The sequence below is a fragment of the Brachyhypopomus gauderio genome, chromosome 11 (genome assembly GCF_052324685.1).
Source record: "Brachyhypopomus gauderio isolate BG-103 chromosome 11, BGAUD_0.2, whole genome shotgun sequence".
Taxonomy (NCBI): domain Eukaryota; kingdom Metazoa; phylum Chordata; class Actinopteri; order Gymnotiformes; family Hypopomidae; genus Brachyhypopomus; species Brachyhypopomus gauderio.
Genome location: NC_135221.1, coordinates 12,938,014 through 13,070,605, shown reverse-complemented (window position 1 = coordinate 13,070,605; position 132,592 = coordinate 12,938,014). Strand labels below are relative to the sequence as shown.

The 132,592-nt window shown below is 42.5% G+C and overlaps 9 protein-coding genes and 2 non-coding genes across 22 annotated transcripts; 7 read left to right on the top strand and 4 right to left on the bottom strand.

Moving 5' to 3' along the window:
• Positions 1–10,951: 10,951 nt before the first annotated feature.
• Positions 10,952–24,890, bottom strand: vac14 (vac14 homolog (S. cerevisiae)). 2 transcript variants are annotated; one of them, XM_077022087.1, is made up of 19 exons: positions 24,266–24,890; positions 23,292–23,442; positions 22,763–22,930; positions 22,598–22,660; positions 22,377–22,484; positions 21,116–21,225; positions 20,867–20,988; positions 20,377–20,514; positions 20,049–20,189; positions 17,876–17,939; positions 17,427–17,571; positions 17,177–17,242; positions 16,241–16,382; positions 15,087–15,219; positions 14,472–14,646; positions 13,925–14,043; positions 13,639–13,718; positions 13,082–13,232; positions 10,952–12,702 (listed from the first exon to the last, which is right to left on the bottom strand). In XM_077022087.1, the coding sequence occupies exons 1-19, from the start codon at positions 24,367–24,369 to the stop codon at positions 12,543–12,545; spliced, it is 2,340 nt and encodes a 779-aa protein (XP_076878202.1). In that variant the 5' UTR covers positions 24,370–24,890; the 3' UTR covers positions 10,952–12,542. The 2 variants fall into 2 exon arrangements, with proteins under 2 accessions (XP_076878202.1, XP_076878203.1); XM_077022088.1 differs by lacking the exon at positions 24,266–24,890 and adding an exon at positions 23,842–23,977.
• Positions 18,207–18,277, bottom strand: trnag-gcc (transfer RNA glycine (anticodon GCC)). Its single transcript has one exon. It is a non-coding gene; the product is annotated as a tRNA-Gly (tRNA).
• On the top strand, positions 18,658–18,728 carry trnag-gcc (transfer RNA glycine (anticodon GCC)). Its single transcript has one exon. It is a non-coding gene; the product is annotated as a tRNA-Gly (tRNA).
• Positions 24,891–27,927: 3,037 nt separating the features above from the next.
• Positions 27,928–35,185, top strand: mmp15a (matrix metallopeptidase 15a). Of its 2 annotated transcripts, none has more exons than XM_077022084.1 (10): positions 27,928–28,815; positions 29,536–29,684; positions 30,187–30,309; positions 30,861–31,165; positions 31,395–31,559; positions 31,837–32,117; positions 32,452–32,590; positions 33,323–33,470; positions 33,600–33,715; positions 34,179–35,185. In XM_077022084.1, the coding sequence occupies exons 1-10, from the start codon at positions 28,642–28,644 to the stop codon at positions 34,616–34,618; spliced, it is 2,040 nt and encodes a 679-aa protein (XP_076878199.1). In that variant the 5' UTR covers positions 27,928–28,641; the 3' UTR covers positions 34,619–35,185. The 2 variants fall into 2 exon arrangements, with proteins under 2 accessions (XP_076878199.1, XP_076878200.1); XM_077022085.1 differs by having other exon boundaries at positions 27,932–28,815; positions 31,395–31,556; positions 31,840–32,117.
• A 14,254-nt stretch (positions 35,186–49,439) lies between these two features.
• On the top strand, positions 49,440–57,907 carry LOC143527649 (cyclic nucleotide-gated channel beta-1). Its single transcript, XM_077022953.1, has 18 exons — positions 49,440–49,784; positions 50,128–50,293; positions 51,059–51,157; positions 51,425–51,579; positions 52,383–52,598; positions 52,848–53,056; positions 53,145–53,195; positions 53,343–53,429; positions 53,702–53,766; positions 53,840–53,962; positions 54,200–54,341; positions 54,459–54,618; positions 54,840–54,937; positions 55,079–55,162; positions 55,460–55,578; positions 55,788–55,934; positions 56,805–56,991; positions 57,146–57,907. The coding sequence occupies exons 1-18, from the start codon at positions 49,550–49,552 to the stop codon at positions 57,332–57,334; spliced, it is 2,532 nt and encodes an 843-aa protein (XP_076879068.1). The 5' UTR covers positions 49,440–49,549; the 3' UTR covers positions 57,335–57,907.
• Positions 57,908–59,557: 1,650 nt separating this feature from the next.
• On the top strand, positions 59,558–66,023 carry fbxl9 (F-box and leucine rich repeat protein). Of its 3 annotated transcripts, XM_077022058.1 has the most exons (8): positions 59,568–59,958; positions 60,186–60,287; positions 60,385–60,699; positions 61,225–61,893; positions 62,344–62,562; positions 62,723–62,944; positions 63,343–63,560; positions 63,660–66,023. In XM_077022058.1, exons 1-8 carry the CDS (start codon positions 59,932–59,934, stop codon positions 63,841–63,843), a joined length of 1,956 nt encoding a protein of 651 aa, XP_076878173.1. In that variant the 5' UTR covers positions 59,568–59,931; the 3' UTR covers positions 63,844–66,023. The 3 variants fall into 3 exon arrangements, with proteins under 3 accessions (XP_076878174.1, XP_076878172.1, XP_076878173.1); XM_077022057.1 differs by having other exon boundaries at positions 59,566–59,958; positions 60,186–60,699; XM_077022059.1 differs by lacking the exon at positions 63,660–66,023 and having other exon boundaries at positions 59,558–59,958; positions 60,186–60,699; positions 62,659–62,944; positions 63,343–63,481.
• An 854-nt stretch (positions 66,024–66,877) lies between these two features.
• On the bottom strand, positions 66,878–80,836 carry elmo3 (engulfment and cell motility 3). 3 transcript variants are annotated; one of them, XM_077022054.1, is made up of 21 exons: positions 80,572–80,836; positions 78,596–78,721; positions 76,557–76,597; positions 76,308–76,380; positions 75,949–75,999; positions 75,239–75,408; positions 74,676–74,775; positions 74,234–74,385; positions 73,656–73,734; positions 72,428–72,478; positions 72,121–72,243; positions 71,883–72,005; positions 71,632–71,736; positions 71,376–71,484; positions 70,899–71,035; positions 68,264–68,427; positions 68,058–68,170; positions 67,817–67,921; positions 67,616–67,695; positions 67,307–67,387; positions 66,878–67,177 (listed from the first exon to the last, which is right to left on the bottom strand). In XM_077022054.1, the coding sequence occupies exons 2-21, from the start codon at positions 78,671–78,673 to the stop codon at positions 66,965–66,967; spliced, it is 2,148 nt and encodes a 715-aa protein (XP_076878169.1). In that variant the 5' UTR covers positions 78,674–78,721; positions 80,572–80,836; the 3' UTR covers positions 66,878–66,964. The 3 variants fall into 3 exon arrangements, with proteins under 3 accessions (XP_076878169.1, XP_076878170.1, XP_076878171.1); XM_077022055.1 differs by lacking the exon at positions 80,572–80,836 and adding an exon at positions 78,868–79,013; XM_077022056.1 differs by lacking the exons at positions 70,899–71,035; positions 71,376–71,484; positions 71,632–71,736; ... (10 more) ...; positions 78,596–78,721; positions 80,572–80,836 and adding an exon at positions 69,418–70,888.
• A 299-nt stretch (positions 80,837–81,135) lies between these two features.
• On the bottom strand, positions 81,136–90,535 carry e2f4 (E2F transcription factor 4). 2 transcript variants are annotated; one of them, XM_077022082.1, is made up of 10 exons: positions 90,123–90,535; positions 88,922–89,031; positions 88,586–88,746; positions 88,329–88,373; positions 88,158–88,222; positions 84,684–84,969; positions 83,593–83,733; positions 83,327–83,374; positions 83,150–83,194; positions 81,136–82,857 (listed from the first exon to the last, which is right to left on the bottom strand). In XM_077022082.1, the coding sequence occupies exons 1-10, from the start codon at positions 90,276–90,278 to the stop codon at positions 82,742–82,744; spliced, it is 1,173 nt and encodes a 390-aa protein (XP_076878197.1). In that variant the 5' UTR covers positions 90,279–90,535; the 3' UTR covers positions 81,136–82,741. The 2 variants fall into 2 exon arrangements, with proteins under 2 accessions (XP_076878197.1, XP_076878198.1); XM_077022083.1 differs by having other exon boundaries at positions 83,593–83,730.
• Positions 90,536–90,737: 202 nt separating this feature from the next.
• On the top strand, positions 90,738–102,321 carry LOC143527109 (cytochrome P450 2F2-like). 2 transcript variants are annotated; one of them, XM_077022075.1, is made up of 10 exons: positions 90,738–91,259; positions 98,438–98,632; positions 98,995–99,157; positions 99,285–99,437; positions 99,567–99,727; positions 99,812–99,985; positions 100,118–100,256; positions 100,596–100,783; positions 100,867–101,008; positions 101,117–102,321. In XM_077022075.1, the coding sequence occupies exons 2-10, from the start codon at positions 98,474–98,476 to the stop codon at positions 101,320–101,322; spliced, it is 1,485 nt and encodes a 494-aa protein (XP_076878190.1). In that variant the 5' UTR covers positions 90,738–91,259; positions 98,438–98,473; the 3' UTR covers positions 101,323–102,321. The 2 variants fall into 2 exon arrangements, with proteins under 2 accessions (XP_076878190.1, XP_076878191.1); XM_077022076.1 differs by lacking the exons at positions 90,738–91,259; positions 98,438–98,632 and having other exon boundaries at positions 99,017–99,157; positions 99,320–99,437.
• A 121-nt stretch (positions 102,322–102,442) lies between these two features.
• Positions 102,443–123,900, top strand: LOC143527110 (cytochrome P450 2F2-like). Of its 2 annotated transcripts, XM_077022078.1 has the most exons (12): positions 102,443–105,494; positions 107,632–107,887; positions 114,875–115,069; positions 115,382–115,544; positions 115,990–116,142; positions 116,279–116,439; positions 116,529–116,702; positions 116,835–116,973; positions 117,278–117,465; positions 117,553–117,694; positions 117,979–118,188; positions 123,758–123,900. In XM_077022078.1, exons 3-11 carry the CDS (start codon positions 114,911–114,913, stop codon positions 118,182–118,184), a joined length of 1,485 nt encoding a protein of 494 aa, XP_076878193.1. In that variant the 5' UTR covers positions 102,443–105,494; positions 107,632–107,887; positions 114,875–114,910; the 3' UTR covers positions 118,185–118,188; positions 123,758–123,900. The 2 variants fall into 2 exon arrangements, with proteins under 2 accessions (XP_076878193.1, XP_076878192.1); XM_077022077.1 differs by lacking the exons at positions 102,443–105,494; positions 107,632–107,887 and adding an exon at positions 113,102–113,211.
• Positions 123,901–126,258: 2,358 nt separating this feature from the next.
• On the top strand, positions 126,259–131,527 carry LOC143527111 (cytochrome P450 2F2-like). Of its 3 annotated transcripts, XM_077022080.1 has the most exons (11): positions 126,260–126,517; positions 127,114–127,253; positions 128,108–128,302; positions 128,665–128,827; positions 128,952–129,104; positions 129,240–129,400; positions 129,490–129,663; positions 129,812–129,947; positions 130,154–130,341; positions 130,429–130,570; positions 130,953–131,527. In XM_077022080.1, the coding sequence occupies exons 3-11, from the start codon at positions 128,144–128,146 to the stop codon at positions 131,156–131,158; spliced, it is 1,482 nt and encodes a 493-aa protein (XP_076878195.1). In that variant the 5' UTR covers positions 126,260–126,517; positions 127,114–127,253; positions 128,108–128,143; the 3' UTR covers positions 131,159–131,527. The 3 variants fall into 3 exon arrangements, with proteins under 3 accessions (XP_076878196.1, XP_076878195.1, XP_076878194.1); XM_077022081.1 differs by lacking the exon at positions 127,114–127,253 and having other exon boundaries at positions 126,259–126,517; XM_077022079.1 differs by lacking the exon at positions 126,260–126,517 and having other exon boundaries at positions 126,942–127,253.
• The last annotated feature ends 1,065 nt before the right edge of the window (positions 131,528–132,592 follow it).

Sequence of the window (132,592 nt, the reverse complement as noted above, 5' to 3'; positions counted from 1 at the left end):
TACTGCCCCTAGTAAATTAAAGTTTCATATTTATTTATTTAAGTGCAGTTTTTCTTTGTCGCACTCCAGCAAGCAGGTGTTAATTACTGCCATGCTGTTCACTACAGTGGAGCTTACATAACCAGGAAAGCACACTAATTCATTCAGGACCAGGCAGAGAGGGAGAGAGACAGGGAGAGCACTCCTACTGATAATTGTCACTGAGGTGGTGTATTAGGCAGAATATGTGTTTGCTAGAGCAGTTCTCTGTCTGAAACCACTGGGAAAAAGCCTCAGGAAAAAGCCTCAGGAAAACGCCTCAGGAAAAAGCCTCAGCCATAGCCAGCTACTTTTAAAAGTATCCAGTGGAGTAGCATTGACTCCGTTTCCACAGAATAAGTATCCTGTGCAAACACTGAAGCAAATTACATTCTAACTCTGGTTGTACTGGTTAGACTGGTTATTATCAAGGCTATGCAAGGTCACGAAATGCTGAGAGAGAGCCTGTTTCATTGTGTCGTGAGTAGTATTGCAAAGGAAAATAATCATGGAGCAGTAGATCTCTAAGATATCTCACTGTGGTCAGCATCCAAAAATGAGGGACACCTATTCCAGAACAAGGGAAGACATGAATGCTGTGAGTGTGTGAGTGCCTTTCTTTCTCCTGTAGTTACATGTCTCTCGTAATTTTGATGAAATGCACAAGAACGCCAGCCTTTGCCAAGAGCAGAAACTCATCGCTCTGCTGCTTTATTTATGAGTTCAGAGCAGTTAATTTTCCCTGTTCTTAGTATATTCACTGACCCAGACAGAAAATATGAAAACAGGTATTGCTGTTGACACTCTGGAAGACTGGAAGGTGAGTTTATGAGTAACACAGAGAGCTAAGCCGCTGCTTCTGTAATTTGGCTTCATGCAGTTTGCTGTGATTCTCTAGCTCTTTATTAGGAATCAACCTAGAACATGTAATAAAGCATTTTTAATCTACAACACTTCAGTTGACTTTCTAAATACGAAAACCATGTGGTTTACAAACAATTAGTGTGGTCTTTTCATTCATCTGCACAAATTTGGATAACATTTTTTCAGTAATACCAGTAATACTCAAACAATGCTGGGGACATTCAAACCATTATAACTGTTTTGTCTTTTATCAAACAAGTCTGCAAATAAAGCAGTTACAGAATTATTTCTACAAATAATATAATGTGCGAACAATGTCTCATGTCCTTTTTTGAACATTTAACGATGATGAAATCGCTTTTAATACACAGATACAGATTTTCCGTTTTACTGGGCCTGCTATATAGATTTAATCATACAACCATTCGCTAATAAATTATGGATTTTGTGTGGACTTCTCCATTGCCACACACACACACACACATTGTTTGAGTGGCTTCTAGGATGTGCAATTTATTCTGAGAGATCCACACAAAAGCGGAAGATAAGAGTTGGTTGCCCATCACTCTTTTGATGAAATATTCATTTTGAAGTTGTGGCTGCATGATTTCATTGGTGGGTAAAGATAGAATAAACAGAATTTAAATGAACTAGAAAGCCACAGGCTCAAAGAGGAAAAATAAATAACTTTCTCTTTAAATGAACATGCAGTGTTCTGGTAACTCGCATGCTTTAAATGAAGACACTTGCTTGGTACCATGACATACAATGTAAGATAAGACAACCCGTGTTGCTAACATGTTCATAGAATATGAGCTTGCACATGAGTCCCATTTTTACACCTGAGAGGTTAAACAAAATGAATTCAAACATTCCAGATACATGTGTGAAGTGTGAAGAGAGGGGAACTCTATTTCACCGCTTCTGTAAACTTGCAGGAATGCAGTTCTGAATGTTTAGCTGGCAAGTAAATAATCAATAAATATTTTCCATAGAAATTCCATATGGATTCTAAAGGATTTTCCATAGAAATACCAGCCTGCCCCTGAATGATTTTGTCATATAGAAACTAATCCATAAGAAACAAGAAAAGGTGCTGAAAGAATTATGATTAGTTCACGCATACCACTAATGTTGTAGACCTACACTAATGTAGTAGACCTACATTAATATTTTAGATCTACACTAACGTAGTAGAACCACACTAACGTTGTAAACCTACATTAATAGTGTAGACCTACATTAATGTTGTAGACCTAGACTAATGTAGTAGACCTAGACTAATGTAGTGGACCTACACTAATGAGTGGGCATCCTCAGTGAACACCTGAGTATAAGAGTTATCATCTTGAGTAATGTTGTATAGAGTAACACACAATAAAATATTTTTTAAATAAAAATTTTTGAAAGAAGCAGACCGTGGGTCAGTACCTTGACATTCCACTTAATTTTTCCACGTATTTACACATGTATTCGTTATGTTCACAGTATACGCAATGAATGTGTACATGCATGTGTATTTATACATACTAGTATACATTACATGTGTATGTATACAGATAATATCATCTTTAATACTATGACATGTAGAATCTGTATTGTCCTGTTGAGATGGAGTATTTGGGCAAGGGGTGAGAAATATTGATGTTATGGCTGCATTATCAAACATATTAAATGTGAATGGAACATGACAACAAATGTTGAAGCTTGTAAAGTAGAACTATGAACTGTATCTCCAAGAGTCATGGGAGTGACGGATGGTCCTGACAGCAGATGAAGTGATACACTAGTACAATGGCAGATGGTGGAAAGGCAAAGCAGATGGTCCATGGCTGTTTTCCTCATCATTATCAATACTTATAGTAGTTCAATAGTTATTGACTAGCAGGTCATTCAGACTACAGGGGATGAGAAAGGACACTGCACCATTTGCCTGTAGAGGTACAGGAAGCCTTGCACACAATTGTTTCCCAAGAAATAACAGTTCTACAGACTCCTATAAAGCCTTTGAAACTGAAGAAGTATCACACACTCAGTACCAATCGTGTCGGAGGTGCTGGAAGCAGAAAAACAAAGTTACATAAAAAACAATGTGGCAATTTCTGATGCAACTTCATTCATAGGTTTCTACAAAGCACAGTCAGTGTTCAGATTTCCCCTTTTTATGAAAATAAACGTACACACCATTTTCTGAATTAAGGTGGCCAAACGTTGCCTGGTAGTTTGTTACCTGTGCAACATTGCATTCACCTTTTCTTATTTCCCATTTGTTAAGATCATGTTATGCTTGTCTGGTACATGGCTTGCACATCCATGCGTGCATCATGTTGATTTTTAACACACATATTCATTTTCATAGCATTTCTGTCTATCTGAAATGGTTTGAAGTAGTTGCTCTGGTATTATTACTCTGCATTGCCTATCAGCAACACATTTATGTTAGTCTGTATTAGCTCCGGCGTTTGGGGGATGGGGGGGATGGGTCCCATCTCCATCCTACCTTCACACACCCTTCATATGCTGCTACCTGTGTCCTGCACTGACTCCCCCCCCCTTTCCTAAATCAGGTCTGACAAGACAATTCACTGCATCTCTGCAATTCACCTCCTTAACTGAGATGAAACCTTGGCCCTCCGTAAGTCAGATTAGAGGGGTGAGTAATCGCCATTACAACTCCAGCAGCTTCCTGCTTTTCTCTGGTGCTTTAACAAATTTATGATCCAAAGTTGACATTAATGAAAAGGCTCACTTAAACGCAACCATCCCTTTTTCTCATTCTGCTAAATAGCAACATATCACAAGTTTGGTGCCTAATAGATCAGTTAGTACTGAACTTTTGCTTCAGAATACAGATAATAAAATAAATATCGTTAATTGCATCACATAGGAATGGACATCCTATGCATTATCAAGTAAGGCCCAGTGTCATTACTGTGTTATTTATATTTCTCAAAATAGCAGAACGAAACCTCTAAACAGCAATTTGTATTTCAAAACATCACAGTTAACCTCCAAAATTGCCCTAAGGGACCCCAGTGGTCTGTACACAAGTTTCAAAAACAGTCATTTTAATTGGAATTTTGGTGGATGCTCTAGTTTTCACAGTTGCAATAACACTGTTGTGATAACACTATTCAACAGAGAATGCAGATAATCAGATTAAATTACTGTATTCAGTCTTCTGGTGAAAGCACATAATACATAATTACAAGTGAAGTGTTATAGAATGAGCAGGTGCACATCAGACTTTCATAATGTTCTCAGAAAGGGAATACATCTTACTGTAATGCGTTATAGAGAGAGAGGGAGAGACAACAACAGGCCTTTGACTTTAAAACACCTTCCACATTCTAACCTCATTAAATGTTTTACAACAAACAGCCATTTATTTACTTATTTACTTACATATACATTTATTGTGTACTCTGTAGGCATCAGCTGTGGTGATCTCTTGTGAGATTTGTACCAACTGTAGTGATCAATTTTGCATCCTGTGTTGGCATCCTCTATGGTTATCTCTATTGCATTCTGTGTTGGCATGAACTGTGGAGGTCTCCCTCTGAAGGCAGCACCTGTTATGATCTCCCTATCATCAACAATAAAGTACTACCTAATTTTTGTGCTTGTTATAAAGAAAATGACTGCAATAGATTTAAATAATATTAACTATAATAATACAGTATACAGTACAACAATTAAACTACAATAATACAGTGGTTATTGTCATTTGCATCTTTACTGACAAAGCACAGTCATCTTGCCAGTGATTCTCAAGGCATTCTGGAAAATTTCTCCTAACACTCCATTTGGAGAGCCCCTCTGGGCCTCAGAGGGCCATGTGTGGATGAAATGGAATGGGGCTTTAGGATTAAGGTTTCTCTAAGGTCTAGAGTACACAGAAGGCCTTCTTGCCTGGCAGAAATAGTACAGTTTGTGGGTCAGTGATTCATTCCTTTGCATTTTGTTTTTTTTTCCCCTGGGAAAACATACAGATCCTTTCCATCTGAGTAGCTACAATCACCACCACCCCAATGTACAAAAGTCTGATGGCAGAACATTTGATAACCTCAAGTAATTCAGACCAGGCAGAGAGTTGATGATAACACAGATGTCATGTGTGCAAAGGTGTGCAAAGTTGAGGTATTCGAAATCAAGTGAAGAAACTCCTCCTCCCCCGGATAATCCTCCATTACAGTGGTTATGGGTAGAGGAGAGCAGAGTCTCTCTAACACTTCTCTTTCCCAGGCAGTGCTAAAATGGCTTCTTCAAATATTCTCCATAAAGGATACCTGAGCTTCCTCCTCTGCACTCAAATCAGCAACTGACTTCCAGTATTGGTTTTCAGTTTGTGCATGTGTGTGTGTCTCATAGTGTTGTAAAGCCTGGTTCTTCTTCGATAGAGGAGCTTGACGGGTTATAAATTCTGACAGGATTTACCACAGATGGTCAAGCTCTGAAGACTGAAACATGATTGACTGACATCAGTCTTGCTGAGAGAGCTGGAGAGAGAGACAGAGAGACAGAGAGAGCTGGAGAGAGAGAAGCATATGAGGCTTCTTTAATTCTTCCTGTGAAATGGAAAATGAATTAATAGAAGCAAATGAAAAATGCTTTCAAGGTCTAATCATGAATCAAGACTCACCACTTAAGCATCACTCAGCCGGGGGGTGTTTTGTAAATCTAGAACTGAAATCAAAGTCTGGTGTTTTCTGTTGTGCCAGACGTCCTTTGACTGAGTCTACAGGGACATACGAAAAACTTTTCAAATGCAGTTACTGCACGTCAGCTTCTGATTCTGAAAATCCACACTGAATTTGTTCAATTCAACACGGACTTCATTTAAAGCCTGTCAGCAGGCGTCTAGACTCTGAGCTGTCTGCTTCCAATCCTGTTTGGAGTTGGAGTAGAACACTCAAATGGTGCAGGTAAAAAAATCTCTGGAGGCAGGAGCAGTAATAGTACATTATTCATTTTTCATATTTATTATTCACATTTCTTTCTTGCATTGATTGTTAAGTTTAACTAATTCCTCTTCATCCATGCAATGCATTATTCATAAGATTCAGTTTCTGCTGCAGATCAATAAGATGAAAAAAAAAAATATATATATATATATATATATATATATATATATATATATATATATATGTATATTCATTAGAAAGAGAGATCCCTATAAAATTTACTGTATGACTGTACTATGATACAGTGATAAGACATGTAAACCTTCTGGGTATAAACTAAGTGGCATGGTACGGCGGGCCCCCTACTGGTCGCCCCCGTATACAGCGGCAGTTGTCTTGTTGTTGCGTTGTGTTTGTCCCTCAGGTGGGCAGGGCCTATGATCCGCCTCACCTGACGTTCGCTTGTTTATCTATATGTCTTGTCTTTGTACAACCTCCCTTTTCCCTGAGACTTGGTGTGATCGCTTCCATTTTATTTCGCTCTCCCTGCCTGTCACACGGAGCCTCATGAAAGGTACTCCTCCACTATCCAAAAGGACTGTAACAACCCTATTAGATTTGCATATGCTACATCTAAACACACAAATAAAAATTTTAATTAGCATGTCCAATGCATATTTATAATGCTTAATATATTCATGAATATTTAGGTTAACATATTTTTCAAAACAAAGTTGCAAAATTACAGGAGCCAAAATTTAAGAAGTTTTTAACAAAGCCAACATAAAGCCAACCCATTTCATTCACTAGAGACACATTGATTAACTCAATGTGGGCATGGAACTGAGAACCTGCTCTGAATGCTACACCCACAGGTTTGTCCTTGACATCACCATCTTGGAGAAGCAAACTCCTCTTTGTCATTTGTCTTTTTCTCTTGTCAGCAGTTCTTTACCGTGAAATCTTCTCAGCATGAAAGTTCCACAGAAATGTTCTGCCCTCTGAAGCAATCAGGTCCAGGAACTATATGACTCCCTGCACCATCCTCTCCACAAAAGAGAAGCTCTTGAATCTGCTCGAGACAGAAAGTTTGTTTCTTTTAAACTCTAGCTCTATTGTTTAAGCATCCCCATTTACATTTCTGACTCTGTCACAGAGCACACAGCAGCGTGGAGACTGGAAGTGGTTACTGAGAATAAATTGCCTCATTCGGGGAGAGAGAAACCCTTAGCAATACAGTGACTTGCCCAAGTGCAAGATGTGTGGCTTTGTGCTGAAATCGGGCAGCACAGAGGCCAGTCTCACAGCTCGGTCGTTTGACATCACTGGCTCCTACAGACCACAGGGAGGGGGAAGACGCGTATGGCACCGCAGGCCCTGATCTCGAACGAAGCTGGATCAATAGCATGATGTCCACGTGGCTGACAGACTGTCTAAAAACAGCTCTCTAGTGGTTGTGTGCATTAGCTTTCATGTTGCAGCAGTGAGTGGTCCACTATTTATTGCAGAGTTTGTGTCGCAATGTACCAGTATTGGTGATATCCGCAATATTAAAAAACACTGATATGTTAATAAAACATGTACAACAATACAATGATATTATAAATAATCCAGTGCCATTGATTAAGATATATGTTTGCGTGATTAACCTGGATATGTACTATAAGCTCATACAGGTAGTGAACGGAGTGTTGTGGACTGAAATAACAGACAATAAAATATAATTTAGTATCGGTCAGCATTACAGCTTTGAACACGATTAGCTTAGCTTAGCGACCCTTACGTTTCTTCCCCTTCATTCTACATATGTTGTTATTTTTGTGGACTATATATATTATTTGTTTGTGCTCTGTACTTTATGTAATAATATCATCGACATTTACGTTAATGAGCAGTTGGACAGGTATACCTATTGAAGTGGCCCGTGAGTGTATATATATATGTCAGTTCTTTTTTTTCTACTAATTGCTCTACCAACAGGCCCCACTGGCAGAGAAGCATTGTGAGGAGCTCCCACTTGCTGTCACTAATGACTACTCTAGATATAGATGAATAGAATTAGTGCACATTAATAACCAGTAATAGCTGTAAGTAATAAGAGAAAAATAAATATTCAAAACTCAGTGGTCTTTAATATATGCCACGATAACTGCTCTGCAGTATAAAATACAGAGGTGTTAAATTAAGAGCTTTTTTCCAAGCAAAATGTCCTACTGCCTGCTGCTGATGACTAAGTATATGATGCATATGTATATGATGACTATGTATATGATGATTATTTATATGATGAGGAAGTGATGCACTTTGTACCACACCTGTGCAAAGTAACATCAGGTCCAGTTAAAGGGTTTCACCTCATTTTAACATCCTTCCCTCTATAAAATTATTTACCGTTTGTAATGGGAAAGTGTGTGATTTATGAAGCTGTTGACTTGGGCAAAGCACTCTGTCTTTGATTTGTTGATTATTATTTCAAAGCCAAACAAAAATGTCAGGCCCTGCTAGCTGTGTCATTATTTTTGCCATTTTAGCGTGGTGTAACATTTAAAGCTCCACTGGGAGTGTGGGTCCAGAATGCAGGCATCGGATGAGACACTACTGTCAGGAGCTTGAACTTAAAGTAACATTTCATAAAGACGGTACCTCCATTTCTACAGTACCTCTACAATGAATAGCAAGGTAAATGTTTTAAATCTGTGTAGCCTGTTCTGCAAAAATAACAGTTAATTACATAGAACATGGCTTCTGAATTGGACTGTGCTTTGACGCCCACAAAGCAGAGAAATGGCAGGCAGGAATACATTACTGTATTCACTGGCCTTTGGAAATGCCTTTCAAATTGATGCATTACTTCAGTTTGCAAAATAAATGAAAGAAAATAAACATGTATTTGTGTCTTCTCTTTTAAGAGGTCCAAACCCCAATCCGTCTAAACTATTAGACTGTATAGATATTCCAAGAAGCAATAGTGCATGTTTAAAGACTAATAGTCAAAGGTTTACATAAAGCCTTAATTATTCGGGTCAGGATAATAATCAGTACATATTACGTTAATCAGCTCCAATCACTGAATTCAAATTGAGCAGCTATAATCTTAGCATTGCTTTAAATATGAATTACCGATCTTTATAAAAGGTTAAATGCTATGTTGTGGAATCTATGCCAGTTGATATTTAGATGGAACAAATCTCTTTTTCCCCTTTCAGCAGATATTTTCCGCCTCTCCACAGTTAACATAAAGAAGAAAAAGAAGAAACCATTTTGTCATCCACCCAAGAAACTAAACCCAGAAACAGCAGCCCAGAAAACAGCACATCTGCTCCTGAGTCATCACTTCCCCATAAGCATACAGAGAGCCTTGGGTTGGCAGCACTGAGCTAAGGTCCAGCGGACAGCAAGGACTCACCCTTTTCTCCAGATGAGAAAGTCCATCCAGATATATTTTCCCATCAGTATAGTTAGGAAAAAGCAGAAATGTGTTTATTAGCCAGCTAAGTAGTGGACAGTGACACGAATGACTAGACCCTGATAGAAGTACCTACTCCAGGAAAATCTCTCAGCTAACTAAATAATCCAGTAGCAATTGTCCTTATCTCCTCTCTTGGGAGATTTTGATTTTCTAAATTTGCTAGATAACTGAGAAATATAGATCAATGTCTGCTTTGTAAGCCTTGTTGAAACCATTTACCAGCCAAAACAGTCACCTGTGCCGAGTTCTTGTGTCCTTCTCATACACTGTGGTGGCTGAACCTCAGAACATTCGTTTTCAGTGAGCCGGATCGGACTCTAAGCCCAGATGCAGTTTAAAATGTTGCATAAGTGTGCAAAAGTAATGCAGCTTCCTGGGCTGAGCTGGCAGGAGCTTACACGGGCCGCGCTTCAGCCCACGTTCAGCTTCAACAGCACCGCCGCCCCGGCAGAGGTGCGGAATAGATGCAGATTGCACAAACACTGCAGAACATTTCTGAGAACACAGCACCTCCAGTGGTCTGTCTCCCAAAAGAATGCCATTCAGCCCAAGCTCCGGGTACAGCCCAGGCCCATGAGCCCCTGGGTTGACGCTCCACTCGCAGGGAGAAGCGGAGAGCACACCACTTACCCACAATCCATTCGTAACTCAATATTGTTGATACCATTTGAGTGGAAGCCAGCAGTGGTCATACTCAGCCCTCTGTTGTGTATTCAGGCTTTTATCAAAGCACAGCAGAAGCCAAAGTGACCTCTGACCTTTCTCTAACCAGACACATGTACTTCAGATGGACAGTATTTGGATTACTGTTTTGCCATATGAACAAGTTAGTACCAGTACTGATTAAAACATTTATTTGAGGTGGAACATACAGTCCGTTCCAGCGGATCTTCATATTTTAGATCTTCACATCAAGGCTTCCAGCTCTTCTTTCAATCAGGTACATCTGAAGACCTTAAAATGCCTCATACAGACAGACCTGCATAAGCAGAGACTCCTGAACCTGAGAGATATAACTGAGGTTTCTATTCAAAGCACAATCCTTACATGTAGTGACGCAGGCAGAGCCAAATCCTCTTCATCCCCTGGTGAGCCAATTAAGATCAACACGAGGAAATAAAGGAGGGTTGTGTTAGTCTGGATTCCCCCGTCAGTAGGGAGTAAACCCATAATACAAAGTGCAGCACTTGAATCCAAATCACAGCAGTTGGTAAGCCAGTACTTGGTACCTTTACCGAGTTTAAAGAATGCATAGGATTATGATGAAAGGTGTGACAATTAACTGGGTACGTACTAGTAACCGAAACAAAAGACAAAATACCAATGAAACACAATAGCTCTACACGTTTTGGTTCATCTCCACTCCACAGGGACAAGGATACAGGTTATCAACAGCAGCTTTCCTATTGCCTTAATTGTAAAGAATATATTAAGGTGTGGTTTCAGCCAGTTCTCAGCCAAATGACTGTCAGATAATGTGCTGGTCCACAGAAGTCAATATGTGTGACTATTTGATAACAAATTTTAAGTGATATAAATAAAAGTCACATTTTTCAATTCCAGAGGCAAAACTCAATGAGCATGGCCCTCCTGGTCATGTAACCTTGTGGCAAGAATTTAATCAAAACAAACATAACCTGTTGAACCTGTTCTTCAGCAGACAAAGACAGACAAAGCTAGTCATGGTGGAATCATTATTCATCAATGCAAAATTAATTACAGCAACCAAAGAAAAAGTTATTTGTTAAAAAACAAATTTCAAATACAATAAAATCCAAGAAATTTTTCATTTAAATGCAAATCATTAGGCCTCCATATTAATGCACTCAAAGTGATATATATATATATATATATTCTTAGCATGCAGTATAAACATGTTTTAGAAACATTGAACAGTCTGTTTCTCCCATCAGACACTTACATAAATGACTTCTTTAGTACATAAGCTGAACTTTTCTTGCTTGTAGAGCACAAAAAATAATTCACGAATGAAGACTGTGGATATGGGACAGTAAGCCTGGGCATGATTACTGCGGACAGTACTGCGCTATACATTTGGAGGTTTTGGATAAATTGATAAATGTCTAGACACAACTTTTAAAGATAAAATTGGGAAGTACAGGAGGGTCTTTATATGAACTAATTGATTTACATTATCTAAAATATACAATTTATCCCAGAAGGGAAAAGAAAATCACAAAAGCCTTTTGTACAACAATCACACAGATTTAACAAAGGCAAAATGTTCCAGAAAGACAGCTAGTCTTTTTTGATAAGATAAATAATATTTATAATAGTAATAAATAATTGGTAACTATGAAAAATATCAAACATTCTTACCGCCAAGCAGGAACTCCATTTACCTTTCTTTGCAGATTGATCATTCTCGTAATGACACCAGTGCCACCTGCTGGACAAAATCTCAATCACAGCACCTCTTCCAGCCAAGGTAAATGTAGGCCAGTCTAGTGATATACCAAAACCGGAATATACCCTGAAACTGATTAGCCAAGCGAAATCTGTATATGTGGTCCACTTTATTACATTACAAGTCTCTTTAGAACACGACAGATGACAAAATTAAGTAGTTTTACACAAGGCCAAGTTTCATTATTTTGTTCATTTGTTTGTTGTTGACCAGGTGCAACAATAAGACACAACAGTACATGTACAGTGCGGAAAAGAACTGGTATGGCTGATTGTGCTGTTAAAATAAACAGGAGGAACGGGACAGAGAAAAAGGCGACTGAGACGGTGGTAACTCGCACAGCAGCACTAGTGAGATGTTCAGTGGGTATTACATCATTAACAAATTAAGTAATACCCACTGAACAAGACTCACATCTCAGAACACACACAGTCATGTGCACAGAATGTTAGTAACTGATACATACATACACACACAATGTAAAGTCAGCTTAATGTGCTTGGATATCCACTTAAGTTGTGATATAGATTTTCTTTTCGGACAAGATCTGATGGTCAAACATTACAGACGGGAGAGTGCTTGTATTTTCTCTGTACAACATGAATTATGATCTCATCACTGACAGGAAAGCGTATGACTATTGGGCAAAAGTCTTAAAATGGATGTTCCAATTTGCCAATGCCTAAACATAAAGCATTTTTCAAACACTAAAAATTGAGGTCTTCTATAGTAGGATCACTGCTTTAAAAAAGTAAGAACAAAAATTGCAGATGGCTCTAGCAAGGTTCTAGTCTGACTTTTCTTTGTAGCCCACATGCCATACATCCTCCAGACCAGAGAGGGCGCTGGCTGCATTTCTTCAGAGCACCAGCTTTCTGTCCGGGTGCTCGACGTGGCCCGCCCTCTGATGCCGTACCTTCAGATGCTTGCTCTGCACATGCTCAAAGTGCTGCAGGAGATCTTTGTAGTCCACCTGTGGTTGGGTGATGCGCTTGGCACTGGCTGGATTTGACTCTTCCCTGAAACAGTTCAGTGATGGGTAAATTATGCAAATGATCATACAGGAATACAATAAAGGCTTTTATAAACACAACCCAAGGATAGCACTACTGGGCCTTGGTTGGTGTTATAGAACAAAACCCCATTTCCCAAAAGCACCAGGCTAATCTTCTACCAATTAAGAGAGTGCAACTTCAGTGCTCTATCTGTCAATTAAAAATGCTCTCAAGGCCATAGTGCTTTGGGGAAATTTAGCTAAGAACATCCAGGACATTTCAGACAATAAACTGGATCTAAACTTCTGAGTCTGCCTGAACTTGGACCAGACTTTTCAAGAGCTTCAGCAGAGATCAGTTTGGAAGGTGGTGAGAGGTGGGCGGGGCACCACGGGCAACTCACACGGTCCTCATGAGCTCTGGGTTGGGCACGCAGCGAAGCCGGTGGGACAGGAGCTGGAAGGCCTGACTCTGGGGCAGTAACATCAACAGGCCGTACAGAGCCTTGATCAGGTACGGGTTGTTCTCCACGTCCAGGAGCTGCAGGCGCAGGTCTATGAGACCAGAGAGTGCAAAACGGCGTAAAGAATGGGCGGAAAGGAACCTTGTTCTAACAGTGGCCTCCAGGTGAGGTTCTGAATTTAATCTTTAAGACCCCCATAGGCATATCAATAAAAGCAGCACACCACTGTTCACAGTTCACGATCACAGCTCCCCTACAGTCATTTTCCCATATCTGTATTTGCACAGTTTGGGTGCGGTTTGTGCTGCTGAGCTAAAACGGATTACTGCTGCAGCTGAATTATTTCGACACCATTTCAGGTACTGCAGAGAGCCAAGCAACTTCCCAAACATGTCCGCAAGTGAGAAGAACAAATGAACTGAGCATCACAAACGAATCCTACTGCCAGCTACTGTCTGCCGTGCCTGGTGCCGAGAGAGGAATGACAACAAACTCACATGTGAAAATGGGGCTTTCAATTAACTGTACCAGCTTGTCTACTTCTATGAGGAAGTCCACAGTCACTTCCAGGTCACCGCTGTTGAGCTGCAGTCAAGGGTTCATACAAGTTCAACACAACATTTTTATACACAAAAACTAAATTAAGAACTTGTGTGCACGCCCCTGTTGTAAATAATTGACATCAGTTTTGCGAAGGACATTCTTCAAATTACTCCCCTCATTCAGTGTTATTTTAGTTCTTGTGAAGAGAATAGAGAACAAATCCACATTGCTAAAGGATACAACTTCTGGATGAGGTCGTAAGCATGGCGATAGTTCTGGGTGAGGAAGCAGAGGGAGACGGTGGCCACTGGGTTGTGGCACCAGGAGCGGTACAGACAGCAGAACAAAACACAGCTCTCCTGTGCAGCAGAGGAGAGCGTCATTCACCAAATCAGCCTATTACACCTCCGTTATGATTTTTACTCAATACATTAAGATACAAGTTTGTCATTATTATCCACCTACATCTGATATTCCCCTTCCACTTCCCAATGGTTTTAACCACGGTTGAGGTAATGTAGTTCCCTTAATTTTAATGGCTTGGTGGCCCAGTGCTTTTCTAAATTTAAGTCTTTTAAACTTAAAAGTTCCCTGCAAGGTTTAGTGTTGCCCCTGCTTCTTGATCATACCATGAACTCATGAAAGTGGGAATGTCTAACCACGGGAAATTTGCAACACAGCTAATAAAGTAATTAGGGTTAGAAGCAGGGAAAACACTAATATGTAGAGTGCAAGGGGGATTTATCCAGGTGCTCCGTGTCATTTTGTTGCCGTGTCTGATGCTCACAGGAGTGTGCAGGTCTTTCAGCTGGTTGCGGAGTTGGAAGAGCTCGGCCGACGTAAGGAGAATGGTGTTGAGCGTCTGCACCATGGTGGAGGCAAACTTCAGGTCCTCCTCCTTCAGCAAGATGTCAGCCATGGAGTGGAAAATGTTCTCTGCATGCAGGAGAAGACACAGCTGCCTGCAAGGGACAGGAAGAAATATTGAGTAAGCATGGACTCTCACATTTAGACACCTCACGTCTCACGTTTACACACCTCTAGTACGTATGACACAGGCTAATAAGGTTAATGACAAAAAATACCACACCAAAATGAACTCAATCAGTATACCTCAAACAACAGGTATACTGTTATTTATTTTTTATAAATTGTTTTATTTAAATTAATGTTCTTTTAATTGTTTGGGTATTCAGGTAGAATTTGTTCAATATAAATCTGAAATAATGCATTGTTAGCAACTGTTAACGGAGATGGACTGCAGTGTTATCTCAAATTATTCTTTTGTTTCATATCGTGCAGACTCGCCTTTGCTTCCTCCTGCATGTTCTTCGCCCAGAAGGAATATTTTTTTATTTATAGCCATTTAAAAATGTACATTTATACAGCCATCAATTAGTACCTGATGATGAAGGCCCCTCTTGTTTCCAGAAGTTTCCTCTCCTGACTAAAACGCTTGAGAAGGTTGATCATGAACTTGTAGAAGTAGGAGTTCATGCTGGGAGTAGAAGGAGAGGAGTCGACCACTTTGGAACCTGTGTCACCAGGGCAACACACACCAAAGTAAGCATGGAAGTCACATGTCAAATTCTACAGAATTACAGTCTGACCATTCTCATCAGTTAACTAATTTCTATATACCAGAATTTTTTTCCCCTTCCAAAGTAAAATGGTGTGTATTTCCATCAGGTGCCAGTGTGCGGTCAGGTCTACCCAAGCACAAGGGAAATAAGGTGTGTCCCCCAAGGCTCCCAACGTAGTCCACTACTCTTGAATTTGTGACCATGCTCACTCGATCAAATCATCCCCAAACATGGCCAGTACTTTCACTTATCACGTATGTAAAACACACCTTTACCATCATGAAAAAACATCTGATTTCTTCTCACTCAATGTTCTCACATACGACCTCCATGAAATAATGTTATGTCTTTAAAAAAATCACTATCCATACGAGTTTGTATGGCAAAGTTTAATAAGGGGAGGGTGAACTTGATATACTTGTAATTACAGGCTTATGAACTTCAGATATCTGATCATGAACTTGGAAAAAGTAGCGCACACTCTCAAACTCTCACACCCTGACACAATGCTTGTGTGTGTATGCATGTGCAAGAGATATAAGTAAAAGCTGGACATCACAAAGTCAAAACTGGAGGAACCACAGGGTGGTGAAGATCTGTGGGACCTCCAGACTGAGACAGATAAAGAAGCGAACCAACCAGACATCATGACAGTAGACACAATGCTGGTGAATAGCAGCAGTGGTGAGAGATTTACACAAAGGTGGTGCAACCTAAAGCCATTCTGCATCTCCACTGTTGAACACTGATAACAGACCCTAAACACTCATCTATGCATGTGTCATGTCTCTGTGGCAAAATCCTGTTTCACCACTCCAACAAGGTAACAGCCAAAGTGAAATCGAACCTCTCTTGACCCCATCTTCAATCTCACTAAATCTTGGCCTGCACATAATGTCTACAGTTTAAAGGCTTCGCTGACCAGGCTGAGGGTCTTGAAACACTTGCGTCAACAACCGAGCTGGTGACTCACCTAGACCCAAGTGTCCACCTTTGCTTCCATCTGGGACGTGAAGCTCCGTTTTATCCGTGCATTCACGTGACCCAGATGAGTCAGTTTGTCCAGCAGGAGACGATGCAATCTCTGCCAGAACCTCCAAGTCTTTCAGGATGACCTGTAGGGTTGCATGGGGTTACATACTGACATGGCTGCCTGTGCCAGATTTATTCAGTGAGATTGGTCTTTTTGCTCCTTTAGTTTTCAATTGTAGCTATGAGAATAATATTGCTATCAAATAAGGGATGTTTATACTCGCTAGTTGGCATCCTGCAAATCTCATGGTGAAATCATCATGACTCTGCTTCAAACAATGAGTTGTTAAAACCAAAACATGGCCATCAGGTATGTCGATCAACCACAATTAGGGAAGGTGAAATAATTGTAAATGAGATTTCTCACCTACATAATTACTGAAACAAAAACCACACATGAAGGCAGCAACTTGAAATATGTCAAGATTATCTTACAAAGTGCTTCTACATCACTTTAAAAGGTTTCCTGCAGATCAGACAACATTAACTAGACATGCACCAGTACAAAGACCAAAACTTTATAGATTATATCCAACACCACCAGCAACAATATGGTTCTCGTTCAATTCGTTTTGGCCATACTTTTACACTTGTAAATAATTGCATTTATCACTTTTCCTCTTATTTGTCCAGGTTAATACATCATGGGCAGTATCTTTCTCCTTCCTTTATGATTGGCTACAGGCTTGGCCTAAACATCTTAAGGCTGACCCTGTGATTCTTTTGTTTTACTAGCCGTTTCTGGTTGTTGGCCTGAAATATCAGTGCAACCATAATATTCATCCAAAAAGAGCATCTGGGATGCCAGCTATGCAGACTGCACTACTGTGGCGTGCATCTTCACTCAATGTACTAAAAGGTACTAAAAGGTACACACCTCATCTGACTCATCAGAAAGACTCTTCAGTAACATGGGGAACAGACTGTCAGTATGCCGGAACATCTTGAGAAAGAACACAATAGTAATAAATACATAATAAATACAAAATAAAGAGCAATAAATGCATTACAATCAAAGGATATAAACAAGCACTCTCAAGGGGAAATGAATGCTTGAAAAACAAAACCCCATTTCTTAAACAAGTCATAATGTGAAGAGGTTGAGATTGAGCTTGTGGGTAACCTGCCTTGCGGGGAGTTTTGATATAGAGATGGTAGAGCCACTTGAGCACAGCGATACGGGTCATCATTCCAGTGGACGAGTCACGCAAGTGTCTGTCCAGAACCTGCACGATGCCATCCAGGTCCAGTGTCACCTGAGTTCTGTCCGCTCTACAAACACAGGAGAGGACACTCTCTAGGTATGTGGGCACTGAAATGAAAAGGCACTGCAAGAGTGCTAGTTTGCATGCATGATTGATCTCATGCATATTAAATGTTGTTCAGTTTTCACATGTGTGTTCTTTACACCAAGGTGTAGATGTTTAAGATATTAACATATCTGCAAAATTATTTAAGTGAACAAATTTAATTTACTTTAATCAAACATTCATCTCTATCTGTGAGATTCAGTCCAAAATCTCACCAACTACCGAACCCAAACCCCCAGTTAAATCAACTAGCCACTAGGTCATACCCAGTTGGTGTGAAGAAAGAGATGTTGCTTAATCCCACCGACTCCTGAGAGGCATTCAAGGAATCTGAGAGAGAGAGAGAGAGAGAGAGAGAAACTGTAAAAACATTATCAAGGGTTTTAGAGACTCTATAGGGTTGACTATAGTTATAGTACTAAGGCTCTCGACCTCAGTATCATTATCATAGTAATTATAGCAAAAACAAAAAAGTTTAATAAGGAGAGCCTTTGTGCAACCAACAGGAGAAAAAAAAACCAACCATGTTTATAGTGAAAAAAACACTTTAATCGAACAGTTTTTCGTAAAGCTAAAGAATACCGTAAAACATTTGCATGCATTGGCCGGGAATCGAACCCGGGCCTCCCGCGTGGCAGGCGAGAATTCTACCACTGAACCACCAATGCGAAACTGAAGAGATTATTTTGCATATTGGTTAGAATGATCGGTGATCCAGCCAATAAAAAAAGGGGGAAGAGCAGTAAAGAATGAGAAGGAATAACAAAATGCAAATTGTGGGTTATTAGCCAAATACAAATATTTTCCTTTGTGTATTACGCGAATGAAACAGTTAAAGTTATTGCACGCAGACAGCAATCCAGCTGAATTTGCAGTACTGCGCGTTTCCCAGAAAATTTTAAACAACTATGACGAAGACATAGCCAAGACGTCGAATCTTTCACTTTACTAAATCACATCCTTGAGTCATCCCATCGTACTAGTGTAGTAATATAACATGCTAATGCTCCTATTATATGCAAATCTAGGGAAAATACCTTGTAGCTTAGCATTGGTGGTTCAGTGGTAGAATTCTCGCCTGCCACGCGGGAGGCCCGGGTTCGATTCCCGGCCAATGCATGCATACCTTTTTACGGTAGCGCTTTATCAATATGAGAAACAAATTCTCTGCGCAATACAAAAACTGGATAACCTTGACTAAAACTTTCCAACTGTTGTGATCACATTATTGCATGTCTAGATAATTGTCTAAAAACTGCAGTGATTGAGTACACATTGCATACCCTATCATTTGTGTATTTCATTTTTAAAGAATAAAATTGATTCAAATTGTGAGTGAATTTCTATTAAATTGCAACATGCCCTGTAATTCCGGAGGTACACTGCAGGAGGAGGGCGGGGGGGGGACATGAGTTGAGACAAAAGGAGGAGAAGACCGAATAAAAATAAACAAACATTTGAAAAAGGACTCCACCCTGTCTCTTGCGGTGGGACCCCAGAATTTTGCACCATGCCACTGACCACGTGTTCACCCAAAGAGGATGGATTCCCTCATGAGCCCTGATCCTCCTAAAATTTCCAGGGCGTTTTTCTTTGCCCCTGTATCATCTGGCTTGCCCGTTTTAGATCTGGACCCATACATTTCTAACATTGATTTGTGACAATGTGTGCTATAAAATATCAATTTCAAATTCACCAGATTGATAATGGCCATGATAAAAATAAATCCACAAAATGGCATGCATATGATATATTAAACATTAGTAGCTTATATTTATATTAGCTGCTGCATAAAATTAGCAACTAAACTATTTCTCAAACACTAACAAGACTGATATGCATTTGTTTTCAATAAAGTTTCACTGAATTCACTGCATTCGTTTATGATCAAATAAATGAAATACTAATAGTTCTTTAAAGCGGGTTAAGACTTTTGCAGTGCACTTTAACACGTCCTGTTTTATTGTATTCACTGTTGATTTCTTATTAAATCATCGTTATTATATATAATGCTACACAAATAGACATGTCAGAAATTTCACAATTGCACAATTGTATAACAATATTTTTCTTCATACCTAAATGCTGTTGCAGGTTTTTATTAAATGGATCAGAGGTGAGTTTCCTAAAAAACTATCAATCTTGGTGAATAATTTATTTTTTTTGTTGACTCTGCCTTTTGGGGTTCTAAGTAACAGACAGTATTGAGATGAAGTTCAGTAAAACCTTTGAGGAACACTCCAGAGCAGAATTAGAGTAGGGAAATAACTCTGCAGGGCAGCAGCTATGATTAACTAATGTTGTATTCCTTTTTAAGCAGAAATATGGGACCAGCGTCTGCATGTGGAACCATCAGTCGGAAGTAATATTTAAGTCCAATACATATCATTAAAAGATGTATTGGTGACAGACAAGACATATGCATCCAGACAAACTCACCATTAAGGTCTCCTTCATTCTTAGTGGCTGTGTCTTTGTTAGGGAGTGAGATTGTGGACTGTGGCTCTTCGTCTTCGTCATCCTCAGGCGTCACAAGCTTCATGAGACTGTAATTGCAGGCACCGGCTGCCTCTTTGGTGCCTGTGTACTGAGGGTTAAGTCCACTTTAACATTTCATAGACTTCCTCATTGAAATCAAATTGGCTAGTTACAGTCATGCATAAGATCAGTTAGTCCAAACTGTATTGCACTAAGCCCTATGGAAGATACATTTAAACAACTCTGCCAGAAACATACAAAAATAACATAGTGAAGTAATAAAGGATACTCTTCTTGCGGTCATCGTAGGATAGGCAGGGCAGCACAGCTGTCAATATGCCTGAAGAGTAGGGCAGAACAACGCGCCCTGCTAACTGAATGAACTCCCTCATCCACGTCATGGCAGTCAGCTGGATCAGATCATTAGCTGAGGGAAAAGCGAGGGATATGGAGAGTAAGAAAACCATCAAGCTTTTGGTGTTGTTGTTGCTATGCATACAAGTGTACACGTAAACTGAAAGGAAGAGAGGCACCACCTAAATAACAGCCCATAATGGTACCCGTTTCTGGTGGACTTCACAAACAGTGGTGCGGTGGTAAAAAGAGAAGCTTCGGAGGAACATTGTTTACTTTCAGTTTCACCGAGATCAACAAGCAGGTGACAGGATTGCACCTTTTTCCTAACTAAATATGCTGAGCACTGACATGTCCAATTTAATAGTTACTCAATATCTGATTCCCAGATGGTGGGACAACTGTGAGAATAATAACAGACTTACTGAGTTTGGACTCATCTGATACTTGACAGTGGATGACCAGAATATTTGCCATTTCAGCAAACTTCACACTAGAAGGAGTCTTCTTTATTTCTTTGAGGAATTCCCCTAAAACAACTTCACACCTAAACAAAATGACAGGATGCCACCTTCCTGTTTGAATATTTCCCTTGTAAATATGCACAACAAACAAATAAACATTATATATATAATGACAGAAGGGTAGAGGAAAAAAAATAACCCTGTTCCTACATTCGCCTGATCTCCTTGCTATTGTCCCCCAGTATCTGAAAGAGGCCATCCAGAATTTCGGGCAGATAGTCCAGGAGGTTGATGTCTGGAACCGACTCCAGCACCAAGATCTGAAGCAGGTAAAAATAAAGCAGACACATTAAAAATTCTTCTGAACCAACAGCTCCATGAATCCCAACAATAAGGATTACCAAATTTCAAGAACAAAGACCATAGATGATTAGTACCTTTTCACACACATTAGCCTGTTAAAGCAAAACCATTCACCACAATGTCACAAAACCATCCAAGACCTGCAATAGTGTGAATGCACAGTGAGGAGGGTGTGTTCTCAACAGTGAGGTCAGTAACGCGTTACTTAGAAACGCGTTATTCTAATCTTACCACTTTTTTCGGTAACGAGTAATATAACGCGCTACTATTTCCAGTCCAGTAATCAGATTAAAGTTACTTATCCAAATAACTGTGCGTTACTATTTTTGTTTTCCCTAGTAAAAATATATATTTTTGCTTTCTTCTTGGCTCAGTTCTACTTTTGCGTCTGACCGTAGCGCTCGACTCCGCACGCTGCGCGCGACCCTTTTTTTACAAGTCATTTTTTTGCAGTGTCCTCCCGTAACGATATGTGGTAGTATAAAGAAACACCCCTCAAAAACAGGGGAAGGGACATTTACCTGACCAATTTTAATGTTGCTTTGTGTTCCACGTTTGAAAAGTGCTGGAATTTTGACTAACGTCGCCTACTTTAAAATGCTTGAAATTGTAATGGTATTTCGTTTCACAAGCTGTCTGACTGAACAGTTCGCTTGTAATACGTTTACAAATAAATTTACAAATAATACCGCGCAGCTACACAAACGTAATGTCAGGAGATACTGTAGCGACTACTACTCCTCACCGCGAGTCTTAGCCCTTTAAGTGACACTGGAGGTGGGCGGGGCCTGCGCGCGCCAGAGTTGCGTTATCAATAAAGTTTCCCTCGGGATTTTTGGATTAAGCAGTTTCTGCCTCGGTTACCGAACCTGCTTCAATAAATTGTTACTGTTAAAAATGCACTTCCAATAAAGTGAGTATTGGAAAAATTGATTTTGCTACTGAATGTAACTACTAAAGTAACTTGTAATCTAACGTAGTTACTTTTAAAATCAAGTAATCAGTAACGTAACTAAGTTACTTTTAAAAGGAGTAATCAGTAATCGGATTACTTTTTCAAGGTAACTTAGCCATCACTGGTTCTCAACACTGGGTCTGTGTAGCTCACCCAGGAGATGATGAACTGGCGAGCATACTGATTGTTGGAGTAGATCCTCTCACGCAACAGTGGAACGAAAGCCACCAGGTCAAACTTGCTGCTTTCTGTCACAATGTCCTGCAGGGGCATTTAAGAGGAGTTCATTAAAAGGAAGCTGCGAGATTACTAGAAACAACAAGAGGAGAGTCACCAGCACCTAAAGGGAACCATTACTTTACGCTCACACTTGCCTTCAGAAGGCGATCGAGAAGCTCGGAGCCACTCTTCACGTTAGGGTCAGGGTCTGCTGCCAGCTGGAAAACACAAATTATGGGTTTATATACAAAACATCTTGATGATACAAAATGATAATAACTGCAAAATCTCTGGTAGTTTGAAGATAGAGGTGGAGATACCTTGCTAAGGCCATCAAAGAGTACGTTGAAGTGGGGAAGCACGGCTCCTCTAGCTACTTTAACAATGTTGTAGAGAGCCTCGCAAGCATAGTACCGCAGACGACTGTCAGAGTCGTTGAAACACGTGAGCACTGGTTCGATCAGCTCCTTCAGATACAATCCAGAATCCTAAAGGACACACAGGCAGGGCTCAGACGGGAGACGCTCTCACTCCAGTGAATCAACGCACACCACAGTTACAGACAGCTTGAATATTAGATCATTCACTACACAATTCAGTGTTATTTAACAAATGCAATATAACCATGTTTCATGTTCATGAAACCTTAAAGGAAAATATGCAAACATCAAATAATGAAATGCTTGTAATGCAGGTTACATTTTGCAGACAGATGTGACCTAATAAATACATGAGTATTTGAATGTTCGGGTACATGTGATGGATGTTATATCTGAGAGTAAGTCAGAAGTGTGAGGAGTTCCCTGGTTTGAGTAGTACGCTCTGTGCACTGCTGCAGAATTTGCTCACCTTGCCCAGGGCGATGGAGCAGGCAGCCAGGCCAATGAGGCCTCCTTTGCGGCTGTGTGGGTGCTGAGAAAGGGCGAACTCAGACGCCAGGATCTGGATGACATGTCTGATCTGACTTGAGTTGTTCTGAGCGACAAACTCTCTCACAAGTCTACAGAGGAAGGCCAAGGGTCACAAGCAGAACGATCAAGAGCTTTGGCTGTGCCACCAATAAAGAAAGAAAAGCACACATCAAGGTAAAATATGAATACAGTTATGGGGCTACAAAACTATGACAAATTTGCATATAAATTTTGTCTTAAAGATGTCACCGGTTGTTTAGCAAAGCTTTAAATGCATTGTCCTTTTCAATCGTTCTAAAGAGTACGATCTGTATAGTGAGACTAACCGTATAAACAACAGTCCTATAAAAACCGTGTGAAGATGTGGTCTGTCAACGATAAAGCTATCGGCGAGGAGGTGCTATGCGATAGACATTTTGGAAAGTAACGTTTTTATAAAGACTGGGTAGAAAAATACCGTCCAAGGTCCTAAAAGCTTTCATACTTACAACATGGTCTCAGATAGTCAAATTGTGGCATTAATGTTAAGTGGGATTCGTTTTGAAGCAGACTTGTCACACTCCAAAAATACAAGATTGCGACCTGGACCATTACTAAAAAGTACATGGACCTTCGCTAATCTTGTGTAATATTAGGCTAATAATAAAAAAATAGTATAACAGTATAAGAAGGCCGTATTTACAGGGTCGTACATGATGCTATGTCAAAAACAAACACGTTCATTCAGTTGACCTTTGATCACATGACTAGCTAACAGAACCACGGGCCATGTCAAGTGATTCTCTGGTTAATCATACTCGCGGCAGCAAATTATACTACAGAGCTCGGCACACTAACACACATATATAGGGCACAATAGGTTATAATAGGGCAGAGGCTTGTAGGATCGCCGCATGCATGTTTGGGACTCACTTTTCAATCTCTAGAGCTGCGACTTTCCTTTTCTCATACAGCTTGTCGTTGAGCGCTCTCACAATATTTGGGGTCAAAGGAGAAAAATCTTTTTCTGTATTCATTTTTTTTCCTCCAATTGAAACTAAATCAGTAGGATCGAAAATGTAGCTTTAAAATAAATAGCTTAATCTTTCTTCAAGAAGTAATACTTCCAATGTGTCGAGCTGTTACTACAAACGGTTTCGCAGGAAGCCAAGTTCACACGAGTAAAGTGACATCTGCTGTTCAACTGGCAACATGTGTTTCTACTGGAGTGCGACAGACACAGATCGGATCCATAGCCCACACGTTCAGAAACACTGCGGTCCTTTCAACTGCGGGCAACGCCGCTTCTAATCAAGTGAAATGATGAGTACAGCTGATGGAGGTGGCTGGGTCCGTGTCACTTCTTCAGCACCGTTCTACAACTCCACAGCTAAATCAACTCCACACCTGAAACACACAGTTACACAACACGAAGATTTGGGTAAAACTAAGAGGAAAAAATCTGCTGTACGCGATGGAATGGCAATCCAAAGTTCATCTCCGTGCGCTAGTGATAGTTGTCGCCATATCTCCCGGCTCACATGACGTTCAGTAACACCCTCGCAGGCTAGTTTGTCGATCCCCGATCGAATGATTTGTTTTTCCACGCTAAAAACTGTGTGTCACGTGGTAAGTGTTTTGAATTTGCTTCTCTGAATCTGCTACAAGGCCTGGCCAGATTAATATTACTGATTATTCATTTTTTCGTGTTGTACGGATGGGGTAATAGCGTTTGCGATAACAGCTACCCTGTTTCACACTTACACAAATAGTCAATAGGCCTGTCATAATTAAAATGAAATTGATTGCCTATATCTAGGTTTACTGTTGCCACGCGGTCTAGATATTTATTAATACCAAGCTTTATGTGTATTATGGATATATGTACATATTATTTATACTATGGAGAGAGAGAGAGAGAGAGAGAGAGAGAGAGAGAATTGTAGTAAAGTACACAAAGTTTCCAGAGAAATAGGAAACTTCAGTTGTGCAAGCAAAGTGTTTGAGTGTGTGTATATATATATATAAACGTAAATGTTTAAATCAGAACATTCATTCCATGGGGTTCTAAAGTTGCAAGAGTGTATATCAGTGTAGTGTAGAGTGTAGATCTTTAATACAAAAAAATTTAATCTTGAATCCAATTTAAAATTATTTACAAAATCATTTATAAAATCATTTATGCCTCACATGATTTCAAAGGCAAGCTAGCAAAACAAGCTAGCAAAAATCACCCCACCTCTCCCTGACTAATCACTGCTTTTCTGCAGCGGATGTTTGCAAAGGTATTGCAAGCGGATCTGGAGGTGCTGAAGAGCTCTCAGCACAAGAGTTTAGAAATGATCACCATCTTCACCGTCTGTGTCCTGCTTGACTATAAGCTTGTAGTGCACTCACCAATCATCACAAAGTCCACAAAACACATAAAGAGCTACCTCCGCATCTCTCTGGACCCATTTCAGTTCATTGTTCCAGCTGTTATTCAGGGCAAACTGTATCCTCTGCTATTAATCTGTCATTGACTATCATGGATAAAATGCACATGTGAAAACTGTTTAAAAGCATTTAACATAGTCATCCCTCAGCAACTTTAAGAAATGTTCAGTTGGTGGATCCTGGACATCCTGACTGTGAGGCCTCTGTCTGGCAGATTCTGCAGCCACATGTGCACTGAACACAGACGTCCCCCAGGTCTGTGGGCTCAGTCTGTACACAGACCTCCCACAATGTCTATTCCCATTCACACTGCTGACTTATGACTCAACTTCACACGAAGCTTGCTGACGACACTTCAGCAAGTGATGAATCCACAAACATAGAGGAGATGGAACTTACCAGCCTGTGTAGAGACATTGAGTTATATGTATAGCCCAACTTAAAACGTCATGCTTAAAGTCTCATGGAAGACAAACCTCAAGACTATTCTTTGCCCTGGCTCCAAGATGGTGGAACGATCTTCCACTAGCTGATCGGACTTGCCATCTTCAAACGTAGACTGAAGACTCACCTGTTTGTTGAGTACTTAAATGACCACTAACACTGCAAATAACATTTGTTGTCCTTGTTCTTTATATTGTATGTTTATCATTCTATGGTTAATTTGCACATCAATGTATAAGTTTTCATTCCTGTTGGAGCTTAGGTTTATTTGGAATACAAGGTAATGGCATTGATTCCTGTAGTTTAGTAGTAGCTCAAGTGGATCTTGAATCTGACATTCTATGCTACTATCTAGGATGCATTCTGTGAACAGATGCAAAGCACTTTGTAAGTCACTCTTGATAAGAGTGTCTGCTAAATGCCCTAAATGTAAATGTCAATGATTTCGTGAAGATGATAACACTATGGAGAAAATGGCTGACTATAGAAGAACCTGGGTGTGTACTCGCCGTTGCCAGGTCAGTGGCACAACTGTGGAGTCTAAAGCTCCACAGTCTTTGTATTGTGCCCATCTCAGAGACAAATGATCTTGTGTTGTGCCTTGAAAGGCAGTGCTTGGTTTGCTGTTAACGAGACACCCTTCTGTCTGCTACAGCTACTGGGAATGTTCTCCACCCAGACTATTTTGATGAGCAGTGCATAGTTTTCACAATTTACAGCTATCCTCAGATGACACACACCCACCAGTATGATTTCCTCACTTTCCTCTATGCTCAATGTTCAGTGTTTATTAAGTATTTCCTGCTTTTTCTTACTAATGCCTTCATGCAGGCCTGTGTACTGTACTGATGCGCTATTAAATACGGGCCAGAAGAAATTACATTTTGATCCTGTGTGTATAAGCTATATAAATGAATGACAAACACGAATTTTAAATATACCTAAATTTAACAGATGTTTTTTTCCTTTTATGCATCAGTTCTTGTAGCCCCTTCCTCAGCCTCAGGAATTACAGCTGACCCGTTACTCTAGAGCTGAACCTTCTCCTGCACGAGCCAGCTGGCATTTCACAAACGTTATTTCCTCCATGCAAGCAGCAGTTTAGTGCAGAGGAACTTACACGCGGTCATTCGTCTGTAAACCATCATAACAACAAACGTTTCATACGAGGTACTTAGCGCTACGAACGTTTCGGGAAACCCACCCCCCATCAATACACCATTGAATCAGTTTTAGCTTAATCTTATGTTTGGCCTAATCTAAATTTGCTTCTAAATGTTTCCTCTTTGTATTTATTCTTGATTTCTGCATCAGTAATATACAACAGGAGTGAAAATGAAAAGAACGACTTTCATGTTCGTAATTTTCAAAGGCATTCCTAATCCCCAGGTTACGTATTCTAACATGAACAGAATGCATTTAGATTAATCATATTTCATAATTGTAAAATATTCTATATAACAATGCTGTAACTTCACTTGACTGGGATCTATATTCCCGCACTGTTTGACCTCATACAGATGTCCATTGCTACTCTAGCTGGCTGCAATAAAATATATATTTTAATGCATTTAAAAATGCCTTCGCTCTGGCAACCTACTAAAATGAACAATAGATGGCAGTGATGACCAATAACTTGGAAAATTCCCATTCCCGTTCCCATTTTGTACAACAAGGATATGTCTTTTTAAAATTATTATTAATGCGTATTCTGACAAAAATAGTCGAAAATCCTATAGTATTTGTGACTCTCCCCATATCTACAACCAGTACCAAAGTGGGCGGATCTGTTTCCTCTATGGGCTTCAGCAGTGGATTTTTAATGTATACAAATCGGTCATCATTTAGTAATTCGGCAGCTGGTTAAGGAATATGATACTTTCTTCCCGGAAAGTTGCAGCAGTCAGATAGTCTGTGTGCAGATTTGGAGCGCAGGACGTGGAGACAATCAACAAGTAGCCCGTTTCGTCTCGTTTATTGCAAAACATGCATTTTAATAACCTAGCCGCAGTCCATTAACAGTTTTTTTAAACGGAGCAAAGGCCTTTTCTTTTTCCGTTCGTGCATTAGGGCTTCAGACGAGAGGGTGAATTGCAAGAGGAAATTAGCATTTTGTACCAAAATGCAGGAAAATTGGACTTAAATTCTTCTCAATTCGTGCCGATTACATCTACGGACACGCCAAGAAGTTCGAACGGTCCTCTGCGTAACTGAGAGGAATTAACAGCCTATCCATTAAATTAAGTTTTTTTTCTTCTTTTTTTTACCATCGTCGAATTCATAACCAGTTTTAAGGACCCGACCTCAGTGAAGTTACCACACAAGTCTTCACCGAAGAAGAGTCATTGTAAACTGTATCTACCCACATCTCGGACCGGATTTTGGAGCGCTATATCAGATTGTCGGCAACATTACAGTCGGCATCGCTCATGTGTTATGTGCGAGGGGGAAGCGGTGTCCGGCCGTGGCGAGCAAGACGCAGAGAGATGTCACCCCAAGAGAATCATTTAAAACGATTGTTAAAACCTGTTGCCTTATCTTTCGTTGTGGTATTGGCAAACGCTGTAGGAACAGCCGCGCAGGATGACGATTTAAACGGAGAGGTACTTTACACGCTTCCTAATATTTGTAATGCCAGAAACTGAAATTGTACATAGGCCTATATGCACATTTCTAAAGACTGGTGAGGGTTCTCCAGTACCTCTGGGTGCCTAAACGAATCGGACCCCGACCCTCTTCTTTTGTTCATGGAGTCATCTTGGAAAAATAATAAACAGAAGGATAACAGTGTATAATCTTTAAACTAATACGTCGACACATTATCCAGTACTCTGAGTCTATACTGAACCACATGTCCTTATCACCGACCTTTCTTTAACTTTTCTTGAACTTTGGTGGTTTGTGGGTTTCTGGTCTCCTCTTGATTTTTGTACAGGCTACATCTTTTAAAAGTTTCCATCCATCCTAAGTAAGGTCAGGGGTCAGTGTGTGACGCTTTCTTTTGTTTTGGACCACATATGCGCTGTTATGGGTTAACTTGGCCTACAAATGGCGGCTAGGATTTGTTTCCTTTTCTCCACATGTTTAATTTCAGACCAGTAGTGTAGTCGTGGCTGCTGCTTTGTACTGTGTGTTGTTTAAGGTGAGATACTCAAATATCAGCCACATTTTTTGTGAACTCCCCAAGTTTGTTATTGTGTCCCTGTCTACCCATCTGAAGTAACAAAGAACCTTTCCTCTCTCTGTCTGTCTCTCTCGTTGTGTCTCTGCTTTTGTCACCCCTCTCTGTTGTTTTTCCATCATCTCATCGTTCTCCGCCAAAGACGTGGCTCAGGACGTATGGCTACCTCTCCCAGGCCAGCAGGCAGATGTCCACGATGCAGTCAGCCCAGATTCTGTCCAGCGCCATTAAAGATATGCAACGCTTCTATGGTCTGGAGGTCACCGGCCAGCTGGACGCGGCCACTCTGAGGTACGGCATCATTTATAATTGGTCTGGAGTCAGCACTTGGCACTGGGCTCTGGTTAAGTGTGTGGAATGGTGCCTATTTCACTGTTGATTTCAAAAAGGAAGTGAACTTGTATTTCTTTTGTCGATAGTCACGTAAACGGGCTTAGTCCTCATCCCGCTCCATCAACGCCTCCACTGCTTATGAGGCAGGGTTATTAAACAGAGCATAATAAGAATAAATAAAATTGGTGTCATGGTGCTCACATAACATTTTACTTACTGAACTGTTCTGACCAAATATTTGAAGTTTGTTCTGATAAAAATAAGAAAAAGTGATTTCAAACGTGATCTACTTATGGCTTTACTCATTACTTATCTAGTGGCGATACATCCTTTTATTTTGACCAGTTTTAAATGTAGACTGCATTCTGATTTAATATGTAGTTTCCGGAAAGGAGACTCCCGAGAGATTATGCTGTGGTGGCTGTCTGCACTTGCTGAACGGCTGGTCTGGTGTTTTCAGAGCTATGCAGCGTCCACGGTGTGGGGTTCCTGATCGCTTTGAGGACTCAAATGAAGGAAGTGTGAGACGGAAGCGCTTTGCTCTAACAGGCCATAGGTGGGATAAAGACAAACTGACCTTCAGGTGTGTGAGATGGAAAAGTAAAGGCACCTTTAACCTAAGCTTCTAGACCAGGCGTACTCAACTGGCGGACCGCGGTCCGGATCCGGACCCGACCACAGTCCTGTCCGGACCCAATCTCATTCCTGATTAACTGGATACGGACCAAAAAAAAAACCGGAGCATTTATTTCAGGGCTATTGAAAAAACACTCCGTCACGAGTGTTACGTTTGCCACCCCACTCAACAACTTACGTTGCCCCCCCCCTGCTCAACAACTTACGTTCTCCACCCCCGCCGCACCGGACCTCAGGTCACAGGTATCTACCAAAATTGGACCGCGGATAAATTTAGTTGAGTACGCCTGTTCTAGACTAAACAAAACTGTTGGATTTTCAATAAAGTAATACCCCTAAAAATTAGTTGAAGTAGGGGCCCACTAGCACTACAAATTGTGAATATATTCTAGTTTTTATTGTTGGCCAGTCTGTGGTTTTGGGGCGAAGAATGTCTTTAATATGGAGACTAGCTGTATGTTGGGTTTCACGCTGAAATGTCTTTGCCCTGGCTCTCAGTATTCAGAACCATTCCCCCAGCCTGGGCCCGGAGCAGTCTGGTGAAGCCATTCGCAAGGCCTTCCGGGTGTGGCAGAAGGTGACGCCCCTACGTTTTGAGGAGGTCCCTTACCATGACATCAAAAACGGCAGCGAGGGGCCAGATATTATGCTGCTGTTTGCCTCTGGTTACCATGGAGACATGTCTCTCTTTGATGGCGAGGGAGGGTCACTAGCTCATGCATTTTTCCCTGGTCCTGGGATGGGAGGTGACACGCATTTTGATTCGGACGAACCCTGGACACTCAGCCAGCAGGAAGGAACAGGTGTGACCAGATCAGACTCTCCAAACATTATAAACAAACCAGGGGAGCATAAGCCTAATTTTATCCTACAACTAATCTTCCCCTTTGTGTAGTAAAACAAAAAAAACTTATATAATTCTTTCTTTAGGTTTCAATTATATTCAATTTTCTGAATTTGTCTTGCCCTTGTTAATGAGGGTGATTAGAAATTCTCCTGCCGTGTTGTCCTGGTTCTGGGTGTGGTCTGTAGGCATTGACCTGTTCTTGGTGGCGGTCCATGAGTTGGGTCATGCTCTGGGCCTAGAGCACTCCAGCGACCCGTCGGCCACCATGGCTCCTTTCTACCAGTGGATGGACACTGAGAGCTTCTCACTCGCTGAGGACGACATCAGCGGCATCCAGGAGATCTATGGTGAGTGAGCACTCATCGCTGTTGTGTTTGAGGACTCTTTCCTGTGAAACTTCAATGTGCGTTGTTGCTGGGGTGTTGGACTACAGTCCCACAGGGCCTGTGATCGTATGTTTGTACTGTAACACCTTGCTGCTGAATGGAAAAACTGTACTGCCTACGCTAGTTACTGTGTGTATGTGTGTGTATGCACATGCACCCGTGTGTGTACTTGCAGAGGGAGTGGGGTGTCATTGTTTGAGAGAATGTGAGTATTACTGAGGCATGTGCTGCCATGTATGTGCAGGCTCTCCTGAGATAGTGACGACTCCACCACTGCCCAGCCCAACTACCTCATACAGGACCTCCGCCTGGCCAGAGCTCACATCCACTGTGGCCCCAGCAAGGACCACAAGAGCTCCTGTGAGACCCACCCAAACGTGGGTACCCCCGGCCACCCGGCGGCCGCCCAGGCCCAGACCCAAGCCCAAGCCCACGGGCCGCCCAAACCAGGATGCACCAGACATCTGTGAGGGGGACTTTGACACTGTTACTGTGCTGAGGGGGGAGATGTTCATCTTCAAGGTGACTCGTTGGCTCCACAAATCACACATCCTTGATAAACAGGATGAAGCAAAGTCATGTGATGTAGAATCTATGAAGTCGTGTACTATTTATATGTCACTGGTTTTAGTTGTTGCACTATTATTGCACAATGTTTAAAGAGAAAATCTAATTATCTTGGAATAGAGAAACATGTTCTTAGAATATTGTTTTGCATTCCATAAAGAGCTGGAAAAACGTGGTAATCTCCAAGTCATGTGTATGAGAGGGAGAGGGAGAGAGAGAAAGAGACAGAGATGTATATCTGTGGTACAAGTACATGAAGTTTTAATCAATATCGGTGTTTTTCATTCAGGGTCATTGGTTCTGGAGAGTGAGGCGGAACAGAGTTCTAGATAACTACCCGATGCCCATATCCTTCTTCTGGCATGGACTTCCTGAGGACATCGATGCTGCCTATGAACGGCATGATGGGAAATTTGTGTTCTTCAAAGGTCAGCAGTGCAAAACCAAACTGAAAAATAGGCAGTCTATGGTATCTATCATATCCTATTTATCTATCTATAGTGTCATATTAAAGAAATACAGTAGCTTCTATTAGTCTGATAAAAGCCAGCAGTCTGAGGCTCCACTGCTATTGGACCATTGCTCTGCAACATCTTAACTGGAAACATGGCATAAAACCTTAAATATTTCCTCATAATCAAACTTTCTTCGAAACATCTGTTTCTCCTGCTCTGACACAAGCTCTTTAGGCCAGATTGCATCACTGGTAAGGCACTCGGGCCAGGGTGCATGGGGGGAGGTTTGTGTGTGCTGGGCCTAAGCACTGAGTCGGGCCTGCGTTGTGTCAGACTCGCTCTCGCGTGATCTTGCGAGCTCTCGCTCCATGTGCTCTCGCTCCGTGTTCTTTCCCAATCCGTTGAGAGATGAAGAGGAATCCCATTTGTTTGGGGGGGGGGGGGGGGGGGGGGGGGGTGGTGCTTCTGTGGCCCTGGCTGTGTTTGCCAGGGACCTTTTGTGCATGGGTTGGATTTAGAGGAAAATGGGCTTTCACTCTGCGCACACACACAATACAGTCTCTATTCTCCTATAATGGGAGAATAGTAAAGATTGCCATGTTGACTCTCACCCCTCCAACAACCCTCCCCTTGTTTTTGACCCCATTTTTCCTGTCTCCCCTCTAACCCTACGCTGCTCTGCGTGACCATCCTCCTGGCATGCAGGAAGCCAGTACTGGCTGTTCGGGGAAGCAGACGTTCTCCCGGGCTACCCCCAGGACCTGCTGCGCTACGGTCAGGGCATGCCAGACCGCGTGGACGCCGCCGTGTGGTGGGAGCCGAGTGGATATACCTACTTCTTCAGAGGAGACAGGCAAGTGCCCCCGTGGAAGTTTAAAAAAACTGGACTGCATCATTTCAACACCGCGGGGCAGGGGCGGGGCAGGGGTGGGGCTGGGTTTCATGTTGGATGGTGTAAACCCCCATTTGGGGTATCCTGCAGATACTGGCGCTTCAATGAGGAGGACTGGGCTGTGGATAAAGACTACCCCAGACCCATCAGCGTGTGGGGCTCCATCCCTGGCTCTCCGAAGGGGGCCTTCCTCAGCGATGATGGAGGTGAGTCAGTGGCTTGGGCATTGGTGCCTGGGAAAATAATCGTCACTAGCGCTGAGCGTTATGTTAACCCTGAGCGGGGAAGAGGAAAATTTGACTCCACTGCAGAAAGCGTGGGGCTCGTTAGGAGGCGTGTGGGTCCCTAAAGCTTTGGTTTGTGATTCAGTCTTCAGTCTTCGCTTCACACGATTGATCACGATCACTTGTTGGATCCTCTTAATGCGACAGATGTTGTGATGTGAATTTTCAGCAGTATGTTTCTGTTCTGAGGAGAATATTGCAGTGGCCAAAATGTCCTTTTATTTGATTTTTGTTCTCTCATGAAAAAGTAGGAAGAAAGATGTTTTTGATGGATTTAAAATCCCAAAGTCCTGATGATGATGTGTGTTTTGGGTTACTTCTGTAATTTGTTGAACTGTGTTGCTGACTGGTTATATCATTAAAATATGATCTTTCTTCTCCACAGTTCATACTTACTTCTACAAAGGCACAAAGTACTGGCGGTTTGACAACAGGCGGATGAAGATTGACCCGGGATACCCAAGGTCCATCCTGAACGATTTCATGGGCTGTCGGGTTCACTTTGATGCAGATCCAGGCACGGATGAAAAGCCGGAACTTGATGGACCAGAGAGGGAGGGTCGTAACCGAGATGGCGAAGACTACAAAGATGATGAAATCGAGGATGAGTCCATGAGTGACGACGTCGATGATGAGGATGAAGATAAGGAGTTGAGGGAGAAGCACACCGACGACCACGTCATGACCCTCATCCTGGTGACGATTCCGCTGGTTCTGGTGTTGTGCATTCTGGGAGTGATCTACATCATTCTCACCACATTGCAGAAGAAAGAGACTCCCAAAGTGCTGGTTCACTGTAGACGCTCCTTCCAGGAGTGGGTGTGACACATACACACACACACACACACACACACACACACACACACACACACACACACCTGCTCACCCTTCGTTTCTTTTCTGCACACACCTTTTAAAGAGACCCCTCCTGTCCTTTACATGACTGTGGTGCTCTACCCACTCAAGACTGTTCTGAACAGAGAATTTGCACTTTCACGTCTTTTTAATTATTTTATAATTTGATTAGTGGATGCTTTATGATTGTGGTTCTTGTGTGTGTGTGTGTGCGTGTGTGTGTGTGCGTGTGTGTGTGTGTGTGTGTGTGTGTGTTTAATAAGCAGATTTTTTTGTTTCCCTATTGAGCCCAAGCTTTAAAACTGAGAAAGTTGCTCAGAGGTGTACAACTCAGCAAAATTCTCTCCGTTTCTGTAGTTTCTGCCGAATGCAAAAGTCTGTCTGTGTGTAAGAAAATCCGATAAAGGACAAGGTTAAAGTATGGCTTCATAAATTGAATTGCACATACTTAGGAGGTTTACTGTCTATGCCGATGGGTCCAGGCCTGGCTTACATTACAGCGTTGTTGCTGAGTTGGGGTTTTAGACAGGGAGAGGGGAAGAGGGAGGGGAGGGTGGAGGGATATGGGGGGGGGAGGGGCTTCATCAGCCAGCATTTCCTTCGTTTGACTTTGCCAAAATGTTTTGAGTCTTGTGGGGGGTGGTCAGAAGCAGGGGCGGGGCCCTACTGTCACTGTGACCTACATTAAGATGCCCCGCAATGCCCTTTATGTTGATGTCTCCCTCCTGAGGGAGCAACCAAAAACAGAGCGTCTGCCTTCCTGTGGGACTCCGCTGTTTTCTCTGCCATGTTTTAACCGCAGGCTCCCCTACCCCGCGGCCTTTGTTTATGAGAAGCATTCTCGGCCTTGGCTCTCTGGGACTCTAGCGCCTCTAGTGGCAGAGCCGCGGCCCTGTCGTTCCTTCAGAGACACAGAATCTACACTTTCAGAAGACCCCCCTCACCCACCCACCCCCAAAAAAGGCTTTTTCTGCCAGTGCCTTGAAATGCAACCTTAAATATTTCTAACATTTTTTGTATTTTGTGTTTGTGATGTGTTGAATGTGTGAAATTTTTTTTGTTCCCCCCTTTTATCTTCAGTGCCTTTGATTAAGCAAAGGAAAAAGCTCTTTTATGATTTTACATTTGCATTGGTTTGTATTAACAGTTGATTGAATCATGCGGGGCATGTATTGCTTGTTTTAATACAGGTTGCCTATTGTAAGATGACATGTAGCTCGCTTATAATAAAACAGGTTGTGCAAAAGAGAAAAAAAGAACCAACATTTTTTATGCGCAGATCCTCTCCTGTGTTTAGTGCAAGAGGGCGGGTGAGAAGAAGCAGGGAAGTTGAATGGTAAACAGTTTGGTTAAAAGGAGCCTCCTCACTTCAGTGGTGCGTGCCGGAGCTCTTCATGGCTTCTGTCCATACTCCTTTTTCCCTTTGTTATGCAATATCCTACCCCAGAAATCTCTCTGGCTTTTTATAGCTTTCCATAATTTAGAAACAGTTTAATTTTGCGTAAATGACGCCTTTCCTGCTATGATTGAGATGACGGAGGGAGGGAGCTGGCAGGAGGCACGGACCCGTCTGGTTGGAGACACCAAACCTCACCTTCTGTCTGGCGTGATTATGGTTGCTCAGAGGCCTTTGTAGGTTTTGTGTACGTACACTTAAAAGCTTTGCTTGAGAGTACACAACATCCCTACAAAGACTCATGAGGGAACTTTAGATTCACTAAGCAAAATTATCTTTGACCTAAATGTCAGTATGCCAAATATAGGTTATAAATGTGCCATTTAAGAGTTTAGTGACCCTCGACACCCACCTCTGTTCCACTCTACTGGATGAAGTATCTCTTGTCCTATTTCCTGGTCCAATCACAGACAAAGAACCATATTTCTATAGGCCGATTGCCTGATTTGTATACATGGCCCTTGCACACTGACCTAAGATCAGTTTAGCATTTATCCTTGCATATGGATAAAGTTCATATGTGCAAGCAGATGATCTAGGATCAGAATAGAAGAGGACCTTCTGCCTAATCCCTTTATGATCTCATTATGGGATCTCCTGCTTTTTAGCTGCTCAGCTCACACAGTGCAGCCGGAGGGACGTGGTCCCCACAGCCGACACATACACAGGCCAAGTTGCTGATGACAGCAGACCCCCCCAGAGCTGCTGAGTGCCATACAGAACTCAGGTGAAGGCTTTTCCAGACTGGCTTACCTCCACCTTCCTCAGCTGCTATGAATTAGCTTTAATTAGCCATTGGATGTCCATCATCGTGATCCTTAGCCTAAGCCATAACACCATGCCTTCAATGAAAATGACCTGAACCTGTTCACGGGGATATCCAAGCTAATCTCAGTGGGAGGGAGTTGATGATCTAAGTTGTGCTGCTGTGTCTTTGAATTCCTGTTGGCTGTGGTTTATGGACCAAACAGACAGACTAATTACATGCTGGGAGCAGATCCTTTGATTAAAGCTGGGGAAGGACTTTGGACTATGGACTTGGCTGTCATTCTCAGTGCTGCCAGGTTGATTTCATTAGAGCCCAGAACATAAATGAAAATAATATAATTTATTCAGCAGCCCCCCCCCCCCCTTTTTTTCCCCTTAAACATTAAACGGATGAAGCAGATGAAAATCAAATGCACCTGTGCTCTTCCAGAAGACGAAAATGGAGCGCAAGCCACAATAGAATGTAGTCTGTGAATGTACTGTAGTTATATACCATCTGGGGAGATAAAACTACTCACTCCACAGCTCCAAAATTATTTCAATTCTGATTCAAGGTTTTCTTGGAGAACTTAACCTGAATAAGTTCAGATTGTAGGGGTCATTCATGTCTACGTTCACTCTGTGGTGTTCCCTGGCATTTTCATTGCTCAGTCCATGTTGAGTAGAGCAGTAATTCAGGCTATAATCCCATTAGCACAGTCTCCAATCCTAATCCACACACAAATCACTGGAGTGTGCCCCGAGCTTCTCTCTGTCCCCCGGGGATGCACGGTAGCTGCTTAAGGAATAGGTAAGAACAGCCACACTTTTACATATTCATATTCATATCTGCTAACCCCATCTATTTAACCACCCCACCCTTGGGATTCTGATGCTTGTCTATGTGATGGTCTCATGAACCCTGAAATGTGAAGGAACATGTCCAGGAACATGCACAGGAACATGTCTAGGGTGAAGACTTGCTGAGAGCTGCAGTTATAAGATAGCAAATTATGTTATTATCTCAGTAACAAATATATACATTAGGGAAACTGAAACACCTAGAGAACACCTAGAGAAATATGGAGTGTCAGTAATATACAGTAGATTAAATTTCACATTTATCCACTAAGAATGAATCACCACAATAATTTAATTCTGAATAGGACTTTTGGATTCACTGGGACAGTCGTGAGGGCAAAGGACATCTTATGAAAGGGCCTGCAGGTCAAATTGAAGAATGGGACAGTGTTTATTAACATTCTTGAACAATTACCATTGTAAATAGTTGGCCATCAGTTTATGATTAAGGGAAGGTCCATGTGCTTCTCCTCTGGCTTGACTGGTTTCGCTGTTTCATTAGTACATTGTTAGCGTTAGCATCATCATTACTGTCTTAGGAACACTTTTATGTGAAATGTTAAGATACTGACAGTCACAAGTTACACGGTTCCAGGATTATTATTGGACATGTCCATTTATTAGTCTCAGGAGCAGTTCGTTTAAGAATATGCATATAAAGGGAAGTTTACTTTTCTATGCTGCTATTGACCTTCTGCACCAGTAGTTTGTGGTAGCATGTGTAAGAAACTATGCATTACAATGCATTCGAATATTATTGTCAGACTGCATGAGAGATTGAAACACAGAGCTCAGCTGCTGGTCGTGTGAATTTCCTCACTTCCTGTCCATTGTGCTCATTGCTTGAGGGTTATCTGTGCAGTCTTTTTGTCTGGGGGAGGTCATGGAAAGAACCTCAGTTCATTCTATTCTTGCCACTGTTGTGGGGTTTCCCTGGAGACTTGCCACACTTGCCACCAGCTCAGGATATTAAAATGGTTGGGGGCCTCTCAGGGGCTTTCCACCTGGATAAGCACAGTCAGTTAGCTAATTAGTTCTGGGGTGGTGTGTTAAGGGATAATTCTGACAAGGTTCTGACCAATAGAAATAAAATCTAATATGACCAAGGCTGAATTCTTATGAACAGAACTGAGTGTGAAGCCATTGTCCATGCACTGTATACATAGCATGTGCAAGCATGAGTGTTCTTAACCTGGGCAGCTAACTCTAGCACTGTGTATGTAGCAGGATGTTTAACTGGATGGTGAGAGTTGTGCCACAAACCCATGTGGACGGAGAAGGAGGATACACCATCACAGTAAGCACACACACACCCACACACACACACACACACACACACACACACACACAGAACCCTCTCACGTCTATGAACACACCATCTTCACTTTTCTCTTGCTCTGACTATGCAATAAAAGACAATTTAACAACAGCATGATCACAGTGCAGGATGACCACAGCAGGTTCTGCACACATATATATTTCTATGAGAAGCAAGTAGGCAGTGATCACAGTTCAAACTGCATACATCATCTTAAATTGCAACGACTTCTTTCTCATTCTGTCTTGCTCTTGTTAAACAGGATGGGGCAGGACCAGGAAACAGAGGTAAACACCATTCCACTTCCTGTCGGATGTTAAGTGAATATTGTTGTGGTTGAAGGCCTATAGCATTATAATTACCCATTTTTATTTTCTTGACTGCAGGAAAGCTGAAGTCAGCAAGATCAGCCAGAGAAGCTGACCAAGCCTCAGAGATGTCTCGCAGCAGGTGAGAGTTGGGCTCGGGACCCTCACCTTTATTCACGGAATACTGAACCCCAGCACTTTACCAATCCCCCTTTATGCAGTATGCAGAGCAGCGTGTTAAACTGGCTGTCCAGTGGTTTTGCAAGTGTCCTGCCCCAGCCTGCAGGAGGCGCCGTCCTGGTCCCTCAGCCTGAAGGCAAATATGACCAGTGCCTGGACTCAGAGGAAGACACTGAGGTGCTTTAGCACTCGTTTACATTTATATTCCCTTATTCTCAAGTTTTCACTTAATTTATATAATTGACAAAAAAGTAAAACTCCTTCCCAGGATTTTACTCAAGCTTGCTGGATTTTCTAATTAGTGCAAGCGAGGTAAAATTAGTGGAATCAACACAATCCAGGAAACCTGAGCAAAATATTGGTGAGGACTTTTACTTTCTGAACCTGGAATATCCACCTCTGACAAAAACAATGTCTATTTAATAACCATGTTACTAAAGCAGCTTGAGAAACCATAAAATGATATGTAATATTGAAAATAGGTCTGAAATGAGAGTCATCTTTGTAAACCTCAGTTCATGGATGTGGTCTGACCTGCTCTCTGCATCTCTGTAAAACCCATTCATTCAGCCCACTTTCAGATATGTTCCCCCCTGAACACACTTTGCTGAGGTCATTCACACACTGCAGACAGCCAGAAAGGGCTTGCAGTTGACAGCAACACCAGTATAGAGTATTTCAGTTATGGAGATTAAGTTGCTATTGAGGACCCTCAAGACAGACCTCACTGCAATAATTAAGGATAAAGGATACAGAGGATAAAATCAGACCATCTCTCCTAAAGAGAAGCATAATAAGTAATTAAGCAGTACATAATCTTATAATAATACAGATAATTACAATAATTCAGTTCTATTTACTTGTGTTTAATGCTCTTCTGATTACAGGTTTATGGTACTGAAGAGCTTCCAGGTGTGTGTGGCCACAGGCCACCCTTAGACCAGCTAGGGGTTTCATCACTTTCATTACCCCCGTTATTCTTAAAACATATTATTGATTTAGTACTGTGAATAATTCAGTAAGAACATTGAAACATGAAATATGAAATATTCATAAGTCTGGGGACTAGTGGTATTTACAGTAAACAGTTATTGTCTGTTTGTCTCAGATGCAGTGCCAGAACCTCATATTCCAGTGGTGGAGTTAGTGACCAAGGATGAGGTCATCAAACTGGAACCCTCTTCACATCTTCCTCCTCGGTGAGTGATGTGTACACACACACACACACACACATACACATACACAACTTCAACGGTTTATAAGTAATAAGTACAATGCATTGTCAATTACACCTTTCCAACATGTAAGCCTAAATGATACCTTAAATAGAATAATACAATATTTAATGTGTTAGAATGAGTTATTTGTAACATTAGCTCTGTATGCAAGTTGCATGCTCCAAGTTTCAGGGTTACATATTTCTGCAGTATTATCATCTCTCCCTGAGTCTGTAATTAATATGTCAGAGGTCGACACAAAAGTCAAGTCCTGACAGAGTCCACACAGAGTCCTGTCTTGGCTCCCCTGTGATAGATACACTATGCGTGATAACAACTCAACATAGACTTGTACGGCTTGGTCTCTCACAGCATGATGGGAAGGTTTGTCTGTGGTCTGGGACTGGCCATTCCACGGCCTGTCAAAAAACACAAGGAGGATCATGGGGCGTGTGAGGTAATGGCGTTGCTTGGCATCCTTTAAACGTTTCCATCATTGCTCTCTGACTTACTTTACATTTCTGGCTTTTCCCAGGACGTTGTAGAAGATGTGCAGAATGGTGAGTAAAGTCTGACACACAGGCTGTGTCCCCCACCTGTCCTCCTCCCTCCACCTGTCCCCTTTCACCTGTCCCCTTTCCCCTGTCCTGTCTCCACATGTTGCACCTCTAAAGAAATAATTATTTCCCATAAAATGACCTGTTCCTGTTCCACAATTATTGGCACCCCTCATGTTAGTACTTTGTAAAAACTCCTTTTGCCAACAAGACAACACTTAAACTTCTCCGATCTTTGCACAACCTCCTGGGTCTTCTCCTGTGCACTCTCCTCTTCAGATGTGTGTCAACCTTCATAAATCAGGAAATGGCTACAAAAAAATTATTTTGTATAGGGTTGATTTTATGCCTTGCAAACCATTTTTGAGTATATTTGGCCATATGTTTAGGGTCATTATCTTGCTGAAAGACCCAGTGACGACCCATCTTCAGCTTTCAAGCAGAGACCACCAGATTCGGATTCAAAATGTCCTGATATTTCAGCAGTGTTGTATAAAGTATTCGAGACCCATACTTGAGTAAAAGTACAAGTACTCTATCAAAAAATTTACTTGAGTAGAAGTTGAAGTGTTCTTTAAAAAATTTACTTAAGAAGTACAAAAGTATTCAGTATTTTTTGTACTTAAGTATTGCAAGTAGTTTAGTCTAAAATTTATTACTCATGTACTGAAAGTAAAAAGTATTGTGTTTTGAATTAATTACAGAAAGCCATAAGTTTGATTATAAATTGTTTTTATATCACTTACAAATCAAAGATGTCAAAGATCACAAATACAAGTGTTCTGTATGTACTTAAAAAACTGGGGTTAACGCTTCGTACACAAAAAACAGATAACCTATGTCCCGCTACGTCGTAGGTTTGACGCAGTACAAATTCGCCTTCATTTAGCTGAGAAAACGAGGTGTATTTTGCACGTAAAATCCGTCGGATTCTAAGGGTGAGCCTACTGCCCTGCGTTTACCCTCATTAAATGCCCTTACCCTATAAAAACACTACACTATAAAAATGGACACATGATTAGTCAGCACGTCGCCTTTATTGCCAGCTAATATTAAGTGAATTCTGCAGCACGCCATGAACATAATTAGGTTAGTTAGCTAAGATATCTAACCTAAGTCGTGCTTACTGCGCTCTTCTGCTGTTACCAAACACTGTACCATCTCTTTTAATGAGATAGGCTAAAAAGATAATTATTTGGAATAATTTCGAATATATGTGTATTTGTATAAATATGTAAATCAAGCTGAAGGTGCTGGAAAATACTGAAAATGGACCTTCAAAGTGCCGCACAAGTGCATAAATTCCACCTTGTAACTTCGCACGCACAAAAATCGAGAGGTGCACGACCTCGCGACGCGACCGCGCGCGTGGCCAACGCGCATTGGCGGAGCCAGCGCGATTGCATCATTTTTTCCGCGTGGACCCTTGCGGCAGTCACGACGTGTCAAGTGAACCTAGATTACGAAGCTCGTGTGTTCAGCGAAGGCAGCAGCAGAGTAAACGAGACGCGACCGGAGCATGCGCAGTTTTCTCATAAGACAGCCTGCTCGCTTAACCCGGTGACAGCGCCAGTTAACATGTTTATAATTGCAACGAGTAACTATAGGCCTACAGCACGTAAAAATGTATTGGAGTAAAAGTATTAAACTGATGGAAAATATGTAGTGAAGTAAAAGTGGAAGTAGGAGAACAAAATAACACTCCAGTAAAGTACAGATACAGCATTTTAGTACTTAAGTACAGTAGTGAAGTAGTTCTACTTCGTTACTATACAACTCTGTATTTCAGAGTTCATGACCCCATGTATTCTTACAAGGTTCCCAGGTCCTTTGGAAGAGAAACAGGCACACAACATCACCGAACCTCCACCATACTTAACAGTGGGCATGAGGTGTTTTTCTGCGTACTCACCCTTGGTGTCACCCAGACCAACTTAGAGTGTTTGTAGCCAAAATGCTCTATCTTGGTGTCTTTGGACCAAAGCACACGATCCCAGTTAAAATCCCAGTACTGCTTGGCAAATTCAACCTGTTTACGCTTATGAGTATAACTGAGAAAATGCTTTCTCCATGCATGCCTCCCAAACAGCCTGTTGGCATGTAGATAGCGCATGATGGGAGTTTGGAAGACCTCATATCACCAAGATGCTACCATTTGATTCAATTCTCTTACAGTGAGCTTTAGACAGCTTTTTACTTCTCTTACCAGCTCACTGTGCATGGTGGCAAGATACAGTTGCATCTTCTTCCAGGCTTGTTTTACACAGTTCCAGATGTTTCAAACTTTTTGATGATTGCTCTGACTGTAGATAAGGGCATCTGCAAGTGAGTGGATATTTTCTGTGAGTGGCTGTTTTCTTGTAGCCATTTCCTGATTTATGAAGGTTGACACACATCTGCCTTACTTGACTTGTGTGTTCTCTTGTCCTTCCAATGTTTAAAAGTGAGTAAGTGAAATAGGCCTCTGTGTAATGCCATATTTATACCCCAGGGAAACAGGAAGTGATTAATTACTAATTAAAGGTTCCAAGATACTTTGATCCAATATATCAACTACAGTAGAAATTATATAAATGGTCGAAATGCAATTATTTCCAAGAAATTGTTAAGGGTGCCAATAATTGCGGAACATGTAATTTTATAGGAAATAATTATTTCTTTGTCGGAATTTTTTCTTTTTTCCTTTTTTTCACTTGAATTGAAGGTTGCTTATTTTTTCCAGAGTGAGATTATGCCATATATATATATATATATATATATATATATATATATATATATATATATATATATATATATATATATATATATATATATATATATATATATATATATATATATGCCAATAATTATAATTGAGAGAGGGGGGGGGGGCAGATCACATAGACAGACTGTTGATGGTACTGGACTCAGGAAGGAACAGCAAAAGCTGCTTAAAGCCCCTGATGTGCCAGGTGCAGCCCTGTTGGGTCAGCGCCAGGTCAAACTCTGGGTAAAGTATTATCCAGTTCCTCTTCTCCCTCTGGTTCTGGGTGGGAGGCCACTGAAGGCCCCTTAAACAAAAAGAAGAAGAAGGAGAAGAGGAGGAGGAGTCTGGCGCCATCCCACAGCCAGACAGTCAGACAGACACATAGACAGACATACCACAAACACAAAGACTCTAGCTATAGCTGGACTGACAATCAACACTGAGTTGTTGTTTTTACATTATGTATGTCTGATTATTTTTGACATTTATCTGATGTGTCTGATTTACTCCCTGACATATCCAAGCCTTGATCTTGTCTATTCCACCTGAAAGATTTTTATTTTTAGAATTGTATTAAGAATGTAGATGTGTTCTTGAATGCAGAAATATAACACGTGTTTGCATGGCTCAGTTGGGTTGTTCATAATCGGGTGATCACTGTAAGGCCAAACAAAGTTGAACCTTTCTGAACTTGCTTGCTTCAGAAACAACAAGTTAAAGAAGAGAATGAAACATTTGGCTGTGATGCTTCGGTGTGAACACTCCTAGCTGTGGCCTTGAATCTCCCCCCTATAAGCGATCAAGTTTCTAAAGACCCAATGGTAATGATGGAAATGTGGCCCGTGTCCCAGTCTGTTCCCACATTAGCACTGGATGCTTAGCGCTAAGCATGCTGGGATTTTCTTTCAGCACACTCCTTCATAGGGACTCACACTCAGGATAAAGATGGCCACTCCACTCCAACAGACTTCCTTTGTTCTGTGCACTTTTTATTTTTTTAACAAATTCCTTAAATATGAATTCAAGATGAAATGGCCTAATCACTAAATCTATCTATACAGCTAAAGTTTGTTTGTGGGTTGTTATTGTACGATACACTGATGTTGCATGTTCAGTTTGTATACACACATTAAATGTTACCAAATCTCGCTTCCTCTGAGATGCTTACACTACATCTACTCAAGTACCTACATTCAAGTATTTTTTAATGCACAAGGACCACAAGCCTGACTATCTGTTCTTTTGGTCGCTGCTGTCAGATGTTCGTGCTGGGTCTGTTCCCATAGACCCGGTTCTGGAGGGGGCAGACACGGAGCCCCAGGTCGAGGACAGGCGAGCCGAGCCACTCACAAGGTCGGTGAGTCCACACGAGACGCAGCGAGTGGAACCGGACCCTGTGGAACAGGCAGGACTGGTGTACACGCAGCACGAAGACGCCGAAACGCAAACCGGACGATGGACGCCTTTCATCGAGGGCATCAGGAAAGAGGCGGAGGACAGTGCCATAGCGACGATGGAGGAACGGTTAGATATGGATGTGTTGACGTAATATCAGGGGCTACCACTTCTTTCTACAGCTTGTTCTGATATGTTGAGGAAGAACAATACAGAGACACCACATGTCATAGAAAGAGAAGTTGTAGCAGGAAGAGGCTAAAACAGTATAAAAACAATAATACACTTTACTGGAGTAAAGCAGGACGGGTGGAGGTTGTACAGAGCTGCTCCACCTGCTGCTGTGTGTGCATCCCAGGCTGCGACAGGAGCGTTTGGAGATGGTGAGGGTGGCCGAGGAGGTGGCACGGCAGACGGCCGTGTTAGCTGTCAGAGAGCTGGCTGGAGGCAGGATGACCATACACACCACCATCCTGGAGATGGAGAAGGAGGGGGTGGAGGAAGGCGAAGACGAGTAATAACACACACACACTTACAGTCACATTTACTTTTTCATTTTATGGCATATAACTGGCGCTTTTGTCCAAAGTGGCTTGCGTTCATGACTGATGGCAATTTAAGCAATTGAGACTTAAGGGCCCTGCTCAGGGGCTCAGCAGAAGCAGCTTGGCAGTTGTACCACACACACACACACACACACACACACACACACACACACACGCATTTTTGTAAAATTTGAAGTTCAATTTAATGCATTCTATTGGTATGTCAAGCCTTTCATGTGCTTGCACTTACAAGCCTCCATGTGTATGGGTACATTCACACACGTTTCCACACAAACATATTCATTATGTACATGATGCAGTGACATAACTCACTTGTCAGAAACTCATCTTCCTGTGTGTCAGGTTACGTGCTCTGCAGGACGAAGAGAAGGGAGAGGACCCCTTGCTGAATAACAGTCCTGAGGAAGACTCGTCTCACTACAGCAGGTGCAGGAGGGATAGGTGCCTCGTATGGAGATAGTGTAACATTTTGGAAGATGAGACCTTATGCTTTCCTAGATTATAGCGAATACATAGATGAGTTTGCTTTTCAACCATCACTTTAAAAACAGTAGTAGAGGCAACTAGCTTAACTTAAAGACCAGAACTCTTCTGAAGTCAATTAAAGGCAAGCAAAAAATAATTTTAAACGTTCAGCCAGATAAAACAGAATGCCACCTTAGTTATTATAACCATTTCCAAGTTTCTTCATGCTAAACTAGAATTCAATCTGCAGAGTTTCCAAACTCTCATATCTGTAATGAGTGTCAGTAAGTCTGAAGCTACAAAATGTTTAAACATTTATTTTAGTACTAAATTAAACATGACATTTCATATTCTGTAATGAAACATGTCTAAGAAAATGGCCTAAAAAGCCCCCAGTTTGCACCCAGTTATGTCTTTAAAGGTACAGATAATAGATATAGAATTGGCTATAGGTACAGAGAATAGATATATAAAGTAGACTATAGGTACAGATAATAGATATAGAGCTGGCTATAGGTACAGAGAATAGAAATAAAGTAGACTATAAAATAGACTATAGGTACAGATAATAGTTATAGAGTTGGCTATAGGTACAGAGTATAGGTACAGAATATAGGTAGCCTACAGAGTATCAGTACAGATAATAGATATAGAGTTGGCTACATGTAGAGTATAGGTACAGATAATAGATATAGAGTGGGCTACAGGTACAAAGTATAGGTACAGATAATAGTTATAGAGTGGGCTATAGGTATAGGTACGGGGAATATTTACAGAGAATAATAGATATAGAGTAGCGATAACTTAAAAACTGACTCTTTAGTACTATCTGTAATGCACGTCTTCAGCACCCTCTGCTGGCGAAGTCGAGTCCTAGTGTGTTAAGGACTCGTGAGGAGCTCTAACCAATGAACAATGGCCACTTCTTGGCAATTCAATCTTCATGCGTCACTGAATACACGCTAATCTCTTTTTGTAATGAACCAGACTTTAACCTCTATAATGTATACATATTTTTCATTTTATCTGTGCTTGATACAGTGTGTTATCGCGGGTTTTAAGAATCTTCATAGCAAATTATTGATACTGTGTCATCCAGTCCCGGCAACAGAATCGCATCCCTTAGAAACGGCTGCTCCCTTCCTGGTGGTTGCCTAGCTACCAATCGAGCATCTAGTACTTGTTTTTCATCGCAGTAAAGAATGGCGGGGATACATAACCTCCGGCGAACATTCAGACAACAAACTCGAAATTAATATTAGGACATTTAAAGCTTCTATCAATTGGTTTTTAATTCTTCATACCCTAACCTTAGATTATAACTGGAATGATTAATCGTGCTGCTAAATCAGTTGTGAAAAAAATCTATTACTTGAAGCTGACTCCGGATCTCAGAGTAAGTTTGTACTTGACTGATCGCGACAGCTGTATTGCACTCTGTAATGTTTTTGAAATAATATTTTTGTCATATTTTGGGTATGAAAAGAAAATGTTTTTATGGTAAGATGGCATGATACAAAACATGCTGATAAAGAAATATATTTACAGATCCGTCATGTTTGTAACATGGCATGACACGTTTGTTTCATTATTGCAAAATGAGAATGCTTATGAGTGTGTGTGTGTGTGTGTGTGTGTGTGTGTGTGTGTGTGTGTGTGTGTGTGTGTGTGTGTGTGTGTGTGTGTGGGTGTGTGTGTGCGTATGTTCTACAGATGTCAAACACTAGCTGAGAAGTGTGTTGAGGACGTTGAAGAGCTAGAGGAGAGTGTGGAGAATTCAAATGGAACAGTAGGAGATCCAGAGAGAGCAGCAGCTGTATCAGACGAACCAGAACAAGTCGCAAAGGACCCAGACAGGGTAGAGGAGGACCCAGAGGAGGACAAAGATGATCCAGACCGGGCAGTAGAGGGTACAGAGAGGCCTCCAGAGCAAAGCCCAGTACAGGAAGCCCAGCTGTCATTCCCTCCTCCAGAAGTAGAACCTGTACCAAAGACGCCTCTGCCCGAATCCACTTCTCCTGGGACAGCTAAGGTGGAATCCTCTGCGGGTCAGAATACAGAAGACCCGGACTCTGACAACTCTGACGAATCTGATGACTCATCACAGACTGAATCAGAAGCAGCTCCAATTACCCAGAAGCCTCGGGCCACTGATGTTGCTGGAGTGTCAGAGACCAACACTGAGGTGAGTCTGGTCTCTGTGAACCAGCACTTTTAGATCCTTGTCTTCATGTGTTCAGCACTGCTCCTAGTGTCTGTGCTTGGCTGCAGTTACTCGTTACAGATCATGTGCTGTTCGCTTGTATTTCGGTTGTTCTTCACCAACTCCTCCCTCTTCTCTCGTTTGTATTTAGGAGTTAAATGAGGAGGAATCTGGTGGTACGTTTTCACTTTTTTCCACTTACATTTATTACAGTGGAAGGCACTTTCCCCCAACACAACTTACAAAGAAAAAAAAAGATGTAATTCTGTGTTATAATTAAAGATAATTAAAAATGCATTCAGTACCTTCTTTTCATGTTTTTTTTATGAGTTCATGACCTTAGTTTCAGGATTGTGACCTTTTTGACCTTTTTTGGCCTATGTTTGTAGCTGCTGTTTTGCGCTCTGCCAGCAGGTCACTCCAGGTGCGCTGCATTGAGGGCCTGTTTCACGCACATTCCCGGTGTGCCTTTGTGTCTCGACCGCTTTAACCAGCTGCTGAAAGAGAACCACATCACCCTGCCTAGAGCGCCCCCTATGCCTGAACTCCCCCAGTCCCACTTCACCAAGCACCTGCCCTCCTTGCCTGAGCAGCTCGTTCGTATTCCGCAGCAAATTTCCGAACATATTCCCAAACTCCCCAGCTTTCCTTCACAGCTGTCCCGCATTCCGGAAGGCTTGTCCAACATCCCGCAGCGCCTCTCCAGCATTCCGGGACACCTGTCCAGCATTCCGGGACACCTGTCCAACATTCCGGGACACCTGTCCAACATTCCTCAGCACCTGTCTGACGTTCCGCAGCGCCTGTCCAGTGTTCGGCAGCGTGCCCAGCAGTGTTCTGCCGCCGTCCAGAGTCGTCTGAGTGGACTCGGACCTCTGCGGGATGCCTAAGCTCCAGCGGCAGCTCCAGCAGAGGGACCTGGAGCTGGGCCGCTTGGTCCGCCAGTCCCCCATGCACACCCCACATACCCTCACCCCTTCACCCCCTGGCTCCACCCTGGACCTGCCCAACGTGCCTTCATACCCCCGACTGCCCCCCATCAGCCCCACACACCAGTCTGGCCTCTCCAACCCTGCCTTTCACGTCGAGGACGAGTCCGCTTCCGCTAGACTTTCAGGTGATCGACCCGCGTTGAGGTTTTAAACTCTGTACATTTACTAACTAATCTTTAGCTCTCCATGCAGAACCAGTTTGTATTTAGAAGACATGTTGTTGTAAGGCATTTAGCACCAATAATGATGTGTCTTGTATTAAAATGTGATCAAATGCATTTTGTTTAGCTTTTTGAGCAGAATTTACATTTTTATGTTTTTAGACCAAACAGTATCACACAGTATGTTTTTTGAGGACATTGAGAAGTTCTAGTTGAGGACCAGGATGAGGACCAGTTTTGGTTTGTGTTTTGTAGTCATTCCTGTGGGTTGGGTCTTGGTTCCATTCTGCTGTTGTTTCCTATGTAGCTGGCTCCAGGCTCAGCAGTCATCCGGCTGTAAACGTGGAGGACATGGATTCAGACACTGAGCAGCAAGGTGGAACATCTCACCACATGTCCCAGATCATCACCCCGCAGGACCCCAACCTCAAGACACTCACGGTGCCTGGAATCCCAAAAACAAGCAGACCCAGGTTCAACCCCACTATTATGCACCTTCTCACAGCAGTGGCTGCTCCACACTCTTCAGTATGTTACATTTGTTAGCCTGATGTGTCACCTATAATTCAGATGCTGTATTGTTGTCTCTTTCTCTTAAGTAGAACGTAGACTTTGAACACAAGCTTATGCTTATTGTGTCAGTTGTGTTTGCAGACAGTGTTATTCTGATATTATTTTGTTTTTTTTTTTGTTGGATTGTTCTCTTTACATACACACACACACACACACACACACACACACACACACACACACACACACACACACACACACACACACACACACACACACACACACACGCACGTACACACACACACACACACACCATGGTGGATGGAAACTATGCTGGTGTCAGAGACAGAAAACCACAAACTATTTGGACCAAAATGTAAGCTATTTATTATCATCCATGATCTGGCCTCATTACATCATCACAGACTCATGAACTCATTTTTCAAAAACACTCTTGGTGCTTTTCACTCATGACATACATCTTTAGCCACTGTCTTCCTCCACCTACATCCTCCACCTACATCCACTCACTCTTGTGTGTTACGTGTCCTCAGATTTCTGTATCAAATTTGTAACTTTTGCGCTGGATGCATTAAGCATTCATGCTACCATATTGTAACTAATAATAGGAAGCCAGTCTCATAACTTTGCAAGATTAGATTATCAAAAGATTGTGTTGAACCAAGCAGACAGAGGGGAGCTTTAGTGTGTCTCTGGGTCTCTGACAGAAAGAAGCTTTACTCATCTGGCGATGAGGAAGAGGAAGAACTGGAGACCACAGTGCACGCCTGGCCAAGCCAGAGTAGCATCACGAGCGGGGACGAAGGGTAAACCAATCATCCGAGCAGAACACCACCGTCCAACTCTGCCAGAACATAACTCTAATGACATGCATCAATATTAATGTATCTATATATACACATCTGTCTGTAGGTCTGTGCTGTGCCAGACAGACAGACAGACAGACAGACAGACAGCCGGGTGGATGGGTGGATGGGTGGATGGATGGATGGATGGATGGATGGATGGATGGATGGATGGATGGATAGTGTGTGTGAAGTGCTGAGCTGTATCTGGCTGTGTGTATTTGGCAGAGGGAGGGACCGGCCGGCGTCTGTGTCCAGTCAGGCCAGCATGGTGGTCAATGAGCGTCTGCAGGAGCTGGTCAAGCTTTTCAAAGAGAGGACGGAGCGTGTGAAGGAGAAGCTCATCGACCCTGACGACTCGGACGACGACACGCCATCTGACAGTGAGTCAGACCTACTATGATCTTCCGGAGCCCTTATAAGATTACACACCCTCACACACACAGGCGTGTGGAACAGGTCCGGGCGTTACAGACGTCGGTGACGCTTCTCAATATCTGTAGAGTAGACAATGTTAAAAGAAAGAATTGTTTTAATAATTGATAAAGGTCCGTGTGAAGAGCACTGAAAGAGTCATTAGCTTCTGTTTCCAGGCTCACACACTACAAAGAGCTTCACACACTACAGGGAACCAATACTCTCATTAGTTTTAGGGGTAGCCTTCCTCTAAAATGACTAATCCTAAAGCTGTTTCTAACTGTGGCTTTACCCATTATTCTAACTTTACCTGCAGACCGTCTACACCTCCTTTACACCTCCTACACCTCCTACACCTCCTACGCCTCCTTCACCTTCTACACCTCCTACACCTCCTTCACCTCCTACGCCTCCTTCACCTTCTACACCTCCTACACCCCTACACCTCCTACACCTCCTTTACACCTCCTACACCTCCTACACCCCTACACCTCCTACACCTCCTACACCTCCTACGCCTCCTTCACCTTCTACACCTCCTACACCCCTACACCTCCTACACCCCTACACCTCCTTCGCCTGCTACACCTACTACACCTCCTTCACCTCCTACAACTCCTACACCTCCTACACCTCCTTCACCTTCTACACCTCCTACGCCTCCTTCACCTCCTACACCTTCTACACCTCCTCCTTTAATCTGAGTAACAAGACTACCATTGTTTACGAAGCTGAGCTGATGTATTTCTGTATTCTGTTCCCCAAACAGCTTCTGCAAAAGCAGCCCCAGCAGCTCCTCTTCCTCCTCCTCCTCCTCCTGAAGAGGAGCCGCGGGTTGAGGAGGAGGAGACGCAGGCTGGTCCCGCTGAGGAGCAGGTGCCTGAGGAGCAGTATATGAGGGTGCTTTGCTTTAAGGTAAAGCCCCAGTCCAGGATGGGCCATTTTCTTCGGTATCGCTTCCCATCCAGCATCGATCCCTTTACCAGTAAGAGCCTTCTTCACCTGCAGTCTCCCTCTTCTTCCTCATCCTCTTCAACACACACACACACACACACACACACACACACACACACACACACACACACATATACACACATCCAACAGCACTGACCTGTTGCCTTACATTTTTCCTCCTCCAGCACATCTTATCAGCTCATGCGAATTGAATTACAGCAAGTTGACTGACTTTCCCGTTGACGGTGTTGCCATGTTTGTGTCGCGGCCCTGTCCGCAGATCCGGGGTACGTGCTGTGGCTCTTATTCGTCACTGTGGCCTGGAACTGGAACCTGTGGATGATCCCGGCCCGCTGGGCCTTCCCCTTTCAGACCCCGGACAACATCCACCTATGGCTGCTGGCTGACTACCTGTGTGATGCCATCTACATCCTAGACATCATGGTCTTCCAGCCTCGACTGCAGTTCATCCGTGGTGGAGATATCGTGGTGCGTCTAGCTGGAGGTCCACTGAGAATCCACTGATAGTGCTGCTGACTCAGATTTTCTTTTTATTTCTCTCCTTGTGTTTTCCTAGAGTGACAAGAAGGAAATGAGAGAAAATTACATGAAGGCTCTGCGCTTCAAGGTAACGCACAGCTCTGGTACTGAGCAGCACACACACACACACACACACTATACGGGGGTGAGCTTCCCTTTCCCTCCCAAGCTGACATTACTGCTGATGACCAGAGCCTATAAGGTCCATTTATGCTTTTTGTTGGACCACTTACAGCTGGATATTGCCAGTCTCATCCCCTTGGAGTTGTTCTACTTTAAAGTGGGGATCAACCCCCTCCTCCGTTGCCCTCGGTTACTGAAGGTAAACCTTATACACAGCACTTCTTGTTTCACTAAAGGCAAAGCATGGTGGTCAGTATCTACAAGCATGGTGGTCAGTATCTACAAGTCACTGGTGGCCAGTTAAAGCACTGTGATTTAACATGCAATTGCAAACATAATGGAGAGATTTTAGTCATTATAACCAGTTTTTGTAACAAACAATTTTCCCTATATATCAAACAGCTGAAGGTATAAGCTAAGGTATGGCTTATAGAAATAAGTAATTCTGAACCCACTTCTCCTGTCATTTAGCTCTTGTCTTTCTTTGAGTTCAATGTCCGCCTGGAGGCCATTTTGAACAAAGCCTATGTGTACAGGTGAGTGCCAGCATCTGTCTTGCTTTAAATGCTGTTACCATCATCTCCTTCATACGCTGCCTTCTGTTTGCAGAGTCATCCGGACCACCACCTACCTTCTGTACTCCCTGCACTGCAATGCATGTCTCTATTACTGGGTTTCTGCCTACCAGGGTCTCGGCTCCACGCACTGGGTGTACAACGGCGAAGGCCTCGCGTATGTATCCGTTTGGGCACTACAGTGTGTCGTTTTGCCTGATGGGTTTTTTAAGGCTTTTTAAAAGTTGTTTTAAGCCTTTACAGCTGACAGTATTGCACTTATATGCTTTCATTATCCAACCTCGTGCATGTACATTAATATTTGTGTATGTTAAATATTTGTAGGGTAAATTAATATGATGCTGTTGTATATATTTTTAATATGACCCATTGGGTTTTTCTTGTCTTTATTTAGTTATATCCGGTGCTACTACTTCGCTGTGAAGACTCTGATCACAATCGGTGGACTGCCAGACCCGACCAATCTCTCTGAAATAATTTTTCAACTTTTTAACTATTTTATTGGAGTATTTGCATTCTCCATCATGATTGGTCAGGTACAGTGTTTTTCATTTAAATACAAAGCCGGGTATATTGGATTAGTCTAGTTGGATTGGTCATCTGTAGGATGATGTAAAGGGCCGAGTGAACCTGATTGGCTTTGGTTGTATTAGATGAGAGACGTGGTTGGGGCGGCCACGGCAGATCAGACAAACTACCGCTCCTGCATGGACAGCACGGTGAAGTACATGGGCTCCAACCGCATCCCCAGAGACGTGCAGAACCGTGTGAAAACCTGGTACAACTACACGTGGCAGTCTCAGGGCATGCTGGGTAATGGCAAAGCGCCTTTGCTCCTTGTTTTTGTGGCCTGTTTGCCATTTTGGGGGGGATTTGTCATGTTTTTCCCATTTCATTCATAAACTTGACCCAAGTAATAGTTTTCAAGACCAGAAGGAAAGTAAATACCTGACTCAGGTATGACCAGAGCTCAAATGAAATCTCTACTGGTATGCAGAGTCTCGGCTAACTCTTCTTTACCATTACACATGCAGATGAACAGGAGTTGCTTGTACAGTTACCAGACAAGATGAGGATGGACATAGCAGTGGATGTGAACTACTCGATTGTCAGCAAAGTTCCCCTCTTTGAGGTACAAATCATGTGTATCGGGTGGTCTTAACGTGTCCAGGCCTCTATAGTGGACACAGTGTCCATTATTGGTCTCTTCCTCTCCCTATCACTTTGTATCCACCTATCAAGTGTGTGTGTGTGTGTGTGTGTGTCTTCTCAGGGCTGTGACAGACAGATGATCTATGACATGTTGAAAAGGCTCAGGTCAGTCGTATACCTTCCTGGGGACTACGTCTGCAAAAAGGTGCCACCATACTTATTTGCATGTTCATTATGATGTGTGTCACCTCTGAGCAGTTGCAAGGATATTAGGATTTTTTACAGTTCACTGGATGAGTTTCAAACTGTCGGCTGATGGCTGAACCCACAGCTGTCACCGTGACTGAACCAGAGTCTGATCTCTGCCAAAATGGGACATGGCTTCTCTTTTCACTGTTACATTCCATTTTTACAATGTTATTTATTATTCAAGTTGAGTTAGATGGAAAATATTTTTCCTACTGTAGATCATTCTCCTTATCTCTCTGTCTGTCTCTTGCAGGACGAGGTAGGCAGAGAGATGTACATTATCAAGTCCGGAGAGGTTCAGGTGGTGGGTGGTCCCGACGGGAGGACTGTATTTGTGACACTGAAAGCAGGATCTGTGTTTGGCGAAATCAGGTGAACATCTCTTCTCCAGAACTTTGCACATTTTTTTCTTATCATCAAAAGCATTTCAAAGTCCTTCTCATGTGTACACTTAGGTTCTAAGATAAAATATATATAAAGAGACAGGCTTGTATGAATCAGGTCAGAGTTCCTTGGTGGGTGTGCCTGTCCCCCACGTAATCCTTTATCCTTGTGTTTATCTTTGCCTTGCTGGCATGAAGCTTGCTGGCAGTGGGAGGGGGTAACCGGCGGACAGCCAACGTCATAGCGCACGGTTTCACCAACCTCTTCATCCTGGACAAGAAGGACCTCAACGAAATCCTGGTGCACTACCCAGAGTCTCAGAAACTGCTCCGCAAGAAGGCAAAGTGAGAGAACTAACGACACCGCAAAGTGTTACCATGTCCACCACATTCACCTTCTGCTTTTATGTTTTTAGGCATTTGCACTGTAATATTGTTCAGTCTAATATTGCAACTGCCTTCTGTGAAGTTTACGGTCTGGGTGTAGACACTGGTGTAGAGTTTGGTCTGGTTGTAGACGCTGATGTAGAGTTTGGGTCTGGGTGTAGACACCGGTATAGAGTTTGAGTCTGGGTGTAGACACCGGTGTAGAGTTTGAGTCTGGGTGTAGACACTGGTGTAGAGTTTGGGTCTGGGTGTAGACACTGGTGTAGAGTTTGGATTTGGGTATAGACACTGGTGAAAATGTGCCATATTTTTGTCAATTGTCATTCAAAATTTGTCCTCCGCTTTTAACCCATCTGTGCAGTTAGAACACACACACACTAGTGATTACTAGGGCGCTGTGGATAACACGTGCTCAGAGCGGCGGGCAGCCCTAGCCCGGCGGGCAGCCCTAGCCCGGCACCCGGGGAGCAGTTGGGGTTAGGTGCCTTGCTCAAGGGCACCTCAGCCATGGCCTCAGGTCTGGGAATCGAACCCACGACCCTCCGGTCACAAGACCAGTTCCCTACCACCAGGCCATGACTGCCCCTGGTGTAGAGTTTGGGTGTGGGTGTAGACACTGGTGTAGAGTTTGGGTCTGGGTGTAGACACTGGTGTAAAGTTTGGGTCTGGGTGTAGACACTGGTGTAGAGTTTGGGTCTGGGTGTAGACACTGGTGTAAAGTTTGGGTCTGGGTGTAGACACTGGTGTAGAGTTTGGATCTGGGTGTAGACACCGGTGTAGAGTTTGGGTCTGGGTATAGACACCAGTGTGCTGCTCTGTGCTTGGCAGGAAAATGCTGGCAGACAAGAAGCCAGCGAAGCAGAAAGAGGAGGAGAAGCCGGTACATGTGATTCCCCCGCGGCCCGAGACCCCCAAACTCTTCAAAGCGGCGCTAGAGATGACTGAGAAATCAGGCTTCAGAGGTACCCTGGCCAAACTGAAGGAGAAGACCAACAAGTCCAGCATCTCCCTACAGGTTTACACATACACACACACAACATTATTACTGTAGGGTAGTAATAAAGTACTCTATCAAAATGATTTTTTTTTCCTTTACAATCCTGACTCCTGTTCGACGTCTCCTAAACCGAGCCTGACACAGGATCCTTCTGATCTGTTTTCCCGAGCAGCCGTCCAGCTGTTCCTCCGTGCTGCCGTCCTCACCGCTCCACAGGCAGCGCTCAGAGCAAGAAGCTGACACTCTCTCCCAGGTTTCGGATGGCTCTGTGCAGGGAGTGCTCACTAGCCCCTCCCACCAAGACAACAGGCCTCCCCTGGACGAGCGGGAAATCGTGGGAGGGGACAAGATGGAGGACTGACCAAGAAGCACAGCCCATTGTGAATGAGCGCTGAGTTTTGATGTGAATCGGCTGTTCATTGCCGTTCGGTCCAGAAGTGTGTACCGAGAGTACGGGAGAGTCAGCTCAATTGTTCCCACATCTTCACCTTTCCTCATCTCCCTTGTTTGAAGAGAGACAGAACTGAGTCTGGATGTGCTACATAAAACCTACTGTCCACTGTGTGCAGGTTTGCTTTTTTCTATGTTTTTTTGCCTGAGTCAGCTAATGAAGGGCCTGGTAATTATTAACCTATTGAAAATTGTGTTTGATTAGGAAAAAGCACAAATAGGTACAGGACAGCCTAGAAGTAGAAACCACTGCTATTACACAATGACTCAGAGTAATGCTGGTACTGTTGTATGAAAACTCTCCCAGTCATTACAGTGGCTGCTGCAGGGATCCAGTCCACTCTGGGCCAGCCAGGCTCAAGAAACCTCTGCTCCCATTCATCTAATGTTGGAGGTGATACAGTATCACTGCGTATCATCATATCTGGTGACGACACTTCCAGAAACTTCCAAACACTGCAATAAACCTTTATTGTAATTGCAATTTCTCTTTATTTTTACTACTGCTGCTTTTACTTTGCTATATCTCTAACAAGTCGACACCAGAGCATAATGCTATGGTTTCCACACAGTTACAATAGTTTCTTATTTTAATTACCCTAACCCTCACTAGACGTGTGCACTAAGGCCTTTAGGTATACCTCTTTGTATGATCAAAATGCTCCAGCCACAATGCCAAGTGCCTTATATGCCCACATACTCTGCCCTGCACGAGGGGACTCTCGAAGGGAAGAGCTACACCTGTATCTTTCCTATTGGCATTATGCCAATGGCTCTGTATAAGAGGGCATCAGATTCAGTAAGTTCAGTGAGATGCAAGTGAAAAATCAGTCACCTGTTTTTGGTACAATTCTGACAATACAATGTCTGGAATCCCCCATAAATGTATGTCTTGACATATTTTCTGGCAATTTCTACCACTGTAAAGCTCAATGTTTTGTGTTTGAGTCCGAGAGGCTACACTGGAGACAACAGAGCAGATATGTTTTATGCAAAGAATGTCAGACCTAAATTCTTTGGACAGTTAAATAAATTAAGTAAATACATAAAATACATCAAATATGACTTGATATACAAGGAATCCAGTCCATTTTAATCGTTAGTTCAGGGGTATCTTTTGAACATCTCACAGACTAGTACTGTGACTCCAGAAAGCATATTTAAAGCTCAACCCCTTAACCTAATACACTTATGGACTGTCCTAAATAGGCAGATTTAGGGGATGTTGTGGAGACAGGAATGCAGAGACAGATAATACAAGAGACCAAGAGACCATTGCTTCAACTAGTTCACCCCACTGAGGAGAAATTATGAGAAATTACTCTAACATTACTGCTTGGGATCTGTGCGTTCTGTCTAAAGGAATAAGAGGCCAGAGTGAATACACAGAGGATCTTCCTCCCTTTATGACATCCAGACGCATGGAGAGAGAACAGGGTCGGGTGTTCCTGATGTATTAGGTGGAAATACTGTACTGCCATTAATAGGCAGGAAAAATATAGCAGGGTTTTATGACAAGGAACAGATGGTTGATGTGTTTCATGAAATAAGTAGCTCTCCATCAGCTGTCCTGTGTTTTTCCTTGCCGACTTTATGATTGTATCTGAGCTCACAGCATGCAGTAGCGTTGGAGTGAATTTTTACTGGTTGACTCCAGTAAACAACTGGTTACTGGTTGTTTTTTTAAATACATTTTGCAGTGTGTAGTTACGATGGTACAGTGAATACACTTGCAGTGTGTAGTTACGATGGTACAGTGAATACACTTGCAGTGTGTAGTTATGATTGTACAGTGAATACACTTGCAGTGTGTAGTTACATTTGAATGCTACCTAGACTATAATCAGCCAACCAGCTTTTTATTTTGTTTTGCAAATAATTGACTAACATATCCTTAACATACAAATGTTCATTATCTTCTTAAACTGATGTCAGTTTAATAAATAGATGTTATTGTGCACAGTTACCTTTTAGTGTCCTTTGTGTAGTCCTGTAGTTTTGGAGAGTTTTACATAATATTTGATCCTCTATTGTTATTGTCTCTACAAACCTAAATGTCTATATTGGGGTGGGGGACTCGGAACGTACAAATAAAGTCTGAAATACGCCATCTGCTGGAGAGAAGAAACATCGGCGCTCTTAGCCGGACAACTACGTCATCCAGACGCCCTTTCACGTGACATCCTGTCAAGCGGCGCCTCAGAGAGCCGAACGCTCTTACGTTCAGTTCATGCTCATTCACTGCTGACCTTCATAAGCTGCTTCGTGTATTCTCGTGTGAAACACTAGACGAATGGAAAATAAAGAAAAAACGTATCATAGAATTAGGAGTGTGTGGTCGCAAAGTTTTCTAGGTTGATAACATTAACGCTAGCCAGCTAATCTAGCTAGTGGACAAAACTGTGTAGGAGACAGTTTGTGGACATAATTAACAGCGCCGTTTTAGGGGCAGATAACATGAAACTTGCTGGTGTCTGCACGGTCTGCATTTGTTAGGAGTGACGAGCCATGGATACTCCCGAACTGCCAGTGGAGGTGAGTCGACTCAGATAGTTATCAGCTAGTTATACCTTGTACCTGAAGCTAAAACCCTGCTCTACTAAATAAACTTTAATCACAATCGTGCATGTTCTTTTTAGCTCTGTCTCAGAGACTATTGAATTTCTTCTTTCATTCAACCGGTCTGAAACGGAGACAATTACAATATGTTAGTAAAGTTGTGCCGCAGTTGCAAACGCACAGATTTCCTGCCTTGGTCGCAGGTGATTTCCCACATTCTAAGCTTCCTTCATGCCTCAGACCGAAAAGAAGCCTCACAGGTCTGCCGAACCTGGTATGAAGCAAGCCAAGACCACCAGTTCCAGGTTCGTTCTTCTTTATTCTAGCTTCAACCTTCTCTTTTTCTTCTTCTTTTTGTTAAACTGTTGCACTTTTGCCCTCGTCCCCTCTCCATTCTGCCAGAGAAACGTGACCTTCAGGTTCCCTGTGACAGCAGCGTCGCTGAAGTTCGTGCGTGGGCTTGCACGTCGACCTCGCTGCCGCCTCTCCATCAGCCACCTGGACGGCTCGCGCCTGTCCCGGCAGGTGCTGGCGGAGGTGGCCGTCCACCTCGGCCCACGGCTGGAGAGCCTGTCTCTGCCTGGCAGCAGCGTCACCGAGGCGTCCCTCCTGGGCTTGCTGCCTCACCTGACGGGCCTGCGGACGCTGGACCTCAGCGGCCTCGACAGCATCTTCATGTCCGGAACGTTCCTTTGTCACGAGCAGCACCGGCAGCAGGTGACGCCTCCAGGTCTTCATCAGCAGGCACCATGAGCTCTAGCAACATGCACACACACACCACACTAACAGAAACACGTCCCTCTGTCTGAAGACACTGGCCACATGGTAGACAGCTACACCAGTTTCTGACCACATGATCACTGCTGACTGGACAGTAGTAGGAGACTAATGTCAGAACAACATTTACACTGACGTAACAGTGGCCTGCTTGAGAGTGTGGAGTTTGTATAAAACGTTGGTGTTGCTGGTGGGTACAGAGTTCTCTGCTTCACGTGCCTCCAGGCAACAGTGGTCTTGTGGGCTGAAACTCACTGTTGGTTTAGAGCAGCAGGATGGCGAGCGCTTCTTTTGCACTGCAACAGATGGGACATCAGATCTGACTGAATTGCATATACAGTGTACTGCTGTAATGTGCTGTGAGACCAAAGAGCCTCATAAGGAACAGGAACATGTTATCCAAATTTTTATTTATTTATTTTAAATGAATTATTTTCTTAATCTGAACTGTGTTTTCATGCATAGGTACGCACAGCCCTGAACAACCTAGAAGATCTGGACCTGTCCAACCTCCGTTACCTGTCCGACCTCACCTTTAACCGCCTGACGGGCTGCACCCCGAGGCTCCGCCGGCTAGCTCTGTCTGGCTGCCACATCGCCTTCGAGTTCGACCCGTACCGCGGCCGCGCGGTGGGCCAGGGCTCCTCGGCCATGCTGTCCCTGAGGAACCTCCTGCGCCTCCTGCAGGAGCAGGCGCAGACGCTACGCTCCCTGGACCTCAGCTGCACGGGCATCACGCCCTCGTCCCTGCGCTGCATGGTCCGTGTGCCCGGCCTGCTCCTGGAGGAGCTGGGCCTCCGCGGCTGCCGGGAGCTGACGGACCACTCCGTGGAGCTGCTGTGTCGGCACCAGCGGGGGCTTCGCAAGCTGGACCTGAGCGCCTGCACCGAGCTGACCGGCCGCAGCGCGCTGGCCGCCGCCCACCTCCGCGAGCTGGAGGCCCTGTCCCTCTCCCAGGATTGGAGGATGACGGACAAGGGGCTGGCCGAGCTGGCGGCTCTGCCCACTCTGAGGTCTCTGCGGCTGGTGGAGTGTCTCCACGTGAGCGGTGTGGAGCTGGTGAAGGGCCTGTCCTGTCCACGACCTCGCGCGCAGCTCCAGATCCTCAACCTCAGGAGCTGCACCTACCTCAGAGTGAGCAGCGGTCTACAGAGCACAGTTACACTCTACAGCACTGTGCTGTTACGTTATAGAGCAGGTGTTACACTACAGCACTGTGCTGTTACGTTATAGAGCAGGTGTTACACTACAGCACTGTGCTGTTACGTTATAGAACAGGTGTTACACTACAGCACTGTGCTGTTACGTTATAGAACAGGTGTTACACTACAGCACTGCGCTGTGTTGCATTATAGAACAGTACACTTTACAGCAGGGGGCAGTGTTTCATTGTCGAGCAAGGTGGAGGTTTTCCTTTTCTTGACAGTCTGGAGCACCTACTGTAAGTATGTCTGTAGTACCACAGTTTTTCCACAAGGTTTTGCCAATTCAATCTGCATCATAGGAAGCACAAAAATATTTATTTTTATCAATATTATTCTAATTATTACTTTACATATGGAGCCTCTTTGTTCCTGTGTTCAGGATGTCACTGTGTACTCGTTGACCCAGCTGCTGGCTTCCAGCCTGCGAGAGCTAGACCTGACCTCCTGCCTCTGCCTCACTGACCTGAGCGTGCGCGCCATCGCCACCTACCTGCCACGCCTGGAGGTGCTGCGGCTTGCCTGCTGCAAGGAGATCACAGACCGGGGCCTGCTGGGGCTGCAGGAGCCCGCCGCCTCCGAGGGGCCCGTCGGGGACATGGTGAGCTGTGGCCCCGCTTGGCGTGGTAGGGGGTGAAGTGTGGCTCGTTCATGTGAGCCCGTGGATAAGAGCGTCTGCTGAATGCCATATATCTAGTGTTGGTCAACCAGGCGGGCGTTTGATGGAAGAAAACCAGTGACGCCTCCTCTCCACTGCTCAGAGCATGCAGGAGGACAAAGGCCCCAGTTTCACCAGGACCTTCGGGAACATGGGCTTCTTCAAGCCTCCCAGCACGTTGTTGGAGGAGAAGGGTGCGCTGGTGACGGAGGAGGACCTGGGGGCCTTCAGGCAGCAGGAGCAGACATCGTTGCTGGCCCTCCAGGGCTTGAAGGAGCTCGACCTGTCCGCCTGCCTCAAGCTGACCGACGCTAGCATAACCCAGGTGCGTGGGTGGGCCCTTACTGTCCAACACTCGCCGCTGTCAATCAAACGCGGGGCCCACGTGACCATCTGAGAAGCTTTGAAGCTTTACTCTGAAGACCAGGGTGACCTGGTGATGCGTGTGGTACTGAATGATGCGGTTTCATTGGGTGGCTGTTCAATCATTGTTCAAGGCTTGTTTAATCACGTTAGTGTAAGTATACCAGTATTTACATTGTAATTTGCAGCCAGTACTGCTATTCTCTGTTCACTCAGCACACACTCTGTGCATACTGACACCGGCCTCCGTGATGTAAGCCCAGAATATCAGCCTTGTTCCTGCATGCATAATAATAATAATAATAATAAATGTAAAAACCAGCGCCCCCAACAATGTCATCATTCCCCTCCCTGCTGCAGGTGCTGCGCTTCCCCGCGCTGCAGAGACTGTCCCTCTCCATGCTGCCGGAGATGACGGACGACGGCCTGGCCTCGGTGGCTCTGCACTGCCGCTCCCTCACCAGTCTGGGCTTGAGCCGCTGCGGCCGGCTCAGCGACGAGGGTCTGGTCCGCGCCCTGCTCCGCCTCCCACGGCTCCAGCACCTGCAGCTCGCCTGCTGCCATGCCGTCACGGACAGGTGAGCAGAGCACGCCACGCCCCCTCGCCCCGCCCCTCCCCAGGGTATAAGCCATTTGAGTGTGTCGTGCTTTATATGGTGGCTTTTGTGTCCAAACAGGTCCCTGCACGTCATAGCCCTGTACTGTAAGAGACTGAAGACACTGGACATTTCCCTGTGCAAAGACATCACAGCAACAAAAGTGGACTTCCTCCAATCACAGCTTCCTTTTCTTGAAAAGGTCCATTATCGCGAGACGCACGCCACCCCTCTTGATTTGTCAGTCTGCACTATAGAACCATAAGTGATACTGTATGTAGTATTTAACTAGAGCATTGTAATGGACAATAGACTTGCAATTAAAGCGAAGACTATACATGAAATACGTCTGTAAGCACTTTAGAGACGCTGCTGCACCAGGTGGCGGTGGTATGGAAGCAAAATATCCCAACCAGCACAATGTCCCCAAATGGCATAATGTCCCAACTTTCCTGTCCATTCGCTGGAGTGGAACACCAGTCCACCAAGGATCATCTTCAAAGCAGCTTCCTTTGCCCACTACAGTAAAAACTAAGTACTTTGCAAATGTTGTACTTAGAATATAATGAAGGTCCATCAAAAACACTACAACCGAAAGGGTTACATATTTTTTATGTGTTTTAGAAGTTGTACAGGTTTTTTTTTCCTGTAAAATGTGAAATGTTTTGATTGTGACATGTGAGGACCCTACACCTCAGAAGGGTGGTGCTCTCGCGCTGTGCTCCTCCATTATTGCTTCTCTATCCACGGCTTAGCTGGGATTCCTCCGGCAGCCCACAGGATTGCATTATTCATTTGTTTAATGGATTGCCGAAACTACCATGTCTTGCAACACTGATGTAATTTTCAGCGTAGTTCATTGTCCCATCTTCGCAATCACAAGACACATGACATTCCAGATGTTTTGTTTATTGTTTTTGTTTATTATTATTGTTTATTTACAAGTATAAATGAAAAATTATATTCTGTCAAACATTTTATTTGTGCATTTCATTTGCCATGTTTAATTTGAAGGTTTACATCATGGATGAGTTCAGACGGACATGATTTTGCTGTATTTTTTATTCATTGCTGTCAAATATGGTGTTAAAACATGTATGGAGTGACTGACTGACTGACTGACTACACATCCACGCTTGTACAGGCCTTTTATTTGAGTATCAGGGTCAAGGTTTCCATTAAGGAACTGCACACCAATCCTACCACACAACCCATTTATGTAGCAAAGGTGGAGACTGTAGCTGTGTAACATGCTACTGTATCTTGGTTACTCATAGATAATCCAGTAGCAAGTCATATTTGCAGTAGGCCATGAAGTTTCCCCATCATCCCACAGTGCTAGTATGTAAAGGAATACAGACACTGTTAGAAATTATTGGGTTTTTTTAATGATTGACAATTCTGTACCAAAAAATGATCACCATGTCTAGAGTGTTCTGTCTGAATGGTAAAACATCAACACAGCCAAGTTTCCCAGGAAACCAGTCACTCACGACCAACGGCTATTTACAACAAGAACAAAGACTTGCATTCATTGATAATTTGTCAGTGACAGTAGTAGAAAACAGCATTTGCAGTATGATGACTGTGTACCATTTGATAGACTACAACATTTCCCTGCTAGTATTGCATAAGCCCAGTGCAAGACTTCTAAAGTGGTATTAGGTACCTACCCCACAAGCCCCCTGAAGATGGCCGTCATATTTCGTGCCGTGTTTTAGTGAGGGGAATCTTTGAAAACAGTACAGAAATAACTGTATTTGCACAGCTGTTACACTGCTACTTATACATGTACCGATTAGTCCAGTGGGCTATGGTCTGTTCCCAGTTCTAACTGAAAAACTATGTAGCAACATTAGAGCCCTAGTAATCAACATATTGCTTTTAGCACCATGCACATAGAACTCTGATTTATGTCTGCCATTACAATTTAAATTAAATGTTTCCATTATAAGGTATTATGTATACACCAGAGACACCAAGTACCAAATCACTGACTTTAACGATGTAACATGTCAGTATTTAGTGTAACACAAATACAGCACAATTTTATCCCCTCCTTAAATACAGCAGTTAGATTCACGTTCATCTGAGTCTTATTCCTCCCAGGTTTATCAGAATTTCACATGGCTACAGCAGGAAAATTGTCAAATGTTTCTGGTCCCATTTTATTTGTCATCATATTACTGGCTCACTGCTGGTCACATGACTGGATATGGGGTTTGTCAATAGCACTGGTAATCTGCAGTGCTTGTGTGGCACAGAGCAGCCGTACATCACTGTAAAATGCTGCACATTTACACACACCAAGCATCATTATTCTTCATGCACTCAATTCTAAATGTTCCCAATCCGAATGCATTTTAATGAAGACCAGTTTCATTTAAGAGTGAATACAAAAGTGAGACTGAATCCCAGCTGGTGACAGTTAAGTACTTTGAGGAAGGAGTGAATGACAAAAAAAAAGTTTAAACATGCCAGGTCTCAAGTGTAGAAGTAAACTGATGCAAATGTTCAAAAGAAAGACTCGTCATTCAGACTTAGAAGGCAGCCACTTTCACTGCCTCAATCATCGCACTGTGATATTATGAACTAAAGGAAGCCACTTTAACTGCCTCCATTACTGCACTGTGATGTCATTGTACTGTGATGTCATTATGGACTAAAGGAAGCCACCTTAACTGCCTCCATTACTGCACTGTGATGTCATGGACTAAAGGCAGCCACCTTAACTGCCTCCATTACTGCACTGTGATGTCATTATGGACTAAAGGCAGCTACTTTAACTGCCTCCATTAATGCACTGTGATGTCATGGACTAAAAGCAGCGAATTTAACTGCCTCCATTACTGCACTGTGATGTCATTATGGCCTAAAGGCAGCGACTAACTGCCTCCATTACTGCACTGTGATGTCATTATGGACTAAAGGCAGCTACTTTAACTGCCTCCATTAATGCACTGTGATGTCATGGACTAAAAGCAGCGAATTTAACTGCCTCCATTACTGCACTGTGATGTCATTATGGCCTAAAGGCAGCGACTAACTGCCTCCATTACTGCACTGTGATGTCATTATGGACTAAAGGCAGCCACTTTCACTGCCTCCATCAATGTACTGTGATGTCAACACACTGTGGGATCAACAATGCTCATGGGCTAAGTTCATTTAAGGACTTGGTGGCCATGACTTCTTTGAGTGATCTATCTCTAGGACACAATGCTGCAAAATGTCCGCCCTTCTTTCCGCAAATATCCCATCATGGCGGAAATACTTCTCTGCTGTGTATCTGCTACTCCATTTGTGCTAGTAAGATGTTTGCACACTTCAGTGGCATGGGAAGAACAGGGTTGGCCCCAAGACCTTTGTGATACCTCACCCTGGCTTTATTGCTCCACCTGGCTGAAGTCATAGCAGAAGTTGAAGTTGCTGGGAGGTTTGGGGATAGGTGGGGCTATGTCAGGAATGGGGACATTCTCCAAGTCCAGTAGGCGGAGCTTGATCTCCATGGAGAGAAGGATCTCTAACTCACTGCGCATAGAATCACTGCTCATCTCTTTGCCTAGCAAAACATTCAGCCCATCCGTCCACAGGCAGAACTGAGAGAGATAGAGAGGGGCATTTTAAAATACCTAAAACACACTCCAGCATTCTTCAGTCTTTAAACGCAGAATGGTTACAGAAGTTTAGAGTAAGGGCTGAGATTGTGATGACTGAATCTCACTCACATCCGTTCGGGAAGAGGCAATAAAATTTAAGTTGTACTCCTCAACGTCGTACGTGATGCTGAAGGCCAGGTCCAGCATCTCCTACAGGTCAGAAGAATAACAGCAGTATACGTCTGGGGTTCATGAAGGTTTACAAGGTACATGCCACTTTTTGGAGGGGTTGTGACTGCCCCCCAAAATATCCAGATTAAAGCTCTTACTTTTCCCAGGTAGAAGTTTATAAGGCAATGTTTAATTATCCATCCTGGGGGACCTATAATACTGTATTTATGGTAAACATGTACAGCAATAGTTACAGTTATTGGTCACCTTGGTCTGTTTGCCCTTGTTTTCTTTCATGTGGGGGCAGTCCTTCCCCGTCAGCAGGGCCTTGATATCTGCCACAGGGACTAGGAGAAGAGACGAGCAAGCGATGGGCACGTCACCACAGACTCTAAACAGGAGGTGGAGGTGAAAGACGGATTGCGCGGATGTGAACACAGACGGAGGACGTCTGCGCTCTGCACTCACTCTTCTCCTGCAGGCTCTCAATGGAGGGCGCGTCCGTCTCCTCCTCCACATCCCCGTAGTGCAGAACTTTGTGGTTGGGTGAGAGGCGGCAGTACCACAGCTTATCTGGAGGACGGCCCACATATATTCAGTTAAGACTGCATGACTAGTGTTAACTTTCTTCACTGTTGCTAAGCAGATGTTGGGGTGTATCGAGTGGGCGGGGCCTGAATGTGGGCAGGGTGGGGGCGGAGCCTTTCACCTTGTCTCCGGCGTGTGCTGATCTTGCGGAACATGGTCCCGTGACACAGACGGTTCAGTCTCTGCTGCCTGATCAGCTCCAACAACTCGGGTTTCAGTCGCTCCTTCAGCTCGCTAAGCACACACACACACACACACACACACACACCTGTGATTAGTCACAGGTAAAGGGTTCGCAGGACATGCGAGGTGAGGCAGGTGACTCACAGCACGGGCGGGGCGAGCGTCTCCTCCTGGTGCAGTCTCTCCGTCTGGCGAAGTTTGAGGATCTCGCTGTAATTCAATGCATTCACCTTGTTCTTAAAGAGCTCCAGAGAGGTTGGCTTGCTGGATAGAGTTCTAGTGATCTGCTCCCGTACCACCTGCATCACCTGCCCAGAGGAGAAAACACACACATGCACACACACACACACACACACACACAATGGGCTCTTCTGTTTGGCTAAAGTGTACATCTACTGATCTATGTGATGTGATGCCAACGTGTGACCTACAGCAATATCCTCCAGTCAATCTGTATGGCTACTGATGGACAACTACACCCACACACCCACACCCACCTTGACTTCCATCAGCCGTAAACCAGGGTCAGGATGAAGAGGAGAAGAAAGGGCAAGTGGAGAAAAGAGAGAGGACAAACACAATGGAGTCACGGAGTCTCCACCCAGGGAGGGACCCCCAGCTGGGCTAATAACGGCCTCTAAATGACACACACACTCAGCCGTTAGAGAGGACGGACCCCTTCTGAGATCCACACAATAAATCCACGCCACATGCCAGGATAATCTCTCTCGCTCTCTCTCATGAACGTGGGAATACAAAGTCACTCACTGACTTAGTGGTCAGCTTCAACTTTAAAAACCAGAAAACAGTAACAGTTTTCATTTACTTATGAAATTAATGTTTTTAAAGTAATGCAACATTCATGATGCATCACACGAGTACTGTGTTTCCATTAAACAGATTTTCTATTGCAATAAAATCATGACATCTGCTGCCCCCCTCTGGCAAGAGTAGGAACAAGCGCCAGTACCAGAGATGCAGATTTCCAAAAAAAAAAACCAAAATAGAAATATATATATATATATATATATATTTCAAAGACAAATATCCTCTTTAGGTCCCTGCCTTCACAAACCAGTAACACTACTGAATGGACATGGTTACTGACAGTTCCTCCACTTCTCTAAAAGACAATAATAGATTTTTCACAGTACAAAAACACACTCAGTCGTCTAGCCAGCCCCAGCAGACACACACCACCACTCACCTCTCATCTCATCTCTTTACTTCCTTCATTTTCTGCTCAAAACACTTCTCTTTGCCAGTGTACTGATGAAATATTCAGTCTGTATACATACCTCAGCCATGGTTAGGTCTGTTGCTCCAGATCCTCACCTAGCAGTGACAGTCTCTGTGTGTGTGTGTGTGTGTGTGTGTGTGTGTGTGTGTGGATCCTCCCTTGTGCCTCCGACACAATGAGGTACATCCCCACCACTGGATTCTATCGAAAACCCTCCATCAAGAGTCAGCAAAGTCACACACACAGGCACCCATGCGTGTGAGCACCACTCTTACACCCACACACACACCCCCACACCCACACGAATAGTGTATGTGTGTTCATGACCACAAGTATGCACACGTGCACCCTTGCATGCATGGTGCAATAGCCCCCAAAGAATCCAACTGGCAGACGCCTGATGCCAGAAGCCATTAATGAGCCATCTCAGCCAGGGAATTCTGGGAAGACGAGATGAAAGGAGAGGGAAAACAGGAAAACCCGGAGGAGAAAGGGAGGAGTGCGGAGGTGTGTGGACACTTAAAACCCTGCTTAAGCACTGCTTAAAAGCCCTCAGTGACGGTCACACATTTATAGAACGTAAACCAGTCCACAGAGCGTGTGGTCTGTGAGAGGAAGTGCTAGTCTGGCAGTGTGACAACAGTGTATGCATAACAGAACTTCTCTGATCAGCTTCCTCACACACATATAGATCCAGAGGATCCAATTAGACAGAGACACGACTTCGGTACCAATTCCTGTCTTTGAATTTGTCATCTGTGGCCTGAAATTTGTTATTCATGTGTGATTTAGTGGTGATGTAAAAGTGTGTGCTGGCGGACAGATTTCTGTGTGTGTGTGCGCGTGTGTAGTCCTGCTGGGGGGAGGGCTGCTATTGTGACAGTAATGCCCCCATAAAGAGAAGGTGCTCTGTGTGCCTGGCCGTCAGAGCAGTGTGCTGGGGCAAACAGCCGCCATAAACAAAAGACAGGCCTGCGAGGTGGACCCTGCTTCCGCCCCCAAAGGTCATAAGGTCATCTGTTCAATTCCCCAAAAACACTGGGTGAAAAGGAGACATGTTTCGAGACTGCCTTTGTGTAGTGGAAGGCGTTTAGTTATGCATTAAAAGCAAAGAGTTATGAGTGGTTTGGTACTGTTGTTATAAAACACAGGGACCTCAAACAGCCAACCTGGGTGTTTAAAGGATTAGTGAGCTCCAGGTCCCTCAGCTAGCTGAGCTGGTTCCGCCCACTTGAGCCATTCATCCAGATGAGCCAATCAATACGCCACTGTGGTGCTGCTCATGATCCAATACACAAGGCAGCTGGTCATGTCACACGTGTGCCCCACATTGGCATACTGCACAGCTGAGGGTGTCTAGAGTTACTCAGGACAGGTTCAGAGGTCGCCGTTTCAGATTCAGACGTCTCGCTGTTTAACCAAAGTACAGTGTGACAGTGGAGTATGGTGTGGGGTCCCTAGAGGAAGGTGTGCAGAGATGAAATGGAAAAGTGAAAAAGAGTGTGTGGGGGGCGGGGCAGGGGCAGGGGGTGGCCCCACCTTATCGAAGTCCTCCTGCGTGGCACGCATCTCCTTCCACGTCTTGTTGAGCAGCTGGATGCAGATGCAGAAGAGCTCCTCCAGCAGACGGTCCTGGGCAAAGAAGACGGGGTGGTAGCTGGAGCCCGTCTCCGTCGCTACAGAGACAGATGTGGGAGGGGCTTAGTGACAGACAAGGAAACAATTCCCCTCCCCCCAAACCCATTCTTAAAACAATACAGCCTTTCTGAACCTGTTGGCTAATAAAACAAATAATGAATCTAAACACCATCAGAGTTCAACATTTCTGGACCATCTGGATTTATTTATGTTTAATGCTTAGTGTAATGATGGAGTTTCTTAAATATAAAACATTTACGGGTGTAATTTAGTCAACTGGGCTCAAATAAAAAAGCTGGTTAGAGAGAGTTGAGTAAGAGGCAGAGGCACAGCAGCAGGTCTCGTGAGGTCTCGTGAGGTCTCAGCGGCTGGACTCACGTGGCTCTCCGATCCGTAGGATCTCACACAAAATGAGAGTGAGCTGGATGCTGCTGCGTGCAAAGGGACACTCGTGCTTATCCTCACGACTACTGTTCTCCAGAACAAACTGGGAAACAGAGAGAGAGAGAGAGAGAGAGAGAGAGAGAGAGAGAGAGAGAGAGAGAGAGAGAGAGAGAGTGAGTAAGCCTCTGCTACCCGGTGTGGGAGCTTTATAGCCGTATTCAGTGGCGTCTGGCTGCAGCCTCGGTCTCACCCTGCTGTAGGCGTCTGGGTAACGGGAGGCAAAGTAGGTCATGGTGTCCAGAGCCAGCAGCCCAGGAGGAGTTCGGTTGAGGTCCTGTCCTGGGTTACTGTTGTTCTGGGAGAGGGGACAGAACACACACACACACACGCGCACACACACACACACACACACTAAGAAGTGTGGAGTCAAACAGCACTGGTCCAGTCCCGTAGGGATGGTCCCGGTGTAACTCTAGCCCTGCATCACTAGCGTGTGCTCACCGAGAAGCCGAGCTTCTTAAACTCTTTAGCGCAGAGCGAACGCCGGCGCTCGTGACTCATCCCGCCCTCGCCGTCTGTCTCGAACACCGTCTGTCTTAAGCTGTGCAAACCCTCCCTCTGCTCCTGGCAGACAGACACAGGGAGACACAGGGAGTCACACAACAGGACGCAGCCCGGCGTCAGCTTGGGTAGGCTCGTAAAGTCGTGGCTTTGGAACCGAGCTCTGGGCAGGAGTCACCTGACTGAAGGGGTCCAGAGACGTGCGCATGCGGGCCTCCAGGTGATTCAGACGAACCGACTGCAGGACGTACAGGTGGTGGGCCATCTCATCGCCCACCGCACCTGAACTGTGGATAATGTTCTAAAGGACAGAAACACAGGCCATTTTTATGCAGTTATCAGGCCAGAGCGCAGACGTTTACAAGAAGGAGAGAAATGAAGTAAATATGGGTGTAGAAGTAAACTGTGTGGGAGGCCCTTTATACTCTTTAGGCTTTACACTCAAATTAATAATTAATCTGTGGATACATTGTCTGGGAATTCACCTTATAAATATACTGCCGGAGGTTCTTCTTCTCAAGGAAAGCAAACAGATCCTGAAAAACACAAAGAACCATACTGACACATTTGCTGTTAATTTACTTTGAAATTGGTTTTGGTTCTTCTACTGACACAGTGGCTGTGTAGGTAGCAAACCTCAGTTGAAAATATCGATAAAAAAAAAAAAAACTCAATAGTGAGAATTTACTGCTATTTATTGCCATAGTTTTAGTGGGTATGGCAATGTTACTCATAAAACTCATTAAAGACTACAGAGTATTACAGAGTATGCATTACAAATGTGTAATAACATTTTATTGAAAAAAAAAAACGTTTGTAACATAATCCAAGAATAATTAATATAGTAATCCTTTGGATTAACTCATTAACTGCCAAAGACTGTGAGAACAGTGCCCACAGAGGTTGTCCACAGGAACACAACCTCACTCTGCAGTCCTGTGATGCTGAGAAGCTCATATACTGATGAAAAACTCTGACGATAGGCGATCGGGACTCATGTGGACTTAGTACTCTCTTTAGAAATGGCATAGCAATTGTTTGAAGAGGGGGCGCACCTCGCAAAGAAGACTGTATAAATTAATGAATGAAAATTACATTTATATAGCGCCTTTCAAGATACCCAATGTTGCTTTACAATTAACACAGGTGCAGGTACATATAATCCAGGTTAATTCCACCGCATTAGAGCTTAGAGTGTAAACTGGAGTTTATCATCTGATAACAAATGTGTTTCAGAACTTAGGTTCTGGATGGCTGGGGAGATCTGCAGCTTTCTTCGCCACCAGACTGGTCTCTGTGAAATGGACAACGTAACAATACACTGCCTACTGCCCTTCCATCCACAGTCTCATCATCAGAATCTGCGTAAAGCTGTTACATGAACTTTGTTACTACAAGGTGCAGAACTGCTATAAAAACACTGAAGGAAATCCCTCTGATTCCAGTGTTTTGAAGTGCACTGGACACCTGCACCACAAGATAACCATCTGGAATGGAATTCAGGAAGTTGAAGTATCATTTCAATAGTGACAGTCACCAAGTCTTCTATAGGAAGTGATTTGTACACAGTGCAGGTATCGTGATCTCTAAATGCGAGGGCTAAACTCGCATTTACACACACACCATGTAAAGCAGCTCATAAGGGGACAGAAGGAGCATGGGAGCTGAACTCTGGCACAGAGAGCGAGAGAAGGGGGCAGAGGGAACACTCACCTGCCGATCCGCCTCACCAGCCGTCTGCAGGAGGGCCATGAGTAGAGCCATGGCCTTGGTCTGGAGCTGCTGGTTGGACCTGCAGGGGATATGAGAGCCAGAATGTTAGATTATATCTCAGGGAAGAACTTCTGTAGTTTGCAAGTTTCACTTTGCTTGCACAGCTGGTGAAGGATCTGTGTCAAATCATCTGGGTTCTAGTTTTGTGTACTACAAAGAGAGAGAGAGAGAGAGAGAGAGAGAGAGAGAGAGAGAGAGAGAGAGAGAGAGAGAGAGAGGTGTGATCATGAAAGGGAGAGAGAAACACTATAATAAACATGTGTGTCTAGAACAACTTTGAATGGCTCACATTTCTAACAGCTGCACCTTAAATCAATTTCAGTCTGAACAGGATCAGGTGCTGAATAAAATCAATGCCGCCTTCTGCCATAGTCCCAAGTGAAACTACGGCCAAAACCCTCAGAACGTTAACATTATTCAGACCAGCCCAAAAGCCGTAATGGGCAAAGACACTGAACCATACAGCATACGTGTGTGTGTGCATTTGTGTGTGTGTGTGTGTGTGTGTGTGTACGTACACCTGCAGGTGGGAGAGCAGTCTCTCCAGTACGATCTCGTCTCTGATCTGCTGGAACAGGCTCCTGCTGCTCAAGACCATGCTCTCCAGGATGTCCAGGGACACCTGCTGGATGGAGGCGTCTCCTGCCTTCTCATTCACAAAGCTGGCGACCTGTAAAAGGCAGACGCAGGCACATGCGCGCGCGCACACACACACACACACACAGGCACACAGAGACACATTATAACTATTCCACCCATCTCACCTTTTTCTTTAGATATTTACAAAGTAAGAAAGTTTATTTTTAATATATTTGCTCTTTAAACAATATTACAGAATTGCGCTACAGTGAACTGAATTTAATGCAACACTTTTAATGAAAGTGACTGTTTAAGGGGCCTTTGGGTGTGGGGTCAATCCACAAGGACATGGGCGGAGCCAGCGCTGGCCACACCCCTCACCTTCTTGATGAAGACGGTAGATAGGTTCTCCCAGGAGACAATCCCATGGTCCATCAGCTCCATGAAGGCAGTGAGTGCATGTGTCAGGATCAGGTGCGTCCTGCACACAGAGCACAAACCTCATTATTGGTGTGTTGGGATCCCCAACCACTGCAGCTTTTAGCAGGGGGGAAAAAACCCTTGGGTAAGCAGCAGTCCTTTAACACGAGTCTCTGTACCTTCAAGAAGGGAACATGTGGAAAATCTCTGACCTCTTACTCAGTCCTGGTGACTTACAGGTGGAATGTGTGTGTCAAAAGTTTGACAGTGGTGGGATTGAGCAACAGCTCGGAATACTATTGTGTGAGATCTTGCAGGCAATGGCATAGAGCCTGGCAAACAACCATAGCAGCAGCGTGCGTGTTACACCGCAGAACCAACTCGTCCTAAGAGGCGCGTTTTTTTTGCGAGGTGGCCGAGGTGTGGTGTATGGTTTGGTGTTCTGTGTGGTATGACCGGGAGCAGGCCTGAATACTCCCGGGGGTCGGGAGGTTTGAAGGGTGTTTGGGGGAGAGGGTACGCACTCCTGAGCCTCCTCCACGATCTGCACGAGGAGGGAGTGTCCATCACGGCTGATGAACTCCTGAGCGAAGGTGATGTCTGTGGACACGCCCGCCAGCTGCTTCAGAGAGTCACAGCGCACTCCTGGGTCACTGCTCTGGATTCCCTTATACAGATCCTCCGCACAGCGCCCCTACACACACACACACACACACACACATAAATGCTGTACACCAGAGAACAGCAATTACTACAAAAACTACTAAGTTATACGCCTTTCTGAATCTATTGCTATAGCTACACACCTCACAACCTATGCAAATCCACAAATGTGGACATCTCTATCTCTATGTTTACATTTATATTCAGAGCAATTAGCAGACGATCTTATCCAGAGCGACTTACAAAATGCTTTGCATCTGTTCACAGAATGCATCCTAAATAGATAGGTCAGAATTCAAGATACCCTTGAGCCAGACTATTACTAAACTACAGAAATCAATCAATCAATGCCATTACCTTGTATTCCAAATAAACACGGGCTTAAACTTGAACAACAGGAATTAGAAGGACAAATAACCATAGACAGATAAACATACAATATAAAGAACAAGGACAACAAAAGATATTTGCAGTTTTATTGCTCATTTAAGCACTCAACAAACAGGTGATTCTAAGTTTGAATATATAAAGTCTCTATTTAAAGTGAGTGTGAGACAGGGATGTTCCTCACCGGTGCCTTGGTGAGACGAAGAATACTTCCGTTCTTGATGTCCAAGCGATTCTACAACAGAGAGCACAAACCACGCCACTCAGACCACGCCAGCAGACCTCCAGCTAACACACAGGCCGGTTACCGCACCCACGTCTGGCTAGAAACCATCACAGCATCGCCACGCCAGGAGCGGCAAGCGTAGTCATAGACAGACTGGGGCAGGGAGGGGTGGGTGGGGGTGTTTGTTTGTGTAGGGTAACCATGGCATTATTATTGAACCATTGTGCCATTTTTGCTCATCCATACAAACGTGCAAGGACATTGGGACCCTGTGTGATTATTAATATTTAAGGCACACACACATCTCACACACTTACAGACTCTGTGATGTAGGTCTGGACTCCATCTGCATACTGAAGAGCGTAGTTCTCAGGTCCAGGAAGATTCCACCTTAAAGCAGCATACAGTGTTTCATTAAAGTCACTCATGAGCACAAGACACAGCTTAAATATTACTGCAGCTTTAATACTTAAATTAGGAAAGGAATTAAAATACCTTTAATTCTGCTACTTTCTCACACACACACACACACACACACACACACACACACACACACACACACTTACTTGTCACACACTTCTTTTATCACAGCAGTAAGGGGTTTTTTCTGGGGGAGAAACAATAAAGAAGAATGTCACAAAACAGGAAACCAAATGTGTTGTTTTAATGCAATAATCTATTCAAGCCCAGCTGATGTCCTGCAACTGAAGAACTCAAAACAAAAAAGACAAACTTCACTCTGCACTTTTACCCTCTGCCTAAAATTAGACCATCAAAATATATAGAAAATAAGCAGACAAGTTTATCCCATGTCTGCATGTTACCACGCTGGCCACCAGCAATTAGTGGTTGCCAGCGTGGTAAACCAATCAGAGGTTTTGGTGTAGTGTGGTAGACCAATGAGTGGGCTATAATTTGCGGTCTATGGGATGGTCAACCGTCTGGAAGCACTAGGAGTACTTCATTAATGGAGCAGAACAGTCCTTCGGGGAAGGGGTGTATGGGGTTTAACCACGACCACAAACCAAGCCCACTGAAGGCCTGACCTCACTCCCCCCACGGCAAACAGACCCAGAATGAAGTCTCCAACAATGCCAAATTCCCAAGAGAGCAAAAATACTCAAATGCAGCATCCTACACAGTGAGAGAAAACACTCCGGGAGAAAGCGCTTCATCAGATATGAACAACCAGCTACCAGTCAGGAAATCTGACTGTGACAACAGCTTCTCACTTAAAATGACATTTAATCATTCTACAAATTTACAGTCAAGAAAACAAAAGTATACTTAAGTAATGAAGTACATTAAAATGTTTGAACTATTACAGCAGATTTAACCAATAAACCCAGTGCAAACATTAACATCTTACTTGGCAATCAAACTGTTCACACCTCTTTAATCCACCTATTGGAGTTATGCAATTACCTATGATGGAACAGCCTGTCAGAACAGCTATGTGGGCAAGAGTGACTGACCCCATCCATGTACACACTCCAGCACAAGGTCAACAGAGGACTAAATACACATGAATGAATGAAGGGGGTATGATAATGTGAATGATATGCAAGTTCTTAGCATCTTGCATGCAGCTAGTCAGAATGGATGGTGGGGGGAAGATGACCAAATTGACGTGAGAGGACGGAGTTGATGGAGGAACTGGGAAGAGGGGAGGGGAGGAGCAGACTGGGCAAGGCCAGGTGAGGAGGTGGAGGAGGTGGAACTGCTTGTGCTGATGGAGTTTCATATCCTCCATCATGTCACCCGCTCAGGAATCATAAAGGACCTGAATTACATTTTTAATCAGTTGTTAGCAAGTTATTATATATAAATTATCTGTGTATAGAACCATGAACCACACATGTTTCGTTTGTTTTTAGGTGTAGTTCTAGAGTAACTAAAGGTCTCAGCTAATGGTGTAAGGTTATCCCTCTAGATAGCTGCATAATCCATACAGTGTACTTAAACGACCTTAAATCAACAGGCTAACATACAGGTTAGGACCATACATAATGACACAGGTGAATCTCTGGACTGGTCTCTCACACAAGTGGCTCACAGCTCTGCCATCCTCACAGGTCACAGGTCATCTTTTCTCTTACTGTCATCTACCCAGCAGCTTCCTTCCACACCAGCGATAGCTGGCGTACTTTGTTATCTGGGGGCTCAGCCCTCCCATCTTAGCTAATCCACACTAGTGCTCGAGCTCAACCAGGTGTGTCACTCCAATCAACATACAAAGATAATCAAATAGTCCATTATATTCACTGGAACCTTTTTTTGTTGTTATCGGATAAGGTCTTTTGTTGTTATTTTCACTCACATTTTGCATGTCTTTTCAAATCACTAGTGCATTAGCCAAACAGATATTGCTGTGGCTTTATCAAAACAAACACCAGCCAATTGTTACTCAACCTTCTGCATTAGCACAGGTTCCTCATTCCAAACGAATGAGCCCAGATTGGAATCAAATACACATAAAAACTGTGGAAACTCCAGAAGGAAGACAACACCACAGCGTCTTAAGAAATAGAATATTCTTTGAAATAGGCTAGCATCCCCTATCCAGCTGCCTCCGTCAGTGTGTGCAGGGGACGTGGGGGCTCACCTGGTCCAGTTGAATGAGCTGGGGGTACGCCCCCGGCATCTGGATAGCAATTTTCACTATGTCCTTCTGCTGCGGCATTCTGAGATGTAAAAGACGGTCCTCCTAATAGTGTATGTGTGTGAGTGACTGAGTGAGTGAATATGTATATATGTGTGAGAGAGAGAAAGAGACTGTGTTAGTTACTGGCTGACAAGAAAGGAGGAGTTGGGAGCCAAAACACACACACACACACACACACACACACACACACACACACACACACACACACTTACAGAAAATCCAGAGACTGTCCCCAACATATCATCCAACAAAAATAACTGCCACGTAGTGTATACGTAGTTTATACAGTGTACTGCATTTCCTTTAAAACAAACAAAAGATAAAATACAGAGACAGGAGCAGACTGACTGATATGCACAAACACACACACAAGCAGAACAAAGGAGAGGAGGGCATTATGGGTACACGCCTATTTTCACAATGACTTTGCACACTCTCAACCTTCCTCTTTTTAAGCAGAACTTCTGGGCTTGACTCATCTAAAAATTCTACCATGGGAAGGCTATCCAGGATCGCCTGAATAAGGTCTAAGAGCAGTCTTCCACTCTCACACACTCTTATTGCCTCTCTCTCTCTCTCTCTCTCTCTCTCTCACACACACACGTACAAATGGTTTTTTTTTTATTAACAGAAGCATCTGCTGAACTGTTTAACAGACTCGAGTGCTTCCATATGTGCTGGAGTATCACAGCTCATGTCTCCCTGTTGGTGAAGAGGTTCCCATCAGAAAAGGAAATGTGTGTGTGGTAGCACTTGCTTGGATTCAGTTACAGTTCAATCATTAATCATTACCAACAACTGCTGGAGCTGTACAGCTGTAACAAGTCTCATGTATGCTTTAACTCGGACTACCGACTTTGCAGTAGAAAACTTCAGCATGCCGGCTGTGAATATCCTAGTGCCTGGGGTTTCAATACAGAGGCACACAAACTCAGCCAATCACTGAGGAATGAACATGTATTGATCAGTATTCCAGGTATACAAGGTTTAGACATTTTGCCAGGAAGAAGAAATTAGCTGTGAAGGCTTGTGTGGAGGTGCAGAGTCAGCACAGAGACAGAGAGGTTTTCCAGCACAGGGCTGGGTCTGTGGCTCCCAGCATTCATTCCCAGCATGCCCTTGCACGCTCTGAGATCTCCGACATGCTTCAACCCCCCCCCCCCCCTTTCCTTTGTACCAAAAGTGTGCGTGTGTGAGTGAGTGAGGGAGAGAGCGCTGTGTAATCGCGCAAATTAAACAGGTCAGCAATAACTTACTGACAACAGCGTGGTATGTCTGGTTTACATACATATGTACAGCCCACATGTCCAGTGACAGCATTTCCGCCCACCCAAACCTAAATAGCAAACGCTGTTCGAACACTTGCACACAGCCTATGGACCACACACCCACAGACTCTCTCTCTCTCTCTCTCTCAATAAAAAGAGCTGTGCCTCAATTTTTTCGTGCCCTACTTAGAGCTAGTTAAGTTAGTAAGATTTCTATTTTACCGTTTCACATCAGGAATACGACAAACGTCTCATTTGAGATATCGCTACCTCACTATAACACTGCCCTACTGCGCAGCTTGGGGTTAACATGTTAGTAAAGCTGCAGTAAAGGAGACGTTTCTTCACCCGGAACTATAAAGACTTTATATCATACGGTACAATCACAGCCTACAGCTGAAAGGAACCAAGATGAGGGATCAGTTTTTTAGTGTTCAGCGCGCGTCTCTCCAGTCTACGTCTCAACCTACACAGTCCCTCTCCAACACTTCCAAAAGAAACACTTCAAAACAAAGGATTGACCAAAACACACGTCGCAGACTTTTCACTTCAGGTATTTCAGTGTTTCAAAAGTGGCCCGCACAAGCGCACGGCTGAAGCAGTAATCAGAAATGACTGCTGAACTTCCTCCGCTGTTGTGAATCCTACCTGTTGAAATCGACCAGGTTTGCCCCGTGACGGAGACGACGGACATTTGAGCTCCTACTCCCCAAGCGCGTTTTGCTTACAAGAGCTTTCTGTAAACTCTTCGACCGCGTTACAGTTCTTTCGAGGCTGAAAGTAATAATTAATCACATTCACAGTTCCGGGTTGAATGGTGTCCCACCCGGCCCCTGTAGGAAGGAATCAAGACCCAACTCGACTGGGAGGCGAAGCTAAGATTCAACCAGTCTAGACAGCTAGTCTTGGGAAAACAGGAGGGGAACCAGAGCCCCAAGTTTGTCACGTGAAAATACCCAAAATGTAATGTCCGTTGACTACGTTTCGTTACCTTAAATATTTAGATTGATTATATTTAAGTACCTGCTGTTCTAAATCTTTGATTTTGGTGTCTAAATCTTGAGTCCATTTGGCGTGTTTACTGCACTAAGTGAAGTCTGATTTCCAGATAGGTGAATTACATCCACAAAGTAGCTTAGGTGAGGTGAGTCAAGGAAACATTGTTGAAACCATGAAATCCAAACTGACTGCATCGCCATCTTTTTTTTAAAGTGTTATTTATTTCTGCAGATAGTAATTCTGGTAAGTTAATAATAGGCCGTTTACAAGTTACAGAAACCAATGGCAAGTGAGTTTCCCTGGACTGTACTGGGCGCTCCATCCGTCAGTGGGCGCTTCCAAAGTGTTATCTTAAAGTGCGATGCTGAGATGAAAAAAGCACCCTCTGTGTACACTAAGATCAGATGACTACATATCAAATATAAAAATAAATGGTAAAATGCTTAATGTGTACAACCATAAAAATATCATTTACCCTATCCACAAAAAAGCCAATACATTTCACATAAACGTTTCGATTCCTTCCAAGTATCATCTGTGTCTACATAGTCAGCGGCACAGAAGATGCATCATTTTTCAACACGTGGAAATGATACTGGATTTCGCGTCATTAATGTATATTCTTTACACACTCATATACAAACAATACAAAATCGTTTTAGTTACGATTAGCAAAAATACATATACATACAAGTAAAAGCATGATAGATGGAATATGTAACCATGAAAGGAGTTTAGCGCATCTACCAATGAAACAACTTGAAGCTCGTCAGTCAGAATTAATAAATTAAGTTACAACTAATGTATAATTTGATGGGCAAATATAAGCAAAGGGAGCATCAGAAAGTTATTTACGTTCAGCTACACAGTCATGTCGCTAAATTCATGTTAAGCCATTTTAGGTGTATGTGCAGTTATACTGACAAAAAAAGGACAGTGAATAACAAAAGAATGAAGTCATATTGCCCATTACTTAGCATTAGTGAGTAATGAATCCAAACATCTCCAAGTCACTTGTATGGTGTTTTTTTGGCAGGGAAATGATATACCAAAATTGCCCTACATACAGTAGCAGCCCCTCATGCTTCTGAGCTACAAGGACATAATGAGAATGTCCTTGAAAGGGGATGAGTCTAGCGGCTGGGTCTACACAGTGGGATCCTTTCTCTAGAGCTTTTCACTCTCCACCTGCTGGACACCATAGCAATCAACAGACTCTCAGAAAAGCTGGCATATTCTGCATGTAAGCAAAGGTGCTGTATTCACACATCTATGCTCACTTTCATAAATAAAGGCATATGTCCTCTGTTGAAGGATGCCATCACAGCCCAGGAAGGAAACAAAAGAGCTGGTATTTTGTCATAGTTTTCACCATCGCTGGGGTGTGTGTGTTTTTTTCTCAGCACACGTGATTATATAACAGATGCTTAAGCTCATTTCAAATTGTGCCAAGAACTGTCTCATGTACTGCAGGGTTAAAATGCATTTAAAAAGGATGTGCAGCAAAAAGTTAAAATGACAATGGCACAATATTAAGGTGATTTCAGTATAGCTTAAATTGTCAGGTGTGAGCAGAGAACTGTTTAGTTCCACTTTTCAGTAGATCGCTGCTTTGGGTAAGAATATTGGCAAAGAAAAAAAAAGTGAAAACAAGTGAGGTGAAAACAAAACAGAAACCATACATCTCTATATACACAAGTAGATCAGCTTATACACATGGATGTGAAATAGAACCACACCTTTTACTTCTGAAATTGGTATAAAAAAAAGAGATTCTATTTTTTAATACAAGTAGGCTACTCTATCATGCATGTGGAGGTCAAAGGTTGGCAATAGGAACATCAAAAAGGTCACAGAGGCCCTCAGTCTCATCCAGATTATAGATGTAGTCATGGTCGCCCGGAGGAGGGGAGAGGCGGAGGAGTGGAGAGAAAACTATGAAAGAGAAAGAAGGTGGATGAGGAAAGAGAGAAATGTTTGGGCTCCCTTTACTGAAAGACAAACCAACTGAGTTTGTGTTAGGCTCATAATGACACCATGTAATTACAAGAACTTAGTGGCCACTTTTATTGTTTACATAAAAAAATATTACACATATATAGTACATATATCTTCCAGCTTCTTATACAAATGTCTGTACAGTATTCAAGGGTTTGAAATGTATTAATGCGTCTTCATGTCTAGAAGTAAACCATGTATAGATGGCTTGGTTTGCGACCAGCTTTACCTTCAGATGACATGAGCTCTTCCAGTAGATCTGCACTCATGATTTCTGCAAGGATAAAAGACGCAAACAAATACAACACAGAACTCCCCAAGTCACTGAATCAAACATTCTCCACATTACTACCACAAATGAATGAAATACATGTGCAGGAGTTTCCAACATTCACTTCAGTCTTACCTTTAGTAGGGTCAAACATTTCTGAAAGTTCTTTAGGAAAGTCCAATACTAAACAAAAACAGAGACAGTTCTATTAAGAAACAAATCTAATATGTACGATACACAAATCTTAACCACAGGAGCTTCGGCACACATTTCATTTAGCAAAAAAGATGCACACTGAAGCTAGTCTAGCTTTTGTTATGCTGCTCCAGTAAAACGAACATATGGACCAAACAAAAACTCTGGATATATCTTTGTTTAATTTAAACAGTGCATGCACTTACACTCTGAGGGATCTGTTTTGATTGGTTCAAAAAGGGCAGAGGATTCAGGAAGTGAGGAACTGCTGTCCAGTGACGCTGATGACTGAAGTTGCTGACTGTCCTCTGGAGACGTCTGGTTGGCTGGTGTGTTGCTGGAAGCTTCTAGCACAGACAGGCAGAGACGGATATAACATGAAAACCAAAGATATCAAACAGGAATCCTCATCAGGGTATCTGCACATTTTTAAATATCAAATTCAATGAAATTTAAGACATTTTTAATACCTCTCACAAGAGTGATGCAGGTGTGTTCCACATCGTTTGGGGGGGGGGGGGGGGGGGGGGGGGGGGGGGCAACGAAAATTGTTGACATTGTTGAGGCCGTATACTCCAGCACTAGGAATCTAGCACTAGGACCCTGGAGCGGTTATTTCCTGCATGGTCCTAGCGCTAGATTCGGCAAAGTTCACATCGCGCCAGAACAACTGAACAACACACACTTATAATAATTTAATGCCTCCCCTCATAAAATTCCAGACATTTAAAGACATTTTTAGGCCTTGAATATGGAAAACTAAATTTAAGACATTTTAAGACTTTTTAAGGACCCGCGGGTACCCTGCCTCATGGACATGTAAAAGTTACCGATCTGAATTCTTATGGGAACGGGTTAGCAGAACACACAACCTACACATTTATCCAGCCTAATGTAGATGATCAGGTGAAACATGTCTGTATTTTTTAATTTCTTACTGGAGTTTCATGTCTAATGAAGCTAAGCAATAATACACACACAGGCCTCACTAGGCATGTTTCCATCAATACAGACCCGTGTCCTCACACCCTTGCCTCAAACAGTACTTAGTTATTGCCAATAATAAACATAATGCCTTCACACAGCTCTGTTATGTGGATAATACAGTTTCATATTTTTTTAATATATGAAATATGTATGATATATTACACAGTTATTACACATAAGTGAGATTACGTACAGTAACACTGTTTTGGGATAAAGGCAAACTAGTATATAAGGAATATTGAACCATTCCTTAGGTGGTAATCAACAAACTCATACACGTTTTAGAGTGAGTGTGTCGTGTTTGTGAAACCTGTAGCAGGTGCAGCCGTGGCAGTAGTTGTGCTGGCAGGACTCTGGCTGGTGGGGGTTGCGCATGGGATACTGCCCCCTGCTGGTTTGGCGATGGAGACGATGGAGGTGGCAGCAGGGGTGGTGGAGGTGGCAGAGGCGGGTAGGCTCTGGAGCATGTCCTCTGGAGGAGGAACGGGGAGAACAACTGGAGAAGTGCTGGAGGGGTCCTTGTTTACCAGGAGGACCTCAATAGGGCCAGAGGAACTTTTCAGATGAATCTGGTACTTCTTTTGTCCATTTACAACCTAAAAGAAAGTGGGAAATGGAGCCAACAGTAAATTGCAGGTAGTGCTGGGCAGTACACTGGTTCGCACCGAAAACCGGTGTTTATTTTTGTTATCATAAGAATTTTTCAAATACCAGCCACACCGGTTTAAATAGCCTTCACAAGTCCGGAACGCAGCACGGTTGTTAATTGTTTCTCAAGGGACGCTTTTTATTGCTGTGCCGCTAAGCACACATGCAATAGAGCACAAATCTAGCTTGCTGAAGAGGAGGGAAGTTCTGAACTACAAATTCTACCAAACATTGAAGTAAAACATGATGCCCCAAAGGAACTTTTGCCAAAGAAAGGAGCCGTTCTGTTGTCAGGAAGTACACAGGGTTTTAAAGGTCAGACGTGGACAAACAGTCACTTACTGCAAATGCTGTCGAGCAAAAGTTGTTGCGGCTGGTGGTAACAAGAGCAATCTACTGCACCACCCATAAAGCTGCTTATACTTGACGTGTCGCGACTGGCGCGAGGGTCCGTACGGCAAAAATGACACAAACGTGGTGGGTCCGCGTCACGAGGTCGTGTTCCGCACTTTAGCGCTGTGTTTTGCTCCAAGTTATGTTTGCAGGGTTCATACACCTTTACAAGGTGGAATTCAAGCACTTGTACGGCACTTTCAAGGTCCATTTTCAATATTTTTCAGCACCTTCTTAATCAACTTAATCAAATTACATATTTATTTGGGGTGTCACGATTCTCTAAATCCTCAATTCGATTGTATTTCCAATTTTAGGGTCACGATTTGATTCTCGATCTACAGCAGAGAGGCCTATGCCAGTTTTAGATTAGTCTATGGCAGGGGTCGGCAACCTATGGCACGCGTGCCACCATTGACACGCCGATCACTGGCACGCGCCACGCTGGACCAGCATCAGCAAAAAAAATGTAATAATAAAAAAATCAGACAGAGAGCACGATCCTTCAATCGAAATCGTTCCTCAACGCTCTGCACTCAGCTCCCGCCACAGACCCATGTTTAAATTTGTTTAAATAACGGCGCTGCGTGTGACGTAATCCCTGAGCCGCGTCAAGGCTGGATTATTTATTATGGATTATACTTTTGCGAGTGACTGTAATGCGCGACTCCGCACTCCTCGCGCGAACCTGCGCGAATGGCGGAGGCGTTTATATTCTTTGCAGTGTTGTCCGAAACGATATGTGGTAGTATAAAGAAACACCCCTCAAAAACAGGGGAAGGAACATTTACCTGACGAAAATTAATGTTGCATTGTGTTCCAGGTTTGAAAAGTGTTGAGATTTAGGCTAAAGTACTTGAAAATGCTTGAAAGTGTAACTACTTCGTTTCACAACAAATAGCAATCTGACTGAACAGTTCTCTTGTATTATGTTAACAAATACAAGCCTCTTGTAATTCCAGGACGAAACATGAGAGAACGTGAAGACGGTAAGATTGGGCGTTTTGAAAATAAACAACCATTAAATAATATGATGAAAAAGCGAATTATTTCGAATCATTACGAGTATATGTATAAATATTTAACTTAATTAGGTGCTTTAATTCCACCTTCTAAAGGTGTATGAGCCCAGAAAACACGACTTGGTTCATTGCGCTGAAGCATGGGCGCGCACGAAGTTACAAAATTGGAGAGGTGCACGACCTTGCGATTCCCCAGCGCGCACGGGTGGAACCACCGCGATTACGTCATTTTCGGCGCGCGGACCCTTGTGACGTGTCTAGTTTAAACCAGGCTTTACTTTGCGTAGTGTGGGTGCTTGCGTAGCTTAGAGGGAGAGACCGTTGAACCGCTTTTTGACTTCGAGGCTCGAGATCGTGACATAATTTCGATCGATTTCGATTTTATATCAAAATCGTGACACCCCTAATATTTATACAAATATACATATGGTCTAAATCAGTGGTTCTCAAACTGTGGTACGTGTAAAATAAAGCTCGGAAAATAAAAGATGTTTTGAGTTTTTTTTTTTTTTTTACACAAAACATTTTTTTTAAAAAACAGAATTATGACAAGTCCTGAAATTCAGAAACTAAAAGATCTGAAACGGCGCAAATCCACAATAAAGAATACAGCACGTCCAGTCTCCAAGGCACAGGAAGCCTCCTACCATGCTAGTTTGCGGTTTGCCAAGGCGGGTAAGCCCCACACAATTGGTGAGGAACTTTTGTTTACCGTTGGCAAAAGGGATGACTTGTATTATGTGCGGAGAAAATGTCGCTAAACAGCTCGACCTGGTGCCTCTTTCAAACGACACAGTCACTCGCAGAATTGATGAAATGGCGCACAACGTCAGACAAACACTGACCGAGAGAATTAAAATGAGTAAATGCTTCTCACAGCAGTTAGATGAATCCATAGATGTCGCAGATTTAGCAAACTTGCTCGTTTACGTGCGATATGAGGGCATGTCGCGCGAAGACTTTTTGTTCTGTAAACCACTACCAACACGAACTACAGGAGAACTACATTATAACATATGTGTGTAATGAGCAGGGTTGCCAACTCTCACGCATTGAGCGTGAGACAAACGCATTTGACCGTCTTCACACGCTCTCACGCCACACATCCAATATCTCACGCCGAAAAAAAATCTAGTTTATTTACCTCTGATCTACATCTATGATTAAATGAGTTACTAGTTCGCTCTGGCGCCAACCACAGACGATCGATAGATAGCAATATACGTAATTCGTGTCACACTTATAATAATTTAATGCCTCCCCTCATAAAATTCCAGACATTTTTAGACCTTGAATATGGAAAACTAAATTTAAGACATTTTAAGACCTTTTAAGGACCCGCGGGTACCCTGTATAGAATTTTGGTCATACCGCCCAGCACTAATTGCATAAGTTATTATAACTAATTATAACCTACCTCATATTAGCACAGACTTGTGGGAAATAACTATGGCATAACCAATTGGAATAACACACACTCTCGTTAGCACTGACATTTCAGCAGGTTTCGGCCTATCAGGGGAAACTTTCACTGACGTTTTTGTGGAACCATGCCAAAAATATGGCAACAGTAAACCACACACAGGGAGTTGTCCCACCTACCAGTCAACACGTACTGCCAGAGATGCTGGGGGACAGCACCGAGTGGAGTGAGTTATGATGGGGCAAAGCTGATAAACCACAGACTCCCCCGTGAGAGAGAAAAGAGGAAGTGCACTTACTGACTCCGGTATGGGCACTTCCAACTGTGTCCCTGAAGGTGCTCGAATTGCTAGTAGAGTGTCACCTAGTGGTGAAAATGAAGGGGTTTGGGGAGGGGGGCTTTGCTGACAAAAGCTAGCTCTGACAACGGAGAGATGAAACTGTGTGTGAACAACAGTGAGAAAACCCACCTTTAAAGCAGTTGCAGAGGTCTTGATGTGTTACATAAGCCAGAGTATGACATGTTAAGGACAACAACAACAACAAAAAACAAACCCATTCTACAGACAAAACATGTATACATCCAAGTTGCGCATAAACACAAATGATGAAATCTTTTCCATTAGCTCATTGTCAACAATCAACTTGAGGTTTCAGTCCTAATGCAGATGTCACACTAATCTCCATCATGCACATTGACAAACAAGGCAGCAGGCAGGAGGATATGGGCTGTTCTGGGAGTCGTCGGTCACGTTTTTGATGCTCTGCTGAACCCAGACCCGCTGCTGGTCCAGCTCGTGCTCCCTACGGTCCAGATCCTCCAACTCAAGCTTCAGGTCTATCAGCTTATCAGCAATCTCTCGTGTGTTACACCCTGGACCAACACCTCTTTTTAAACACACACACACACACACACAAAATGAAAGCCATCATCATAAAATGCTAAAAGGGTACTGAAATCAGATGATTCAGAGGTCCCAACTTCAAACTTTTGTCACTGAAACGGATTGTGGATATAGTTCAACAAGTGCTCATCTGTTACTAGTGTGCAAACCACACTCACTTCCACTGGATGCTGTTCTTTGATTTCTTCTCTATCAGGCCAATGCCCTCCAGCACATTGGTGATGTCATAGATACGTCGCTTCTGCCGCACGGCCAGCGTGTCAGCAGCCTGTGGATGGCAGAACACAAACAAACACAGACCAGGATCCTATTACAGCTCAGAGGGAAATTAAAACCCTGGTGAAGTGTCTGGAATACACAATATGCAGTTGTATTATTGTTTACTGTCACACTGGTAATTGCTCTTGCCATATTTATGGTGTTTGAAATAAGAGGTAACACAGATAAAGGAACGGAAACATTATTTGGCATATTGTAATGGATCACATAATATAAAGACTGTACTGCTTTCAGTCAACATGCATCTTTCCAAGTGGAAGTGATAAAGACTTCATTTGAAAGACCTGGAAAGGGGCCCGAATGTGCAGATTGCGAATTAAAATGTTGCAATCCAAAATCTCTAGCCGACTAGCCATATTCTTTCCAGTGCATACTGCAGTTCAAGGGAGTTGTAAGAACCACATCCCAAGCGCGGCTGGATGTAACGTACGAAGAGACTAAGCGTTAGAGACCAAGAGACTATGGGTTAGAGACCAAGAGACTATGGGTTAGAGACCAAGAGACTATGGGTTAGAGACCAAGAGACTATGGGTTAGAGACCAAGAGACTGGGTTAAGAGAATAAGCCTAACTTGCAGTCAGCATCGGCCACAAACTTGGAAACACGTGTCTGTTTTTGAACGCTATTGTTTAGTTTTTTCAGTCTCCAAAACCGGGGGCAATAAAAACCAAATACTTTTATTTACTGGCACATTAAAAAAACAACTTGTTTGTTAACGTTAAAGTGAGCGTCCTTCCAGCTTACTTGAGTTCATTTGTTGAGCCGAGAGAGAGAGGTGTGTGTGTGTGTGCCTGTGATTAAGCGCCGTCAAACTTAGGCCGAGCTGGCCGGCCACTTACCTCCCAAGTTCACGGCAACTTTGTGTTGACGTTTCATGTACGATATACCCATGAAGCAAACAAGCACACAAACACATGGAACAAACCGCTGAATTTAACACCGGTAGTGACTTTAGAACAAAAACAAAACCCCCAGGAGCTAACATAACTCGGCTAAGCTAATGCTAAAGCCTACAGTGAACGCAAGCGATGACCAGCAAGACAAGCGAACCAGCGGCGTGCTAGCGTGGGTCGTGCTTACAGCCTTCAGGTCCAGTACTCCGTCCTTCGCCTCTTGCAGTAAAGTGACAAACTTAGTGGTGAGCAAGCCCAGGCTCTTCTCGTGCCGGCTAGGCGTGGCTGGCTGCAGCGACTCCCCCATCGCTCCCAGGTCGCTTCGCGCAGCGTCCAAATCCATCAAGTTGTGCGGCTCGGCTGGATATCCGTATCGCACACTTCTGGCGCCCAAAAATCCTCGTTTCTCTTAACAGGCCGGAAATATCCAACGCATAGGGGTGTGAGGAGGGGAATCGGTGTCGAGTTGGGGTTTTTTTTATGACCAATTCGGCCCGGTCCGGTCCGGTCCAGGACACAGGTTCCTGAACCCAGATGGCCTAACAACAGAAGCACGTTCACACTCGACTGTACTGCTTGAATGACTGAAGCCGTTGATAGTGAAATGCATCATGGGACGACTCTAAAAAAAGGACTCCGTACAAAATGCCACTAGAGGGCGCTATAGGACGCATTTCCAATATATTTGTTTTTATGCGGCGTGTGATGCGATGCGATGTGATGTGAGCGCCGTGTGCAAAAAATGTGACTCACTAACTTAGCTAAACTCATTATGAATCTTTAATTGAGGAGTGTTTGGTGAGTGTTTAGTGGAGGAACAAATTATGCTGGCTTGTTTTAGAAAGCTTGTAAGGTTGCTATAATTGTGAGTAAATTGTATGCCTAAAATTACTCATTCTATTTGTCAAACCATTTTTATCATGCGTTTTTAACCTGAACATGGAATTACAAATTGTGACCAAACTTCAAAAAAATGTTTTTTTCATTCTTATGTTTTCTTCTAATGTCCTTTCTTCTTATACGGTTGACACATACTACATACCCCCTTTATGTCCGATGTGGTCTGAAGTTGTCCCGTGAGGCTTGCTATGAGTACGAGCTGTTCTGATTTTTTGCGGCTTTTTGGTAGATCAGCTGTGTACTCGTATAAGGGAAACTTAGGAAAACTTAGAAACCTGGTAGTGTGTCTCATTTAAAGTCACTTTTCCGGACAAGCCCGGACAAAGGAGGAGGAACGATTACGTAATATATCCATTCTATGGATTTGTCTTACTAAGAAGTTGGCAACTCTGCTTCTGGTGGTGCTTTTTCCTGGGCCAGCCTGGTACGTGCATAACTATATTCACTTTATAGTCACGGGAGATATGCGTTGTCCTCTGTGATGGGACTGTGTATCTGTCCTCACAACGCCTAGTTATTTAATTTCAGATATTTCGTTTTCTTAGCGGATCTTGACCACTTATATAACAATAGATAGCTAGCTCGCTAACGAACTTAATATAGTTTGAAATGAACTTTTAGTAACAAAAATACGTCGTTTTCCTTTGCAGAATTCCTGTTTGGCTCTAATTAATGCGTTTCGTTAATTCGTTAATACGTCGATGTGCCATGACATTAATAGCTACGCCCGATAATGCGAAATAGCATTAATGACGTATAAACAGCGACACATTCCAATGTCTGGGATATAATTTATCATACATTAGTAAGGAGTGGATTTTCTTATTGGATGCTGGAGGAAAATGGGCATACATGCAGACCCGCGAAGCTTTCACAAGGGCCATAACGAGTTTGTAGGGTACAGGGCCGGTGTTACGGTCAATTCAGTTCCCCCTGTTCCCCCCAAACGGCGCATGCGCGAAATCAACGAAATCACGCATTAGTCTGCTGCTGGGTTATCGCCTTTACTCGATGTGTACACGTTATTATCCGGGTTGGTTTTGTTTCTCTAACTAAAGTTAACTTTGTGTGCTTGTGACTAACTGTGCTGTAAAGCTCAGGTGTTTTAGCAGAGGATTAAATGTACAAAAATTACTCCGATGTTTAATTGTTTACGCTACTTTTTCAGCCTTTCATTTTTTAGTTCGCTTGCATGCGAACTAAAAAAATGCGAAGATTTAATGCGTTTTTTAAACTATTTAAATTATTTATTGAAACATAAAGAGACGTGTATTGTTCACACTTTAAAGGTTGTTTTTTAACAGACTTATTTGTTGTTTGCTGTGTCCTGGATGTTCTACAGCCTAAAATGACTTTTGTCTAAATACAAATTTTTTTTCTAAATACAAATAAAAATATATTACACGACAAATGTTATCCCATTTGGCTTCACGCAATATTTAAATCACTTGAGCATGTGATATATTGTTTTTGCTTTACAGTGCAAGTTTTATCCAATGCACAGTGCTTTTACACTAAGAACAGGGGGAACGGATTTAACCGGAGCCCTGTGAAAAATGGTTCCCCCCTCTTAAATGACAGAAAGTGTACATGTAAGGCACAAAAAGTAGAGTGGGTGTGTATTTGACTCTTATCCTTGTAAATAACAAGTTTTATTCACTGCACAGTGCTTTTACACTAAGAACACAGGGGGAACGGATTTAACCGGAGCCCTGTGAAAAATGGTTCCCCCCTTTTAAATGACAGAAAGTGTACATGTAAGGCACAACAATAAAGGTGGGGGTGTATTTGACTCTTATGCTTGTAAATAACAAGTTTTATTCACTGCACAGTGCTTTTACACTAAGAACAAAGGGGGAACGGATTTTACCAGAGCCCTGTGAAAAATGGTTCCCCCCTCTTAAATGACAGAAAGTGTACATGTAAGGCACAACAATAAAGGTGGGGGTGTATTTGACTCTTATTCTTGTAAATAACAAGTTTTATCCACTGCACAGTGCCTTTACACTAAGAACACAGGGGGAACGGATTTAACCGGAGCCCTGTGAAAAATGGTTCCCCCCTCTTAAATGACAGAAAATGTACATGTAAGGCACAAAAAGTAGAGTGGGTGTGTATTTTACTCTTATCCTTGTAAATAACAAGTTTTATTCACTGCACAGTGCTTTTACACTAAGAACACAGGGGGAACGGATTTAACCGGAGCCCTGTGAAAAATGGTTCCCCCCTCTTAAATGACAGAAAGTGTACATGTAAGGCACAACAATAAAGGTGGGGGTGTATTTGACTCTTATTCTTGTAAATAACAAGTTTTATCCACTGCACAGTGCCTTTACACTAAGAACACAGGGGGAACGGATTTAACCGGAGCCCTGTGAAAAATGGTTCCCCCCTCTTAAATGACAGAAAATGTACATGTAAGGCACAAAAAGTAGAGTGGGTGTGTATTTTACTCTTATCCTTGTAAATAACAAGTTTTATTCACTGCACAGTGCTTTTACACTAAGAACACAGGGGGAACGGTTTTTACCAGAGCCCTGTGAAAAATGGTTCCCCCCTCTTAAATGACAGAAAGTGTACATGTAAGGCACAACAATAAAGGTGGGGGTGTATTTGACTCTTATCCTTGTATATAACAAGTTTTATCCACTGCACAGTGCCTTTACACTAAGAACACAGGGGGAACGGATTTAACCGGAGCCCTGTGAAAAATGGTCCCCCCCCCTTAAATGACAGAAAGTGTACATGTAAGGCACAACAATTAAGGTGGGGGTGTATTTGACTCTTATCCTTGTAAATAACAAGTTTTATTCACTGCACAGTGCTTTTACACTAAGAACACAGGGGGAACGGTTTTTACCAGAGCCCTGTGAAAAATGGTTCCCCATGTAGAATAACTGCTGGAGATTATATAAAGTACAATAATAGTGCTGATTATCTGTATCTGTGTATAATCACTTCATTCAGTGACTTTACATCTGTCTGTACCACCTTTACACTGAGAACACATGGGGGAACATATTCAACCAGAGACTGGGAAATTTGGTTCCCCTTGAAGAATAAAGCTGGAGCTGATATAAAATACAGAAATTATGCAGATTATTTATATCTGTCTATAATCAATTCATTCAGTAACATTTATTCATCCTGTACCTCCTTTAACACTGAGAACACATGGGGGAACAGGTTTTACCTGAGACTGGGACATTTGGTTCCCCTTGTAGAATAAAGCCGGAGTGTATTTAAGGTGCATTATTGATGATGATAGGAGGCAGAGCAGGAGGGTGTAGGTTAGAGTTGGGATGTTAAATGTGGGCTCTATGACAGGTAAAGGGAGAGAGCTAGCTGATGCGATGGAGAGGAGGAAGATAGATATACTGTGTGTACAGGAGACCAAGTGGAAAGGGAGCAAGGCCAGGAGCATTGGTGGTGGCTTCAAACTCTTCTATCATGGTGTAGACAGGAAGAGTAATGGAGTAGGAGTAATCCTGAAGGATGAGTTTAGTAAGAGTGTAGTGGAGGTAAAGAGAGTAAGTGTCAGGGTAATCTGTGTAAAGTTAGAGATTGATGGGGTGATGATGAATGTCATCAGTACTTGTGCTCCTCAGGTAGGTTGTGATGGGGAGGAGAAAGAAAAATTCTGCAGAGAGTCAGATGAAGTTGTTTTGCAGGTTCCTAAAGATGAAAGAGTGGTTATTGGAGCAGATTTAAATGGACATGTTGGTGGAGGGAACAGTGGTGATGAGGAGGTGTTGGGTAGATATGGTGTTAATGTAAGGAATATGGAAGGACTTTAGATTTTGCTAAAAGGATAAAGATGGCTGTAGTTAATACTTACTTTAAGAAAAAGGAAGAGCACAGGGTAACGTATAATAGTGGGGGAAGATGCACACAGGTCGACTATATCCTCTGTAGGATACAAAACCTGAAAGAGGTTAGTGATTGCAAGGTGTTACCAGGGGAGAGTGTAGCTAAACAGCATAGGATGGTGATATGTAGGATGAATTTGGAGGTGAAGAAGAGGAAGAGAGTGAGAGCGGAACCTAAGATCATGTGGTGGAAGTTAAAGGATGAGGACTGTGGTGTAAAATTCAGGGATGAGGTGAGGCAGGTACTGGGTAATGGTGGTGGTGTTCTGGATAACTGGGATGAGACTTCAAATGCAGTGAGGGATGTGGCTAGGAAGCTACTTGGTGTGACCTCAGGACAGAGGAAGATAGACATGGAGTCGTGGTGGTGAAATGAGGAAGTTCAGGAAAGTTTGAGAGTTGGCTAAAAAGAATTGGGATTTTCAGCGAGATGAAGAAAGTAGACAGAGGTACAAGGAGATGTGTCGTAAGGCAATGAGAGCAGTGGCAGAAGCTAAAGAGAAGGCATATAGCAAGCTGTAGGAGAAGTTGGACACTAAGGAAGGGGAAAAGGATCTCTACAGATTGGCCAGACAGAGAAACCGTGATGGGCAGGATGTGCAGCAGGTTAGGATGATAAAGGATAAAGATGAAAATGTGTTGTCTGGTGAGGAGAGTGTCTTGGGAAGGTGGAAGGGGTATTTTGAGGAACTGATGAATCAAAAGAATGAAAGGTAAAGAAGGTTAGAAGAGGTAGAGGTTGTGAATCAAGAAGTGCCTCAGGTGAGCAAGGAGGAAGTAAGGGGTGCAATTCGGAGAATGAAGTGTGGTAAGGCAGTTGGACCAGATGTTATTCCAGTGGAGACATGGAAATGTTTGGGAGAGACGGCAGTGGAGTTTTTGACTGAGTTATTTAACATAATCTTGGAAGGTCAGAAGATGCCTGAGGAGTGGAGATGAAGCATAATGGTGCCGATTTTCAAGAATAAGGGTGATGTTCAGAGCTGTAGTAATTACAGGGGAATAAAGTTGATCAGTCTCAGCCTGAAAATCTGGGAAAGAGTAGTGGAAGCTAGGCTTAGAGGAGAGGTAGAGATCTGTGAGCAGCAGTATGGTTTCATGCCAGCTAAGTGCACCACAGATGCTATGTTTGCTTTGAGAGTGTTAATAGAGAAGTAGGAAGGATAGAATGAGTTACATTGTGTGTTTGTTGACTTAGAGAAAGCTTATGATAGAGTACCAAGACAGGAGCTGTGGTATTGTATGAGGAAGTCAGGAGTAGCAGAAAAGTGTGTGAGGGTAGTGCAGGATATGTATGAGAACAGTGTGACAGCAGTGAGATGTGCGGTAGGAATGACAGACGGGTTTAAAGTGGGGGTAGGACTACATCAGGGATCAGCACTGAGTCCCTTTCTGTTCGCAATTGTCATGGACAGACTGACGGACGAGGTTAGGCAGGAGTCCTCTTGGACAATGATGTTTGCTGATCACATTGTGATCTGTAGTGAGAGTAGGGAGCAGGTGGAGGTGAGCTTGGAAAGATGGAGATATGCTTTGGAGAGCAGGGAAATGAAAGTGAGCAGGAGTAAAACAGAGTACATGTGTGTGAATGAGAGGGCAGACGGTGGACAGGTCCAGTTACAAGGAGTTGATTTGGTGAAGGTTGACGAGTTTACCTACTTAGGGTCGAGGGTACAGAGTAATGGAGGAAGTGAAAGAGAGGTAAAGAAGAGAGTGCAGGCAGGGTGGTGTGGATGGCATAAAGTGGACATGTACAGAGGAGGGAGGAGAGGTATATTGGTAGGAGGGTGTTGAGGATGGAACTTCCAGGCAAGAGGAGGAGAGGTAGACCTAAGAGGAGGTTTATGGATGGGTGGTAGAGGATATGAGAGTGGCTGGTGTGTCAGTGGAGGACACTCAAAACAGGGCCAGACGGAGGAGTTTGATCCGCTGTGGTGACCCCTAAATGGGAATTGCGTAAAGAAGAAGATTGATGCTGATAAACTATATATAGATTACCATTTCCCTCAGTAACTTTAATACTATCTGCATCACATTTACATTGAGAATACAAGGGGAACCAAATGTCCCAGTCTCTGGTAAAACCTGTTCCCCCATGTGTTCTCAGTGTTAAAGGAGGTACAGGATGAATAAATGTTACTGAATGAATTGATTATAGACAGATATAAATAATCAGCATAATTTCTGTATTTTATATCAGCTCCAGCTTTATTCTTCAAGGGGAACCAAATTTCCCAGTCTCTGGTTGAATATGTTCCCCCATGTGTTCTCAGTGTAAAGGTGGTACAGACAGATGTAAAGTCACTGAATGAAGTGATTATACACAGATACAGATAATCAGCACTATTATTGTACTCTATATAATCTCCAGCAGTTATTCTACATGGGGAACCATTTTTCACAGGGCTCTGGTAAAAACCGTTCCCCCTGTGTTCTTAGTGTAAAAGCACTGTGCAGTGAATAAAACTTGTTATTTACAAGGATAAGAGTCAAATACACCCCCACCTTAATTGTTGTGCCTTACATGTACACTTTCTGTCATTTAAGGGGGGGGGACCATTTTTCACAGGGCTCCGGTTAAATCCGTTCCCCCTGTGTTCTTAGTGTAAAAGCACTGTGCAGTGAATAAAACTTGTTATTTACAAGGATAAGAGTCAAATACACACCCACTCTACTTTTTGTGCCTTACATGTACACTTTCTGTCATTTAAGAGGGGGGAACCATTTTTCACAGGGCTCCGGTTAAATCCGTTCCCCCTGTTCTTAGTGTAAAAGCACTGTGCATTGGATAAAACTTGCACTGTAAAGCAAAAACAATATATCACATGCTCAAGTGATTTAAATATTGCGTGAAGCCAAATGGGATAACATTTGTCGTGTAATATATTTTTATTTGTATTTAGAAAAAAAATTTGTATTTAGACAAAAGTCATTTTAGGCTGTAGAACATCCAGGACACAGCAAACAACAAATAAGTCTGTTAAAAAACAACCTTTAAAGTGTGAACAATACACGTCTCTTTATGTTTCAATAAATAATTTAAATAGTTTAAAAAACGCATTAAATCTTCGCATTTTTTTAGTTCGCATGCAAGCGAACTAAAAAATGAAAGGCTGAAAAAGTAGCGTAAACAATTAAACATCGGAGTAATTTTTGTACATTTAATCCTCTGCTAAAACACCTGAGCTTTACAGCACAGTTAGTCACAAGCACACAAAGTTAACTTTAGTTAGAGAAACAAAACCAACCCGGATAATAACGTGTACACATCGAGTAAAGGCGATAACCCAGCAGCAGACTAATGCGTGATTTCGTTGATTTCGCGCATGCGCCGTTTGGGGGGAACGGGGGGAACTGAATTGACCGTAACACCGGCGTTACCCCGAAATCTGTAACCACCGAATTCTGTGACCGCAGAGACAATTGTTGCACGTTTTCTGTATGTACATTTTCGGCCCAAGTTACGGCGCCACTAGGCCCCCCCCCCCCCAAACTACCAAAATATCACGATGAGCCTATTAATTACATATGAATTTGGTGCTGAGGTGGTAGTATGGGTGCCCCAAAAGAAACTCTGCTTAGGACCCCATAAAGGCTTGGGTCTGTCATGAGGATGCTCTTTATAAGGCCTTTTCATAATACTTATCACTGTGGCTGTGCAAGAATACATATTGGATAACTGTGTGAATTACATATATGTACTGTGTATATCATGGACATGTATTTATCAAAGGTACACAGTGTGGAAAGCAGCAGTGGAACAGACATCATGCTGGGATCCTTGGTTCTGATTGGTATTTGTATCTTCATCTTCATCGTCATCAGGATCCAGAGGCCTAAGAATTTCCCTCCAGGACCCAGACCAGTACCCATATTTGGAAACCTCTTACAGCTAAACCTCTTGAATCCACTGAAAGACCTTGAGAGGGTAGAGTGGCATCTTCTTCCTTTCTGAGCTTCACCAATGTAAAATGTGTTTATCACTCATGCAAGTTTATAACTCTTACTGTAAATAGCTTGTTTAAATGTTTGTGAATAATTACACCATGATCCAGACAATTATATTAAAAATATGACCACCTTAATGGAGAATAATACCAAAATCTGAAGCATAACAAGAGATAAATAATTGAATAACTGTGTATAACCTTCTGTAAATAGATACCGATCCAAATCAAGACTAAACTTTAAACTAAATGTTTTGCTTTTAGAAATGTTTTTACAGTATTTCTTCTGGCTTTATTGCTTGAATTGCTGCAGACTTGGTCCTTGTTTGTTGTATCTATTTAGTTGGCTGAACACTATGGGAATGTTTACAGCCTGTATATCGGCAGAAATCCAGCAGTGGTTCTTACTGGTTTCAAGGCTGTAAAGGAGGCTTTGGTGACCAATGCTGCAGACTTTTCTGGACGCCCACAGAACCTCATGGTTAACATCGTAACAGAAAATAATGGTAAAATCCAACCATGATAACACCTGTCCCATTGATCATATTGAGAAAACGCTGCAATTCCTTTGTAGAGTCCATGTTTTAATCAAGATTATTACAAGATTATGTAATTAAACTTAACATGTCTCAGGAGTCATATTGTCTGACTATGGATCTGTATGGAAGGAGCATCGGCGTTTTGCCCTCATGACCCTGAGGAACTTTGGCCTGGGGAAACAGTCTATGGAGAAGAGGATTCTGGGGGAGATTGAACACCTTGTTGCACGGTTGGAGAAGAGTGCTGGTATTGTAGTGTTGCTTCTTTTTTAGCTACTGTCTCACATGTGAACTGACAAAAGATTTCTTATTTGTTGAAAACAGCTGTTTAACAATGTTGTGAAAGCAAATTTATCACAATTGTGTATATATGTAGGAGCAGAGATGAATCCTAAGACTTTGTTCCACGATGCTGCATCAAACATCATCTACCTGGTTTTATTTGGCACACGCTTCGAATATGAGCACCAAACCCTTAAAGAGTTTGTTCGGTGTTTCACTGAAAATTTAAAGATCACGAATGGACCATGGGCAATGGTGAGACATCGTATTGTATAAAACAATGTTTGCATTAAGACACTTGAAATGGCAGTTCTTACTGCTTCTCTTATTTTCTTTCAGATTTATGATACACTTCCTGTGGTGAGAGGTCTTCCCCTTCCCTTTAAGAAGGCCTTTCAAAATTTCAACACAGTTAAACAAATCATACTAAACATGATAAACAAGCATAAGCTAACAAGAGTATCAGGAGAGCCAAGAGACTTTGTTGACTGCTACCTAGACGAACTTGATAAAGTGAGTTATTGAGATGTTTGGCATGGTCTGACTCAAGGAAACACCTTCAACATGTTCATTCTTCCTTATGGTCTTTCAAGATACCACAGATAATCATGTAAGTCTTATCAGATGATGTCTTATTTTTAACAGGAGGGAGATGGTCAGTCTTCTTTTCACGAGAATAAACTTTTGGGGCTTGTCTTAGACCTGCATGTTGCTGGGACAGACACCACCTCCAACACCCTCCTAACAGCATTCCTCTACCTCATGGCTCATCCACACATTCAAGGTCTGAACCCTAATTTACCCATGCACTCCAACAAACGTAATACTATTGGTATAACATTAATGTTTAATGTTCTTTGTTTATGAATTAAACAGAGGCAATAGTAGTTCCATATGCCTCATGCATTTCTAGAATGGCGTTGAATATATTCAGTTCAGTACAAATTGACATATCAGTTATACACATAAAGACTGTCTTGAAAATCTGATACAAAATTCTCTATTAGTGAAGCTTTTGATGGCATACAATTTGCATAATGTGTAATAAAAGCAAATTCGCATAGAAGCAGAAATCATTTCCCAGAGGAATAGTGCAGTAATGCTCTCTGACTTGTGTTTCTAGAGAGATGTCAGCAGGAGATTGATGAGGTTCTAGAAGGAAAAGCTCAGGCATCTTTTGAGGACAGACACAACATGCCGTACACACAGGCTGTGATTCACGAGTCGCAGCGTGTCGCAAACACTGTACCTCTGAGTGTGTTCCACAGCACCTCGAGAGATACTCAACTTTTGGGCTACAGCATCCCAAAGGTGACGATGACAGGTTGTTACTTTTAGTTATTTTGCTATATTTAATTGTCTAATCTTTCTTTCTTTCATCATTCATGTTCCAGGGCACTCTTATCATCCCCAATCTCTCCTCAATACTGAGTGAGGAAGACCAGTGGAAGTTTCCTCATGAGTTCAACCCAGCCAACTTCCTCAATGACCAGGGACAGTTTGAGAAACCTGAGGCTTTCATACCCTTTTCAGCAGGTCAGCGTTTACTCTGTTTTGAATATGCTTGAGTCTATATTGACTGGGCTAATTTTAATGCCCTGATTAACTGACAAGGTTATTCTGTGTGTGTGTGTGTGTGTGTAGGGCCTCGCATGTGTCTTGGTGAGGGTCTGGCTCGCATGGAGCTCTTCCTCATCTTGGTCTCCCTGTTGCGCCAGTTCCAGTTTGTCTGGCCTGAAGATGCAGGAGAACCAGACTTCACTCCTGAATTTGGAGTCACACTCACACCCAGACCATACAAGATGGGGGTCAGACTGAGACAGAAACCTGGAGAAATGCAGAAACAGTGAACTGGTCATTTTTTTTCTGTATAAGAATTCACCAGTTTAAACATTTAAATTCACATAAATTACATATTTGGTTTTTCCAGTTTTTTTTTTAGCTTCATTCTGTGTTGTATGGGGTATTATGGAATTTTATCAAATCCATTTATCACATACATTTGTCTTAACTGATTATACCTCCTTTTGGTCCTCTAACATGATACTTAAACTGAACACAGAAAGCCAACACATTGACATACAAACATGTGTAACACCCTGCCTAATCTCCTGTGTAATAAAGACGGGGCCCTGGGTCCAAAGATTATGGGTGCTAAACAGTACATATTAAAATCAAGTTTTGTAGAAACAAGATGAGATAGTCTCAGTATGCTCTAATAATCTGTACTCGAAACACTACCTTACATCTCCCCTTATTTCTTCTACACCCAATAAAGCTTCAGTAAATGCTTTGAGGATATTACTCACAAGAAAAATATCAACATAAAAATATAGTGCAAGGTAGTAACATAGTAACAATATCAGATATCAGTTTGCTGTGAGCTTCTTGTGTTATATGGGATATTATGGGGTTTTATCAAACATTTTTGCAAACATTTGTCTTTACTGATCATGACTCTATAGCAAACAGCCACCCTACCCGGGACTTGAACCAAAAGATTCAAAAGTAGGTAAACTGGAGCTTTGGCCTCTTGAAATTTTGATATTCTGAGACTTCTAGTGACATTTAGGACATTAAATACTTTTCTTACTGAGGAGTTGGCAACTCTGCTGGTGGTAGCTATTTTTTCCTGGGCCAGCCTGGTATGTGCATAACTCCATATGCACCTTGTGTAGTTACGGGAATTTGTTGCATTGTCCGTGATGATGGGACTGTGATCTGTTCTCGGCACAATGGCTAGTTATTTTACATTAGCAGTGCATAGAATCTCCATAGCTAACAATCGTTCTTATTTGACTAACAATTATCACACTTGTTAAACGACATTAATAAATTACTAAACCAAACGTACCGTGTGCACCTTCTGTCCAGAAATTAGAAGTTAGGTTTATACACTTTCTTCTGTGTGCGCTCTATACAATTTTTTATCCTCCTCTCACAACCCTTCACATGTGTGCGAAAAGCGAAAATGAGCGAAAAGCGTGATTACAGTACACACTTGCATATGTATCCATACCTTTTCTTGTTGTATCAGTCTTCTCTGACAAAATTACCAGGAGGAGGAAGGGGTACAGAAGAATTCATCGTGAGTAAGTGATTAGGCGTTAAAGGTTCGACGCTCTTAGGGTCTTGAATTGTATCTGTGGTAAGTGGTCAGTTGTTTACAATAGACATGGCCTCATAGAAAAAAGTTCTCAATGAGCCATCGTCTAGTCTGCCTTTAGCCTGTGCCAAAACAGAAATTGCTAGCTATTGCTAAAGATTCCTTTAAAGCCTGAACTAGTGAGGCACAATTTGCCTCTGTCTCCAATTTACCTTCAAAACAAGGAAGGACCGTTGTATTCTTGGAAGGTTGAGCTCTGGGGATGTTGTCATGCTTAATTGGGAGCTGACTTGAAGGCAAAGCAAGTTCTAGTGCTAGTTCTCCCTTTTCAGCATTGAATTTTGACTCCTCTTCAGCATACACGCTGTACTCAGCCTTCATGGCTTCTAGATCCCGTTGATCTTCCAGCATTTTTAACCTCTCTTTTTGGTCTAGCACCTCCTTCCTCTGAGCATAGATGTCCTTTTCCCTTTTTATTTCAGCACGTTTTGATGCTAAATGTGTAGCTGCATCCACCTTCTTCACTGATACATGACTTCCTTGCTGACTACTCTGTCCAGCACTTGACACAGTATATCTGCATATTGACCTAGCATCTTCTCTTTTAAATAGCTGGACCAGTTTTTCTCTTGTAGCCTTTACATCAAACTCCTCGGTGTCAGCTTCCATATGATGCAGTTTCAAAAGTGTGATTCAGCGGTGACTGAAGTGCATGCTTCTACGCTCTCTGCTTTAATCTACTTTCCTCCAAAGACACTGAATCTCTAACTAACCTAAGTCTCAACTTATTCTGCCATTCTCTTTCCCTACTAGTATCCATAAAGCTTGTTCTATTCCATAATGTGCCTGCCAATTCTTGCTCATAGATACCATCATAGTCATTGCAACACCACAAACCTAATTTACCCACAACGGTCACCACAAACACCAATCACAGTGAGTGGAGGACTCTGGAATTGCCAATCTGCTGTCCAGAAGGCTGACTTCACCTCAGCATCTCTCCACTCACTACACTGCTTGGCTCTGACCGAAACCTGGATCACTCTGGAGAACTCTGCAACTCCAGCTGCTATGTCCTCTGCCTTCTCATTCACTCATTCACCATGGTGCCTTGGAAGGGGAGGTGGCACAGGTCTACTGCTATCTTCAGAGTGGCATTACACCAAACTCTCCTTCTCAGCTCTTTCAATCCTTTGAGTTCCATGCTATCACTTTATCCTTGTAGGTATCATGCTGAACCAGCAGGTGGCAGTACCACTGGCAACACATTGAACGTGCTTGCTTTGATGGAAGATAGGGTGTGTCTATAGTACGTGGTATTCAGGTGTTTAAATACCCTGTTCAGCCATCCATCGCTCTCTCTCTGGTTTGACCTGCAACTAGGTTAGACCTATTAAAGAGAGGCTCTGCCATTTTTCACTCTCTCCGGTTTTCTTTATTGAGAGCATGCGAACTTTGATACGACTAACAGCAAATAGCTGAGAGTCATATTTCTTAATTAACGAGCCCGGGTTACGGTGTAATTAACAACCAACTGATCAACGTTACAGCGGCAAGCTTGCTACTGCTATCAAGCTTGCTAACGTGGCCACACGGACTGAAACAAAGGCGATCAATTACCTGTCAAACCGTGAATGAGACTCACATTCCTGGACTCCATATTCAGAAGGACGATTCCCAACACACCTGGACGACGTCGCTTTTTATCAACGAGGAGCCTGTGGTGGAAATTTCCTCCTAATTTCAGGAGAATTCAGAGAGGACGATGAAACCACCAAAAAATCCTCAACACGTGAGAGTCTAACCGCTGGGCATAATTTATAAAAGGGCATAGTTACTTGAACTGTAGATTTAACTAAGTTTTCTGTTAATACATTCTGAATGTTTGTGTTCAACTTTATTTTCATAATCTTCATTAAGATTTGTACACACAGTTCTCCAATTTGCATGTGATCTCTCCATGTCTATTCCTGCTGATAACTGATAGTCTTCCCCATTCTCCGATACACCAAATACATTTTTAGTTATTAAGCCAGCGCCATTACCCTGTGTTCGGACCACGTTGGAATAAACCAGCTGAGCTTGCATTAGTAGTGGCATGCATTAGATATAAAACCTTGATGCTTGCTTATAAAGCCAAAAACAGACTAGCCCCTCCCTAAATTGTGTTCATGGTCTAAAGCCGATCCGTACAGTGAGCACTCAAAATCTCAAACTTGGCTCGACTCGAAACTCCATGCAGAGAACTCCATTCTCTGTCCTGGCTCAAGATGGTGGAACAATCTTCCATTAGCTGCTCAGACTGCAGAGTCTATTGCTGTCTTCAAGCGTAGACTGAAGACTCACTTGTTTGTTGAGTTCTTAACAGAGCACTAACTCAGCAGATAGCACTTGCCGTTGTTCTAAATTGTATGTAGGTAATGATATTGACTACTAAAGTTTAGTAGTAGTCTGACTCAGAGGTATCTTGAATTCTGGCCTATCCGTACTATTACCTAGGATGAATTGTCATCATGTAAATCACAAAATGTAAATGTTATTATAAGTGTAAATGACAACTTAAAAGTCTTTGCTATTTTACGCTGGGTAACACCATTCTGGTATTGCTGCACTATATTTCTGCGCAATAACGGTGGAATTGGTGACCCTCTTACCATCTTTGCTTCAGAGAGACACTGACCCTCTGAGAAGCTCTTTTTATACCCAATCATGTTGTCAATTGACCTAATTAGTGTTAATTGATTTCCAGCTCTTCTTTATATGCTCAATTTCCTTTTTCCAGCTGTAAAGGATCTTTGACAAATATCCAGTTGTTGTTTTTTTTTGTTGAGTGTTTGTGACTCAGTTCAGTTTGGTATTTTTTTTGTTGCTTGTTAATGCAAAAAGTGGGGACCACCTAGCTAAATGGCGAACAAGGTAAATATTTTATAACGTTAATTTTGAGTTGAAGGTGCTTATTTGTCAGAAGCTTATTTCTTTGTTGTCTTTTTGGTCTGAGCATTTGAGTAAGGCTCGATTGAACGGATATTGATTGTGATTGTGATAAGCTATTGTGAAGTTGTTTTACACTTTAACATGCTGTCATGGTCTGTATTGTTCTATATAAACAGTAATTGCAAACCTTGTTTTGTTTTAACTAGCTCTTACGGTGAATTCCGAAGATAAAGAATAAATCTGACAAATCATCAGTTTTAGAGTTTTGACCATTCTTCAGCTCGGGTCGCTACACCAGCTACTTATTGCTACTTGTCCCAAATTTTTTGGGATTTGTTGACACTTTCAACATTTGTTAAAAATTTTTATCAACATATTTTTTGAATAAACACATTTACTTAGATTAAACTTTTGATCTGTCATCTATGTTCTATTACGAATAAAATATTGACATTTGCCATCTTCGCATGATTGCATTCAGTTTTTATTCACAATTTGTTTAGTGTCCCAACTTTTTTGGAATCTGGTTTGTACTACTGAATTTAATGTTATCTTAAATGACATTAGCAAATTTCCCTGACAGTATAAATGGAACATCTGTAGCCGCATGTGTGGTATACGAAGCAATGCATCTTCTCAAGACGTTGGACATTAATGATCCTAAAGTGCCTCTAGATGCTTTACAGGCGACAGCGTCACGTTATTTTTAAATAGTTGCGTGGAGGAAAATAGATACATTCATGCATACTCTTTGTTGTTTAGGTAAAACTAAAATATCAACGAAAATTCAATACCCCCAAAATCGTGATTAAGGCTTTTTGATACTTTTTAAAGGCCTTAATTTTTCCAAAATTGTTTTATCAACTTTTTGTACAACCACAAAAATAAAAACTATGATGGTGACGATATCTGAAACATTACTTCAACTTTAGACACTTTTGCTTTCTGTGATTTAAAGACTTGACCACTTTTATTTGGTTTAGAAGTGGTTTATAGGTCAAATTCTTTTATGCTCATTCTGTTTGTTTATTTTAAATCTTGGTTGCCTAATTTTCATGCTGATATAACAAAGTTGTTGGATTCACCTCACCTTGTCAATAAAGCTAGCGAAATGCCAAATTATGCCCTAACCCTTGCAAATATAAATATATCTAGGTGTTGGATAATTAGGGCTAAATTGAGATTAATGGTTATTGTAACTGTTAGTCCTCAATGACGTCTTGATGCTGATTCTAAATCCATGACCAAACGAGGTAAATGTCGTGAAAATATAAAACAGAAAAATATGGAATGGTGCTTTTAATGAATAGCGGTCTTTAACTATGTTAGTGTGACGTCATATACCATAAGTAAAATGGCGGATGTAGTATGTCCGAGGTTATGAAAACTGCCCAGTTGCCTACTGAAAGAACACACTGCTTTAAGGGTTGAGCAGAACATACTGCATTGAAATCTAGTGCCTACTGCTTTAGTACGGCATTTCAGACTGAGCCCTTGCCACCTCTGCTGCCACCCCAGTTGGCAGCAACAAATGAAAAGAAAATTTAATAGCCTACTACATACTACTGGCGTACTGCTTGGGCCCCAAATCAGTATGCAGTATGTGAATAAAAAATAATTTTTCCAGTACGCAAAACATCCCCGGATGACTTACTCCTTCCGCAAAATATTCCAGTACAGAGAACAGAGCTAGCTTTGTGATGTACTGCATCCCATCATACTACGCGGCCACTTTCATACCAGCTGTGTTCGAAATAGCCTACTACATACTGCACTCTGTATATACTGGATACTGCATACTGGTCCTCGTAGTAGTATGCAGTACAGTTTCCAGTATGCGACAAAGAAAAGCATACTACGGGGTCACGTGAACATAGCGTTGCATGATGGGATGCAAAATGTGCATTATTATTTTTCATTTCATTTTGGATTATTGTTACATGTTGGAGTTGAAGGCCCCAAAGACAGGGGTTAGCACAGAGAATAAGATTAAGATTAAGGCACAACTAATAATAGAAAACCTTGTAATTCATTACTATGTATGATTTTATATTACATTAGTGCTTAAATTATGATTTACTTTAAAGGACCTTTTATAACCCCTCTTTCACCTCAACAGCCTTTAGAAAGATGAACACCATCAGGTCTTCATCATCCCAAATGCGCTCTTCACCACAGACCCGGCCTTGGACAGGTGTCTGTTGTACCTGGCCTGCACTGCATTCTGTACTGGCTCTCTAAATTGAGTCATGAGGCAGATGGGTGAAGACAGGGATAACCTCCATCTCCAGTGATGCACCAGCCTTGTGGTGGGTAAACCTGCTGCACATAGACTGAGCTCCACTTTTGGACCCGGGCATCATGCACTAAGTCAGGTAAGCCCATGAAAATATTCAGGAAAAGGCCTCTGTGGTCACAGATGGCCTGCAGCTGAGTTTTGTATTAAATATGTCCTCTTTAAGCCAAGTCAAATTTATTTATATAGCGCTTTTTACAACACATGTTGTCACAAAGCAGCTTTACAATTGTATGGGTCCAGATCCCTAATGAGCAAACCAGAGGCGAGGAAAGGAAAAACTCCCTATGGTGGTGGGGATTAGGAAGAAACCAAAAGGGAACCGATCCTCCATTGGGCGGCCCGCTAGCAAAAGTCCATATTTGTAGTCCAAATGTAGTTCTATAGTTATAGTTGTAGTTCTAGTTCCCAGGCCAAGTAGTCACAGTCCCTTCAGTGCAGATGGTGAGCTGGCATCAGCGCGTCCTCTTGCGGCAATGACACATCCAACCCCGGCATCAGCACATCTACTGGCAAGCCAGACCATCTCCTAGGTGCTTGTATAGAATCGTCTTCTAGAGTCATGCAAAAAAGATAATCAATTTAAACAGCCATTGATTTAAACATGCATATCTCACATGCCAGTGATAAGCATGTGGCTCCGGCAAGGTAATCTATAGCAGCATAACTAAAGGGAGGGGTTCAGAGTTGACCACAGTCATGAGGGCTCACTGAGACATTGCTTTCCAGCCAAGTCATTATCACAACTAGAGTGATTCCATGACACGGCTAGATGACAGCATCAACATCTCAGATTACCAGAAGTCTCAAGATTTGGGGGCCCCCGAGCCCCACACCTTCACAAGTAGAATACTAACTGAAGGTTTGATAAAATAGGTGAGTGTTGAGTCTAGATTTAAAGATTGCAACTGTGTCAGAATCTCAGATCTGGAGCTGGAAGGCTATTCCACTTCTGAGGGGCTTTAAAGGAAAAAGCTCTGCCTCCGTCTGTAGTCTTAAAAATATTTGGAACTAAGAGAAATTTTGGAGTGCAAAAGGCGAGATGGGTTATAGTATGCAATGAGTTCACTCAGATATTGTGGAGCAAGACTATTTAATGCCTTATAGGTCAACAAAAGAATTTTAATATTCAAAAGATATTTAATCTGAAGCCAGTGTAATGCCGAGAGAGGCTACTCTATTTAAACCTGTTGATTTGTTTTGTTTCTGCCTCAAAACATTTCAAACTGTTTCATTGCCTGATGTTGTCTTCCTGGTTAATACATGCCTGTTTTTGACGACGTTTTTGGATGAAATAATAAATAAATAAAAATTATACTGTATTATTATTATTATTATTATTATTATTACTACTACTACTACTACTACTAATAATAATAATAATAATAATAATAATAATAATAATTAATACCTCTTTCAAAACCCTCAGCCAATGCCAAAGAGTTGTTTGTACTTTTTTATTGTATTGTGTTTTTTGAACTTGAAATGGTAATACAAAGGCAGGTTGAAGATATTACGTTGATTCGCCGTTAATAGTTCAACGTTTGTGCAACCATTTAACATTAAACGTTGATTCAACGTTGTTTCATCGAACGTAGGTTGTTGAGCGGAGGTGGCAAACGTAACACTCGTGACGGAGTGTTTTTTCAATAGCCCTGAAATAAATGCTCCGGTTTTTTTTTTGGTCCGTATCTAATTAATCAGGAATGAGATTGGGTCCGGATCTGGATTTTGCCATATGGAGGGCATGCTTATATTCAATAAGTGTAATGGAGGACGTCTAAAGGAGTGCCAAGGAGTAGGCAACATTAAAGAGTAGGTACATTTATAAGTTACATATGGCCCTCCGTGGGTAACGATGCTGATGTGGCCCGCGGTGAAAATGAGTTTGACACCTCTGTTCTAGAGCCTGGATGTGCTCTTCTAAACGAGAAATCTTCTCATTCAGTGTTATGACTACTCTAGGCAATAGCCCTAACAGAGAAAGGAGATGGAGAGACTGTGATAGGGATAATGGAAAATAGTGAGTTTTTATTTACAACTGCCTAGAGATGTAGCTTCAGGACACGAACCAATACTCAAAATAATAAACAAAACGTCTATAACAAAAACCATGCCACTGCCTTACCTACACTCTATACAAAGAAAAGGAAAATAAAATACAATATGACATCCCCAAACTTCCTACAACAAAAACAAGGAGAACGTGATACACAAAAAGAGCGTCGTAGTCCTTTCTTACTGTTTGGGCCAAATTAACAGGCATATTTACACAAATATATACACCAGCTACCAAAACCAGAAGGGACAATTGCAGACTCCAGATCGGGGTATAGTACATGTACATCAAAACAAACCAAAACAAACCAGGAGGTCAAATCAAAGCTGTTGGCAAATACCAGTGGTGGACAGTAACTAAGTAAATGTAATTCGTTACTGTACTTAAGTAACATTTCCATGTATCTGTACTTTACTCAAGTACTTTTATTTGGTAAGACTTTATACTTTTACTTCACTACATTTCAAAGCGAAAATTTGTACTTTTCACTTCGTTACATTTACAGAAACATCTCGTTCCTTTTTCATTTTTAAATCAACGTTTAATAAAATACCGAAAGGTAAAAGTGTACCATGTCACAGACTATAACCAATCAGCGCTCAGTAAGAGATTAAGATTTGTACGCTAAATGGCTGAGTATCTGACATGGCTGCAACAGATGACTTCCCCCAACACCCCTGGCCTTATTTACCCGAAGTGTTTGTATTCCTCGAAAAGAAGAATTATTCCTATTCCTCCTCTGCATTCCGAAGAACACATCGCTGTCATCATTTATGAACTCGCTGTCAAACTTGAAAAAACACATCGAAGTAAGTTCACCATTAGATTAGTAGGTTTATATACCCCTGTTAATTATATCACATTGAAGTACACTACATTTAACAGATGCTTTTATCCAAAGCAGTGTGCTAGTACCCGAATTGCAATCTTAACACAGGAGACTCCCACATCAAACGTTAAAGCCGGGGACACATACACGCGAATTTGGCCAAGCGAAGCGAACTTCGCAATTTATTCCTATGAGGGAGGCGAAGGCAAGTAAATATGAGTGAAGCAAAATTATTTAAATTATTATTAAAATTATTATTATCAGGGTTGGGGGGCGGGGCGGCGGCATGTGTGTAAAATGTTGGCGGGTGGGGGGGGGGGGGTGGCGGCGAGTGTAAATTGTTGGACACAAATTAAGTATTATGTCGCGAGGTAAATAAACTAGATTTTTTTTCAGTGTGAGAAATCGGATGTATGTGAAGTGTAGTGCGAGTGAAAATGGTCTCTGGTAAAGACAGTCAATGCGTGTGTCTCACGCTCATTGCTTGAGAGTTGGCAACTCTGATTATTATTATATTAATTATTCGGCCAAGTTTAATATTATGTTCTAGGTTATAGGTGCTAGAGCTTCTAGCTTCCCTGTCCTGCCATGTGGTGGACAACGTAGAACCTCAGAAAAAGTCCCCCAAGCTGGACTGAAGTGGCCGGTTCGAAATTATTGTTCTGTTTGGTGGTGAATTATGTTTTCATATTAAACGGTTTGTCCACTTGTCTACCTTTCTAGTGTGAATTATTAATATGGATAAAGTTTGGAGATGAATGTTGTGAGGATAATATAGGCTAGTTTTGTGTATTTTGTGTTTGCTAGGCAAATGTAAGGCACTGTTTCCTGTTCACCTTTTGATCGAGTAGGCCTAGGGGTTTTGATGTGACGCTAAGAAAAAAAAAGTATTTACTTTTACTTTTAATACTTAAGTATTTTTGAAGGCAGATACTTTTGTACTTCTACTCAAGTAAAAAATTGAGGTGAATACTTTTACTTTTACTTGAGTAATATTCAATGCAAGGTAACTGTACTTTTACTCAAGTACATAATTGGTGTACTTCGTCCACCACTGGCAAATACACACGCAAGACACCAAACCACACCAGACACCAGAATGGAGAAAGATTCTCTTCGTCTCGTGGCTTTGCAGATCTTTTAAAGTAAATAGTGGAACTATGGGTCTTGGGCAGAAAGCAGCTGATCCGAATCAACCACGAAGAGACGTGGTGGGAGGAGAGACACATCTGGACACGGAGAGTCAGACACAAACAACGACCAACATTGGTCGTAACAGTCAGGTTACTGATTAATCTACACTTCTCACAAATAAAATTACCACTACTGACGGAAGAAGGTTAACTATACATGCCACCCTCAGCGCAAGCAACAAGTGACTCAGACATGTTGAAATACTTTTAAAATACGTTGATGTTTTTTGAAGGTCGAAAAGGTCTTTCGATGGCTTGTGGAGTTTGTTGGAGTCGGAGTTATGTGTAGATATATCCAGAAAGGATTTGTAGATATATCAGATTTAAACAAACAGATAAGAAAAGTACGAAAAAAACACTCCGCAACAGCGTCAGCAGGAAGCCCTTAGGTGGCACTATCTGAATGTGGCACAGTCAAAACTGCCAGCCACATGAGAGGAGGCAGGTGATCCAGCAAGATGGCAGAAGCTTGCACTGATGTCCTCCAGTTCAGCAGGAGAAGGAAAGTGGACCACTCTTTTGAAAATGGCCATAATCCCTTCAGCAGTGTGCACTGTTGTTTCGGGGAACATCAAATGCCTCAGAAAACACGTGGTAGGATGTGGCGAGCCAATAAAGAAGAATAATCACCTCCAGGGCCTTTCCCCAGCTGTGATGGTACTCCCCCTCAATAGCATGGACAAGGGAGTTGACAGTAGTCTGAAAAGGACAGTGATGACAGACAAAGGACAGGTGTACTGAGATTAAGTTAAACAATAGGATGTTTAAAAGGTGTATCTTCAATAAATTAGTATTTGAAATAATTGTCTTCATTATTATTATTCGTTATTATTTTTACAAAAATTAAAAATATATGCATCATATTCATATGAAAGTTTACATTTCATGTGTGTATTGCAAATCAATAAAGTCAACTAAAATCCAAGATTCATATTAGCCTGAACTTTATTTTTTTTCATACGTTTTAAAATGTTATGAGATTCACATACAGTATATGTAGCAAATTGCAGTAATGTTTAATTTCAGTATTGGACAAAAACAAGTTGATAGTAAAATACTGTAGGCTACTGGTATTAATCTCTATGGATACTTGTAGTGATAACTGTGTGGTTATCAAAATTAAAGCTATAACGGTAGTTGTTCTTAAAATCTTCATTTTGAATACAGCCATGGGTAATTTGACATTTACGAGCGCGAATCTCCAATGTCCGGCTGCAGTGAACCCAACACGAGATAACGTCAGAGCGGCAAAAGACTGATTTGTTTGGAAAACAAACGCGAAGTGGCGCAAAGCGAGGGAACCAGGAGACACGAGGAAATAGGTAAAAACTGATTAACTATCTATCAAGATATGAAATTATAGTGAATATATATATATATATATATATATATATATATATAATATATATATATTATAGTTGCGATGCTGATTTTGAGATGATGAAAATCAGGTTGATGAACGTTATTTCGCTAAACATACATGTAATGTTAGCTAGGTCTGACTTTAGTCTGACTGTAAAGCAGGTTAAGTTAATATTTACTCAGTGTCAATGAAAACATTGTGAACTTACTTTGAATCTTACAGAAATGGAAAGGAAAGAGTCTGTATGAGTTTGTAAATGGCAGCCCGTGCATGGCAGCGTGTACATACTATTTCTCATCAAACTGTGATTAAATTCAGAATATGTACGTCTGCCATATGTTGCCACCCCTCAAAAATTCCTGCCCCCCTCTCGCCACCCCATAAATATTTTTCTAGATCCGCCCCTGGTTATAGTATAGTTATGTAGCATAGTACCACTATACTGATGGTATCTGGTGCTCACCGCATAGTAACTGTAAACTAAATAGAGTTCTACTTTTGATGTTCAACCATACTGGTTGAGGTCCACCCTTTATGTCCGATGTGATCTGAAGTTGTCCCGTGAGGCTTGCTATGAGCACGAGCTGTTCTGATGTTTTGTAGCTTTTTGGCAGATCAGCTGTGTACTCGTATAAGGAAAACTTAAAAACTTGACAATTTGTCTCATTTAAAGTAACTTTTCTGGTTCCAAGCCCGGACCAAGGAGGAGGAATTTAGGAAATTTGTAGCGATTACGTAATCGACCCATTCTATAGATTTTCTTACTGAGGAGTTGGCAACTGCTTCTGGTGGTGTTTTTCCTGGGCCAGTTTAGTACGGCCATAACTATATATATTCATAGTCACGGGAGATCGTTGCGTTGATGGGACTGTGTATCTGTCCTCGGCACAACGCTTAGTTATTTCATTTAAGACATTTCGTTTTCTTGGCGGATCTTGACCACTTATATAACATTAGATAGCTAGCTTGCTATCCAACTTAAAATAGTTTCAAATTAACTTTTAGTTACTTAAATTAAGCTAACTGTAGTTTTCCTTTGCAGAATTCATTTTTGGCTGAAATTAATGCATTTCGTTCATTCGTTAATTCGTCGATGTGCCGTGACATTAATAGCTACGCCCGATAATGCGAAATAGCATTGATGACGTATAAACAGCGACACATTCCAATGTCTGGGATATAATTTATCATACATTAGTAAGGAGTGGATTTTCGTATTGGACGCTGGAGGAAAATATGCATGCATGCAGCGAGCCTTTCACAGGGGCCATAACGAGTTTGTAAACACCGAATTCTGTGACTGCAGAGACCATTTTTGCACGTTTTCTGCGTACATTTTCGGCCCAAGGTACGGTGCCACCAGGGGGCACCCAAAACCACCAAAATATCACGATGAGCCTATTAATTACATATGAATTTGGTGCTGAGGTGGTGGTATGGGTGCCCCAAATGAAATTCTGATTAGGACCCCAAAAAGGCTTGGGTCTGGCGTGAGGATGCTCTTTATAAGGCCTTTTCATAATCCTTATCATTGTTGCTGTGCAAGAATACATATTGGATAACTGTGTGTGAATTACATCTTTGCATGTACTGTGTGTATCATGGACATATATTTATTAAAGGTACACAGTGTGGAAAGCTGCAGTGGAACAAACATCATGCTGGGATCCTTGGTTCTGGTTGGTATTTGTATCTTCATCTTCATCTTCATCAGGATCCAGAGGCCCAAGAACTTCCCTCCAGGACCCCGACCAGTACCCATATTTGGGAACATGTTACAGCTAAACATATTGAATCCGCTGAAAGACCTTGAGAGGGTAGAGTGGCATCTTCTTCATTTCTGAGCTTCACCAATGTAAAATGTGTTTATCACTCATGCAAGATTATGGCTTTTACTTTAAATACAGTAGCTTTTTTTTTGAATAATTGTTTGTGAATAATTATACCATGGAGCAGGCAATTCTATTAAAAACTATGACCACCATAATGGACAGTGTATTATAATCAAACTGAAGCTTTTCAAGAGATAAATAGTTGAATAGGTGAATGAATATTTTATTGATTTTAGAAATTTATTTATTTCTTCTGGTTTTATTTCTTGAATTGCTTTGTTTGTTGTATTTATTTAGTTGGCTGAACACTATGGGAATGTTTACAGCCTGTATTTGGGCAGAAATCCAGCAGTGGTTCTTACTGGTTTCAAGACTGTAAAGGAGGCTTTGGTGACCAATGCTGCGGACTTTTCTGGACGCCCACAGAACCTCATGATCAACAGCATATCGAAAAATAATGGTAAAATCCAACCATGATGTTTGAGACTAAGTGTCTGTGCGTGAATGTGTGTGTGTGCTTGTATGCCCAGTGGTGAATGGTATTCTGCTACTAGGGTCTGTCCTCTCTCCCCTTCCTGCACCCTATTCAGTCCCCCAGTGGGCTGTGGTTCCTGCTAGAGAGTATGCTGTGCGCAATTGCCGATTCTCACCGGTGTGTGACTGGTCGTGTAAGACTTGTACCTGTGTTAAAATTGTAAAGCCATGGGTATCTTGAAAGGTGCTATATAAATTGAACATTCATTTATTCATTCATGACATCTGTCCTAATGATCAGACTGTGACCAAGCTGCAATTCCTTTGTAGAGTCCATGTTTTTATCTAGAATTTTCTAATTATAATTATGTTTGACAACTTCTGCATGTACCAATAGAACCAAAGTTACTCATAAAAGTCCAACATCACAGGTTTCATATTGGCTGACTATGGTTCTGCATGGAGGGAGCATCGACGTTTTGCCCTCATGACCCTGAGGAACTTTGGCCTGGGGAAGCAGTCTATGGAGAAGAGGATTCTGGGGGAGATTGAACACCTTGTTGCACGTTTGGAGAAAAGTGCTGGTATTGTAGTGTTGCTTATAATCACTTTTTTAGTCACTGTCTCACATGTGAAATCATTAACGATTTCTTACTTGTTGACAACAGCTGTTTAGCAACATTACAAAAGCAAATTTATCACAAATGTGTATATATGTAGGAGCAAATATGAATCCTAAGACTTTGTTCCATGATGCTGCATCAAACATCATCTACCTGGTTTTATTTGGCACACGCTTCGAATATGAGCACCAAACCCTCAAAGAGATTGTTAGATGTTTCACTGAAAATTTAAAGATCGCAAATGGACCCTGGGCAATGGTGAGTCACTGTGTTGTATAAAACATTGTTTGCATTAAGACATTTGAAATTGCAGTTCTGTGCTGACTGCATCTCTTATTTTCTTCTAGATCTATGATACACTTCCTGTGGTGAGAGGTCTTCCCCTTCCCTTTAAGAAGGCCTTTCAAAATTACAACACAGTTAAACAAATCTTACTAAACATGATAAACAAGCACAAGACAACAAGAAATTCAGGAGAGCCAAGAGACTTTGTTGACTGCTACCTAGATGAACTTGATAAAGTAAGTGACTGTGAAGTTTCACCTGGTCTGACTGAAGGAAACACCCTCAACATGTTACTTCTGCCATAAGGTTTTTTACACAATAGATAATTGTATAAGGTGTCTTCTCAGATGATGTCTTACTTTTAACAGAAAGGAGATGGTCAATCTTCTTTTGATGAGAAGAATCTTTTGGCGATAGTGATAGACCTGCATGTTGCTGGGACAGACACCACCTCCAACACCCTCCTAACAGCATTCCTCTACCTCATGGCTCATCCACACATTCAAGGTCTAAACTGTAACATAACTATTGTTCTCCATCAATGTAACATTATTGGTATGTTTATGAATTGAACATGGGCAGTAGTAGTTCCATATGTTGAATATATTCAGTTCAGTACAAATTGACGTGTCAGTTATACACATAAAGACTGTAATGAAAATCTGATACTAAACTCTCCAATAGTGAAGCTTTCAATGGCATATAGGTTGTGTAATGTTTCTTGTAATGAAATTACTTACTAAACTGAACAGAAGCTGATATAATTTCCCAGAGGAATAGTGCAGTAATGCTCTCTGACTTGTGTTTGTAGAGAGATGCCGGCAGGAGATTGATGAGGTTCTAGAGGGAAAAGCTCAGGCATCTTTTGAGGACAGACACAACATGCCGTACACACAGGCTGTGATTCACGAGTCTCAGCGCGTCGCAAACACTGTACCTCTGAGTGTGTTCCACAGCACATCGAGAGATACTCAACTTATGGGCTACAGCATCCCAAAGGTGATGATGACAGTTAGCTTGTTACTTTTAGTTATTTTGCTATACTTATTTGTCTAATCATTCTTTCTTTCATCATTCATGTTCCAGGGCACTCTTATAATTCCCAATCTCTCCTCAGTACTGAGTGAGGAAGACCAGTGGAAGTTTCCTCATGAGTTCAACCCAGCCAACTTCCTCAATGACCAGGGACAGTTTGAGAAACCTGAAGCCTTCCTACCCTTTTCTGCAGGTGGGAGTTGTGTACAGTTTAAATTCATACAGGAGGAATAATAAAAGACAATTTTTTTGCATTGTTTAACATTTTATTTTAGATTTTTCTATGAGTCTATGTTGAGTGGGCTTAAAATAATGCCCTGATTAACTGACAACATTATTCTGTGTGTGTGTGTGTGTGTGTGTGTGTGTGTGTGTGTGTGTGTGTGTGTGTGTGTGTGTGTGTGTGTGTGTGTGTGTGTGTGTGTGTGTGTGTGTGTGTGTGTGTGTGTGTGTGTGTGTGTGTGTGTGTGTGTGTAGGGCCTCGCATGTGTCTTGGTGAGGGTCTGGCTCGCATGGAGCTCTTCCTCATCTTGGTCTCCCTGCTGCGCCGGTTCCAGTTTGTCTGGCCTGAAGATGCAGGAGAACCAGACTTCACTCCTGTATATGGAATCACACTCACACCTAGACCATACAAGATGGAGGTCAGACTGAGACAGAAACTTGGAGAAATGCAAAAACAGTGAACTGGTAATCTTTTGTTGTCTGTATAAGACATCACCATAATAAATCATAAAATTCATATAAATTACAACTTCATATTGGTTTTTCCAGTTTTTTGTGAGCTTCATTCTGTGTTGTATGGGGGTCCATGGGGTTTTATCAAAAAATGTTTTGCATGCAATTTGTCTTAACTGATTATGCCTCCTGTTATTCCTCTATGCTACAGCATCAATTACATGCAGGTGGATGATTACTGAAATTAGGCAATGATGTTATTCACGGCCTTCTAATTGACTTTTAGGACAGTCATTAGCTACTTTCCTTACTGAGGAGTTGGCACCTACTGGTGGTGTCCATTATTTTTCCTGGGTCAGCCTGCACCTTATGTAGTCACGGGAGATCGTTGCATTGTCCTTGGTGATGGGACTGTATATTTGTACTCGGCACAACGCCTATTAATGTAATTTCAGATATTTCGTTTTCTTAGAGGATCTTAGCCACTTATATAGCTAACATTCGCTAGCTAGTTAACAAACTACAAATTGTTTCAAATTCAGCTTTTACTTTGGTAAATTAAGATAATGGTAGATTAATTCCTTTGCAGAATTTCTGTTGAGCTGAAAGGTCTTACCAAAGCACGAGTAGATATGTCTTGTTAATACATCGATCAGCCGTGACTTTAATAGCTAGTTACCCCAGATAAAGCTAAATAGCATTATGTGGGCTATAAACATAGACAGAATTTCAATGTCGAGGACACAACATTATACATTAAGTAAGGACTCAACAACACATAAATAATAATAATAATATTTATTTTTATAGCACATTTCATACATACATGCAACTCAAAGTGCTTTACAGAATAAATAAAAAGAAACTTTAAAAGGAAGCAAAGATAAGACAAAAGGAAAATGTTAAAAGAAATTAAAGATAAAAAGGAAACAAACATAATAAAATAATGACAAATTATAAAATAATAATAATGTAATAAAATAAATATTAAAATAAGATAAAATGTAACTAAATAAAATAATGTAAAAAAGTAAAGTAAGTAAGATAATAATAATCAGGAAAACTTTTAAAAATAATTAGAACAGAGTTAGCTACTCACACTCACATAGAGCGCGACCTTCACTCTCACTGGTTTTCTGCGAACTGTGTGCTCATCAGCCCAATGAGTGGCCACCTGGTGCTCGACTCCCAGCCAAGGGTGAAACTCCCAATCACTCAGTTACACCCCCTGTATACACCCCCGTGGAGTTCGACCGCCAAACCTCTCGACTCTTGTAGAGTTAGATCCCCTGATCCTGACAGTTCCCTATGAACTACGTCTGGCGTCGCCTGTGTATACACGTACCAGGAGAGAAGTCACAACCTCTGAAATAAGTTTCTTACTCACACAGAGCGCGACCTTCACTCTCACTGGTTTTCTGTGAACAAATAATGATAAATTAAATTGAATAATGTTTTTTTTTCAGAAAAAGTATATTTTCCCCCCTGGGATCTGTAGCATACTTATGATTCGGAAATAAACTCACATAAATAAAATATGTGAGTACCAATATGTGTAATACCAAATATGTCTGATTCAGCCACTGGATTAATGGTATGTCAGACAGAGTACAGAGAATTCCGGGAACAGCCACTCGCCACATCAATCGAGGACAAACCGCAAAAGCTAAAAGTAATAAAGTATGTTAGATTATTAAATAAATGTATATGGATTATATATCTTTCTCAGAAATATGATAACATTATAGAACGTAAAGTTATAAGTAAAGTTTTTGTAATTATTTTGTCTTACTATTCTGAAAATGTTTGTATACAAGAGTACATTTAAAACCCAAGTTTTCATGGTAATATGTTCATAGCACTTCCTACTGTCACGTTGCGGAGGGCCCCCTGCCGGTCGCCCCCTTCCACAGCGGCAGCTGTCCTGTTGTGGTCATGTGGTGTTCATCCCTCAGGTGGGGTCTCACCTGAGGGTCATTTGTTCGTCTATATATGCAGCCCCGTCGACAGGGGGGGACAACCGGGTCTGTTGTCCCGGGCCCCAGGGCCAGGGGGGCCCATCAAAGAGCCCAGCAATTTAATTTTTATTTAAAGTCTATAATTTTAAATAATCTTGAAATCTTTCATTAATATAAAATTTTCTACTCAAAATAAGCTCAATGGCTAAAATATATATGTTTTTTATCTGCATATTTTCCATTAAGTGCATACACCCCCTCCTCCCACTGAAAAATGGTTTGATCCAGCACCGACCGTAACTGGCTGGTACCCGCCCAACAGCGGGAAATACAGTGGAGGATAGTTAAAGTAAACAGAAATCTGGAGCGCAGAAAAGAAAGAAAAAACATTTACCTGACGAATTTTAATGTTGCATTGTGTTCCAGGTTTGAAAAGTGCTGGAATTTAGGCTAAAGTACTACTTCGTTTCACAACAAATGTAATTCCAGGACGAAACATGAGAGAACGTGAAGACGTTAAGATTGGGCATTTTGAAAATAAACAACCATTAAATAATGTAAATAAAAAGCGAATTATTTTGAGTATATGTATAAATATTTAACTTAATTAAGTTTAGTGTTCAGGGAAATATTGAAATGGACCTTTAAAGTGACGTACAAGTGCTTGAATTCCACCTTATAAAGGTGTATGAACCAATATAGATCATTGGTATGAACCCTGCAAACGTGACTTTGTTCATTGCGCTGAAGCGCGGCGCGCGCGAAGTTACAAAATTCGAGAGGCGCACGACCTCGTGAATCGAATCGCGAATCGAGACCCTCGCGCACGTTCGGTGCCACTGCGATTACGTCATTTTCGCCGCGCGGACCCTCGCGCCGCTCGCGCCGCGTCAAGTATAAACCAGTCAGCTGTCAGAAACAGCTTTGATGTGTGGCTATATTATATACTATATGACCTAACACAAGGATTGTCTGCTACAGAGAAAATTCAAATGACGTAAGCCGGGGGGGGGGGGGGGGGGGGGGGGGGGCACATGATATTTTCTTGTCCCGGGCCCCAGCAAGACTGTCAACGGGCCCTGTATATATGTCTTGTCTTTGTACCAGTTGACCACTGGTTATTATATCCTTAATTCGGATCGACTCATGGGTTTTTGGTTTGCACACTTTCTTCATTAAACCATCCTTTTTCCCTGAGACTTGGTGTGATCGCTTCCATTTTATTTCGCTCACCCTGCCCGTCACACCTACACGTTCACAAAAATATTTAAATCTAAAAGAATAATTTTGGCTCAAACATCACAGTCCCGACAGATGGTGTGTTTTAGTGTATTTTTAAGTTAACGTCCAAGTGGCCTTTTTGAAAAGTTTTCAGAGACGTTTCATCATGTATAGCCTAAGGGTTCACCTTATTTGCAATTCGATTTACGAAATGGTTTGTAAAGATGTGAACACACTTGTTTCTGTTCATGGTAGTTGCATTTGTTAAAGTAACCAGCTAAACATTTTCTGTACAATTTGACCATTTTAAAGGTACTACTGAAGTTAATGGCAGTAAAAACTGTGACGAAAACGTTGGCTCATAGACTCACCGGCCACTTTATTAGGCACAACTTTTACCTTCAGAACTGCCTTAATCCTTCGTGGCATAGATTCAACAAGGTACTGGAAGCATTCCTCAGAGAGTCTGGTCCATATTGACATGATAGTATCACGCAGATGCTGCAGATATGTCGGCTATACATCCATGATCCAATGTGGTAAATGTAGAGGCCATTCGAGTACAGTGAACGCATCGACGTGTTCAAGAAACCCGTCTGCACTTTATGACATGGCGTGTTATCCTGCTGGAAGTAGCCATCAGCAGATGGGTGCACTGGCCATAAAAGGATGGACATGGTCAGCAACAATACTTAGGTAGGCTGTGGCCTTGACACAATGCTCAGTTGGTACTAATGGGCCCAAAGTGTGCCAGGAAAAATATCCCTCAAACCATTGTACCACCAGCAGCCTGAACCGTTAATACAAGGCAGGATGGTTCCATGGTTTCATGTTGTTGATGCCAAATTCTGACCCTACCATCTGAATATCACAGCAAGAATTGAGATTCATCAGACCAGGCAACATTTTTCCAATCTTCTTGTGTCCAATTTTGGTGAGCCTGTGTGAATTGTAGCTTGGCCTGGCCCCTCCCTTTGGGCATGTGTAGGTGTAGTCTATGGCTGTGTTCGAAATAGTCTACTACATACTACTGGCATACTGATCGAGCCCCAAATCAGTATGTCGTATGCAGTATGTGACCAAAATGAAAATTTCCAGTACGCGAAACATACCCGGATGACCTACTACTTCCGCAAAATATTCCAGTACGCGAACAGAGCTATCTTCGTGGTGTACTGCATCCCATCATGCAACGCTACGTTCACGTGACCCCGTAGTGTGCTTTGCTTTTGTCGCATACTGGAAACTGTACTGCATACTACTACGAGGACCAGTATGCAGTATCCAGTATATACTGAGTCCAGTATGCAGTATCCAGTATGTAGTAGTCTATTTCGAACACAGCCTATGTCTGGTTATGTCTATCAGGGTACCCGCGGGTCCTTAAAAAGTCTTAAAATGTCTTAAATTTAGTTTTCCATATTCAAGGCCTAAAAATGTCTTAAAATGTCTGGAATTTTATGAGGGGAGGCATAAAATTATTATAAGTGTGTGTTGTTCAGTTGTTCTGGCGCGATGTGAACTTTGCCGAATCTAGCGCTAGGACCATGCAGAAAATAACCGCTCCAGGGTCCTAGTGCTAGATTCCTAGCATTGGAGTGTACAGCCTCAACAACGTCAACAATTTTCGTTCGCCAACACCCCCCCCCCCCCCCCCCCCCCGGTCAACAATTGCCCCCCCCCCCCCCCCCCCCCCCGTCAACGATGTGGAACACACCTGCATCCCCAGTAATAGTATTATTTCTTCTGGTGAGAGGTATTAAAAAGGTCTTAAAAGTCATTGAATTTGAGATTTAAAAATGTGCAGATACCCTGGTCTATAGGCCTATGTGTATTTCCTGGGGTGTGGTTCCGTGTGCGTGTGTTCATCCATCTCATATGTGGCTCGTCCCCGTCATCACTTGGGTCTTGTTTAGTTTATCTATATAATGTTTGTCTGAGTCTACACATTTATGTGTTCATGTTTAGTGTGCACTATTTGCCCTATTCACCAAAGTATAAACGTCTGTTTTTGCAAATCCTACTCTCCTCGTCGTGCTAGCCTACCTCGCCACTCCAGTACCATTTTAAGCACTATGATATAGCAATATTACTTTAATTGACTAAAAATATTTTATTTAAATTGATGGTCATTTTTTTCCATTCCTAACTGTAATTGATAGAAATACAATTAAAATACACAAAAATTTACATTTATTTTAAAATATGATTCCACAGCATTCAGCTCAGCTTAACTGGTGACAGGATGATGGTTAGAAAATGTTAATATGTAGGGAAGAGGAATGACGTCGGGAAAGACATATTTGCAGTCTTTTTTTTCACTTTTTCAGAATCAGTATTAAAAAAAGAAGAATGTTAAGAACAACAAATGAACTTTCTTCTGTCTGGCTGTCTGCCAACAGGGTTCAGAGGCAGGTTTATTAGTTGGACGCGTATCAAAGGTACAAAGTGTGGAAAGCTGCAGTGGAACAGCCATCATGCTGGGATCCTTGATTCTGGTTTGGATTTGTATAATCTTCATCTTCATCATCATCAGGATCCAGAGGTCCAAAAACCTCGCTCCAGGACCCCGACCAGTACCCATATTTGGGAACCTCTTACAACTAAACATCTTGAATGCACTGAAAGACCTTGAGAGGGTAGAGTGGCATCTTCTTCATTTCTGAGCTTCACCAACATAAAATGTGTTTATCACTCATGCAAGTTTGACTTTCTGTAAATACAGAAGCTTATGTTTAATTGTTTGAGAATAATTATACCATGAAGCCGGCAATTCGATTAAAAACTATGACCACCATAATGGACAGTGTATTATATTGGTATACCAAACTGAAATTTTACAAGAGATTGTCACGTTGAGGACCCCGGCCCCTCCCTTTTGGACATGTGTTTACGTCGTCTACGTCTCCTAGTGCGGTTATGTCTTGTGATCATCTGTCTCACCTGTGGCTCGTCTCGTAATCACGTGGGACTTATGTGGTTTGTCTACTTAATGTGCGTTCGCGCAGTGTCCTGTGCTCGTCGTTGTCTGAGTCTACACGTTTACGTGTCCGTTATATGTTTCTCCGTGCGCTTCAAGCGCATTTCATGTTAATTATTAAAGTGACGTCTGCTAAACAGAGGATTCCGTGTCTCGTCCTTGTCTGCGCCCGAACGTCACAGAACGACGAGCCGACCGAGACACTATGCCAGGCTACACCACCCGGCCGAAGAAGGGCAAACACCCTAGCAAGCGGCATCACCATGCCTCTTCCCCTCCCCCCCCGCCACAAAACCACGCCGACGTTCGAGGAGATGGAGAAAGACCCGGCGTGTGCTTTCCAGCTGGTTACAGCTCGGGGGTGCGAGCGCGACAACCCCGAGCTGGCGGAAATGCTCCGCGAGGGCGTTGTGAGGGTATGGAGGGAGCGACACCCCCCTCCTTCCCGCGCCCTCTCGCCTCTAAGGGTGGGCGCCTGCGTGATAGGTGCCACCGCATCAACCCCAGAGAGCGAGTTTGGGGAGGAGGACTCGGAGGAAGAGGATTACCTCACCCCGCCCACCGTAGACTACGGTGGGGAGGAGGAGGAAGATGAGGACTACCCTCCATCTGTGTGCTCCGCCCCCACCGTAGACTACGGTGGAAGAGGATAGTCCGCCCCCCCGGGTGCTCTCCAGCGGGACGGTGAAAGGAGGGAGGAGTCCAGAGGTGGGCAGGTCCTCCGACCGCTCCAGGGGAAGCGAGATGGACTATTCCTGGGGTGGCAGCCCGGAGCAGCCCATGAGCTGGAGCCAGGTGATGGAGGTTGAGGAGAACGCCCACACTGCCAGCTCCGGAGGGCGGTCGCGAGGCGAAAGAGGAATGGCATACGGCCCACCGAGGGGAGAGACCAGCCGCACAGCATCCGACGCGTCCGCCAGCCACGCTGCACCAAGCGCGTCCGCCAGCCGCGCTGCACCAGGGGGCCTGTCGGGGGCGCTACAGTACCCAAAAACCTAAGAAAACATAAAAACTCATGCTGCAATCTTGTTATGCAGAATACAAGTAATTGGTCTTGTATGATTCAGATCAATGAGTTCTATAACATTGCAATTACATCTCATAACAAAAAGTGCACTGCCTGACCAGAAATGAAACTTTTAATACACCAAAATGTCCTATTACATTACTGAGAATAATGAGATATCAGTATGGTAGTTTTCACCGGAACTGACACCGGAACTGACTGAAAACTATTGCTCACATGAAACACCACACAAACACACAAAGCTGATCTCAGCATGTGATTTAGTTCTGTGATCTGAATCATTTTGCCAATACACATTATTTTGATCCTTTTGGGCCTTTAGTGCCTCAACTGAATCTTTTTTTTTTACATAAAGTTCACTGCCTGACCAGAAATGAACCTTTTAATTCACCAAAATGTCCTATTTCATTACGGAGATTAATGAGATATCAGTATGGTAGTACTTGGCCTCCATCTAGTGGTCATATTTCGGAACTGACTGAAAACTATTGCTCACACGAAATACCACACAAACACACACAACGCTGATCTCAGCATGTGATTTAGTTCTGTGATCTGAATCATTTTGCCAATACACATTATTTAGATCCTTTTGGGCCTTTAGTGCCCCAATTGAACCTTTTTTTGCACATTGATTTATTTGTTCATTTTTTCCACTCAAACAGCTTCTTTTCACTTTTGGGTCTAAAGGACCTCTTGGGCCTATTGCCTATTGAGGCCATGAGGCCTATTCGTGTGTGAACCCGCCAATTGCCGCTTGCGGGTATATTATTTATTTATTATGTTAAAATAAGGATTTCAAGTCTTTTCAAGTCTTAAAGCTCAAGTGCGATTCCAAGTCCAAGTCAGTAAAGGTAAAGTCTAAGTCAAGTCGCAAGTCTTCAGTGATGTTGTCGAGTCAAGTCAAAAGTCATCAGTTTAGTGACTCGAGTCCACACGTCTGGTATATAGGCCTACTGAGTGCAGTATGCAGTATGTAGTAGGCTATTTTGAACACAGCCATGGGTAATTTGACATTTACGAGCGCGAATCTCCAATGTCCGGCTGCAGTGAACCCAACACGAGATAACGTCAGAGCGGCAAAAGACTGATTTGTTTTTTAAAACAAACGCGAAGTGGCGCAAAGCGAGGGAGCAAGGAGACACGAGGAAATAGGTAAAAACTGATGAACTATCTATCAAGATATGAAATTATAGTGAAAGCACGGTGTTGGTAAAGTTGCGATGCTGATTTTGGATGAACGTTATTTCGCCAAACATACATGTAATGTTAGCTAGGTCTGACTTTAGTCTGACTGTGTAAAGCAGGTTAAGCTAATATTTACTCAATGTCAATGAAAACATTGTGAAGTTACTTTGAATCTTACAGAAATGAAGAGGAAAGTATGAGTCTGTATGAGTTTGTAAATGGCAGCCCGTGCATGGCAGCGTGTACATACTATTTCTCATCAAACTGATTAAATTCAGAATAGGCCTATGTACGTCTGCCACATGTTGCCACCCCTCAAAAATTCCTGCCCCCCCTCTCGCCACCCCATAACAGTAACTGTAAACTAGAGGTCTACTTTTGATGTTCAACCATACTGGTTCATGTCCACCCTTTATGTCCGATGTGATCTGAAGTTGTCCCGTGACGCTTGCTATAAGCACGAGCTGTTCTGATGTTTTGCAACTTTTGGACAGATCAGCTGTGTACTCGTATAAGGAAAACTTAGGAAAACTTAAAAACTTGGCAATGTGTCTCATTTAAAGTCACGTTTCCGGTCCCAAGCCCGGACAAAGGAGGAGGAATTTAGGAAATTTGAAGCGATTACGTAATCGACCCATTCTATAGATTTTCTTACGGAGGAGTTGGCAACTGCTTCTGGTGGTGTTTTTCCTGGGCCAGCCTGGTACGTGCATAACTATATATATTCACTTTATAGTCACGGGAGATAGTTGCGTTGTCCTCTGTGATGGGACTGTGTATCTGTCCTCGTCACAACGCCTATTTAATTTCAGATATTTCGTTTTCTTAGCGTATCTTGACCACTTATATAACTTATATAATTAGATAGCTAGCTGACTAACCAATTTTCTAATTGTCTCAAACTAACTTTTAGTAACTTAAATTAAGCTAACTGTAGTTTTCCTTTGCAGAATTCATTTTTGGCTGAAATTAATGCATTTCGTTAATGCGTCGATGTGCCGTGACATTAATAGCTACGCCCGATAAAGCGAAATAGCATTGATGACGTGTAAACAGCGACGCATTCCAATGTCTGGGATATAATTTATCATACATTAGTAAGGAGTGGATTTTCGTATTGGACGCTGGAGGAAAATATACATGCATTCAGCCCCCCGAGCCTTTCACAAGGGCCATAACGAGTTTGTAGGATGCTCAAGGCCGGTGTTGCCCCGAAATCTGTAACCACCGAATTCTGTGACCGCAGAGACCATTTTTGCACGTTTTCTGCGTACATTTTCGGCCCAAGGTACGGCGCCACCAGGGGGAACCCAAAACCACCAAAATATCACGATGAGCCTATAATTACATATGGATTCGGTGCTGAGGCGGTGGTATGGGTGCCCCAAATGAAATTCTGATTAGAACCCCATAAAGGATTGGGTCTGGCATGAGGATGCTCTTTTTAAGGCCTTTTCATAATCCTTCATTGTTGCTGTGCAAAAATACATATTGGATAACTGTGTGAATTACATATTTGCATGTACTGTGTGTATCATGGACATGTATTTATCAAAGGTACAGAGTGTGGAAAGCTGCAGTGGAACAGACATCATGCTGGGATCCTTGGTTCTGGTTAGTATTTGTATCTTCATCTTCATCATCATCAGGATCCAGAGGCCCAAGAACTTCCCTCCAGGACCCAGACCAGTACCCATATTTGGAAACCTCTTACAGCTAAACATCTTGAATCCACTGAAAGACCTTGAGAGGGTAGAGTGGCATTTTCTTCCTTTCTGAGTTTCACCAACATAAAATGTGTTTCTCACTCATGCAAGTTTATAACTCTTACTGTAAATAGCTTGTGTTTAAATGTTTGTGAATAATTACACCACAATCCAGGCAGTTATATTAAACATATAACCACCTTAATGGACAGTGTAGAATAATACCAAACTCTGAAGCATAACAAGAGATAAAGAATTCAATAATTGTGTATGACCTTCTATAAATAGATACTGATTTTACCAAATCAAGACTTATGTTTTGCTTTTAGAAATGTATTTACAGTATTTCTTCTGGCTTTATTTCTTGAATTGCTGCAGACTTGTTCCTTGTTTGTTGTATCTATTTAGTTGGCTGAACGTTATGGGAATGTTTACAGCCTGTATATCGGCAGAAATCCAGCAGTGGTTCTAACTGGTTTCAAGGCCGTAAAGGAGGCTTTGGTGACCAATGCTGCGGACTTTTCTGGACGCCCACAGAACCTCATGGTCAACAGCATAATAGAAAATAATGGTAAAATCCAATCATGATGACACCTGTCCCACTGATCAGATTGACATCAAGCTGCTATTCCTTTGTATGTTTTAATCAAGCTTTTACTTGTTTAAATTATGTAATAAAACTTAACATGTCTCAGGAGTCATATTTGCCGACTATGGTTCTATGTGGAGGGAGAATCGGCGTTTTGCCCTCATGACCCTGAGGAACTTTGGCCTGGGGAAGCAGTCTATGGAGAAGAGGATTCTGGGGGAGATCGAACACCTTGTTGCACGATTGGAGAAAAGTGCTGGTATTGTAATGTTGCTTCTAATCACTTTTTAGTCATTGTCTCACAAGTGAAATGACAAAAGATTTCTTACTTGTTGACAACAGCTGTTTAACAATGTCATGAAAGCAAATTTATCACAAATGTGTATATATGTAGGAGCAGATATGAATCCTAAGACTTTGTTCCATGATGCTGCATCAAACATCATCTACCTGGTTTTATTTGGCACACGCTTTGAATATGAGCACCAAACCCTTAAAGAGTTTGTTCGATGTTTCACTGAAAATTTAAAGATCACGAATGGACCCTGGGCAATGGTGAGACATTGCATTGTATAAAACAATGTTTGCGTTAAGACACTTGAAATTGCAGTTCTGTGATGACTGCTTGTCTTATTTTCTTCCAGATCTATGATACACTTCCTGTGGTGAGAGGTCTTCCCCTTCCCTTTAAAAAGGCCTTTCAAAATTTCAACACAGTTAAACAAATGGTACTAAACATGATTAAAAAGCACAAGCTAACAAGAGTATCAGGAGAGCCAAGGGACCTTGTTGACTGCTATCTAGATGAGATTGATAAAGTAAGTAACTGTGAACTTTGACATGGTCTGACTGAAGGAAACACCCTCAACATGTTCATTCTTCCATATGGTGTTTCAATATGGTAACACAGAGATACACAATAGATAATCATGTAAGTCTTATCAGATGATGTTTTATTTTTAATAGAATAGAGATGGTCAATCTTTTGATGAGAAGAATCTTTTGGGGATAGTGATAGACCTCCATGTTGCTGGGACAGACACCACCTCCAACACCCTCCTAACAGCATTCCTCTACCTTATGGCTCATCCACACATTCAAGGTCTAAACCCTAATGTACCCATTGTACTACAACAAACATGTAATATTATTGGTATCATATACTTAATGGTCTTTGCTTATGAATTTAATAGAGAGGGTAGAAGTTCCATATGCCTCATGCATTTCTAGAACGGTGTTGAATATATTCAGTTCAGTATAATTTCCCAAAGGAATCATGCAGTAATGCTCTCTGACTTGTGTTTGTAGAGAGATGCCAGCAGGAGATTGATAAGGCTCTAGAGGGGAAAGCTCAGGCATCTTTTGAGGACAGACACAACATGCCGTACACACAGGCTGTGATTCACGAGTCTCAGCGTGTCGCAAACACTGTACCTCTGAGTGTGTTCCACACCACCTCGAGAGATACTCAACTTATGGGCTACAGCATCCCAAAGGTGATGACGACAGTTATGTTGTTACTTCTAGTTATTTTGCTATACTTATTTGTCTAATCGTTCTTTCCTTCATCGTTCATGTTCCAGGGCACTCTTATAATCCCCAATCTCTCCTCAATACTCAGTGAGGAAGACCAGTGGAAATTTCCACATGAATTCAACCCAGCCAACTTCCTCAATGACCAGGGACAGTTTGAGAAACCTGAGGCTTTCATACCCTTTTCTGCAGGTGAAAGTCATGTAGTTAAAATTTATACAGGAGGAATAATAAAAGACAGTGTTTTTGCTTTGTTTAACATTTTATTTTAGATCCTCCATTTTGAGTATGCTTGGGTCCATGGGCGCAGATGGAAATTCTGAAGTGAGGGGGACCAAGCTGTACAATATATACGTTTATGCTTGTAGATGCTAGATTTTGAATGGGGTCAATATAAATCTGGAGGGGACATGTCCCCCCCGTCCCCAGTGCCATCTGCGCCCCTGCTTGGGTCTATGTTGAGTGGGCTTAAAATAATGCCCTGATTAATTGACGTTATTCTGTGTGTGTGTGTGTGTGTGTGTGTGTGTGTGTGTGTGTGTGTGTGTGTGTGTGTGTGGGTGTGTGTGTGTAGGGCCTCGCATGTGTCTTGGTGAGGGTCTGGCTCGCATGGAGCTCTTCCTCATCTTGGTCTCCCTGCTGCGCCAGTTCCAGTTTGTCTGGCCTGAAGATGCAGGAGAACCAGACTTCACTCCTGTATATGGAATCACAATGACTCCCAAACCATACAAGATGGGGGTCAGACTGAGACAGAAACCTGGAGAAATGCAGAAACAGTGAACTGGTCATCTTTTTTTCTGTATGAGACTTCACCAGTTTAAATGTAATTCACATAAATTACAAATTCATATCTGCGTTTTCTAGTTTTCTGTGAGCTTCATTCTGTGTTGTATGGGTATTATGGAATTGTATCAAATGCATTTCCCACATACATTTGTCTTAGCTGATTATACCTCCTTTTGTTCCTCTAACACTTAAACTGAACACAGAAAGCCAACACATTGACACAAAATCACGTGTCACACCCTGTCCATCCTCCTGTGTAATAAAGGCGGGGCACTGGGTCCAAAGACTATGGGTGCTAAACAGTACATATTAAAATCTAGTTTTGTAGAAACAAGATGAGATAGACTTAGTATGCACTAATAAACTGTAGTCGAAACACTACCTTGCTTGTCCCCTTATTTCTTCTACACACAATAAAGTTTTAGGAAATGCTTTGAGGATATTACTCACAAGAAAAATATCCTCATGGCATAATGAAAAATGTTTCTGTGCGTGAATGTTTGTGTGCTTGTATACCCAGTGGTGAATGGTGCTCTGCCATTAGGGTCTGTCCTCTCTGCCCTTCTTGCACCCCATTCAGTCCCGCAGGATGCTGTGGATCCTGGTAGAGAGTAGGGCTGGGTATCGATTCAAATTCCAAGAATCGATCTGATTCCGATTCTGAAGATTAAGAATCGATTTATTTCGATTTAATCCGATTTAATCGATCCGATTCGATCCAATTCGGGGTTTAGTGTTATTAAAAATGTATTTATTTGAGCTGTTTCCTGACTATGTACAGAAGCAACATGTTAAAACTAGTATTATATCAATATTAATCAGCAAATAGTTACTGGTAGTTGGTAGTTACTGATGGCTGGAAATCATAAATCTACCTTCAAGAAAGGTAATCCAGGACAATAAACAGAGGACATCTTTGAGGTGTCTATATCTGCAACAGTGGACTCCTACTGGGACACTAACCAGTGCATTATTATTATGATTGAAATAATTAAGAAGTCACCCAAAAGCTGTTGCTACCAAATGCATTTTTATTTTAAAAGTGCTCACACTTAATAAACTGAAAGTATAAAATGTAAACGTGTATTTTTCTTTAAAGTGAGAATATAATAACAGAACTGTCATGTTACGGTCCCCGACCCCTCCCTGTTGGGCGTGTGTTAACGTTGTCTGCGTCTACTCGTCTGCGTATCTCCGTGGGTGCGGGTGCGTCTTGTGATAATCCTCACTTGTGGCTCGTCTCGTTATCATGTAGGGTTTGTGTGGTTTGTCCATTTAATGTGCGTTCGCGCAGCGTCCTGTGCTCGTCGTTGTTTGAGTCACACATGTTCTATGTAAACGTGTTTTATGTGCGCTGTCTGCGCTTCGGTAAATGTAATAAACTTAATGATTTGGAAAGTGCAAAGGATTCTGTCTCGTCCATCGCCT

Excerpts from the sequence above, each read along its gene's own strand:
- vac14 (XM_077022087.1), bottom strand. The coding sequence starts at position 24,369 with ATGAATACAGAAAAAGATTTTTCTCCTTTGACCCCAAATATTGTGAGA. Across the intron at positions 22,661-22,762 it reads TCTTTGATGGCCTTAGCAAG|CTGGCAGCAGACCCTGACCC; the intron begins GTATCTCCACCT and ends TGTGTTTTCCAG. Across the intron at positions 14,044-14,471 it reads TGAAAGACCTGCACACTCCT|GAGAGCTGTGTTTTGTTCTG; the intron begins GTGAGCATCAGA and ends TCTGCTGCACAG.
- mmp15a (XM_077022084.1), top strand. The coding sequence starts at position 28,642 with ATGTGTTATGTGCGAGGGGGAAGCGGTGTCCGGCCGTGGCGAGCAAGA. Across the intron at positions 31,560-31,836 it reads CATCCAGGAGATCTATGGTG|CAGGCTCTCCTGAGATAGTG; the intron begins AGTGAGCACTCA and ends GCCATGTATGTG. Across the intron at positions 33,471-33,599 it reads TACTTCTTCAGAGGAGACAG|ATACTGGCGCTTCAATGAGG; the intron begins GCAAGTGCCCCC and ends GGTATCCTGCAG.
- LOC143527649 (XM_077022953.1), top strand. The coding sequence starts at position 49,550 with ATGCCTAAGCTCCAGCGGCAGCTCCAGCAGAGGGACCTGGAGCTGGGC. Across the intron at positions 53,430-53,701 it reads GTTGCCCTCGGTTACTGAAG|CTCTTGTCTTTCTTTGAGTT; the intron begins GTAAACCTTATA and ends CCTGTCATTTAG. Across the intron at positions 54,619-54,839 it reads GCAGTCTCAGGGCATGCTGG|ATGAACAGGAGTTGCTTGTA; the intron begins GTAATGGCAAAG and ends TTACACATGCAG.
- fbxl9 (XM_077022057.1), top strand. The coding sequence starts at position 60,214 with ATGCCTCAGACCGAAAAGAAGCCTCACAGGTCTGCCGAACCTGGTATG. Across the intron at positions 62,945-63,342 it reads CCGACGCTAGCATAACCCAG|GTGCTGCGCTTCCCCGCGCT; the intron begins GTGCGTGGGTGG and ends TCCCTGCTGCAG. Across the intron at positions 63,561-63,659 it reads TGCCATGCCGTCACGGACAG|GTCCCTGCACGTCATAGCCC; the intron begins GTGAGCAGAGCA and ends GTGTCCAAACAG.
- elmo3 (XM_077022054.1), bottom strand. The coding sequence starts at position 78,673 with ATGCCGCAGCAGAAGGACATAGTGAAAATTGCTATCCAGATGCCGGGG. Across the intron at positions 72,244-72,427 it reads TCCGGCAGTATATTTATAAG|AACATTATCCACAGTTCAGG; the intron begins GTGAATTCCCAG and ends TCTGTCCTTTAG. Across the intron at positions 67,922-68,057 it reads CAGCACACGCCGGAGACAAG|ATAAGCTGTGGTACTGCCGC; the intron begins GTGAAAGGCTCC and ends GCCGTCCTCCAG.
- e2f4 (XM_077022082.1), bottom strand. The coding sequence starts at position 90,278 with ATGGATTTGGACGCTGCGCGAAGCGACCTGGGAGCGATGGGGGAGTCG. Across the intron at positions 89,032-90,122 it reads GAGTACTGGACCTGAAGGCT|GCTGCTGACACGCTGGCCGT; the intron begins GTAAGCACGACC and ends TGCCATCCACAG. Across the intron at positions 84,970-88,157 it reads AAGTGCCCATACCGGAGTCA|GTTGTAAATGGACAAAAGAA; the intron begins GTAAGTGCACTT and ends ACTTTCTTTTAG.
- LOC143527109 (XM_077022075.1), top strand. The coding sequence starts at position 98,474 with ATGCTGGGATCCTTGGTTCTGATTGGTATTTGTATCTTCATCTTCATC. Across the intron at positions 98,633-98,994 it reads CACTGAAAGACCTTGAGAGG|TTGGCTGAACACTATGGGAA; the intron begins GTAGAGTGGCAT and ends GTATCTATTTAG. Across the intron at positions 100,784-100,866 it reads TGGGCTACAGCATCCCAAAG|GGCACTCTTATCATCCCCAA; the intron begins GTGACGATGACA and ends TTCATGTTCCAG.
- LOC143527110 (XM_077022078.1), top strand. The coding sequence starts at position 114,911 with ATGCTGGGATCCTTGGTTCTGGTTGGTATTTGTATCTTCATCTTCATC. Across the intron at positions 116,440-116,528 it reads CAAATGGACCCTGGGCAATG|ATCTATGATACACTTCCTGT; the intron begins GTGAGTCACTGT and ends ATTTTCTTCTAG. Across the intron at positions 117,695-117,978 it reads CTTCCTACCCTTTTCTGCAG|GGCCTCGCATGTGTCTTGGT; the intron begins GTGGGAGTTGTG and ends GTGTGTGTGTAG.
- LOC143527111 (XM_077022081.1), top strand. The coding sequence starts at position 128,144 with ATGCTGGGATCCTTGGTTCTGGTTAGTATTTGTATCTTCATCTTCATC. Across the intron at positions 128,828-128,951 it reads CAGCATAATAGAAAATAATG|GAGTCATATTTGCCGACTAT; the intron begins GTAAAATCCAAT and ends AACATGTCTCAG. Across the intron at positions 130,342-130,428 it reads TGGGCTACAGCATCCCAAAG|GGCACTCTTATAATCCCCAA; the intron begins GTGATGACGACA and ends TTCATGTTCCAG.